The following is a 144179-nucleotide window of genomic DNA, read 5'->3' as shown; positions in this document are numbered from 1 at the left end:
TTGGTTGAAAAATTATTTAGAAATTCAGATTTACTCAAAATTATTTAAATTTCAAATTAATTGGATTAATTTAATTTTTAATTTAAATAAATTAAAGTTGTTATTAGTAACAAAATTATACAAACATTTGATGGATTTCAGCCATCATTTTACACATAATCAACCACTTTTCATATTCAATGGTAACTGTAGGAAAAATGTAATATGAAATACGTGCGCAAAGTTCGTCTGCTGCTCTCAAGAAACCATTCCGCTCTCAAGAAACCATTCCGCCCTCTACGTAATAATGGTTTCTTGAGTGCAGCAAACTAACTTTGCGCATGTATTTCACATTAAATTTTTCCTACAATTACCATTGAATATGAAAAGTGGGTAATTATGGGTAAAATTCCCTGAAATCCATCAAATGTTTTTCTGTTTAATTTTATTATTAATAAAACCTTTTTTACTTTAAAATTGAATAATAATAATTAAATTATAATGATTAGTAATTCAATTGAAAATTAATCTGACTGCTTGAAGGGGGTTTATCTTATGTGAGCATTGAAATGACTATAGTGAGGTCCACGTTATAATGACAGATTTATGATAAACTTTGATGTTGCTATCCTTGTCTATCGTTCGACAAAGTAGGTAGTACTATCCTTTCCTAGCTCCACAATGAAGCCAAATCTGTTTTTGACAATGTAGAAATAAAATTAATAAAGGCACATAATGGCAAGGCAACGCCGTTCTCCACTGCCATATTATAACGTGGACCACAGTCAGTGTTACCAACTTAATTTTGATTTTCCTGCACTGGTGCTCCATATAACCTACTAACTATTTTGCGTTGTCATGCTGCAAATCTGGTGTACGCAAAGTAATACTTTGCGCACTAGAGCGGAAAAGTGATTCTTTGCGGCCTGCAATCAGTGCAGAAATGGTCACTTTTCAAGGTATCTGTAGGAAAATAACTATTCCTACAGTTACCTTGAAAAGTGGCCATTGCTGCACTGATTACAGAACGCAAAGAATCACTTTTCCACTCTAGTGCGGGAAAAATTTTTTCTGCACTCCAGATTTGCAACATGGAAACACAAAATAGTTGATGGGTTATATGGAGGATTAGTGCACGAAAACAAAAATTAAGTTGGTAACAATGACTGTGGTTAGATTTAGATGAGAATCATTTCAATGGCTACCCTACATTTATGATAAAATCCCAATCTAGAAATCCAAAACAAGAATAATGTTTATCCAAATCATAATTAAATAATAACTTCTCATCATTTAATAATAAATAATGTTTATTTTATATTGACAGTAATAATTATTTCAACTCCAAGCAATGAGAAATGTAGCAAACACACATTTTGAAATTCGAATTTTCAGGTTAAATAATTACCGTTCGAAATCCATGTCAATAAAATTAATAAAATAACATTAGAATATACTACAATAAAATATTTTCTGTTGTCTATGTTATTTTATAAATATTTTTTAGTTTACTTATAGTATTTTTCGGTAATTCTAGTTAATCATAATTCTGAATATCTGAATACTGTTTTTAGCTGGATGAAAGAACGAAGTTAGGTACGATTCTTCCCGCTAGGTCGCGCGCTTGTCGGTTCAGCCATTTTGCAGTCATCCAAACCAGCTGTTGGCGTGTATTTTGAATGCGAATTTTTTGTTTTATCTGTATTTTTTCTGATTCTTGAATGAATAAAAATGAGAACTTTGGCTGAGAATTTTCAACTTCAATTGGATTATTAATTTTTATAAATGAATTAAGGTTGTTATTAATAACAGCATCACACACACAAACATTTGATGGATTTCAGCCATCATTTTATCTATAATTACCCACTTTTCATATTCAATGGTAACTGTAGGAAAGATTAAAAGTGAAATTCGTGCGCAAAGTTCCTCTGCTGCACTCAAGAAGCCATTCCGTAAACGTTTCTTTCGGTGCAGCAAACTGTAACTTTGCGCACCACTAGTTGCACAAATAACTATTCTATTCAAGGTGATCATGCTCTATCATGACATTGACATTTCCTGTCAAACACATGCAAATATATCTAAAGAATGTATGAATACGCAATTTTGAATTATTTTACTTTGCATAATGCAAACTAGTCATTCCGCACAAAAGTAGGCTGAAATCCACTATTATCTAGAGATTTATCAATTTTCCCAATTCTCCCATTGACAAATAACCTTTTGGTTACTCCTTAGGGTAATCTTCTGAACGATATAACTTTTTAACGATATATCTAGAGCTTTATCACTTTTCCCAATTCTCCCATTGACAAAAATAACCTTTTGGTTACTCCAAACGAACGATATAATCTGATGAACGATATAATTTTTTTGAACCAAATAATTATCAAAATATTTTACTTTTTTGGCAGTTTCATGTCAGTGTAGTTGAATAAAATTCAACTATAATAAAAAGGCAGTTCAATAACATGAGATTCAATTGAATAAATAGAACATAATATAATCTTACTAAAGCCAATAGAAATATTACTGACGGCTACTATGTTGATGCTAGGTGGATTTGCTGATTTTCATAATAATAATTATTGGAAACGCCCAGAGCAGACATATCGAAAATATAAAAATAAATAATTCTGTTGCGGGATTTCAATGCTTGTGATTGATGGATGCTACTTGAAATGTCACCAAGGCATACAAAGTTTCATTTATGAGCTCCACAAGACTTCATAAAAATCAAGGATAGATAGATAGATAGAAAATTTTAGCCTTTATCCAATATAAATAAAAATAATACTACAATCATGTTACAAAATAAACAAAAATTATATAATTAAGATAATGATTGTGCTAAATAAAAAACATGAGACAAAAAACTTGACATAATCATAAAGGTTGTCTGCCAGAGTTGGTAGGCCTATTCTACAAAAACAAAAGAAATTCGAAATTTTGTGAAAACAATTATCATTGGAAACCAAATAAAGAAAAAAAAAATAAAGAACCTACTACATAAAGAACAAATAAATCAATAAAGCTGAACAAAATGAAATAAATACTACTATAATGCCTCAGTAATTTTCCTTTTTATATTTAATAATTAAACTCCCTAATCATTTCATTTCTAATACTAACTGCCCTTTCCACATATCGCGCTAAGAGACTCCACTCTTTTCCATTTAACCACTCCATCATCTCTATATCATTTAATACATTCTTCCCCAGAAACATTTTACGTAACCCCACTAAAACAGGACATACTCCTAGGAAATTTATGGCTTTATGTCTTCTCTTTGCCTCAAATTACACATAGAGCAGAGCCATTGAGATTCTTCCCTCCCGCGCCCAAATTTAAATTTAAAAGAGCTCCACGTGCCTTGAAGATGAACCCACTGTCTTCTTATCCAAATTTAAATTCAAATAACTTTTACCTCTTTCCTTGTCCAATAGGATATAAGTATCATGAAATTGTGCCGAAGCCGCACTTTGAAAACTACACATAACATTTTCCTCTTTCATTTTCTCATACATACATTCGAACTCACGCTTCCATTCAATCCTATTATCAATCACATCCTGCCAGCCTACATCCATACTTCACATCCAAACGCATCCATTCCTTAAACCAAGAAGTCTTATGCTCTATTATTCTTTCAACCAATTTCCTCGGCAATCTATTTCCAGCCATATTTAATGCCTTGAACATATATTCAACATGCATCCTAAAAACTTTTAAAAATGCTGGTTCCATGTCAAGTTCCATCTGCAATATATAGTTGGGTGTTGATTGCGGCAATGATAGCATCTTTTTCGCGAAAAATCTAGGTAAAGATTCCAGCACGTCACAATTCCTGTATCCCCATACCTGTGCACCATACACCGCCACCGCCTTCATTACAGCTTCATACACCTTCCATTTCGCTTTCATTACAATCTCATTTTTACAATAAAACGTCTCCAGACTCCATTAATTGCGAACTTAGCGACAGATACACGTTCTTTCACATGCTCTGAAAACGACAGCTTCGGCGTGAGTATGACACCCAGATACTTTATACCTATTAACCACCTCTATACTATTCCCATTCAAAAACCATTTCTCATGACTAGCCAAGCGACCCCCTCTCCTGAATACCATAATTTTAGACTTCTCAGTATTGATCTCTAATCCCAATCTATCGCAATATTCGCTCAAATTATCTATCATCCTTTGTAAAGCTTTTGGCGTTGTGGCGAATAGTACTAGGTCGTCGGCGTACAGCAGGGCCTTCACATTAAGCTCGTCTAACCACACTCCCTCCACCATATTATCACATAAATCGTTTATAAACAAAGAAAACAGAAGTGGGGATAAAACGCATCCTTGCTTTAAACCGCTAAGTGTCTCAAAATAGCTAGTCATTTTCGTACCGGTACTACACCATATACTAGCTTTTGTAGACTTGTACAATTGCTGAATTATACTTATAAACTGATTGGACACACCCAAATCATACAGTTTATGGATAAGGGCATTTCGATCCACCTTATTAAACGCGGCCCTTAAATCCACGAAGAAACAATATACCTTCCCACCCCTCCTCCTCAATTTTAAACTAATTATGCTAGAGAGATTGAAAACATTATCGACTGTAGAATAACCCCTTCTAAAACCAGCCTGGTATTCACACAAAATATCATTCAACTGAACCCATTTTTCTAGTATAGCCAGTAAAATTGTAGCAAACCACTTCGCAAAAGCATTAACAAATGATATCCCCCTATAATTTTGAACCTCTGAAGTGTCACCTTTTTTATGAATGGGGAATATTACAGCCTCTCTGAAGTTTGCCGGTACATCCGCATACTGCAATATGTGATCAAATAAACGACAAACTTTCTCCGTCAATTCATCCGGCATATTTTTGAAAAACTCTATTGGGATACCATCTGTTCCTGGCGCCTTGTTATCTTTCAATCTTTTAAATGCTCCTTTAATTTCCGACCTGTCTATCAAACCATCCAGAATCTCATCTCTTCTAAACGGAACTACATAATCTATAGACATTGCTGTTTTATTTGGAGTGAAAAATCAAGGAGGTATTATACATTCTTAATTTGCGGGATGTATAAAACTATGCCTAATTTGCGGGATGTATAAAACTATACCTAATTCTAGTTTTAATCGAATGATAATGTTTCAACTATACCTGTGAATTATTAATCGATCCACAATTTTAAGAGTTTCTATCAGTTACAATATTTTAAATAGAACTACTGTGAGTTGTTAAAAAAGGGCGAGACCATACTAGGCGTTTTTTCAGACGCCATCCCAATCAGCAAATCTGAGAGCTTCCTGCCTTGTGACTCTGAAAACAACGCCTAATATGGTCTCGCCCTAACTCTATCTTAAAATGATTATAAATGAGTTTTCCACTGAAATTATAAAATTCTTATCTCACTCACTCACTGATCACGATTTCTGAAAAACTACTGGATGGATTGCAACAAAACTTGGAATATAGATTCCTTATACGTCCTAGGTGCTCACTAAGAAATATTTTGACGATATCTCAACTCTAAGGGTGGTTTTTAAGGGTTTAAAGTTCTTCTTTCAGCATGTATATTCTTCTCCTAATCTCTTAATAAATTATTATAATTGAAATGTCCATATCATATGTTACTATAGGACTGTAATCTAGAGAGAGTACCTACCTCTTCAAAACTACAGTAACTATATTACCCTATGGGGTAATATAGTTACTGTATTCAAAACAGTTGTTAACTGGCAACTAAATTAATAATTTTGTCAGGTTGGCATTAAGTTGAGATGACTTCATTAGGTTGGCACCAAGTTGAAGAACTACCTAATTAAAATGCATTTATCGAGAACAAATTGATTGGGCACTGCTGCTTCAATCAGAGCTATTCCTGGGAGTGTACGTAGATGATTTTTATTCTTCATAAAACAAACTTTTATGACGGGAGTTGCTTCTATCAATTGATCCTTTTCTATCAAGACTAATTTTGTTTGTATATCCGACAGATCGCGAAAACTACTTGAACAATTTTAATAATTCAGTATGATATATGGAGGGTATTTTTAAAACTTCAGAAGTGTTCGTTGTGGAATCTGTTTGCAAAGAATGAGGAAATTCGGCCAAAATTTAACCTGGGTGAAAGAAAGGGATTATTTATTAAACGGCCATTGTTGCTTTTCCTAATGTAAAAATATCTTCCATAGAAGTAAGGCGCTTTTCCCATAAATCAATTATTCCCAAACATTGATTGTTTTACCAAAGATAATAGAAGATAATCAGTCGGATGTAGCTTAAAGGAGACAACCTATCGTAGAATGTCGGAAGAAGTGGCGGTGTTTCCATTTCTGCAAGAGTTCTAAAGCAACTTCAGGTAACTCTTCACCATGCCCCGACCCTGCTATTGATCATCTTAATGGACCAGAAATGATAAAACTTCTACAGTCACTTATTAACTCTAAAGTTACAAACATTGAATCCGTCGTCACTGCTGTTCAGTCAAGTCAGGACTTCATATCCACAAAGTATGATCAGTTACTGACTGAAATTAAAGAGATGCGTAATGAAAATAAGAGATTGACTACTGATATTTCGAACCTAAAAACAACTCTCCCAAAAGGACGCTATTATCAACGATATGGAGACACAAATAAATGAACTTGATCAATATGACAGATTAAATAATTTAGAAATTCACTGTCTTGAAGAATAACCCGTTCCAATTGGCTCACTAAGGGCCGTGCTGCAAAACTTACAAATAAAGTGCTAGGAAATCCTTCAATATGATCTTCTTCAATGAAAATCTGACACCTTATAATAAGAAACTGTTTAAATGCAAGTAAAACGTAAAGCTAGACTCCTGGATTACAAATATGTTTGGACATCGCAAGGAAAAAAACTCGTATGAAAAGAAGAGAAGGCTAATATTTTGCTCATGAAATGTTTATCAGATTTGGAAAACATTATTTAGGCTAATGATTTGATTGGACTATAGTATAATGACATTCATATTGCAAATTTTATTTTATTCAGCTCCTGTCATTAAAATTATATGTTAAGTCAAATACTAATTATTTACTATACCATATTCACTTTTCTTTTTCTCAATAATAACAATAATAATGTTCTGAACAAAGCTCAGGCTAGAGCTACCAGAGGACTGTAATTTACTATTTAAATTATCAAATACAAACTAGGGGCAAAATTTAATTTTCAATTTGAGCCAGGTTATTTGTACAGTTAAACTCTGCATTAATTAACAATAAAAAAGAGCAAAAACTCACCAAATTTATTCCAATCTTGACTACTTGCCCTTCAAAGCCTTTATTAGGTGTTTTGGTCAGATTCAGGGTGGGACGAAATCTGGGAAAAGACAGGTTCTGGCTTCCGGGCTGCCTTTTCGCATTCAACTTGCAGGCTATGCACTGTGTTTTGAACAAAGCTCAGACTGGATTCTTTATAAATTCAAATCCTATACAAATTAATCCAATTCAATACTATTTACGCTGTTATATTCATAATTCACACACACGACTCTCAAACAATTATTTACAAGAAATTTCTGATCGAAATTACATGACAAACACAATTTTGGTCTTGCAACAAGACAGGCTGACAAAACAAGACAGACTAGACAAGGACATCGAGAAGGCCAAAGCAGCAGGACGGTCTGCGCTGGCGCAAACACAAGCCTGCTATTGGCAGAACTGCAGTCTGGCATTCTGGCGCTACAATTCGAATTCTCTGGCCAGACCATACCCCCGCCTCTGAAAAACTATTTTTCAGCCAAGTTACAAAACTGAAAAAACCACGGAAAGGAAAAATCCAGACATGCCAAAAAGAACAAAACACCAACACCAAAAAACAACACAAAAGAAAAAATGCAACAATCACAACAACTATTGAGTTGGTAGTGGATATAATGTTGTTACTAGGTCGAATACGGAAACAACAATTACACTTAAAGACACAAATATGAATAATAGAGCGAGCAGACAGTATCCAGAATTTCTGTCTGATCAAGGACAACAGTAACAAAGGTCCAGCATGACAATCTTCTTGTGATGATAATCATTTAACATCGATACGAAAGCATCGGATTTTGGTAAGATCATCTGATGACAAGTCTCAAATTCAAGTCCAGCATGAGACAAACGACCGCCGACACGAATCACACCTTTATCAATGAATGGAGACAGGCGACGTAGGCGCATAGAACAATCTTCTCCCTTCTCTAATTGCACAAATTCAGATGAAAAATGCATCTTCTGTACCACTTTACATAGATACCTCTCAGCAACATCGAAATCTGATTCTTCTGATTGGGGTAAGATTTGTAAGAATTTGAGAACAAGAATTACAATTCTCAAAAGACGACCATAATCCGAACAACGACCAATCAATGAATATATTTCATTGCTGTTACACTCAGGAGATTTTGTGACTGTCAACACTGACGGTTTTTTTGCCTCCGGTGGATCCACGATCTCTTCCATTTGAGTTCGGACGGGCCAATCGCATTCGTCCTCTGCTATCCATGATGGACCTGAGAGCCACAACGGAAAGTTCACAAGCTCAACTGGTGATAAACCTCTAGACAAACAGTCAGTGGGATTTTCAATTCCGGCAACATGCATCCACTCCTGTATACAAGAATCCTGTATTTTTGCGACGCAATTACCAACAAAAGTTTGCCATTTCGCGGATGGAGCATTAATCCAACACAAGGTGACTGTCGAATCAGAGAGTGCGACAATACGAGACACATGACAACGTTCACTAATAATAGTGACTACTGAATTCATGAGTTCTGCCAACAAGAGTGCCGCACACAACACTCCAAATGAGGTATTGAAACAACTTTAGATGGTGCTAGCTTGGACTTTGAACACAATAATACAACTCTTGGCTCCTCGCTCTCCTTCTGGGACTTCACATAGATAACTGCACCATAACCAGACAATGATGCATCACAAAAACCAATCAAACTGATGTGAGAATCCTGAAACAAACCAACGTGATGCGGAACAGCAAATTTCAACAATAGAGGCAACTCTTTTTGACAATTCTCCCAAAGAGTGCATATAGACTCAGGTGGCTTCTCGTCCCAATCCACTCCTAATTTCCACAGTTTCTGGACAAGTCACTTTAGAAATAATGTAAACGGTGACAAGAGACCAAGTGGATCATAGATACGAGCCATCACTGACAGAATAGAACATTTAGTAGCGACGACCTCACCACTCTTGACTGAAAACTGAAACAGATCAGTACTAGGTTGCCAATTCAATACCAAGATAGCCAAGGAGTTGTCTGCTTCGAGATCCTTGTACGAAAACGATTTCTCTTCCTTCGAGAATTTCTCCAACATTGATGGTGAATTTGAAGTCCACTTTGTGAGCGAGAAACCTCCTCCCTCAAACAGCTGCTTGGACTGACGATACAGCTTCGCGGCCTCTGACTCTGTGGCGACAAATGTGACTAAGTCGTCCATGGACATGTCTCTTGGTATTCTCGCTTTGGCTGCTGGGAAACGATTTCCATCCTCCTCTACAAGCTGGTGGATGGTGCGAAGCGCCAAATATGGAGAGCTTGAAACACCAAAAACAAATCAATTTAGCTGATAAATTTCGATTGGATCCTCCGGCGAAAATCTCCACAATACACGCTGATAACGATGGCAGGAATCCTCCACTAATATCTGTCGATACATTTGTTTAATGTTGGCAGTTAGTGCGATTGGGAACAAACGAAAATTAACTAACAAAACAAAAATGTCAGTCTGTAATTTGGGACCAGCATGAAGAACCTGGTTCAATGACAAACCAGATGATGTTCTGGAACCAGCATCAAATACAATTCGGATGGGCGTGGTAGTGCTGCTTGCTTTCACGATGGCGTGATGCGGTATGTAGTAACCACCTCGGTCTGTTGAATCAATATTTCATGATATGAAATACGAGTATTGCTGTCAAGCTCTAGTTGTCTCTCCAAAGTCAGCAGTCTGCGTTCGGCGACAGCATACAAATCTCCCAAGCTGCTGGGCGGCTCCGCAAATGACAAGGCAACAACAAAAACGACCAGAATTCACACGATGTACAGACTTCCGAAAATTTACCTCACACTCAAACTCTTCCGGTTTCAGTTGACAGCTTGGTGCAGGGCACGATTCCAACTCCCAAAAACGTTCCACAAAACTATCCAACAATGGACTACTAACGAATGGACTACAGATGGCTGTAAAACAATTCGACACATTCGTTGTTGAAGTGAGAATCGGCGCTCTCCCCATCAGAATGTGACCAAAGACACTATTAACAGTCATCAATTCGTGCGATTCACCTGTACTAGGACTCCCACATAGCAAGTGAGGAACTAACTCCGCACCAATGATGCCATCTATTCTACTAGGAAGGTAGAATTTGTCATCAGCCAGTGTGAGATTTTCAAGATGATGAAGTTTGGATCTGTCGATTTCACAAGAAGGCAACTTGTCAATGACTTTATCTACCACTGTGGCATCCATTGAAAACTTGACGGTAGGATCCAACTTCGACTGAATCGACACACAAGTACGACCTCGAACTTCACTAGTACCACCACCGAATCCACGAACAACGGTTTTCATGGGCTGGAATGGTAGTCTCAAACGCTGACACAATTTGGCTGTAACAAAATGACACTGACTCCCGGTGTCAACCAAGAAACGAACATCACAAAGCTGATCATTACAATCTCGAACATGTGCAGGGATGGTCAACAACACAACGGTCGAATTTTCTACATCGTTGGATGTAGAGCAACAACTAATAGGTGATGTGCCACCTGCCTTGGAGTTCGACGAGGACGCAACACCTTCATTGGAACTTGATCTGGAAAAGTGCAATAAAGAATGATGAGATTCTCGACATTAAGCACACTGAGTTTTACTACGACAATTTCTACTCAAATGATCCACATCAAGACAACGAAAACAACAAAACTTTCCTTTAATCAAACAATAACGATCCCAAGGAGTCATTTTCTAGAAACTTGCACAATCTACTAACCGATGACCCGGTTTTGAGCACTTCAGACAATTGGGATTTTTACTAGATGCATCGTTAGATGAATCATTAGATTGAACCACAAACACCTTTGATTTATTATCCTTTTTGTGCTTCATATTAAACGATTCAGTCTGTTTCTCATCAGAAGGAAGAGTCTTAATTTGCTTTTCAATGAATTTGACATAATCGGTATAAGTTGGCATAGCCTTGTCACAGACAGCCGATTCAAAATTTCTACGAGAACTTGGATCCAGCAATCTCAAGCCATGATAGAGGAATATCGAGTCTGACAAATCAATGAGTTGCAATCTCTTCAATGCATTGATTGAACTGCAAAACCCATCCAAAATCGCAATACAACCTGCCTTTGATTCTGATTTTATTGGAAGAAATTCAAAAATTTGTTTGAAATAGGCATCGACTTGTGCCCGTGGATTGTTATAGCGGGTCAATAATGCCTGCCAAATTATTTGATAATAGTTAGCCAATGGTGGCAAATGACGACAAATATTTGCTGCTTGTCCAGTAAGTCTACTTACAAGATATTGGACCTTCTGCTGATCGTTCAAATTCTTGTTGTCATGTACCAATGCCTTAAATAGTTCATAAAACACCGACCATTGAGTCTGGTTCCCATCAAATTTTGGAAGGTCGATTTTAGGCAGTACCGACTCGGACACGACCGGCTGTGAACTAGCTGCTGTAGCTGCCGAAGATTGAGCAATAGCGACAGTCGCCTCTCTCTGTTTGAGAGTGTTAGCCGCTACTTCAATTGTAATATTACATTTTTTTCTCACATTGGAATCGAATCTTCAATTCGAGATCTATGGAACTTTATAGTAAATATCAGAGTCATCAATAGATGGACAAACTTTTCGACGGAGAATTTTTTATCGTAAATGATTGTTGCATTGTTCCATGGTGTCACCGAGGCTGAGAAACAGAATAAATAGTTTATTTAAATAGATAATATATATGAAAGTTTAAAATAACAGTTTCAAAATAAAGTTTTATTGAGAACAGATGTAGGGTGTGAATTCTAAACTTGTAATTTATAATTTTTTTTGGTGACGTGTCTGTAAAATCGACATTGAACAAGGCTTTGGCTCTGTGACTTGTAACTTAGGCTTTTCCTGTTCTTTCTTCTCTGAAACTAATGGCTGGCTATGTTTGTGTTGTAAATTTTTGCTCTGAATCATTTTCATTTATGTGAATTTATTAATGTTTTAAATTGAGTTTTAAACAATTTATAGTGTTCTATTTTGTCCATAAAATTTGTTTTGTGTGTATACAAGCCAATAGCCACTGTTTTTCAACTGTAAACTGGATAAGTACTTTAGTTTGTAATAGGCTACCTAATTTTAGATGCTTAGACTTGTAAGTTATTGTTCTTTGTATTTGTATAATTTTATCCATGAAGATTATAAGTTCATTTGCTCTGTAAACTGGATTTCTCATTCATAGGCGATAGATCCATTCATAGTTTATCAAGAATCTATTACATTGGAGCCGACAACTATCCTTAGGTTAATAGGTGTTAAATGCTATTCCAACCGATTAAGGAGAAATTGGTAGCACGGCAAATGGTATGCCCTGGTGTGGGACTCAAACTACAAAATATATCCCTGGTTGTAAAAAATTATTGGTAGGATAGATATCTTGATGAATTATGAATGGGAGATGCTGCTGAGTGGGAAATCGGTTCGAGAAAGTTCAGGTTCTAATGAGTAAATATTTTTTACGCAGTAGCAAGATGGAGAACAATAAAAATAATGAAGTTTTATCCAGTGAAAACATTCAAAACTTAGATGAAGAATCACAAGATTTAGACCTAACCTTAAACAATGACTCAAACGATAGTGTAGCTGTAAGTGAAATCGTTTCAAATGTAACAAGTCATGAGAAAGTAGTAGAAATATCAAATGAAACAAGTATGGTAGGAGCTAAAAATGATACAAATCTTTTAGCATTCCTAACACAAAGATTTGATAATTTGAAACAAGAGCAAAATGCTAGGTTTGATGATATGAAGCAAGAATTTGCTAGCATACGACTAGATCAGGTTAGTACAAAGCGGGAGATAAAAGAGATAAATGATACATTAAGTAAAAATCACAAAGAAATAGGTCATCTACAGCAGAAAACTAATGATCTTGAAACATCAATGTTAGATGTAGAAAAATCAATGCAAAACAAAATCATTCAAGTTTCTGATAGGGTCAATGAGGTTAATGAAAGAGTACGGTAAATAAAAATAAGATCATAGTTGAGCAACAAAATATGACACAAAATGCTATCAATGCAGAAAATAATGAAAGTATTAAGCATGTTGAAAAAGAGGTTGTAGAATTAAACGAAAAAGTAGACAAGGAAATCAAGGTATTATCCTCTTTGAAAATAGATTGTCAAGAAAATACAGCTGCTATAACTGAGGTTAGAAAAAACATAAATAAAATTAACATGTCAACAAAACCGATGTGTAATCATACTGGTAACAATAGTAATTTCGATAGGTTTGAATTCCAAATGCAAATTGACAAAAAGAATCCAATGCATTTCTTAGTAAACTTGACCGAGTATCTTGAGATAAATGAAATCACAAACTGGATCAAAATTAAGGGTATTTTGGAAAACAATTTTAAACTTGAATTTTAAAAAACTTTTGAAGTGAAAATGCACTTACTTTTTGTATAGTGACGATCGTTTCGACCTGTTGTTGGTCATCATCAGACTGTCATAGTATGGATATACAAAAGTATGGATATACAACAGAGTAAACAATTTTAATTCAAATTTTGCTCATCGTGATTGGTGGATTTCCATCCGTTTTGATATAAATAACTTTGAAGAATTTAAAGAGAAATTCATTGCTAGAATGTGGTCAGACGACATTCAGTCATCTGCTAGAAATGATTTGAGATTTGGAAAATATAAGCCAAACTTGTCTAAGAATCTTACTGAGTATTATATTTCTCGTTTCAACATTGCTAAGAATCTAATTCCAGCCTTAGATAAAGATACTATTTTCAAGTTTTTGAAAGGTCATTTTGATGAAACCATATCTACAGCTGCTATTATTCGTAACATTAAGACTAGTGATGAGTTTATTTGTTTGTAATGTACGATTCTATAATTTAATATGTATACTTATATAAGCACCTACTGAAAAACCTTCGGGTTTAGTGGGACCTCCAATGTAAATATTTTGTTCAATAAAACTTGATTGATTGAGGTAGCTTTTGATAAAAATATTTGAGAATATGCATAACAGTTCGTTTCATTGACTGTCAGTAATGTCAGTATCCTATTATATTAAGCAAGCGATTTCTGTATTTTTATATCTGGTTATTTATGTTCAACGGATCTCAAAAATGGCTCTAACAATTTTCACCAAATTTGGAACATAGTAGGTTTATGATATAAAAATTCGATTGCACTATGTGTCATCCCTGGGAAAACTAACTGAAGGATATTAAAAGGTGTTTGCACCAACACCTACATAATATTCATTTAGTGTGTTTGCCACTTGTAGGATATCCTCAGACGAAATTTTGTCCTTACCTTTCAGGAAATGTTCTATGGAAAAACTATCTGATTTCTTTTTTAATCCTGTGATTTCTGTTATGCTTTTCCAGAGTTGTTTATTATTATTATTACCTGCCTCATTAATTTTATTTCGAAAGTACATTTTTTTGGCTGATTTGATTAAGTTTGAAAGTATATTTTTTTAATTCTTATATTCTGTTTTAAAGATTGCATTAAAAGGTTGTCTCTTCAATTTCTGACTCAATTTATCTCTGTGACAGATGGACTTGATTAGTCCATCTATAATCCACGGTTTAATTTTTATTTTCCTCAAAGAAAACTTTAATGGTTTGGTAGATTTATCCATAACTAGCCGTCAGGCTCGCTTCGCTCGCCATATCCGTCTAGCAAGGGGGCTCCGCCCCCTGGACCCCCATAAAAAATGGGATCAGCGGGCTCGCTTCGCTTGCCATATCAGGCGATATAATATTCCCAGGAATAGCTCTGATTGAAGTAGCAGTACCCAATCAATTTTTCCGCAATAAATGCTTTCCAATCTTCAACTTGGTGCCAACCTAACAAAGTCAACTCAACTTAATGCTAACCTGACAAAATTATGAATTTAGTTACCAGTTAACAACTGTTTCGAAGAGCTACTCTCTCTAGATTATAGTTCCATATTAACATATGGTATGGACATTTCTATTATAATATTAAGAGATTGGGAGAAGAAGAATATACATGCTAAAAGACGAACTTTAAACCCTTAAAAACCACCCTTAGAGTTAAAATATTGCAAAAAGATTCCTTAGTGCGCCTCTAAAGGGCCAACTGAACATACCTACCAAATTTGAACGTTTTTGGTCTGGTAGATTTTTAGTTCTGCGAGTGAGTGAGTGAGTGAGTCATTCAGGGAGTGAGTGCCATTTCGCTTTTATATATATATATATATATATATATAGATGCTCTGGAGTTTCTCAATGAACAGAGAGCAGCTCAGGTCAACATTTTCTATGTTAGTTACATCCGACCAATCACAATCGGATATGAGTTGGGATATATATCATTCTTATCTAGATATTATGTTGACCCGTGGGTGGAAATTGTTTTTGGATTTTGCTTTTTACATTGGATTTGGCTGACAGTAAAATCGTGATCGGTCATGTCACATTTAATTACAGCTGATCGTATGTTAGTATGGTATCTATAGTATCAGTAAACTTATGATCAATACAACTGGCAGTAGTGTCGGTAATCCTCGTAGGCACATTAATACAACTCACAAATCCTGCTCCATATAAAACATCAAGATATCGTTGGGCTGAATGATCCTGGTTTTCAGGTAGTATACAACAATAATAATGTCGCCTATAAGCCAATGTACACGAACCCTGCTCTTATTGGTCAAGTACAATTCGAGATCATCAATAAAAGATTCCAGTTGAGCAGAGGGACTCCTATACATGTCAAGCAGACTCAAACGCTCCACACTAAACGAAATATCTAATTTTATACCCGTGGCTCCATGAAAACATACCTCTTCATGACTCATAGAAAAACATTTACTCACGTAGACCGTAACTCCATCATTCTGGTTTCTACTAATCGTATCCATAACTACGTCATAACCATCCATACCCACAATCGCACTATCATCATTCATCCATGTCTCAGTTAGGACAATAATGTCGAATTTTTTACTATAACTATTCAAAATAATCATCAATATTTCTGTAATAACTCCTAATATTCAAACTTAATATGTTTATACTATTAAAATTACTCTGTTCTTCAGAATAAAAATCAAAATCATCTACGCTACCATAATACGCTACGGTATCATAAATACGTGCATTGATATTCCTTTTACATCTGCCACCTCATCAATAGTGTCATCCATCCTGCATTTCCTATGCCCTGCCTTGACCAATAATTGGTATACTTATGATTCCTATTATAAAGGACAATGCATGATAACATAAAGCAATAATTATTTACTTATACACCCTCGAAATATTTACACTAATAAAACAACAGTTAGTATCTCATCTATAACTTTATTGCTCCAACTCATCCCAATTCTTATTTAGTCCAGTCAATATAGACATAAAAAAGGGGGCGTGCTTGCAATTTATATTGCACTGTAGTTCTGATTTTTGATATATGATTTGGATACATGAGACAAGTCCAGAACCAAATTATTCATGCAAAGTATCCTTGTGCTATATACACAATGTATATAGTGACTAGATTAATTTACCTTTCAAGGCTTTGCACCACATTTTTGGATTGGATACGGTACTTTTTACTTGTGTCATTTTCAAAGGTATTTACTTGTGGTATTTTTAAAAGTATTCAGACTGATACTGTCAAGCTAACAACATTGAAAAAAAATTTGGAAAAAGCTTGTTTCATCAATTTTACTTTTGAGATATTGGCGTCTAAAGTTGAAATCTTGGGAGGGATCTATTTCCGAAAATAGATTCATGAAAAATATTGAGAGTACATTCTCACAAAGATATTGTTCATCTCATGACATATTCGACATCTCACAATATCATTTTTACAAAAATCAGTTCCAATTTTAAAAAAATAACTAAGAATTACTTGAATTAGGTACTTATTTTTAAATTGAATAAATTTTCCTAGAATTGGTATTCCTAAAATTTCACCAGTAAAAAAGTGTGGAGCACAGTCTTTAGCTGTATTAGTTACCTAATTAATATTCCTTTCTACTATTGTGCAAAGTGAGGAACTGTTGAACAAATATTTTAATACTAGCAGGTAACCCGTCCTTCGCAAGGGTCTTTCTTAAAACTTGATGTAATGAAATCTAGAAGAATTCAAAATAGGCCTATAAGAATCCTCTGTTGATTAAGAATTTATATGCTGCATTTCAAGTAAATCAGTATGACCACCTTTTAATTGAAAAAGAAGTTGGATTCAAAATGGCGGAAAAAATTTGGGTGTGACGGAAAACCTGTTTTTATCATTCGAAAAGGATCTTCAATCATACCTATCTTCTAATTTCCCTTTTAAGAGAAATCTTCTGCTGCTTCCATACAAACTGGAAGCATGACAAATAATTGAAAACTTGACAAACTGAAAACTTGATGTAATCAAATCTTGAAGAATTTTAAATAATTGGTCCATAACCACCCTCGGTTAAGCAAGAATCTATATGCAAAATTTCAAGTTAATCAGTCCAGTAGTTCTGACGTCATAATGCGTCAAACATAATTTCCCTATACTTCACATCTGTATAGGCTACGTTTATAATCCAGTTCTTTCCTTTATTATAGTATAGAAGATGATACATGGATGATCATTGTTATTTTACTAAAAGATAGAATAAGTTGAATAGTTTCCCTTTCAGAGGGAGTTTTGACAACCCACAAAACTGATTTTTCATTTGAAGATATAACGAAAAGGTGCATATGACCTTTTTTTTCGCAAAATACCCCTAATTCCAATATTAAAATTCTCGACTGACTGTAAAGTGAGTCAGTCATTCTATCAGGGCTCGAATGATTTTGAAATTTTGATTATATTAAAAATGGAAGAATATAATTTTTCTACGTAAATAACAACACCTTCATTCAAAGACATATTAACTAGATGCGTTTTCATATTGCTGATACAGCATTGATGAAACTCTAGTCATTTATTTAGCACTTAGTCTCAAAAATTGTTCTAGCTGAAAAATTATTAAACCATGCCACGTGTAGGCCTAAACATTGCATCAGGAAAACGAAGTTTCAAAACTATGTTTTCCAGGTAGAAAGCAATATAGAAACAGATGTTCCTTTTTTAATTTCGACCATATGATTTGGTGATTTTTAATGAAATCGAATGTACCATTAATAAAATTTAAACATTAATTCTGAAAAATCTAGAAGAAAAATTAAAATTTGGGCTTCCAGGTGCACGAGATTGATATTTTTAGAATCTATGTGCAAAATTTGGAGATCTAAATCATTCCCTTTTTTCCGGTATGCAATCCACAAGTTGACATGTTTTGATGCAAACAAACGAACAAACACAACCCTACTCTCTCTCACTATATAGATTATTCCAAATTAACCAATTGAGTATATCGACTTGTGAAAAAAAATATTCACTATCATTTGAATAAGACGCTATAGGCGGCACTGCAAATTTAAATCTCAGCCTCGCAAGATGAGTGTTGCAGCCAAAACTTGTGTTAAGAACCGGTTTTCTCCTCACTTTGTAAGTTGAACTAAACACACAATTTCTCCCCGGATTGTGGGTTGGAAGTGTACACACCATTTCTCCCCGGTTTGTGCAGTGAAAGTGTACACACATTTCTCCCCATTTTGTAGGTTTAATGCTTATTTTTTTCAAGTTAACATAAAAAAATGTTACAATTGTATTAAAAACACATTAATATACCTTCTAAAACAAAAATTGAATCTCTAACATGTGTTTAAATCAGCCTCCCCGCATTGTATGTTCATTTCTCACCTTCCCGTTTGTAGCCTTGTTCCAGTATGTGTGTGTGTGGGTGTGTGTGTTAATTATTATATCACATCATATTTTTTTCTCAGTTACTATTTCCCTCAAGCTATTTTTTATAATTCAGTTGTAGAATTATCAGGAGTTTTATTTCTTCTTATAGTATTATAATTCTTTGTTTTCCATTTGTAATATTCCACTTAAATATTTTCCACCTTGTTTAGAAGTATATCAATGTTTTTTATATTTTGTTCTATATATTTTGGAGTTTGATCTCCTCCTCTTATTTTTTTTAATAATTTTTATAATAAAATTTTTCTGAAAGATATAGTAAAATTCTCTACTTTTCAGAAGTGATGGTCATTCCTGCAACAGAGGAGATGGAGGAGGTAGTAGAGGCGGAGAAGGCAGAGGAGGTGAAGGAGGTAGTAGAGGTGGAGAATAAAGAAATACCAACGCCAACAAGGCCTTCAAAAAAAGCAATAACGGAAAGCCCTATCAAAAATATGGAGAAAACAAGGAAGAGAAAATTTGAGGCTCTATTAAAAGAACAGTACTACGCAAAAGAGCATGATAAAAAAATGATTATATTAGCAAAGGAGGAGCGGGCTGCTGATTTGAAAATTCAGTATATAAATATGAAAATTGAAAATGCCCAAAAAAGACAATTAATTCTTAATATTGAGTTAAAAAAATTACAGAATGATAGTTTATTATTATAAAAGAATTGAATAATAATCAAACAATAATAATAATGATTGTGATTCTGAAATAATTGTAGTTTTATTGTTGTGTGTACCATTTCCTCTTCAATTTAAATTCTGAAGATTGTAGCAATGACATTGTCTTGAACAGCAAACTGATTTCGTTCTCCTTCTAATTGAATTTGATCAAACTCTTCCATAACTCAATCATTGTCCATTAGAGGCTATTCTTTCTGCTGGATAGCTATATTATGAAGAACAGCCGTTGCTGTTATTATCATTAAAGTAGTTTGAATTTTTGTTCTTAATCCTATTGACAAGCAAGGAAATCTGTGTTTCCACACTCCAAATGCTCTTTCAATGGTATTCCTAGTTTGGATGTGGGCACTATTATATCTTCTTTCTGCTTCATTTGCAGTATGTAGAAGTGGAGTTAGCAAAAAATGTCTGCATGGATATCCACTATCACCAAGTAGGTAGCAGCTGCTGCCCCGATACAACCCAGCTTCCAAATCAGCACGGTACTGTCATGAAAAAAAAATCAAATGGTACTGTCATGAACAGAACCCCTCCACCTAGCAGTGATTTCTGTGAATACTAGCTGTGCATTGCAGATAGCTTGCACATTGATAGAGAAATATCCTTTTCTATTTCTATACAGTTCTGCATCTTGGCCACCATGAGATTGAATTTTTACATGAGTACAGTCTATACATCCAACCACGTTAGGGAAACGACGAATTTGAAAAAAATCGCTTTTTGTTCTTAAAATTTCCTTATTTGTGGGCATTTGAATAAAATTAACGCGCAAAGAGGCTAAATAGTGGGAAATTTTCTTCACTATTTTGCACACAGTACTTTTATGGACATGAATAATATCCCCAACGACATTTTGAAATGTTCCAGTTGCGTAGAACCGTAACCCAATAAGTAATTGATCCATTTTCGACAACGGCTTACCTCTGTTGTTCAAATTATCAAAATTGGGAAGTAGTTCAGAAATGTAGATCACTGTCTCTTTACTAAATCTGTATCGAGCTATGAATTCACTGTCCGATAAATAATTAAATGTGTCAAGCCTAATCCTATACTTTCTTACAGGTATTAACACGAACACTTCATCATCTGAACTGCTGCTGTACCTAATTATATCTAGATCCATTTCAATATATTAAAATAACAGAACATCGAACACAAAACATTCAAATATAACCTTCAAAAGCAATTTATCGATTCGATATAAATATTATTATGGGCTGGATTTAGGAGCTTCTCTTTGTCTCAGAAACAGAGTAACGGCCAGCAACAGTCACAGTTATAACATAGTTATTCAAAAGTATTCTTTGAGTATCTATAGTGAGGTCCACGTTATAATGGTTGTGATTATAAAACAGCTGTAATATTTATAATCTGTTATCTCTGTTACTAAGACACATATTTAATGTCAAATAAAGCTCGTGTTGAGTCCAATTCTATTACAATTTATTCGACATTAAAAATAAAATAAATGGGTCCGAAAAGAAAAACGAGTAAACGTCAAGATTTAGTCAGTGAAGGAGAAAACGATTCGCAAAACCAAATGCTTGGAAAAATACTGAAACCAACAGTTTTATCGATTGACCAAGATTCAGATGAAGCACCGAAAACGTGGAGACATTGGAAGGTAACATTTTTAAACTTCTTAAAAACAGTTCAATCCCGAAAAAGGATGAATTGAATGTTTTGATCAATTATGTGTCACCGAATATTTTTGAAAGTATTTGCAATTGTATATCATTTGAAGAAGCTATAACAACTCTTGAAGAAAGCTTTATAAAACCTCAAAATGTAGTACATGCACGTTACTGCTTATCTAAAGCAAAACAAACCCATGGAGAATCAATTGATCAATTCTATAATAAACTAAAACGGCTAAGTTTACCATGTAACTTTCAAGCAGTCACGGCTGACGATAACAAAAGTGAATATATCTGAGACGCGTTCATCTCCAGATTAGAATCATCGAAAATCAGACAACATCTTTTCGAAATGAAATCGCTAACTTTGCAAGACGCTATCTCACAAGCACGAATGTTAGAGAATGCTGAAAACATTGCTAAAGAATATGAAACCAGTTCAGAATATGTTAACACAGTCCTAGCAAACGAGAATAAAAATACCGAGAAAACGACTTTAGTCCGTAATTTTTACCAAAAGAAGATTCAATGCAGATTTTGTGGCTATAATAATCATACTGATAATAGCCAATGCCCAGCAAAAGGACAACCATGCCTAACTTGTAATCGAATAGGCCATTTTTCAAAAGTATGCAGAACACGAAACGATAAAAAAAACCAAATGGTATCTGCCACAGTAATTTCAGCAGCAAATACCAGCACTGACCTCTCAAAATGTCTTGTTCCTATACATGTTAATGGAATAGATACATTGGCACTATTAGACACTGGGAGCACAGCAAGTTTTATAGATAAGAAACTAGTAGTACAATCAAAGATGAAAACTATGCCATATTCCAATTTGATTACATTTGCTTCAAGTGCCTGCAACACTAAAACAACTGAGTGCGCTTTGAGTGAAATATATTTCCAGAACGAAGAATATAATGATTTTCCTTTGATCGTATTGAACAAATGTTGCGCTAGTGTAATTTTGGGACACGATTTTCTAAAGAACTTTTCATCCATCACTTTTGATTTCGGTGGATCTCAGCAACAGTCACAGTTATAACATAGTTATTCAAAAGTATTCTTTGAGTATCTATAGTGAGGTCCACGTTATAATGGTAGTGTACGATTTGCAAATGTGAAAGAGTTAGGGGTTAGGTTTTATTTAGGTTATATTTAATAATGTTTTTTAGGAAAGGTTAGGTTTTCGCTTAAAAATTGCAATATGCTAGGAGGGGCTAGGGTCCAGGTAGAGTTTTGTTTTTTGATGTTTCAAAGGTAAAAGGATAGGTTAGGGGGTTAGGATTTTGCTCTGAACCACATGTTTGTGAACATGTTCATTGAATGAACCTTATTTTTGTGAACATGTTCATGAAATGAACCAAATGTTTATGTTTTGTTCTAAAGATGACAAACAAATCTAAAGTATTAAATGTGAATGGGTTAGAGGTTAGGTTTTATTCAGGTTATATTTAATAATGTGTTATTAGGATGGGTTAGGTTCTTGCTTTGAAATTGCAATATGCTAGAAGGGGCTGGGGTGCAGTTAGAGTCATGTTTTTTGATGTTACAAATGTGAAAGGATAGGATAGGGGGTTAGGATTTTGCTCTGAAATCTAAATTATTAAATGTGAAGGGGTTAGGGGTTAGTGGTTAGGTTTTTTTGGATTATATTTAATAATGTTCCATAAGGTTAGGTTAGGTTTTTGCTTTAAAATTGCAATATGCTAGAAAGGGCTAGGGTCCAGGTAGAAATTATGCTTTTTGATATATTTTCAAAAGTGGAAAGATAGGTTAGGATTTTGCTTTGAAATTGCAATATGCTGGAAGGGATTAGAGGTTTTTCAAATAGTTATGTTTATTGATGTTTTGAATGTAAAAGGGGAGGTTGAGGGTTCGGTTTTTGTTTTGAAATGACAATATGCTGACTTAGTTATAGTGTTTTTTAACATCAGTTAAATAACAACTGTTATATTTTATTAATTATATTTTTCAAAAGTACTCTTTCTTTTATTGAATAAAATAATAATATATCGATTATTATATTGAAGTAAATGATAAATCATCATTGGATAATAATATTTTCATCAAATAGAATGACGATTGGCTCCAGTTACAGTGCTCGGTAACCATCATCAAAAAGAACGTTACATTCAAAGAACTGACTGAATGAAACGGGAAAAACCCGTTGCTAACGCATGCGCGATACGGTGCTGTCTGAGACAGAGAGTGGTTTGTCTGGATTTTGGCATTATTTCGTTCAATAAACAAATCTATAGTTTATCCCATATGATTGTGATTAAACGGTGTACACACGTACGTTTGCCTCGGGTGAGCATACGTGTATGGGCTTGCATTCGCACGTGTGGACACTGTTCGCTGAGGCATGTGGGCGAACCGGAACCCTGTCGGTATTTTGGCGTGCTCAAAGGCGCCTCGGGCGAGCATTGAATGTACGTGTGGACGTGATTTTGCCATACGGGTGAGGCAAAACGTAAACATTGAAGGCGTCATAACCTAATTCCAATGAATTAGGTTAATGAATGACAAATCAAATTGTGATCCAATAACTAATTGTAAATTGTAGGATATGTGGATTGTCAAATATTTAAATAGAAACATGCATGGAGTATATAATTCGTATCATGATTAACAAATTTAGAGCTGCATAATTTAAGTGAAAAAAGCTTCTCTACAGGGTTCCTACAAGAAAGTACCTATAGCTCAAATATTATTTTACTGTGGCTATCAAATCATCTTGTGTTTGTTTCATGTTATCAATCAGAGTTGTTAATTAAAATTGTAATCTTCAATATGATATTATACATTTTAGATAGCTAGGCTATCTATAGAGAGATTTATACAAACTTTGAACTAGTATTCCCTTGAAGGTAAATCTTGAATGTAATCTTTTGGAGAATCTTGTTTTGTCATGTGTATGAGCATAGTTAGTTTAAAATGGGCAGCAATTTAGTATTTGATTCAATTTATGGCTAATTTTCTTAAAGAAGACTGTCAATTTTGTGAGACAGTGTTAAGTGCTTTGATTAGGTCATCAAAACTTCTGGAATTATTGTAGAATTTTTCTTTTTTTGAGATTCTGAATAGATATTGGAAACCAACAAATGAATCGCCTAATGCCAAGAATCTCAAAGTTAGAGCCAATCGTTCTTGTGGAGTTATTGCTCCCCTCATGATGATATCATTTTTGTTTAGATAACTAGTTGAATTAGATTCAGTATATTAACAACATAATGTTTTGACAACCTAAGAAAGATTGAATTGTCAATATTATGTCATGTAGCAATTTATTTCCTTACTTCAACCTACAATCGTTCAACCCACCAACATCGTTTGTCAAGTTTTATTTTTTATTTTATTATATAAGTCATTGAAATAAAATGATACTGCTGCAATTTATTTTTTATTCTATTATATAAGTCATTGAAATAAAATGATACTGCTGCAATTTGTGATAACTATCTTCAATGATCGAATGACGCCATTGTTGTCATGTTGTGAAAAATCTACATTGACCATGTCTTCGTGTCGTCTGCAAATCAGTTAGCTTTTTGAATGCTGAGGCATAAGTGGATCGCGTCCACAAGGACGTATAGTGAATGTTGAGGCATATGTACATACGATTGTTCGCGCGAATCTGTACGGACGTGTGTACAAGGCTTTATGCGTACGGTAGCCAAAGAAGAAGAAGAAACAACGCTATTCGCTATAGCTATTGATTCAATAACTTTATCCAATCAATAAATTTTCATTGGTTTCTCAAACATATTTTATGGAATCCATAGCTATGGAATGATTTATCTGCTCAATGAATCTGGCAACATGGCATGATCCCAAACTAGCACTTTCGTAAACAAACTTTATACATGGTTACTATGGTAACCAACCATGGTAACCAACCAAATCTTGGATGTTTATTCCATGCTTCCTGTTGTGACTTGTGAGGTAATTTCCTACGGTACGGTACTGACACCTTTTGGCTCATGTCTCCAAAACAAGATGGCTGACACCAAATGAGGGCTACGGTATCATCAATGCTAAATATAGTGCAACTTTGATTCTGTTTTGTTTTTAAAATACTGGTGATCTACACTAATTTTAATTTTATTTTGTAATTTAATTTTTCTAACTTAATTTTTTGATTGCAACCAAAATTTGAGAAATTTATCCATTCCATAAATATTTATAGGCTGGATTTTGGCACTATAGTTTATCGATAGATTTATGGATTCAATAAGTTTAAGGAGCGTTCTAGAAACGCATTTCTCATACTTATCGGTTCAATAAAGTTATTGAATGGATAAACAGCTTATGGAACGACTTAGAAATCAGGCATATAGTGTTTATCGAGAGATTTAAGGATTCAATAAGTTTATGGAGCGTTCTAGAAACGCATTTCTCATGTTTATCGATTCAATAAAGTTATTGAATGGATAAACAGTTTATGGAACGACTGAGAAACCGGGTATAATTCTGAAAAATCTAGAAGGAAAATTAAAATTTGGGCTTCCAGGTGCACGAGATTCAAAAAATATCAATTTTTAGAATAAATGTGCAAAATTTGGTGATCCAAATCATTCCCGTTTTTCCAGTATGCAATCCACAAGTTGACATGTTTTGATGCAAACAAACGAACACACGAACAAACACAACTCTACTCTCTCTTATTATATAGAAGATGAACACACTTTCAAAATTATTTAATTTTCATTACATACAGCCAAATAATTTCTATTATACTAGGGTTAGTAGATGATTTTGCTGAATTGGTCCAGAGAAGCATCTACGGCTATCCTCCAGATATTTGATAGCAGCGTCACCTTTCAGAAAAATAGGACAAGTTTCATTGACGACAGGCAAAAGGCTAAGCAATCCATCGCCCTCGTACAGGCCGTCATTGAACGCATTTATGGAGCGTTCGCATGCAATGGGAGCGCGGATCAGTACAAAAGACGAGAGATCGTTCTCGATAATTTCGTGGCAAATTTTTTTAGGTGTGTCGGGTGCTGCTGTAGGGAAACAGAGGTCTGGATGTCGACAAGTGGTAGTTCTAACTTTGCAAGTGGGGCCCGTTGCGAATGTTGCCCGTTCAGTGCAGGGGGTCTTGCAAGGACGCTCTTGGGCCTCCATCTTCTGCTTCACTTTTGAAGCTACACGCTCGGCCAACTCGGATGGGCTCAATTCTCTCTCCTCAGTTCTGTTTTTCTTGTTGTCTTCCACAAGCTTGATTCGATTGGAAAGAGCCGTCATGTTTTCTCTGGGCGAATCAGCATTTGATAGAGACTTTGAAACTTTCAAAGTGGGTGGTTCTCCTAGTTTATTAGTCAACAGTAAGCCGTACAACGTTCCTGTGGGTGTTTGTGTCAATTTCTTTACTTCTTTGCTCTTCAGATGAGAATTCACCACTCCACTTGCATTGGTGATTTCAGGTTTATTCCTCACATGTTTCTGACTATTATCAATTTTTTGTTCCTCAAATGCGGTGGAATGACCATGGATAGCAGATTTTGTGATATGTTCTAAAGAATCTTTCACAGAGCTTGACACTTTTGACTCGCTATTATTATCGGTAGCATCAAGAAAAAACTCATCAAATATTTCATTGTCATTTGAAGATTCTGCTTTGTTGTTCGTAGATTTGAAACTTCTTTTAATTTTTCCAGATATCTCACCCAAACTCTTCTGAACTTCTATATCACCTTCCATAGCATCTAAATTACTTCCCAAATCCAAGTTATTACCGAATGATTCAGCTTCTGATATCGGCACTAGTGAGGAATTATTCAATTGGACATCCAATTTTGAGAAATCGCCTTCAATAATTTGATTGGATAATCGAGAGTCATTGTTAGGTTCATTGCTAAAATCATCATTTTCAATGTACAATGACATATTTTCTAAATTATCATGTGATCGTATTTGTTCAAAAGGTATAGGTGGTTGGTCATTGATTAAATTATTTGAATGAAAGTTGGAAATTCTTTCATTCCATTTGTTGTTCAGAAACAGATCACGATTCTCTTCCATAGAAGTTTCTTGTTGTTGATAGTATGCAGATTTTGCATGCAAAGGAGTGTCTTCCTCATCAGGACAAGGACTCTGAGCAGGGGACGCCGTTTTAGGGTGACAAAGCTTCGAGCACTGCGGTTTTGGTTTGCAGGTGCATTGCAAGTCTTTGATTATGCGGAAAGTTGGCGAGGTTGAGTCCTGGGTGAAGATGCAGAAAACGGCGCGCGTTTTGATGCGTTTGTTGGCGCGTTTGACGCACTTTGACCAGGGCCCGACCCACCAGCGCGGCTTGCACGGAAACGAGTTGCACAGTCGAGTGATGGGCGTTGGTCGCAGCTCGTCCGGACAGTACGAGTCGTCAACAATGCCGTTGGTATCCTCGACGCAGACCGGCTCGGCCACCTGGTATCCGCCCCCACATGGATGCGAGCATGGCTGCCATTCGATGAACCGCCACGAATAGAAAGGCTCAAACTCTGATTTCTTGTCTCTGTTCACTGCCAGTTGGTATCTGTCAATTAAATAATATAATAAATAGATAAATGCTTTATTCAAACATTAAAAATAAAATACATTACAATTACATTCAAAAACACGAACGCATTTCATAATTATTAAACATTCAATAATAAAATAATAAATAAACAGAACCCATGTGTAGATAAAATAAATACAAATGATACAATATTAAAACAATTAAATAGGATATAATAATGAAAGGTAAGTGCTCTTAAAGAAACATTAATGGTTCATCCCTCTTTGAGCATAATGCTTGTGCTGAGGGATGAGTCACTTAAAACATAATAATTTTATCTTGGACTACAGTACAATAAACCAGAACACATTCAAACAAACCGGAATATCATTCAGCAAAACAAAAAACTAACTACAACAAAATAAACTAAAAAATCCTTTAACAAAACTAAAATGAACTGAATCAATTGTGTTCCATTTTAACACTATTTGTTATGAATATTGTAAACATTTGTACCAATATTTAACAAAACAAAACAAGAGAAATAATTTTTAATAAACAAAGAACTCTTTTAACAATCCTAAATTTACAATCTATTCTGGTATAAACAAAATCATACCTATTTATATCTAATCTAATCTTATAAAAGAAAATGGATAAAATAATTTTCTTCATTATTATATTAAAATTGTTCTTTCAGAGTCACTGAAAATTAAATGAATCTCGTATATAAAAACAAAATAATGATAATGGACACAGCGAGAAAAACTAACAGGATGCATAGAAAGAAAAAAAGCATCAAAGAAAAGACTCACATGCATTTAATCCTCAATTTTACCATAATGGAACATTTAGGATGTAAAAGAGAGATACATAAGTAAACATGAAGGCCTTATACATCAATCTTCAATTTTGCCTCATTTCAAAAAACAACGGACACCATTTTTGAATATAGAAAAGCTTCGTGCAGAGACTATTGATAGAGGAAGTTGATTGAATAAACGGGGCCCCTGAAAAAAGCATGATCTGCAGCTGCAGTAGTCCTGAGACGGGACTCCTCAAGGGGTTCTCTAATTTGTCTTCGTGTACCATACATGTGTACCGCAGATAAAGTTTTAGTTTTAGTTTTATTCTAGGTCATTGACCAGCGCTGCTGGATAGACTGTGTCAGGGTTTAAAAAACATGTCACAAAAAAATTTCAAAATGTCATCTCACTATCAAGAAATTCACTCAGGTTATAGAATGGATGCTTCACCAAGAGTGATTTCAAAACTGCTCGGAACTGTCTATCACTTCCATTATCCTTGACCCACTCTGGCAGCTTATTAAACATCTTCAAGGCAATGAAAGGATAACTCCTCTGAGTCCTTGCTAAACGGCATCTTGGCATGTTGATGAGGTGAGTCTGACGGGTTCTATAGCCATGTACCTCACCACGAGTATCAGCACTCCTAGCTCTGTCTCTGATGCAAACCAGACATTCAAGAATGTACTGATTTACAACAGTAAGCATTTTTAGCCTCTTGAAGAGTGGTCTGCAATGAGCCATGTAGTCACTGCCCGTCAGCACTCACACAGCCTTTTTCTGCAGAAGCAGCACATCACCAAGTCGTCCAGAGTGACCCCACAAGTGAAGTCCATAACAGACATGGCTGTGAAACATGGCATAGTAGACAGTTAGCAGGTATCTGGCACCAATTTCTGATTTCAACTTTCGCAGAAGATAGAGCACACTGGACAGCCTTGAGCAATCATTGACAATATGACTTGTCCAGCTTATTCTGGTATTCAAGGAAAAACCCAGCAACTTCACATCAGTTTCAACCACTCGACCAGCCCGTCCCAAGGAGCAGAGAAGCTTCTGTGTCTTGTCCTTGTTCAGCAGCAACTTGTTTTGGTTGAACCATCTCTCAGCAGACCTCAAAGAACTATCAGCAGCTTGCCCCAGGAAGCTTGGCAAGCCAAGGACTTGTCTTGGCAACATTAATAGCTACTAGATTCTCGTCTAACCAATCCTTAACTATAGCTAAGCCACTGTTAGCCCTCTCGCAAGTATCAACCCATCTCGAACCATGAAACACTGCAACAGTATCGTTCGCAAATAAATAGAGGGAACCATATGCTCAAGCTCAATACCGAGAAGATCATTTATATAGATCAAAAATAAGATAGGTCCAAGCACTGCTCCCTGCGGTACTCCAGTATTAACCTCAGACATTGAACTCACCACCTTATTAACTTTTGTGGCCTGCAATCTTCCACTCAGATAAGACTGAAAGACTCGCAATGCATTTCCTCTGAAACCCATTGATTCCATTTTTTTTAAGTAAAATGGCATGGTCAACGGTGTCAGAAGCCTTCGTAAAATCAAGGAACACACACATTTATTTCCATCATCCAAGTGATTTATAATATCTTTTGTTACATAAAAGATTGTGTCAGAAGTGTTCAAACCACTGCGGAACCCAAATTGGGAATTGGATAAGATTTTATATTTCTCAAAATAACTTATAACTCTTAATTTCACACATTTTTCAATAATCTTGGATATGCTTGACAGCAATGAAATGGACCGGTAATTATTCAGGTTTGACTTTTCTTTACCTTTATGGAGAGGGATAATAGTAGCATGGTTCATCTCCTCTGGGAAGTAGCCCTGCTCAAAACACAAATTTATTATGTATGCCAGAGGCAGAGGAAGAGCCAAGAAGCAATCAATCTATGTCAGCAGCTGCTTTTTTCTTAAATTTTTTTCATGTTATCTTGTATCTCTTGTGATGACACGGGGCTAAAGAAAAATGAATTGCAAGAAGTCCTATTAATTTTATGTTCAGTGCCATGATTTATATCTCTCTTATTTTTAATTTTTTCTGTAATATTTTTACCAACATTTGCAAAATGCCTATTAAATTCCTCAGCCATTTCCACCCCCCTATCACTTTTTATAAGTTGGTTATCCAAAGACACAATATCTGAAATAAATTATTTCTTTGCCTGACAGTATCTGTAGCTTATCAATTGTTTTCCAAACCTTTTTTAAGTTGAGCCCGCAACCAACAAACTTTTTTTGAAAATACATTCCTTTTGCAGCCCTTAGAACAGACTTTAAAATTATATTACAATTTTTATAATTATGTAATGCGTAATATTGGATTAAATGGCTGTTTACGAATATTAAGTGACATCTTATCTCTCTTCCTGATTGACCTGACCAAACTATTTGTCACCCATGGCTTGATTCTAATTAATTTGTGACTTATTTTCTCAGCTTTAGTGATGGTGCAAGAATTGAATAATAACAGTAACCTATTATAAAAATGAAGTGAAAGCCTTAGAAGCATTATTCTCCACTTATAAATTTGTCCATGATTGATTTAATCAATGCATTGAACTTCTGCTCATTAAATCTAGTAAAGCTAACATGTTCAACTCTATCATTATCAGGAGCATCACCTCCTGGTCCAGCGCAATCATCACAAACAAGCGAGATTGAACCCATTACTATTTCATGATCAGTAATAGAAGAGCTGTAAATAGCCGGTCTCAAAACAAAGGATTGACTCTTAACAAAAAGGTGGTCCAAACAAGGTTTACGAATAAAGGAGTATCTTGTACAACCCTGAAGGTATTCCACAAAACCGTGCTCTGACAATAAAACTAAATATTTATGACCTGTAATGGACATATTACCCTCAGAAATGTTAATATTTGTGTCTCCTATTAAGATCCTATTCCTGTTCGATCTGGTTTGATCCAGGAATAGCTCTAGGCTATCTAAAAAATTATTTGGATCAATATCGTTAGGAGACCTGTACATCGCTGTGCAGTAAAAGTTGAGACAGCACATCGCTGTGCAGTTATAAAAAAATTTAAGACATTTGTATTCTCAATAGCAGTATTAAGAACATTAAATGGAATATCTTGCCTGATGTATAAAATGATGCCATCATATTTATTATACTTTGTTTCTTTCATTATTCTACAATAATTGGACAATTCATAGTTACCACAGTCTTCTGAGGCCCATGTTTCTGTCAAAATGATCAAATCAGAATCAATATTCAGACTTGTGAGGAGTACACATAATTATTCATTAAAGTTTTCCGCAACGCTTCTTATATTTCAATGAAAAACCTTCAAGGAATTTACATTGAAAAATCTTTTACAGTCATTTATATTTTCTAGAATACACATGTTATGCAATTTCTGTCTTGTAGATTGTCCAGTAAAAAAGGAACGTCCATGAAAAAACAAAACAATTAAAACAAAATCAATACCGTATTTGTAGTTAAAAAGTCTATATTTTAATCAAGTCTTCTTCAGATCTGATGTGGAGTGTAGGAATGTTTTTGCCTTCATCCTTCTTAACCAAAATTCTCCCTTCTTTAACCCATATGAATTTAAATCCCTTCTTCGTGGCTTCTGCCTTAGTTTTTTCAACAACTAGGAAAGGTGAAAGATGGTGGTGAACTAGAATTCTCCCATCTACAAAGTCCTTATAGATCAGATTCGTAGAAATTCCCGGTCCAGTCTTATCCTCCTTAGCCAATCTTCCAAAATCATTTAACCACCTAAGTTTGTCTTGACGTTTAATGAACTTGAAAACAATTGGTTTGGTTGCCCCCTTAACCCTACTTAGCATTCTATGTGCAATACTCAAGTTCACAGATTTCATTGTGCTACCGATTTTATCAGAAACCCTATCAAAAACGTCATAGACTGATTCATTTACAGTCTCAGGAACGCCGGCTAGTACAATATTATCCTTACGAGTGTACCCCTGTAGGTCTATTAATTCACTTTTTAATAGTTTATTTTCAGCTTTCAACTCAATTACTTCACGCTTCAATGCATTTATTTCAGTTTTTTGGTTCTGTAGTTCTTGCTTGAAAAAGTCAAATTCATCGGAAATAAACTGCACAGATGTTTTTATCTCGACTAATTCTTTTTTAAGCGAAGACAGCTCAGTTTGAAAGAGCTGAGATAGTTCAGCGGTTATCATATTTTTGACAGTAGTTGAGATAAGCTGCACATCGACAGGAGAAAGATAGGAAACCGGTAGAAGATGTAGTAGTCGCACTATCACCAGCACCGTCCACCCCCTTCTCCTTCACCTCCCCCTCCGTCGCACTACACCCAACACAGTCACACTATTACCTGACTTGCAGTTCAGACAGCTCCACTTGCATTTCGTATCAGCCGACATCTTATGAAAATTAGTTTCCTTGATAGATTGACAGGAAAAATGATATTTTGATCACATCTTGAACACACTATAATGTCACGCTCTGGAACAGCAATATCACAATACCCGCAACGCATATTATGATCAATGAATGGAATTAGTTAATCAAGTAGCCTACTACAGCGCAATCGGAAACATGTCCACTCACTTCGGTTGCCTCGGCACGACTGATAATAAGTGATGTTTTTATTTTCAAATGAATTTTATTTGAAAATGCTGTATTACCTTAATTAATTAGTACATTAATTGTACATTAATTAACTAGTACATTTATTAATCAAATATACCGTAAGCCTATTTTTTAATTTCACTTTCCATTAAGAACTGCTTGTTAATAATCACTTTTTAGATACGACATATCAGTCTGAATTTAATGAACATTAGCTATTAGCTTCTACCAGAGACATAATATTATGTATTGTGTTATAAGACTAAAATGATTTTATTGTTAAACGGTAACTCTACTCTATGCTTGTTCTCACATTGTGGAGCGCTTTCGGACGCCATGGTCATTAATATTAACACATGGGGTCTGAATGCGCTCCACCTCCACAATGTGAGTAGAAGCTATTATTCATTAAATTCGGACTGCTATATGTCGTATCTAGATGTACTGAAAAAGAGTATTGTTTACTGGAACAGTAGGCCTACTGGATAACATCATTTGCGAAAGATTTATAATACCGTAAGTGAATTATTTTTTTCTCAAATAAAATTCTCCAAAACTATTATGAAAATGAGACAATAATCAAGAATATTAGTTTGACTTTCAAATCAACAGGTACGACGATTGTAATAAATATCAGCAAGTTTCTAAAACTGCGAGAAAGTTCTTTAATACTGTACGGTACCTTATAATTTATAAATTATATTAAATTGATATCTTTTACATTTGAAATTTTCTCAATAAAATAAACAACAATAATTATTTCAATAAACTATTATTAATTATTATCACGAATTGTAACGAATCACGAATATTAATTATTAAAACTATTATCACGCATTTGATGTTTTCTGAAAAAATATGTGATTCGCATCACACTAAAAGAGAATTACAAATATGTTTTTTACAAATACGATAACATCATTGGAAAAGGTGCAGATATCTGAACACAATTTCCTTGAACCTTATTTAATGATAATGTAATATTCCTATGGCTTTTATTGGTGGGGTTCCCGCCGGTAGTTTCTTATTGCCTGAATATATGGTTATCATAACCGTCAATGGAACGAACTCACGACTACTATATATCAGCCGGGACCGACACTTAACGTGCCCATCCGATAACACGGGAGTGACCTGGCTAAAAACGTTTGTTCGCAAGCACTAAATCCACTAGACCACGGATCACTCCTTACCTTACTCCAGGGTTTCCCAGATTTCCAAATTTCAAGAAGAAGATCAGGTCCTCCTGGACGGTTCCATCAATGAAGAGACGCTCCATGCCGCTTTTGACTTTATAGATGGCGGGAGCTCCAGCCAGTTGGAATCGTTTGGACAGCGCAGGCGTGGTGATGTCATCATCGTTTCTGGGTCCGTTCAGGTAGAAGTCACCAGCATTCGAGCTGGATACTGCCAGTAGTGAATCCGATGGTTTTATTTGTCTCACGTATATCATTGCTGAGCCACGAGGCACCTTAAAAAGTAACATATAGGTATCAGTTTAACTGAGGGTTTATATATTCAGGAAAAGCTAGATTTTAATATTTAAAAAATGTATTTGATCAATTATTTTTATTTTTTTTTTTTTTGAATAAAGTGGAATGAGATGAGACTGGCTAAGATGAATACTCCTGACAAAATAAGTCATAGAAGTAACCATAATAAATGAAGTGATTGATTGATTGAGAAGGCCAAAAAATCCTACATTTGCTATTACAAGGCGATAGTGAGTCATGAGAGTAAACTTAGCCCCTTACTACCACAGCCTCTTTTATATGGTTGATATTCTTGGTACGAAATAAAGGAGATTACCAATACAGAAATAAATTTTAGACTGAATTGTCAAGAAGTATGCTAACAATCACTAGAGTACCGGTATCATCTAAATTCTCAAGTAATCTAAACTTTACAGATGGAAATTAATTAAAAATTGCATTTATTCAAATGCTAATTAATGAATAATTATTATTAAACGAAAATCCAAATTAAATGCTGTAATTCACCCCGAAAAATTCTGCTACTGCAAATATTGACAACAGGGTTAACAGCTAGATGGAAATTCGATGAGAACTACTATCCAAAAATTATTTGGGAATCGAATCCAGTATCTCCTAATTGCTAGTCAGGTATTCTCACCCTTACACCAAACTGACAATCACTGGATGGCAGCACTCATTTTATACGAAGCCATAGTGGCCAGCAAGTCAACAACTGGGAATTAATTTTCCAGCGGATTGGCTGGCCGTTATGGCTTCGTATAAGATGAGCACTGCTATCTAGCGATTGTTAGTTTGTGAGAATACCTGACTAGCAATTGGGAGAAACCGGGTTCGATTCCCAAATAATTTTTGGATAGTAGTTCTCATCGAATTTCATCTAGCTGTTAACCCTGTTGTCAATATTTGCAGTTGCAGAAGTCTTCGGGGTGATTTACGGCATTTTATTTGGATTTTCGTTTAATAATAATTTTATCTAAACTTTCTCACGCTAGATATTTTTATGAATATATGCGATATCGATTTGAAATTGAAAACTACAGTACTCAGTAAATTATGGTATTATCCGATTATAAAGATTCTCATCAGCCTTTATAGAGATAGGCTATAACAATCCTTTAACACAAAATATTTCTGAAGATGATATACATGTATGCATTTTTATATTTTCCGAAAACATGGTTACTGACAGTATATCATTTAGAGATTTAGACAGATTTGTCTATCTCAAATTATGTTCATTTTCTCATGTAAAGTGTCAAGTTGTTGATTATGTTCAACTAAGTGGGAATATTTGAATATTATAAACAGATAAGATGCACATTTTGTAATTATGTTGGAAAGAAATTTTATCGTCAAGTATTTTGGAAAAAAGTGCGTACTGTACATGCATCTGAGAAATAAATTGAAATTGTGACAAATATTGGTTGTTACCTTCAAGAAAGGCACATATCCGGTGCCGTTCTTCTCAGAGTAGAATCCTTGTATGATTTTGCAGGTGGTGCCGCCACCGCGACAGATGCCACACGCGTCACGGCGCGTGCGTGAGCCCAGCACCCAGTCGCAGCCCACCGGCACACAGCTGCCCCTGATAAATCAAATTAATAACATCATATTTTTTAATGTTGTCTAAGAATATTTCAAATAAAATTTATGATAATATGCATTGAGCATTAATATGTATTATATTGTAACTTGCAAAATTTAAGTAAATAGACAAATTATTTTTCATTGAGAATCCAGCACAATTCAATTCTTCATCTGTCATTGTCAGCATCAATACTAAATTGACAATAGTCTTATAAATAACGGTCATATACAACACACATATAATTAATACAATACATTTCTCCATTCAAGTACTCGAGATACTCGAAATCAAGCACTAAATTCAACAATAAGTAACTAGTTGAAAAACGATGATTCTTAGTATATTTTATTCAAATTGAAAGTAATTAATTTGGATTTGGAAATTAAGTAGGGCCTAGCCTACAATATTTTTTCCAATTTTATGACCACATAGGATGACTGTAGTCACTGGTTACTCCTCTTTCTTAGTTTATTCGCTTCAATTCTCTTCCTTTCTTCCCAGTACCTTTTCATTCTGTCAGATCTTTCTTTCTCAGTTCATCTGAACATACCTGCTGCCTTCTCCTAATGGTTTTTATAGATAAGATCCTCTTTCTGTCAGTATGATGGTTTCCCTATAGATTTTTGTGCGATTTTTCACATCGTCAATAGTTAAATTTAGCTCCGATATGTATTTTTTCATTTCCACAAGCCAAGGAATTGTGGCTCTATCTGTTTTCACACTCATGAATTTTTCAATAAGTCTTCTTAACAATCGATTCGCTGGGGTTCTAAGAATATGTCCAAAGAAATAAATTCTCTTTTTGCGCATTGCGTCAGTTATTGGTTCGATTTCTCTATAAATCTGTTCTCTTGGAAGGAGTCTGAACTGGTTGTCAACTACATGCTTTTTGTATATGCAAGTTCTAAGAATCCGTCTTTCAACTCTTCTTATAGTTTCTTTAATTCCATTCCCATCAATATTGAAAAGTGTTTCACTGCAATACATTGCTTGTGATCTTAGAAATGCCTTGTAGTGTTTCAGTTTTGTATGAATTGAAAGACTTTTTTTCTTATAAGTATCCCTAGTGACATGCTGTCCCTTGGAAAGCTTTAAAATTCTGGCCTTCCATGAGGCCTTCTCACTAAGATTATATGTGGTCGTCTCCCCTAGATATCTAAAACTGTCCACAATATCGATAAGACTTCCGTTAATAATTTTATTTATACACAAAGGATCAGTTATCATAAACTTCGTTTTTTCGTAGGAAATCTTCAGTCCGACTTTTCCTGCTATTTCTTCCAAAGATGTTATTTGTTGCCGTGCTTCTGCTACTCCATTTGCAAGGAAAACCAACAATATTTTATTTATATAATAATATTTACTTTTTTGTTGAGGGCTACTCTTATTTATTTGGAAATTAAAACATCCAAGTCCCTTTTTTAAAACTTCACTTTATTGATCACTTGTAAATGGCATTAATGTCGAAACACATGTAGCAATTAAGTGATAATGTAAAGTTTTTGATACTAAGATTTTTTATTTCTATATAACAGCCTAATATTTACATAAGATGAAACTTACTGACCGCTGGAGGAAGTCCAACGTTTAACATGTTAACCGAGAATGTTAGAATTCTTTATTAAGCGAGAGATATAGATAATGGATTACAGTAGGCCTACCGTGCGTACACAAGAGTAATTTTTGTAAACCCAATTTGAGCCCTCAAGTTACTTTTCAATAGCAAGCCTATTCATTAGGTCAGAAGGAAAGTACTAATACATTTACTTAGCAAATACTTGAGAAATACTAATCGATTACTAAGAAATACAAGTCAGAAATGGAAATACAAGAAAACCTAATTAATGATCAGAATTTTAGGTCCAGGCAGAGAATACTGGTACATTTTGTTTATTCTATGATTTTTTATCATATTTTCAGGTCTACATTCTATCTTTGTTTATTCTAAGATTGTTTATTCTATGGCTCAGGCTAACAGGTTAAGAGGAAGTGACAAACCTGATACAGAGATCGTTGGTGCCGGGTTTGCAGGGCGTGCCGTTGGCCGCAGTGACGTCACGCACAGCCACGATGCCAGTGAACGACTCGCACACGAGCGCACATCCCACGTCCTCCGCGTCAGGACCCCCCGCCCACTCGTGCCAATCGGTGCGTCTCCCCCCATCGTCCAGCGGGTACGATGACGTCAGCTGACACTGCTCGTCACGAAACGTCGGCTCTGAGATCGGGCACGGCACGTGTTGGTTGCAAACCTAAGCATAAGCGCGCACACACACGATTATGCTAGTTATAAATCTATTTCGACACTTGACGATTACTGTACCTAAAGCTGCGTACAGACTTGAGCGCAAAGAACACGCACATCCTCTCATTCCATCAGCTGATGCTACGCTATTATATCTGCACCTTACTTTTTCTGTAAAATAGAGATACTCGTATAATCAGCTGATGAAAAGTAAAATGCGCGTGTTCGGAGCGCTTAAGACTGTAGCAGATTAATGAATCGTGTCGTTAAAAATAAAAAGGGTACTATAGTTAATTTACAAATTATTTAGTAGATGTGAAAAAGAAAACTAATTCAATGGTGACCGTAAATGCAATCAGTTTTCTGTGATTCGAGAGTATAGAAAAGTAGTACACTTTACACAAAACTAAGACTGAAAAAAAGGCAATCAGAACAATTTCTTAGGCTAATCAAATTGAGCAATGCAAGCCGTTTTTGTTCAGATCGTCACAGTTGTATCAACAAATATTAACAACACTGGCTAGGAATTCGAACCCACCTCTTAGATCCAACTGTCACAACATTAGCACAAAAAACATAAATAATAGAAATTTCCTTAAACATCGACTGAATGAACACAAACTCTCCAATACATGCAGGATCGCGGCTACATAACATTCTCCCACCTTGTCTTAAATCCAAAGTTAGCTAACGTCTGTTTATTTCAAAATCAAAGCACTATCTATTAAAAAACCTTACTACACAATTTCGGAGTCAAGAACGTACTTCAAAAATAACTAAACTAAAAGTTATTGGTAAATTTAACAACTTTATCAAAAATTGAAATTTTCAGAAAATTATTGTTTAATCATACAACAATACCATAAAGATTTTTATCCTCAAAATTTCATGGATTTATCTTATACCGAATTTCAAATAATATGTCTTAGAAATTTAAACTTTATGCGCTTGTTCACAAAAAATAAGTCTAATGTTGGAAGAAAATGTTTTCCTGGGAAAACTTTTTTCATTTTGATAGCTTGATAGTATACAAATCGAAAAAATTGAGAAATATCACCATAAATAAATAGTTATTTGTATATCTAGAGTGAAAAGTACTGTTTTTCTCCCAAAGGGAAAAGTTTGAAGGTTTGAAATTTTCCTGAGGGAGAAATAGTTATTTGTATATCTAGAGTGAAAAGTACTGTTTTTTCTCCCTGAGGGAAAAGTTTGAAGCCCGAGGCGAAGCCGAGGGCAACAATTTTCCTGAGGGGGAAAAACATTTTACACTCATGATATAGGCTACACAACATTTTTCCTCCACCTACATTTTTATAAAAACTTCAAATAAAATAATTTTTAAAAACGTACGTGACAAAACAATGTGTTACAACATAATCTAAAAAGTAAACAGAAACAGCTGGCTTGTAATCACAGTTCTCTGCCGACAGCGCTGTCTGTCAGCAAAAGTTGTAACAACAATGGCCGCCACAACTACAGCTATGATGAAGTTCCCGTTTCAAATTTGATTAGTTAATGAGGAATATTCGTTGGCTGGTATTTTGAATAACATGGAATAAAAAAAAATTATACATTTTTTTTAATATAGTGATATGAAGTTTGTAATAATTTTAGCATACAAACATAAATTTCATAAATTGATCAAATGTCTGGTTGAGGTATTGAATTTAGTTGGTTTAATGACTACTCTATATTCTTCCTCATCTGAGCTTAGACCTTCTAACCTATTACAATGCAAGTTTTTAAAATATAGATGCTTCCCATGCTATTTAAATGGGAAATCACTTCCCCCCCCCCCCTAGGGAGTTTTTCTGGTTTTTACTACCGAGAGCGAAAAAGTGACACTTTAGTATTATGTTCCTGTGAGTAAAGTAAGTACTTTAGACAGTAGGTGGAGGAAAAAGTATTTTTCACTCGTGATATACACAACATTTTTCCTCCACCTACATTTTTATAAAAACTGCAAATAAAATAATTTTTAAAAACGTACTTGACCAAACAATGTGTTACAACATAATCTAAGAAGTAGACAGAAACAGCTGGCTTGTAATCACAGTTCTCTGCCGACAGCGCTATCTGTCGGCAAAAGTTGTAACAACAATGGCCGCCACAACTAGCTTTAAAATAGAGATGCTTCCCATGTTATTTAAATGGAGTTACTTTTCCTCCCTAGGGAGTTTTTCTGTTTTTTAGTACGTTACCGAGAGCGAAAAAGTGACACTTTAGTATTACGTTCCAGGGAGTAAAGTACTTTAGACAGTAGTTGGAGGAAAAAGTTTTTTTCAGCCCTTGCACAGCCTTAAGCGCTATGATCATCAGTTTTGTCACCCCACGACATCATAATAAATTATGGGTGAAGCACTAATTTGATAATTCCTCAGTCAACGGACTCTGACGAAGAACAAACCAAACTTAAATGGAATAAAATCATTACCATTTGTATGAATAATGTAAACAAATAAAGCAAGAAGTTCTATGTAAGTGATGAGAAATTTGTAATTATCAGGATATTGTAAGATTTTTCCAAGATTTTGGAAAAATTTTATCTTTGAAGTTGAAAGGAAATTTGAATGGCGAGTCAACAGTTTCAATCATAACATAATAATAATTGCAGATAATTCAGTTTTGAAAAATATTGTTCAGTGACTTTAGTCTAAATTGCACTTGGAAATTAAAAATCAAGTTTTTAATTGATGCCAAGCACCTTCTATCATTGAGCACCAAAATTACAGATAATACATTTGAAACGAATTGTAAAATATAGATGTTGTTTTCCATGACAAAACACTTTATAACTCTGTTGTAGTTTAGAGACTGTTATTCAAGTGAATATTTAAAAAACACATACTTTTTGTTGATGGAGGCTGATGAAGCTCCTCCTTATAAGGAGAGGAATGCATTTCTCAATTCTTAACAAAAAAGTAATAAGTTTTTTTATATTTACTTAGAAACACAGTGTCTAAATAAACTGCAACAACAACAGTGAAATATAGTTTGTTGAATTATTTGTCAATTTGAACAAGGATAAGGTAGATGTACCCGATAGCGCGTGCGCCGGCCTGCACAGATGTTGCCGCCCCTGGCCGGCGGCGGATTGTTGCAGTAGCGATTGGCGCGCTGCACCCCGACGCCGCAGTGGCGCGAACACGGAGACCAGTCGCTCCAATCGCTCCAGCCGCCGTTGATCGCCGCCTCAGTGGAAGCGCCCTTCCACCGGCACTCGCCTCGCATACACCACTAAACCACAACACACAACACACACAAAAGTAAATTAAAATTAATATGTTTCAAGTGTAATACAGTAGAACATAGAAATTAGTTTTATTCTGCCTTTGAATTAAGTAGATGACTACTACGTCTATTGCAGTAAAACAAACAAAATGGTTGAAAGTTATTTGATTAAATGAAAATGACTTGATGTTGTCAACATCAACAACACAAAGTTATTTTGAATTATTTTTTTATTATTTTTCCCATCAACATTATAATCATTATTATTGTAATAATGAGTTAATAATTGAGTATTCTATTATATCATGTAATTGAACAACAAAAATATTATGTTTAAGCAGGAATAATAGATTTGCTTTCAATCTATTTTTACATGATGATTCAAGATTAAGATATATTATATCTATGCTTTTAAACACAGTAGGCTACAGTACGGAAACTTCCACTCTTTGTCAAACGTTTCTGGAGATTGTATCCTTATAGCTCTCAGCCTGGACTAAGCCTGGATAATTGTATCCTTAGGACTAAGCCTGGATAATTGTATCCTTAGGACTAAGCCTGGATAATTGTATCCTTAGGACTATGCCTGGATAATTGTATCCTTAGGACTAAGCCTGGATAATTGTATCCTTAGGACTAAGCCTGGATAATTGTATCCTTAGGACTAAGCCTGGATAATTGTATCCTTAGGACTAAGCCTGGATAATTGTATCCTTAGGACTAAGCCTGGATAATTGTATCCTTAGGACTAAGCCTGGATGATTGTATCCTTAGGACTAAGCCTGGATAATTGTATCCTTAGGACTAAGCCTGGATAATTGTATCCTTAGGACTAAGCCTGGATAATTGTATCCTTAGGACTAAGCCTGGATGATTGTATCCTTAGGACTAAGCCTGGATAATTGTATCCTTAGGACTAAGCCTGGATAATTGTTTATAGCAATTCCTCGTACATTATCGCATGTTCATTTCATATTTATATGTTGAAATTTGATCGGAAAAATTCTTTGAATTGATGGTCTGATTATTTTTCTTCTACTTTTTCGAGTTGAGTGTTTACTTTTTTCATTCACTCATTACTTTTCTTTGCAGAGACTTTTTGGGACCTTTTTTATAATATTTTCTACTGTATTACACTGTATTATCCATTGTTCATTTGATAATGATTAATATTAAATATTTTTATTTTTGAAAATTATTAAGAATAATACATAATTCTGATGATGTACTTATTGTATAAATGAATAAAGAATAAAGATAACGTGTTGAGAGAGCAAATATGGATGTTATTCCTTGTGCTCTCGCTCATATGAATTTCTAAATGATAGATAAATTATAATGAGCTCAAAGCTTGAAATGACTTGCCATATTCTTAGCACAGTAGGTTCCATCGGCAGGAGGCTCGCCGTTGCTTACACACTCGTGTTCGTTCATCTTGCAGTAGAGCTTTCTGCAAAAATCACCATTGAAGCAGGCCAAAGTCGGCATTCGGTAGTTGAGTGTGCACTGCTGTGAGGCTGTGTAAATCTGCCCTGGCAACAGTTCTCTAGTCCACCTAATCAAACACATTATAATACTTTTATTAACATTATAAAAAGTTAATTTTCACTTTACTCTTTATAAGGATGTGATCACATTGAATGCGTATATGTGCAAGTGCACGTCAGATCATGCATGAGCCAAAAAACGAAATCTTGAAAGAGACATTGAAACACGTTGTGGCTTGCCTGTAGTAGCTCACACACTGGCGAAACCAGCAAGTGGACACCTTCAGTGATTCAGTGTGAGTGTCCCTATATTACTCTTTTCAAATTTTGTTTCTGATCTGCATTCTTTGTCATGCATAACCAAGCGTACACTTGCGTTTGCACATCCAATGTGATCACACTCTCGTTAAATTTTGGGTAAGGTGGAAGTTGACTTTGAAGAGCATCTTCACATTTGTCAGCTTGAAAATGGACATCGAAGACCCAATCTAAACGGACCAAATGAGCAAAACGCACGTCTTCTAATGAGGCAGATAATACGAATCAAACACGAGCAGATTATACGAGTCATGACAAATGTGAAGATGCTCTTCAAAGTCAGCCTCCACTCTGATATATAATCTTCTTTAAATTAGTACATTTACTGATGTTTTGTAAATCTTAAATTTTGTTGTTAAACAATAAAATTCATTTCACTTAAACTTACATTCGATTCTTACTCAACATTATTCCTTAGGGTGTGATCACATTGGATTCCAAGTTCGGTCGCGTTTATTCGGATCTTTATGGACCTTGATTGTATTACAGTATCTATTCTTTATACTTGAATTTTATATCCTAAGAAACTTATTTCTGCTAATAGATCAATTTTCGATCTTAAATTAGTGAAGTAGTGTAGATAATTTGTAAAACGTCCCTCAGCGGACCCAGTATAGTCCACTTCACTAATCCTGATACAGAAAGCGGTAAAAGTGTTGAAAAGAATGATTTGATAAATGTATGAATCTCTTCAAAAGAGTTGAGTCTCTTCAAAGGGTCTTTGATATTGATACACAGCAGAGCAGAGCTGAGCACTTACTGGTAGTTGACAGGTTTGGTGTAGCCGAGCACTTACTGGTAGTTGACAGGTTTGGTGTAGCTGAGCACTTACTGGTAGTTGACAGGTTTGGTGTAGCCGAGCACTTACTGGTAGTTGACAGGTTTGGTGTAGCCGAGCACTTACTGGTAGTTGACAGGTTTGGTGTAGCCGAGCAAACACTTGGAAGCGTGATGCAACACGAAGCGACTGATGGCGCGGCGACTGCAAAGCGACCAGGTGGTGGCACTGTATGTAATGGTGGGGGCCATCAAGTAACTGCTCCCCTCTTCCGATTTCGACTGGCAGTTGCCTTCCGAACCGTCATCGTGGACTGCACCAAAACTTCAAACAAAGCACACCAATAAATCAATCAAGTAACATGGAACAAATATCTCATGGAACAAAGAAATGAAAAATATTATCGAGAGAGTAAAAATGTGAGTTAGAAATGATATTTGATTTTTCTTTTTATATTTTATTCATTTAAACATTTTTTACCACAACTGTATTGGAATTTTTTTAAACCTTGTATATACGTCGATGCACAATTTAAAAAGGAACATACCTGTCAAATTTCATGAAAATCTATTACCGCGTTTTGCCGTAAATGCGCAACATATAATAAACATATAAACATTTAAACATTATTCAATCATAAAGGGAAATTCCAAACTTTTGACTTGAATCTTAGACCTCACTTCGCTCGGTCAATAATTGCAACATTTCAATAATTGTCATATGTACGGTACAATAATTGTAGGTTGGAAACGTAATTGAATATTTATTATAATAGAATATAAATCCCATTTTCCCGGTGGTCTAAACTCGTTATTTGATAATTAGCCTACCGTATAAATACAGAAGAACAAAGAACATAAACCTTATTCCAGGCCACTTTCTCATTAATTCTAAATTCTCGTATATTAAATGCATATTCTACGAAAATTGAAACCCCTTTCTTAGGGGACATATACATGTGTATGTGTGTGTGTGTGTGTGTGTGTGTGTGTGTGTGTGTGTGTGTGTGTGTGTGTATACGATATCTCATCTCCCAATTAACGGAATGACTTGAAATTTGGAACGTAAGGTCCTTACAATATAAGGATCCGACACGAACAATTTCGATCGAATACGATTCAAAATGGCGGCTAAAATGGCTAAAATGTTGTCAAAAGCAGGGTTTTTCGTGATTTTCTCGAAAACGGCTCCAACGATTTCGATTGAAGTTATACCTGAAATAGTCATCAATAAGCTCTATCAACTGCCACAAGTCCCATATCTGTAAAAATTTCAGGAGCTCCGCCTCATCTATGCAAAGTTTGATTATAGATTCTCAATTATCAGGCTTCAGATACAATTTAAACAAAAAATTTCGAGTGGAAAAGATTGAGCATAAGAATCTCTACAATTAATGTTCAGTAACATTTTCACCTAAAATTAAAAATAAGCTCGAAATTCGAGAAAATGTGATTATCCAATTGCAAACTGTTGGCAACTGTTGATTCTATTAAATGATTCACTATGAAGAGATAGCAGACCTTGTGTGTCTCCAGCGTTATTGCCCTGTCACCAGCTGGCTGAAATCATTGAATAGTAAACTTGAGATATGTGCGGGAACACTAGCGTCAGGTGATCAATTTTCATAACCGCAAGGAAAGTTGTGTGAGTGCCCCACACCAGATTTTTTAATTTATTTAGAGGCAAGTTTCTTCTAATATAAGATAGTGGCAAATTATTGAACATGGAGTACACTAAATAGGAATAAATTTCAAGCTCTTACTCAATCTGACATTATAGGAGTTACAATACTCTAGTAGTCCAGATAACAGTAGACCTCACTGAACATCCTTTGCAATGTGGTAACGAGAATATTCAGTCATCTACTAGAAATGCTATCTACTGGAAATAAAGTCATTGTTATAATATCAGGGCTTTTTTTGAAATGTTTGCCAATGGCCCCACTAAGAAATCTGATCAGGCTGGTTGGAGACTTCCAACACATTTTATTACATTACATTACATTAACAGGGCTAACAGACATCGTTTTGCTGTAGTCGTCAATATACTATATTATCATAATGGAAAAAGTAGAACTTTGATATGAAAGTAATGAACTTACTTCGTTACAAGTAGAATCTATTGGTGTGCTAATCTAAATGTTGCACTACTTCAATCCTGTAAAAATGAATACCGGTATATAATACTTATTCTGAATTGATGGAATCCCTAGTCCCATTGCGCTTATGATGAATTAAAACGTTACCTACTTTATTAACTCAGTAAGTTCAGAAAGTTATTGCTCAGTTGAATCAGAACTACGATTAAAAAGATGATTTGGGAATTATCAAGTGTCACTTTTTGTTTTTCACTGGGATTTTCATTTTGTAACATGTAGAAACGCTTGTAGAACAACAATCTGTTGAAATTTTTATGGGAAAGATTTCATGAGGAAAATGAAGTTTTTCATTGACATTATTATTCGTAACTCGGAACGCCATGATATCTTGGCATCTAAAGCTGCGTTTACACCAAAGTTACCAACAAAACGTTAACAAAATGTTACTAACTTAATCCTTACCGTACACATTCTTATAGATTGAACGGCACTTGAAAAACACATATGTTCATCATGTGTACAATACTCTAGTAGTCCAGATGTTCAATAGTTATGTTTAAGTTATGTTTAAGTTATGTTCAATCTAATAGAATCTATTGGTGTCAACGCAGCTTTACTCTGTGACTGCCTAAGTTAATATTATCAATTTGAATTTACAATAATTCGAGACCGCAGCTCGGAAAAAGAAGACGATGATCAGCTCATAATATCGGGGACCGAGCTTCGCTCTGGAGTACAAAAGCATACAAAATTTATCACGAAAGAAGGAATTATAATAACATTCATAGTTCATACAGAAATGTTCAATCTAATCACAGTCAATTGAGATTAATTCCCAGAGGAATGCAAAAAGTTTCCTCACAAAGGCCCGGTTGCACAAAAGCCAGTTAAATTTTAATCGTGATCAATTTCACGTGAACCAAATCAGAGAAGACCATTTCAAAAAGATGGATCTACTGGAATTAATCAGGATTGAAAATAACCCGGCTTTTTTGCAACCGGCACTAAGTACCTGATTGAATGATTACAAAAGTTCAACAGCTGAGTCATAATTTTGACACAGTCCACCACACATGAACTCGCTCACTCACTTCCATCACCAACAGACGACGAAATAATTATTATCAGCTGTTTTTCCAAGGATGGATAATAATTATCCTTTTAATGTCCTTCAGCGAGTTTTCCCAGGGATGAGACCTAGTGCAATCTAATCTTCATATTATAAACCTACTATGTTCTGAATTTCGTGAGAATCGTTAGAGCCGTTTTCGAAATCCGGTGAATACAAACATATGAACATCTAAACATATAAACAGGAGTTGCTCATTTAATAGTATAGGATTATTCAAGATTGTTATTCGAGCTATCAAGTCTTTTCGGTTTTTCGGTAAGAATGGAGTGTGGAGAGTGAATAACTGTGATAATTGTGTTTTAATAATGGAGTGTATAGTGAGTAATGTGAAATATTTTTCAACCATGAGAATGAATAAGATATTTTATTCATTTGTAATACTCAAAGACCCACCAAAAGTAGGTAGGCCTAACAATAATTGTGGGGACTTTGAACTGGAAAGGATTTTTTGTAACATGTAATAGGCTATAATTAGAAGAACAATCTGTTGACATTTTTGAAGTGGAAACTTATTTCTCAATAAAGTGCAAACTTGCAAAAGAATTGGATTGGGTTCCAAATACTTCATTACAGTGGACTACAGTACAGTAAAGACTACATTAGACTACATTACAGTCTGGAGTCTAGATTTATTTCTACATTACAGACACTCAACTGAACAAAAAATCCATATTTCAACCTTTGGCTAGGAATTCGAAATACGCCTATTTCGGACGTATTACTTTCCTTGCCCTATTACCATAGGTAAGGAAAGTATTGCTTTCCGAAAAAATTAAGGTACCCCAATTTCTAAATTTCTATATGTTTCAAGGTCCCCTGAGTCCAAAAAAGTGGTTTTTGGGTATTGGTCTGTATGTGTGTGTGTTTGTGTGTGTGTGTGTGTGTGTGTGTGTGTGTGTGTGTGTGTGTGTGTGTGTGTGTGTGTGTGTGTGTGTGTGTGTGTGTGTGTGTGTGTGTGTGTGTGTGTGTGTGTGTGTGAGTGTATGTGCGTCTGTGTACACGATATCTCATCTCCCAATTAACGGAATGACTTGAAATTTGGAACTTAAGGTCCTTACGATATAAGTATCCGACACGAACAATTTCGATCTGATGCAATTCAAAATGGCGGCTAAAATGGCGAAAATGTTGTCAAAAACAGGGTTTTTTGCAATTTTCTCGAAAACGGCTCCAACGATTTTGATCAAATTCATACCTAAAATAGTCATCGATAAGCTCTATCAACTGCCACAAGTCCCATATCTGTAAAAATTTCAGGAGCTTCACCCCATCAATGCAGATAGATTCCCAATTATCAGGCTTCAGATACAATTGAAACGAAAAAAATCAAGTGGAGTAGATTGAGCATGAAAATCTCTACAATTAATGTTCAGTAACATTTTCACCTAAAATTGAAAATAAGTTTTAAATTCGAGAAAATGTGATTATTCAATTGCAAATTATTGTTGATTCTATTAAATCATTCACTATGAAGAGATAGCAGACCTCATGTGTGTCTCCAGCGTTATTGCCCTGTCACCAGCTGGCTCAAATCTTTGAATAGTAGACTTGAGATGCGCGGGAACACTAGCGTCAGGTGATCAATTTTCATAACGGCAAGGAAAGTTGTGTGAGTGCGCCACACCAGGTTTTTTTTTGTATAATTTAAAAACCATTCCTTAGCACACGTCCAAGGCATCAACTGACCATTTTTACCAAATTTGAAAAACCATTTTGGCCATGTGGTTTTTAAGAAACGGTGATGAATAGGTCAGTGGTAGGCTATTTGGCTTTTATATATACCATTTCATATTCATATTGATTATTCTTTCGAGTTGAAGGTCTAATACATACTTATTAGATATATTGGAATAGTTATCTTGGAGTTTGGTAGAAATATATTACATTTACATATAACTCAATTTATTTATTTAAGTTATCTTCATAATTCTATCTATCTTCTTTCTAATTCTAATAGGTTACCAACCCATCCCTATCTTATATGATAAACCTTTAATCATAATCATATACCAACATGATTAAAAAACAGCAGACATTCAATTTACTAGAACAAATAATGGAATGCCTTCAAGTTCAGATGTAGGCAACACGCCTAACTTCTTCGTACATTCGCCACCTTGTCTCTACGACACTGTACTTGCTTCTGTGAGACACCTTGTCTCTGTGAGACACCTTGTCTCTGTGAGACACCTTGTCTCTGTGAGAACTTGTTTCTGTGAAATTCATTGTATAATATTCTTGATAACGTTACCTGTGACCAAGAGCATGTGTGATGATATTTGCTGTGAGGAGGCCATGGTTAGTGACCAGTATGCATCTCTTATCATCCCGGCAAACACTTTTCGAATAGGTGGCTCCGTAGACTGGAGGATTGCCACACTTGTTGTGTGACGCGCTTTGAGTGAGGAAGATAGCTATGTCGTGTCGGTTGGGGTGGTTAGTTAACAGTGGATTGACCCGGTCTTGAAATTTACAAAAGTTGGCGAACAAATCTTCCAATGAGTGCTTCCTTTCGTCCAACTGAAAAAAGTGATTGAGTATTTCAAGCAAGTCGACTCCAAATAAATCAAAAGTATAGGAATGGAAAGTTCATTGAATGGATAATTACAATGTGGATACGGCAATTCTATCTGCAATAAACCAGAGTATTATTTATAATGGATATCTTATTCATTGAATTTGAAATATTTTACTCGAATCTCAAAAAGATGGACTCTTATCACAATTCTCTGACTATTCTTAGCCACATTTAACTTCAATTAAAGGCAGGGTTTAGTACCTTCCGGTATTCTTACTGACGTGAGACACGTACAGAAATTGAATGAAATTGTCAAATGAATTAATATTAAAGTCGAAAGTTGGAAGTGCTAGAAATTCGTTCAATATCCATGATGAAAATTATGAGAACTGATTAATAATCAATAGGCAAAACAAACGCTCATGAATTCTTCAAAAAAAAAACCGATTAACTACCTACTAGGTATTTTGTAATAAAATTAAAAGCGGATTCTGCTTGTACTATCAGCTTGACAATATCACTCTTTATTTTTCATTTTAATTAAATAAATTTGAATTTGAATTAAAAACAAAAAATCTAAGAATAAGTAGAGTTTTTAGTAGTCTAAAATAATGATAGTTTGGAATTCCATTTTGAGTTCTTGACACTCACCTCTTCCATATTGTACTGAATGAAAATTATTCTGACAATTTTGACATAAATAAGTTGTCCGATTGAAGCATCATGAAAGTGCAAGTGTACCATATTCATGAGCGTCAAAATCAGGGTTTCCACATCAAATGTGTCAAACTGGTCGCAAAAATGTTTGGATGCAACCATGAGCACTCTCACATCATAAACTGGTTCAATTTTTCTTTTGTGCTGCACAAATTCACAACTTCTGCCTAATCTCAAGGTGCCATTTTGTGAATCTCCTAATGTCGAGATATCTTCTTGTGATTCAAGGTTTATAATTTTACTATCAGCCTGAGAGGAGTTGGTCGTTATACTCTCACCAAAAACGTCCAGTGGAGTAATATTCTACAAAAAGACAAGCAAAAAAGTATTAGATCAAGTATTTATTTAGCGTATGACATACACAACAAATATATAGCTCATGAGTCTCAAATGCCTAGATATACACTGTATATTTCCAATTTATTTGAGACGTTGTGTAGTTTTCGGTTAGGAGAACATAAGTTTGTCTAACTGCCATTATTTGATGGTCCATTTAGCGTTACCCATTGTGCACCATGAAGGCGAACTAGCATTACAATGTAGAATTGATAATTAATTAACAAAATATTTCATCTTTATTATTAAAATGAATTTTGAAATTATTGAAAAAAAATGTCTTGCTTGATAAAATATAATTGAATAGTTTAAACGAGAATGAGCATTCAAGTAAAACTTCAAACATAGTGTTCGATATGTAAAACGAAATATACATTATAAATGGAAAATGTGATGGCTCATTGCTATTTATACTACTTGAAGATACTATTTACAGCTTGTAATAGCTCTAATAGGAAAGAGTGTCTGACTTCAATTTTTGCCTGGGAGAGAGAGGTCATGCAAGGCTCAGTCAGCTCCCTCTAACTCTTCAACCTCATATTAGGGTCAAGTTTATGAAAACCCTCTTGAGGTTTTATTTTTTTATTAATGAAAATAATAGTTTCAAAATGAATACATTTTCAAAAATGTAATGAAAATCTACTCAGACCTACACCAATAAAGAAATTTGTATAATGAAAACACTTTTAATCATTTGCAACTTCACAAGGAATTATAAACTTTAATATGAACAATAATGATTAGCTTAATGAGCTGGTGGCGAAAAAAATGATCAACAAATAATAATTGCTTCTATTATTAAAACTAGTTGACCAATATGATAAATGTATAAATTTTTTTTTTTTCTCAACAAATTATTCAGGATTGTGTATTATGATAATCACTTAAGCACGGATTATAAACATTTTCATCAATAATTTTCACATCAAATCGGTCTTATCTTTTGACATTAAGTGACTTTTTTGAATTATGAAGTTTTTACCTGTTGATTTCGTACTGCTGAGATCTCACTAGCATCTCTCCTTTTTCTTATAATCGAAGTGTTAGAATGAAGCTTGTTTACATTATCAAGGTTTCTATATTTCTCGGATTCCAATTCATTTTCATTTGCAATATTCGATTCCAAATTTCCCAGCAAGAAGTCATTGGAAAATGATTCAATAAAATTATTATTATTTCCTGTGAAATTATCCCCAATTCTGTTTACAATTTCGAGCCTCTGCAAAGGTTTGTCTTTCTCAAAAGTCTCATAATTTGCAAATTCAGGTACGATTCTTGGGGATGCAATCGCTTTCTCAAAATTATAAAGATCATGCGAATAAGTAGATATTGATTTGGGTGGTTTTGATATCTCGGACTTTGCAATTAGATATTTTTCTATATTCTCAGGCTGATCTTCAATCGGCTCTGGAAACAATTATTCAATAATGAAAATTTTCAATGGTTTTATCTGCCCCAAAGAACTTGTATTGAAAAAAATAGTCCAGTCAAGGAAGGGAAATGTTTGGAAGACAATTGATCCCATGACAATTCTGTTTAGGGTGGTAAGGAGGTAAGCATATCAAAAGTCCCCACCCCTAACTCATTGTGCTAAAAGGGTGGGGGTGGTTCAAAGGTGCAATTTTTTGGTTTCTCGTATATCTTTTGAAAACTATGCGTCTTAAGGTCATGACTATCCTATAAAATATGGAAACTTACATAATTTCCTACAATATTCATCTCACTTTTTTCTGTCTTCTTTAGTTTTTGTAAATATTTTACGCATTTAAAAGTGAATATCTCGAACACTGTTGGAGATATCACAAACCTCTATCGAACAAATCTTGTAAGAAATTTGTCAAGCTTAGTTTTTGAATGGTTAGTCATGTCGATAAATGAAATAATTAAACTTTTGAACCACCCTCATCCCTTTAGCTTAAGGGGTAGGTATGAGGGACTTTTGATATGTTAAATGTTCAAAGCATTCCCTCTAAATTCCTTTGTCATTTTTATTGTTGCAAAACTGAAGATTTCACACTCAACACAAAAAGCTGCCGCTGCAACAGTCGTAAAGAGATGCGTAATATTGTCAAATTATTATTATCAAATTGAAAATAATTCAATGCTCTATAAGCTCATAATCAGCATTTATTTATTTTTAATTAATTTTAAAAAGTTATAAGAGCAAAAATAACAAAGTTAACATTGGAGGAAAACGCGTTTTTTTTTAATGTCACACCTTCAAGAGCGGATATCTCAAAAACTATAGAAGACATAGTTTAAGATGTCAAAGTTTTGAGATGAATATCGTAGGAAATTATGTAAGCTTCAATTCTGTATAGAATAGTCATGTCCGTGAGACGCACAGTTTTCGAAATAAATGCGAGAAATAAAAAAATGGCACCTTTGATTGAACCACCTCTCCACCCCCTTAGCACAGTGAGTTATTGGTGAGGACTCTTGGTATGTTTACCTCCTTACTACCCTAAACAGAACTGTGTTTTACACTTTTTTTATAATATCCATTGCCTAGACTAATAGATAACTCTTCTATTTAGAGAATCTTAGAGACCTTCTATATTAGTATTTACTTGTATTTACTTCATGACGATCACTAAAGATAGTAGCAATCAATAAAAGCGGCACATTTCTTATTCGAATTGACTAGGCAATAACTGAATGGTGATAAGCTACTAATAACTGAATGGTGATTAGATTAGTTACCTTTTACCAAACAATGAGGTAGCTTTCTACTATGTTTACTCTTTTTTCTGTAGACAATGTGCATATTGTTTCCTTCAAGTGATTTCCTAGTGGAAAGAGGTTGAATGAAAAATCTATCATCCTTCGTCTGTACAACTCCAAGCTGTAAAAAATGTAAGCTTTGTAATTTGAATAAAATGCATAAGGAACTTCTGATAAAATTATCTAAAGCATTGGAAGGTGAAGGGTAAGTTGGGCAATATTTTTTATCTCAACTTGTCTCATAGAAATTTGTTTGATTGTATTTTTTCAAATAGATGGACAATCAAACTGGAATAGAGCTTCCCTCATGTTCTTATATTGTTATTCAGGTAATATGATAGAAAATATTAATGCATTCAATATTATAAATAATATACTTAAACTGATGAAAAGAGGCAAATTTAATAATATGAGTAAAATAAATACTGCTCATAATTATTAGTGTTGGATAATTCCTGTATTAAAATCAATTCAGCTTAAGTTAACAACTATAATCAATTTCAACAAAAGTGGAACAATGTTTATAATGAAACATCAAAGTTTATGAGCGGCAACAATCGCTGCTGCTCTAACAATTATCGAAGAAAAATGGACTTGCTTATAGAAAAAAATTGTTACAACTCACCAAACCTCTGCCGCAAGCAGATAAAGCAACAGAAGACCCTGGTTGATCAGTAACGCGACCAACAAAATAGCAACGGAGATCGCCCAATTGCTGTAATTTTGCCTTGCCAACATCCAGTCGTGAGGCCTTATCCAGGCGCTCAATCACCAGTGAGCGAGGTGCCAACTCAACATTTGGTGTCAGCTCAATTTGCAGTTCTAAATCTTCAGATTGATCTTTGTTTCCAAGTGACAGCAGATATTTTACTGGATACAGCACATCGCACCTTCTCTCTTTTTCGCTTGTGTGGGTATCATCGTGGTCTTCAATATTGTAGAAGTTTGATAGTAGCGAATCACCGGCATCGACTTTCTTTGGGAAAACAAAGTTGTAGTCTCTAACTCCATCATTAAAACCAGCTATAAAGTGTCAGAATAATAATTATTAGAAAACCTTTTTGTTGATACCTACAAATTTTGAAAATATCGGTTCGGTTGCAAAAATTCCTGTTAAATTTTAACCGTGAGATTGAATGTATCAAGAACCAATCAGAGAAGCCTTCTCTTCAAAAGTCTTCTCTTCAAAGTCCCAATCTCTGACTGGTTTTCATGGCATTTAATCATGATTGAAATTCATCAGACTCTTGTGCAACTTGGTTTTAGCATCAAAATTATTAAAAACTAGTAGAAAAATATTTGAAACTTTTTTAGAAAAACTATTTACTTAATGTAGTTAAAAAATATAAATACCCAAATAAATCATGTAGAAAAGTTGAGATGACATTACAGAGTTAACCCATGATAGGCGATATAGCAACTCATTCAACTTTATTATAAAATTACCCAACTGTATAATAAAACATTATTCTATTATGAAAAAAAAGTATCTAGATATGGGTCAATCAATTTCCCAATTGTCTTTTCTTTTCATTTTTTGGTAAAAATATTAGTTTAAAACAGCAGCTAGCAATGAAAAATTTTCTTTATAAAAGAGGCAATAGAAATTTAATAATCAGTGTATTTGATAACGGAAATATTACTCTAGAGAGATTCACGGGACTGTAAGGAGTGCACCATCGCAGTGATCACCTATATAAAAAATCTTGTGTGGTAAACTCAAACAACTTTCCTTGCTCATTGAACTGTAAGCCTCATTCTTAAACAAGAATAATTTAATGACAATTGGCGGCTACATATTTTAAACTATACTATCAGACTACCGTATTATATTATAATTGTTTTCAGGGTACTTTTTCCTTTGAGTAAATTGTGAAATTCGATGATTTTTTAAAAGTTGTCAAAACAGCTGTTCTACAGATGAAATATCTCGACTATGTGTTCTTTTTATAGACTGCTCTACCTACCTACCTCATGCACGAGAAGGAGGCTACCAAGTCCATTTCCCAAGGATGGGGTGGACCCCCCATTAGTTTCCCAGAAAAAGACTCATGCCAGTTGATAGAGCTGATAAATAACTATACAGGGTATGAATTTGAAAAAATCGGTCAAGTAATTTTTGAGAAAATCGTGAAAATCATGGTTTTTAGTAATTATTTGCAATTTTTCTCAAGAATATTAAGGAGCTCCTGCAATTATCCCAGAAATGAGACTCATGTAAGTTGATAGGGCTTATGAATACCATGGTATAAATTTGAAGAAAATCATTAGAGCCGTTTTCAAGAAAACCGTGAAAAACTTGGTTTTTACTTTCCTTGCCCTATTACCATAGGTAAGGAAAGTATTGCTTTCCCAAAAAAATTAAGGCACTCTTATTTCAAGTTTTCTGTACGTTTCAAGGACCCCTGAGTCCAAAAACATGATTTTTGGGTGTTGGTCTGTGTAATGTGTATGTCTGTGAACACGATAACTCCATTCTTAATCAACCGATTGACTTGAAATTTTTAACTTAAGGTAAAATAAGGGATACAATGAGGATCCGACATTAAGAAATTCAATAAAATTGAATTCAAGATGGCGGAAAAAATGTCGGATAATTACTAAAAAACCATGTTTCACACGTTTTTTCGAAAACGGCCCTAACGATTTTCTTCAAATTTATACCATGTATAGCTATATATAAGCCTTATCAACAGACATGAGTCTCATTTCTGGGAAAATTGCAGGAGCTCCGTAATATTCTTGAGAAAAATGACGAATAATTAGTAAAAACCATGTTTTTCACCGTTTTCTCGAAAACGTCTCTAACTATTCTCTTCAAATTTATACCGTGTTTATAGTATTTATACATAAACCGTGGGCTATTAATAGTATTAATAGGGCTATTTATAAGCCCTATCAACAGACATGAGTCTCATTTCTGGGAAAATTTCAGGGGCTCTGTAATATTCTTGAGAAAAAAGGCGGATAATCACTAAAAAATCTGGTGTGGAACACTCACACAACTTTCCTTGCTAATTGAACTATAAGCCTCATTCTTAAACTAGAATAATTTAGGGGAATAACACAATGACGATTGGTAGCAACATATTTGAAACTATGATTGGACTACCGGTACTGTATATATGAGTATATTATAATTGTTTTCAGAGTACTTTTTTCTTTATGTAAATTGTGAAATTCGATGATTTTTTTAAAAGTCGTCAAAACAGCTGTTCTACAGATGAAATATCTCGACTATTATGCTTTTTTTATAAACTGCTCACGTACCTACCTCATGCACGAGAAGGAGGTTACACAGTCAATTTCTCAAGGATGATGTGGAACCCTATTAGTTTCCCAGGAAAAAGACTCATTCCAGTTGATAGAGCTAATAAATAACTATACAGGGTATGAGTATGAAAAAAATCGGTAAAGTCATTTTTGGGAAAAACGTAAAAAACGTGGTTTTTTAGTAGTCATCCGCCATTTTTCTCAAGAATATTCCGGAGCTCCTGTAATTTTCCCAGAAATGAGACTCATGTCAGTTTATAGGGCTTATAAATATAGCTATCCATGGTATAAATTTGAAGAAAATCGTTAGAGCCGTTTTTGAGAAAACCGTGAAAAACATGGGTTTTTAGTAATTATCCGCCATTTTTCTCAAGAGAATTACGGAGCTCCTTCAATTTTCTCAGAAATGAGACTCATGTCAGTTGATAGGGCTTATAGATAGCTATACACGGTATAAATTTGAAGAAAATCGTTAAATCTGTTTTCGAGAAAACCGTGAAAAACATGGATTTTTAGTCATCCGCCATTTCTCTCATTAATATTACAGAGCTCCTGCAATTTTCCCAGAAATGAACTCATGTGAGTTGATAGGAACTATAAATTAGCTATCCATGGTATAAATTTGAAGAAAAGTTGTCGAGAAAAACGTGAAAAACATGGTTTTTTAGTAATTATCCGCCATTTTTTCCGCCATCTTGAATTGAATTTTATTGAATTTCTTAATGTTGGATCCTCATTGTATAAGGACCTTAAGTTAAAAATTTCAAGTCAATCGGTTGATTAAGAATGGAGTTATTGTGTTCACAGACATACACACACACACACAACGTACAGAAACGTACTTGAAACGTCCTTGAAATGTACAGAAAACTTGAAATAAGAGTGCCTTAATTTTTTTGGGAAAGCAATACTTTCCTTACCTATGGTAATAGGGCAAGGAAAGTAAAAACCAAGTTTTTCACGGTTTTCTTGAACACGGCTCTAACAATTTGCTTCAAATTTATACCATGGATAGCTATTATAAGCCCTATCAACTGACATGAGTCTCATTTCTGGGAAAATTGCAGGAGCTCCGTAATATTCTTGAGAAAAATGGCGGATGACTAATTTGAAAAAAAGGTCAAGTAATTTTTGAGAAAATCGTGAAAATCATGGTTTTTAGTAATTGTTTGCAATTTTTCTCAAGAATATCAAGGAGCTCCTGCAATTATCCCAGAAATGAGACTCATGTAAGTTGATAGGGCTTATGGCCATGGGCCATGGTATAAATTTGAAGAAAATTGTTAGAGCCGTTTTCAAGAAAACCGTGAAAAACTTGGTTTTTACTTTCCTTGCCCTATTACCATAGGTAAGGAAAGTATTGCTTTCCCAAAAAAATTAAGGCACTCTTATTTCAAGTTTTCTGTACGTTTCAAGGACCCCTGAGTCCAAAAACATGATTTTTGGGTGTTGGTGTGTGTGTGTGTGTGTGTGTGTGTGTGTGTATGTCTGTGACCACGATAACTCCATTCTTAATCAACCGATTGACTTGAAATTTTTAACTTAAGGTCCTTATACAATGAGGTTCCGACATTAAGAAATTCAATAAAATTCAATTCAAGATGGCGGAAAAAATGGCGGATAATTACTAAAAAACCATGTTTTTCACGTTTTCCTCGAAAACTTTTCTTCAAATTTATACCATGGATAGCTAATTTATAGTTCCTATCAACTCACATGAGTTCATTTCTGGGAAAATTGCAGGAGCTCCGTAATATTCTTGAGAAAAATGGCGGATGACTAATTTGAAAAAAAGGTCAAGTAATTTTTGAGAAAATCGTGAAAATCATGGTTTTTAGTAATTGTTTGCAATTTTTCTCAAGAATATCAAGGAGCTCCTGCAATTATCCCAGAAATGAGACTCATGTAAGTTGATAGGGCTTATGGCCATGGGCCATGGTATAAATTTGAAGAAAATTGTTAGAGCCGTTTTCAAGAAAACCGTGAAAAACTTGGTTTTTACTTTCCTTGCCCTATTACCATAGGTAAGGAAAGTATTGCTTTCCCAAAAAAATTAAGGCACTCTTATTTCAAGTTTTCTGTACGTTTCAAGGACCCCTGAGTCCAAAAACATGATTTTTGGGTGTTGGTGTGTGTGTGTGTGTGTGTGTGTGTGTGTGTGTGTGTATGTCTGTGACCACGATAACTCCATTCTTAATCAACCGATTGACTTGAAATTTTTAACTTAAGGTCCTTATACAATGAGGTTCCGACATTAAGAAATTCAATAAAATTCAATTCAAGATGGCGGAAAAAATGGCGGCTAATTACTTAAAAACCATGTTTTTCACGTTTTCCTCGAAAACTTTTCTTCAAATTTATACCATGGATAGCTAATTTATAGTTCCTATCAACTCACATGAGTTCATTTCTGGGAAAATTGCAGGAGCTCCTAATATTAATGAGAGAAATGGCGGATGACTAAAAATCCATGTTTTTCACGGTTTTCTCGAAAACAGATTTAACGATTTTCTTCAAATTTATACCGTGGATAGCTATCTATAAGCCCTATCAACTGACATGAGTCTCATTTCTGGGAAAATTGCAGGAGCTCCGTAATATTCTTGAGAAAAATGGCGGATGACTACTAAAAAACCACTTTTTTTACGTTTTTCCCAAAAATGACTTGACCGATTTTTTTCAAATTCATACCCTGTATAGTTATTTATTAGCTCTATCAACTGGAATGAGTCTTTTTCCTGGGAAACTAATGGCGGTTCTAACCCATCCTTGAGAAATGGACTGTGTAACCTCCTTCTCGTGAATGTTGTAGGTAGGTGAGCAGTTTATAAAAAAAGCATAATAGTCGAGATATTTCATCTGTAGAACAGCTGTTTTGACGACTTTTGAAAAAATCATCGAATTTCACAATTTACAGAAAGAAAAAAGTACTCTGAAAACAATTATAATATACTCATATACAGTAGTTCAATCGTAGTTTCAATATGTTGCCACCAATCGTCATTGTGTTATTCCCCTAAATTATTCTCGTTTAAGAATGAGGCTTATAGTTCAATTAGCAAGGAAAGTTGTGTGAGTGTACCACACCAGATTTTTTAGTGATTATCCGCCTTTTTTCTCAAGAATATTACAGAGCCCCTGAAATTTTCCCAGAAATGAGACTCATGTCAGTTGATAGGGCTTATAAATAGCCCTATTAATACTATTAATAGCCCTATTAATTAGCCCCATATAATACATGGTATAAATTTGAAGAGAATAGTTAGAGACGTTTTCGAGAAAACCGTGAAAAACATGGTTTTTACTAATTATTCGCCATTTTTCTCAAGAATATTACGGAGCTTCTGCAATTTTCCCAGAAATGAGACTCATGTCTGTTGATAGGGCTTATATATAGCTATACATGGTATAAATTTGAAGAAAATCGTTAGTGCCGTTTTTGAAAAAACGTGTGAAACATGGTTTTTTAGTAATTATCCGACATTTTTTCCGCCATCTTGAATTCAATTTTATTGAATTTCGTATTGTCGGATCCTCATGGTATAAGGACCTTAAGTTTAAAATTTCAAGTCAATAGGTTAATTAGGAATGGAGTTATCTTGTTCACAGACATACACACACACACAGACCAACACCCAAAAATCATGTTTTTGGACTCAGGGGTCCTTGTAACGTATAGAAAACTTGAAATTAGGGTACCTTAATTTTTTTTGGAAGCAATACTTCCCTTATACCTATGGTAATAGTGCAAGAAAAGTAATAAAATAGCTATAGGCCTAGTATCAAGTTCCAGTATATTTTATTTTAGTTTTATTTCTAGTTCTATTTTTTGATAGTACAAAGTGCGCCAGAGAAACTTACTTATTTGAAAGGTCAATAAAAACAAAAGTAGGTACTTTAAAAATTCGACTGAGTCATTGTCAATATTGTAGAACCAGTCCATAATTGAATGAAAACACAAATCGATTGTCAAATTGTACACTGTTTTATTTAGTACCCGACCCAGGTTTCGTGACCACACCGGTCACAGTCAACTTGAAAATGTGACCGGTGTGGTCTCGAAACCTGGGTCGTGTAATAAATAAAACAGTGTAGAATTTGACAACAGATTTGTGTTTTTATTCAAAAGTACTTTAGTTATTGTTTTAATCTTTTTTTATATGAGAATACAATTTCCCAATTTTTTTTATGCAGTCTTGAAAATGACATCAGATCAATGGCGACCCCCATTGTGCTCACTGATGAACTCGATTTTTGAAATTTGTATACACTCGAATGCAGTATATCAATCGGTTTGTTGGCAATGGCGTCGCGAATGTTGCTCTTGATGTGTGCTATGGTTCGTGGTCGATCGACATAAACCAGGAATTTCAAATAACCCCATAAAATTCACATTGAGGAAACGCATGTGGAAATGAGCCTTGTTACTAAAAAAAAATGATCGCGTCTTCAGGCAGGTTGTCAATTAGCATATCACATGCATTTTGACGGGCAAAAAAAATCGCGTTCAATCAATTCTTGAACAACAGCCAATTAATAGGGATGAAATTGTCTTCTAAATAGGGTCTTCATGAAAATTCGTCGATCAGTGGAGTCAGAAATTACCCTAGAAGCTGCGTGTTTGCAAGCCGAATGCAGAACTGATTGCCTCTTTCGATAGTTTCTGGAGCTCTGATGGTTCGTTGAAGTCCATTTCTGGGTTTAGCGACACTTCCACACTCCCAAAATGAGTTAACCCACGACAGGATCAAATTACGGCCAGGAACGAGTCTGTGAGGAGGAATTTCAAATCGAGCGCGGAAGGCACGTTGCATAGTAACAACAAGTGATCGACCATTAGAAAAACCTCTCAATTGCAAAGGCACACTGCTCTCTAGACCAGAGCATGATGGCTACATACTTGATGGAGGATAATTTGGGAACTTCCCCCTTTAGATGCGACCCCTCCTGCCACTCTTCACAACCAATTCACCGCACGGGAATTTTTCAAATAAGTAAGTTTCTTTGGCGCACTTTGTACTTATACTGAAATGAAATCAAATTCAAATAAAATCTTACTATTGAAGATAATTCATGAAATCTGAAGTGTTTAGTCGATTACTAAATGAGTCAATAACTACTAACTTAACCTCAAAAAGAATCTGGTGATAACAATAATTAACTTTCTATTTCCCACAAATAAAACGTATGGGTCTAATGTTGAACGCATTATATGACAACTCTTGCCTATTAAATTATCATGTCAAAAGATTTACATACCTTTTTTCATATCCTCTGTTAGGTAAGTGTACGGGAAGAAATCGTCAAGGGAGGATGAGCTGACAAGGTAGACATGAAGGACAAGTATTGAACGGAAAAGTGCATATATTGCATAATGTACTAAATAATATAGTCGCATGAAGATAGTTAAAGCAATTTTAAAGAAGATTTTATCACTTGAGAACTTACATAGATTTTACAATAATAATAATATTGACACAACATGTGATTTGCATACACTGATTTCTACAAACCAGATTATTTTCTTCTTTTCTATAAATAATTAATATGAGGCAGAGTGTAAGGATGAAAAACCTATGGTTTTTAGTATGTACACAAAAGCCGGTTAAAATATTATGATCATGATTAATTATTTTATGAGAATCAATCAGAGAAGGCTTTTTTGAAAAGAAGGCTTCTCTGATTGTGAAATTAATTATGATTAAAATTTAACCGGCTCTAGTGCAACATCTTTGTCTTACAAAAACTGCTAGATGGTTCAATTCTAGATATATTCGCTGATAATTTGCGCAATTTGATGACCAAATGTTATCAAGCAGATACATTCTAGATGCTTAATCAATTTTACAGAGAGCATAAATATTTCAATTCCTTTTCTTTTTTTAGGCTTGCTACCTACTCTCCTTTTTCAAATAGTCTATTTTGTTTTTTTTCTTTAGCCTATTTTGTCTTGTGTTGTTTTCTATTCATAGGTAATGTTTGTTCCAAACTATTTTATTGCTGTTTTTTTTTTTATTTCTTTCTTTCTTATTAGCATAGTTTCTGTTTATGTAAACATTTATTTTCAATGAGGCTTGTTTTGGCATAAAGCCTCTGTTGTAATTTCTCTATTGATGTAAAATAAATGAATGATGAAAATGGCGCTTATAGATTTACACCACAGCCATCTTAGTCCAGTCAATATAGACATAAAAAAGGGGGTGTGCTTGCAATTTATATTGTAGTTCTGATTTTTTAATATTTTATTTGGGTACATAAAAGAAGTCCAGAACCCATTTCTTCATGCAAAATTCCCTTGTGTTAGATACAGAGTGGCCCAAAAACCTCGTATTTCCGGCTCATTTTCCAGTTTTCAGCTATTTCTGCCAAATCTCGTAATCGGACAGAATTTTTTTTTCTAGAATATGAAATTCTGAATAAAATGAGATCATTCGAAACGCTCTATCTCCCATGAGTACTGAGTTATGATTTTTCAAAAATGAGTGAAATTTGAAGAAAAAATCAATTTTGATGAATTCTAGTTTTTGATCAACAATATCTTCCGATTGTTACCATTTAGATGTATAATTCAAAATCCCTCTGGGCGTATTTTTGTGCTCTATACAATTTGAGATCAGGTAGAGCGCGCTATCTCATATAGATTTCCAGGTACACCTGACAACAATGCTCCTTGTATTGTGAAAAACACCTAATTTTCAGCTTCAACCATCATCACCAACTACATAGTCTTCACATTGATATTTCGCACAATGACATAAGTTCATAAGATTATGTTCTATGAGAAACACCCGTTAGATGCACTTCATTTCAGTATTTCCTAGTGAAGAGGCGCGCTTAAGGACACCTCAAGGATCAAAATTTCGAACACTTATAACTTCTGACTCAATGCTCAGATTTCATCGTGCTACACTTCATTCTTCTCGGCTCGTCAAAGGACTTCTCTTATGTACCCAAATAATATATTAAAAAATCAGAACTACAATATAAATAACATGCACCAATGTATATAGTGACTGGACTATCTCTACAGTAAGGATTCTAACTGTCGGCATTCCTTATGCTTTCCATCAAACGAGTACAGACAGTTTAATAAAGTAAATCTTACAAAGCAGATACTGGTTGTGTTTCAAAAAATTGATAATGTGCAAGTCGAGATCCTAAGCAACGACTGTAGCAGCGCTGAATCAACTGCTATATTAGTACAATAATATACAGTAAAAGACTACGACGTACAGTCGTCGCCTAGCAATTGGACATTGAGGCAATTTCAAGTTAATGTTTTCAATTCTAGAGAACGGATATTGGCCGGGACACACATATCCGCAGCGAGCCCGAGCCGCGGCACGGCCGAGTGACGGACGTACTACGGCGAGTGAGAAAACAAATGCTTTCAAACGTGTAGGGACACATACTACCGCACCGCGTCAGCACCGTCACCGTGTTTGTTGCCCGAGCCGTGCCCGCGCCGTCACCGACTTCAGTTCAGTTTACTTTTCGACGGAGACGGTGCGGGCTCGTTTAACATGGAGAGTGAAAAACTGACTGAAGAGATACGGAATTTCCCAGTTTTGTACGATCAAAGTGATGAGAAATATGGTTGAACGGAAAAACAAGTTGAACCAAAAGTAAAAGTATAACCAAATAATAAGTTAAGCCAAAGGTATAATAGACATAATCTGACTAAACTATTGTGAGCTTGCATTTTTACTGTAAAATCCAACAATAAGTCTCAATCATCAATTATTGTAATGAAAATTAATTAAAATTTTGTTTTTACTTCACATTTTCTCTGCAAATTTCGCAATTCCAGAGGCTATGCATTCAAAAGATATGGAATTCTGGAGCTCTTTTACCATAGTTATTGTTAAATCTGTGGGGTCTATACATTCTGTTTCTCAATCCATAGTTTATTTCATTAATTTCTCTGAATAGGTTTTTAAAATAATTCTGTGTCAAATCAGTATAATTGGCTAGGGTTCCCATGGACATAATTCCCAATAGCTGGCCATCAATACCATTAAAACTAGTTAAATATAATATATTAACTTAAATTATATTATAATCTCTATATCTATTAAAGGCTAAGCCTCGACAGACTGAAATCACACCACAGCCCAAACTACTAAGCCTACAAACTTGAAATTTTGCACAATTGTTTATGATAGCCTCAAAACATCCACTAAGAAAGGAGTTTCAGAAATTTGCCCCCCTGAGGGAGCTGGGGCCTCCCAAAAATGTTGTACTTTTTAACCGCTCATTGCACAGCAAAGTCATGAGGAACTTTTTTGTTCAGCTACGAAAAAAAACTCCGATCAGGAGCAGAGAGGGGTCCAGGAGAGGGCATTTTTTGAAAATTTTCATGTAAAATCACACTACAGCTCAAACTAATTGGCCTACGGACTTAAAACTCTGCACAAATATTCTTCAAACATGCTAGACTCGCACTAAGAACGGATTTTGAGATATTTCACCTCTAAGGGTTTCAAAGGATGAAAAAGGATCCTATTTAGTAAGGTTATGAACATGGTAAGGTGAATGCCATAATATGGAACTGAGATAATTGACACATGATATTCTAACATATGTTGTAATCATTGGAAAGCTTAAAATAATTTTATCAATCAGCTGATCGAATTTAATTTTCTGTGGATCGAAAGCGCGAGCTTGCCACGTGTTTGTTCCATTGTTGTATGCTTGGCCAGTTTGGTTTGCGCCTTCTATCAGCTGTATATGGAGTCTCATACATTCCGATTAGAACAGAGCACAGAGATTTTCTTCGGTTAGGAGTTTGTTGATAATTCTTTTTTCAAATTCAAATTTTATTGCAAACAAAAATCACATTGGAAAATTTCTTAATAGACAAGATTACAAAAACGAGATGTGAAACATGAACCTACATTTATTTGTAACATGGCCAGAAAAAGACAAACTTGAGTACTAGCTGTGAGTTCATTCAATATAACTTGTATTTTTGTGTTAATATTTTGTGAACAAAAAGTACGAGTTGATGAGAGATGTGAGTAATTTCTTATATTTGATCTAAATGGTTATTCATTTTGTAGTAGTCGGGGCCACTTCAAAGTTTTTTATTTTGTAGCTAATAAATTTCATACGTATTAATTGTCCATAATGCATCCAGTGTCCATAATGGAAGTGATTGAACTACTCAAAATTAATAGCTTACTGGTCCTTCATAGAATTGATAGTATTCCTGGTGATTGAACCTGTCTTTTTTCAGCGTTGACTATCAATAATGAAGCTTTATTTACAGCTAGCTTACCTGGCGAACTTCGTACCGCCAAAAAGTCAATGTATCTCATGTCACACTTTACTTTATTTGGTGAATCATGAAATTTATCTGACAATCAATATTTTCATTTACATCTGAATACGAACTTCCTATGTGCTTAGTCATGCAGCATTCATTATTCCCAAAACATATTCTTCTCAATCAATTGGTAGTAATATCTAACAGTAAAGTGTTGAATTAAAAAAAAATAAAAACTGATAAATCAGTGTTTCAAAGATGAATTCAATGTTTTCATAGTTGTTGATTGTCAATAGATGGTCCATGAAATATGCGATGTACGATGGATCACCAGGAATTACATATTCTTTCCATCTTTAATTTTAGGATGAATATAAGCTAAGCTAAATTAGAAAAAAATTGTGAATTATTCTGTCATTAATGGATGCAATATGAACAACTCTCTTCCATGAGGTGAATAATTTTTTTCCAACATTTTCCGGTTACTCAATGATAGGGGAGTGATAATTCTAGGGAACCATTATCTACAGCTGGTACCAATCAACTACACTTCAACTCCAAACTACCGTTGTAATACCAGTAGCCTACACAATTTATCATAGGGTGACGTGTTTATTACAGTTGGTAACTTTAGATGCTAAATCATATCTCAATATGATCTTGAATCATCATCTTTCCGTTCTTCGGTAGCCGCTCTGTCAATGGATTAATAAATAATCATTATTAGCCACCCTATTAAAATTTCTGGTCAGAAACCATCCCCAATATTCACACAACATATTTCCATAGTTTCATGTCGTTATGTCAAGTATTTTTCAAGTCATAGGGAACAAACACACAAACAGCTAGCCATCCATTTATTTATATATATATATATATATATATATATATATATATATATATATATCTTCAATATATATATAGAGGATAAATGAGGGTTTATGAATTTAGCTTTTTTACCAGATTTTCCACAAATTCTCTAAAATACGAGTACACATATTTCACTCATGATGAATAATGAAGAAGATAACTGTGTGCTATTGAATAGTATTGATGAAGTTAATCTCTCTCATATTCCACAAAGTAATAATTTGACAATTCTTCATCAAAACATACAAGGCATAAGCAGTAATTTTTATAAATTTGTAACTTATTTGAGCTGTTGGAGTGTAAGGCCTGCAATAGTTGTGTTATCTAAAGTATGGTTGGATACAGATGATCAGGTATCGCATTATTTTATTAAAGGATATGAATTTTATTCACATATTTCTACTTTTACTAGAGCCACTGGTATTGTAGTTTATTATTCCAGCGAACTATTGATTTCAATTGTAATTTGACCGACTGTGAATTGAGCGGTGCGGATGTACTGTATCTACAGTGCGCCTTATCAAATTACAATTTCAATCTGATTTGTCTTTATCGATGGCATGGCTTTGACTGTGATAGATTTCTTTCAAGTCTTGACTCAGTTGTAGCTCGTTCAACAACCTGCGATACTGTCTTGATAGGAGACGTCAATATCAATATTCTTATCAATGATGATAATAAAGTTGACAGCTACTTAGAAATTCTCAGTTGTTATGGCTTTGAACCAGTAATCAACATACCTACAAGAGTAACTGAAACAACGGCAACTCTAATTGACCATGTCTTTATTAGATCGCGGACCTTCACACATTTTGTTAGGGGCGCAGTAATTGAAACCTTAATAGGTGATCATAGAGCTGTGTCCCTGACTCTCCGATCAAATACCGTAAGATATAACGATAATTCAATTAGTAATACATTTTAAATAGATTTTCATAGTCTTAATAACATGCTGATGTCTCATGATTGGAGTGACGTATTATTTAATAATAATGTTGATTATAAGTTCAACAATTTTCTTGAGACATTTGCAAATTATATTGAATGATCCAAAAATAAAATTGAAATTACATCAACTGAATCAGTAAAAGTAAAAAAGCTTAAACCATGGATGACAAATGGTTTATGCACAGCAATTCACTCCCGTGATAAGCTATTCAAAAAAGTAAAAAGGAATCCCGAAAATGAAATTGTAAAAAATGAATTTAAAACTTTTTCTAAAAAAATAAAGACCTGGATCAAAATCGAAAAAGAAAAGTACTACGCCACAATAAATTTATTAGCTCCACGTCAAAAATGGGTAGTTCTGAATAAGCTGTGTGGGAGACCAAAAAAAATAGTCTCGATGAACTAAAAATTGAGCACGGGAGTGAGATTGTCAGTGACCATCATACTTTGTCAAACCTTTTTAATAATTTTTTTGTAAATATTTCTAAAGATATTGCAGCCTCATCAGGTAATTAGTTGTCAGTGATGTAGAGAGTTATAATGAAAATTTTACAAAAACCACTTGTCAAAGATCTATATTTATTGAGCCTGTCACTTTCAATGAAATGTTGATGTACATAAAGAAATTAAAATCCGGTAAAGCTCCAGGGGACGATGACATATCTTCTGGACTATTAAAGTCAGTTGCTATGTCTGTAGTCCCAATTCTGGTAGATATATTCAATTGCAGTCTTTCTACAGGTATATTTCCTTCCAGGATGAAATTGGCCAAGGTAGTACCCATATTCAAATCTGGCTCTAGATCAAAATTAACTAACTATCGACCTATATCCTTACTTTCAATTTTTTCTAAGCTGTTAGAAAAGGTAATGAGAAAAAGGATTCTTGATTTTCTCAACTCATGTAACTTTTTTTATAAAAACCAATTTGGTTTTCGTGAGTTGATGAATACAGAGATGGCTCTTCATACTTTCATGACAGCTATATATTCTGGCATTAACTCCAGACCAGCGAACTGTGTTGCAGGATTATTCCTGGATATAAAAAAGGCATTCGACACAGTAAGCCACAAAATTCTGCTGGACAAACTATATAATGCTGGTATCAGAGGTGTTGCACATAATATGTGGTTTTCATCCTATTTGAAAGAAAGGGTGCAATATGTTGTCATAGGAGGTGTGAAGAGTGAGGTCCAGGTAGTAGATTGTGGAGTACCACAAGGATCGGTCCTTAGGCCAATCCTATTTCTTGTATTCATAAATGACCTTTTCTCATGTAACTACAATGGTGTGCCAGTGTCATTCGCAGATGACACTGCTTTTGCATATTGTGGGTTGGATGGTTTGGACTTGGAGAGTGTGATGCAGACTGATGTTGATAGGTTGTTGTTGTGGTTCAAACACAATAATCTGTCTCTCAACCTGTCAAAGACCAAGTATATTCTGTTCACACTGTCGTCAAGCTGGAATTTACCATCTGGTTTGAAGTTCCACGTTGATTGTTTGCGGAATAATTGTACGGTAACTGTCAAGTTGTCACGCAAATTGACTCCATCAAATATTTAGGTGTTACAGTAGATGAGAAGCTTACCTGGTCTCTACACATACGTTATGTTAAAAATTATCTTTTACATATCCTGAGAAAATTCTATTTTCTAAATAAGATTCTTCCAACCACCATTCTTAGACAGTTATATTTTGCTCTTGTTGACTCTAAACTGAATTATGGAATAAGTTGTTGGGGCTCTACTTACATTACCCACTTGAGACCACTTATAACCTTACAAAAATCTATTGTCAGAGCTGTTAAAAAATCAGGAAGATATGAACATGCCTTTCCCCTTTTTCAAGATATAAAATGCTTGCCTCTAAGATACATATATGTTTTCAAAGTTTTATACCTATTCTTTGTAATGTCTGGAAACAGTGGTCAGGCACTTTTCAGGGAGAGAACAAATTATCAAACTAGGAGAGTCACTTCTGATCTGCTAAGGCTTCCCAGGTCATATACCACTTGTTTCCAGAAATCGTTTGTATTTCTAGGTCCGAAATTTTTCAATAATTTACCTTTTGAGGCAAAGAGAATTGATAATAGGAAAATGTTCAAATATTACATTCGGTAATTTCCATTTTTTCAAATCACTTTCAAAAAGTTCATGTAGTACCTACTATTGAGTTTGAGACACTTCTGGCGCTATCATAGTTTCACAAATATTCTGTTCCACACTCCTATCTCTTGCAGTCGGTAACCATACTGTATCTATAAAAAAATAAAGAGTTGGCTTATACACGTACGGTACGGGATAGGAAAATTATGTTTGACGCATCATCACATTCAGACGCATCGTCTGAACTACTGGACTAATTAACTTGAAATTTTGCATATAGGCTAGATTCTTAATTAACCAAGGATGGTTAATAGGCCAATTTTCAATTCTTCAAAACTTCATTACGCCAAGTTTTCAGATTATCAAGTTTGAAAATAGATACTTGCGAACTACGGGTTCCTGCTAGTAATATAATAAAATAAACAACAAAAAGTATAAAATAAGGAACCCGTGACTGTGTCTTGAATTTTAAATTTAAAACTAATTACGTTTAGATACATAAGGCAGAAAATAACAATTTTATTGCTGATATAGCCTATATGTACGATACATGACTGATTGTGGTATTGTTATGCACCGAAATAATATTATATATACCAGCAGATGAGATGAATCTCATCTTCTGTGTCTACAGGTAATTAGTTTAAAATTGAAAAATATAAAATCAAAAGATCTTCTATAGATGATACCAATAAATTATAGTTGGTGATCCATCCAAACAAAAAAATAGGAAAAGCCACCATTCACAGGAAATCAGTAGCTTGATTGACCGAGCGAAGTGAGGTCTAAGATTCAAGTCGACGGTTTGGCATTTCTCTTATTGTTTGAATGTTTATATGTTGCGCATTTACGGCGAAACGCGGTAATAGGTTTTCATGAAATTTGACAGGTATGTTCCTTTTTACTTTCCTTGCCCTATTACCATAGGTAAGGAAAGTATTGCTTTGCGAAAAAAATTAAGGTACCCCAATTTCTAAATTTCTATTTAATTGCGCGTCCACGTATATACAAGGTTTTTGGAAATTTTGCATTTCAAGGATAATATAAAAGGAAAAAGGAGCCTCCTTCATACGCCAATATTAGAGTAAAAATCAGACTATAGAATTATTCATCATAAATCAGCTGACAAGTGATTACACAGATGTGTGGAGAAGCCAGTCTATTGCTGTATTTCCATAAGGTCTATAGTTTCAATCAGGTACTTGTGGATGAGAATACTGCGTGAGGTCTACTGTTCACAGAACTACTAGTAGTGTTGTTGACCGAGCGAAGTGAGGTCTAAGATTCAAGTCGACGGTTTGGCATTTCTCTTAATGTTTAAATGTTTGAATATTTAAATGTTTAAATGTTGCGCATTTACGGCGAAACGCGGTAATAGATTTTGATGAAATTTGACAGGTATGTTCCTTTTTTAATTGCGCGTCGACGTATATACAAGGTTTTTTAGAAATTTGCATCTCAAGGATAATATAAAAGGAAAAAGGAGCCTCCTTCATTCGCCAATATTAGAGTAAAAATCAGACTAAAGAACTATTCATCATAAATCAGCGGACAAGTGATTACACAGATGTGTGGAGAAGCCAGTCTATTGCTGTATTTCCATGAGGTCTATAGTTTCAATCAGGTACTTGTGGATGAGAATACTGCGTGAGGTCTAAACTTATGGAAATACAGCAATAGACTGGCTTCTCCACACATCTGTGTAATCACTTGTCAGCTGATTTATGATGAATAATTCTATAGTCTGATACTGATTTTTACTCTAATATTGGCGTATGAAGGAGGCTCCTTTTTACTTTCCTTGCCCTATTACCTTAGGTAAGGAAAGTATTGCCTATATTTTTTAAAAAAATTAAGGAACCCTAATTTCTTAATTTCTATACGTTTCAAGGTCCCCTGAGTCCGAAAAAGTGGTTTTTGGGTATTGGTCTGTTTGTGTGTGTGTGTGTGTGTGTGGTGTGTGTGTGTGTGTGTGTGTGTGTGTGTGTGTATGAGTGTATGTGCGTCTGTGTACACGATATCTCACCTCCCAGTTTACAGAATGACTTGAAATTTGGAACGTAAGGTCCTTACACTATAAGGATCCGACACGAACAATTTCGATCAAATGCAATCCAATATGGCGGCTAAAATGGCGAAAATGTTGTCAAAAACATGGTTTTTCGCGATTTTCTCGAAAACGGCTCCAACGATTTTGATCAAATTCATACCTGGAATAGTCATTGATAAGCTCTATCAACTGCAACGTGTCCTATATCTGTAAAAATTTCAGGAGCTCCGCCCCATCTATGCAAAGTTTGATTTTAGATTCTCAATTATCAGCCTTTATATACAATTTAAACAACAAAAATTAAGTGGAAAAGATTGAGCATGAAAATCTCTGCAATTAATGTCCAGTAACATTTCCACCTAAAATTGAAAATAAGCATGAAATACGTCAGGTGATCAATTTTCATAACGGCAAGGAAAGTTGTGTGAGTGCGCCACACCAGATTTTTCCTTTTATAAAAAAAGAACATACATGTCAAATTTCATGAAAATCTATTACCGGGTTTCGTCGTAAATGCGCAATTTAAACATTTAAACATTAAGAGAAATTTGTTTGTTTGTTTGTAGCTCGGCCCCGTATCTCGGCACAGGCTCGTTGCGTGTATCCCGAGCTTAAAGCTAGATTCGCACACAACAGTAACAGTAAAATATAGTCTCACCAATTCTAATCCCCCCACTCAGCCCAACCGAGTGATTATGAATACTATTAGAACTTACGGAAATTAAGTTGTCTGCGAATCAAACTTTAACCTTTCAATCACTTATTTTCATCTGATGTAGTGGAAAGCTCAAAGCACATTCTTTGCGTGTAGCCATACGGCACACGGCGCCGCCCTTTCCAAATTTACATTTATGTACTAACGGAAACTAGCGAGCGCATTCTAACTTACTTATGCCCGGTTGCAGAGTCGTCACATAAAGTTAAAATCAGGCATTTAACTTATTTATGAAGCCATAACTCCACTTTTCGTTGCACAGATGTCAAAGTAAACTATAGCTCCCATAAAACTGAAAATCTGGTGTGGCGCACTCACACTACTTTCCTTGCCGTTATGAAAATTGATCACCTGACGCTAGTGTTCACGCGCATCTCAAGTCTACTATTTAAAAGTCTGAGCCAGCTGTTGACAATTTAAATACGCTGGAACACAAGAGGTCTGCTATCTCCTGACGCTAGTGTTCACGCTCATCTCAAGTCTACTATCTGAGCCACCTGGTGACAGGACAATAATGCCGGAGACACACGTCAGCTATCTCTTCATAGTGAATGATTTAATAGAATCAACAGTTGTCAACCGTTTGTAATTGGATAATCACATTTTCTCGAATTTCATGTTTATTTTCAAATTTAGGTGAAAATGTTACTGAACATTACTTGTAGAGATTCTCATGCTCAATCTTTTCAACTTGAATTTTTGTGTTTAAATTGTATCTGAAACCTGATAATTGGAAATCTAAAATCAAACTTTGCATAGATGGGGCGGAGCTCCTGAAATTTTTACAGATATGGGACTTGTGGCAGTTGATAGAGCTTATCAATTTTGGGTATAAATTTGATCAAAATCGTTGGAGCCGTTTTCGAGAAAATCGCGAAAAACCCTGTTTTTGACAAAATTTCCGCCATTTTAGCCGCCATCTTGAATTTAATTTGATCGAAATTGTTCATGTCGGATCCTTAAGGTGCGTACAGATATTCGCGCCACGGTTTATGAACTCAACAATAACCATAACATTATTGCGCCAAAATAATAACAAATTTTACAGTGATGTTGTGGTACTTTTCCATAATGAAAACACAAATTTAAATTGTCAACCGCTAAATATTATAATATACACAGAACCTGCTTTCGTGGCTTTGTTTACAAAACAAACAGCTGAAGATGTGGCTGGTAAAGCCACGAAACCAGGTTCTATGTATATTCATAGAGAAATAGTAGCATAATAGAATGCTATTGTTTCTCTATAGTATAATAAAAAGTGGTTGACAATTTAAATTTGTGTTTTCAATAACAAATTTATTTGAACTTAGTCCGAAACTATCAATAAAACTGAATAGTAGAGTACGATAGAGCTTGTATATATAAAGTAGGCATTACTTACAACAAGAAATTGTATAAAGAGTAACGTAATAACAAACATTTATATCGACAAAATGTCAATCAAACTTCAAATACGACATTTTTTAAACATTTTAACAAATCTGTCAAATTCCTTGCTCTAGGCCTACTAATCAATAGGTATAGAAATGAAAAAAAGCAATAACTGATATAGACAGATTCAATTTAATCGTTAAAGTAACAGCTAATCCATTATAATACATCGATGAAAAGAAAGTTATCTTATATGAAAATGTCTATCAATAATCGTTAATAGTAATATGAAGTAGATGTTGTGACAATACTGTTGTGTCTACTGGTCATGAGGGGGCAGGCGGGGGCCCTCGGGCTCCTTGCCCCACTTGCCGTCATAGTCCTTGCGGTCGATGTAGTCGTCGTCGCGCTCCTCGCCCTCGCTCAGGGGACCCGAATGCCGCTTTTCGGCCTGGTCGCCGATCATCTTGTCGATGCGTTCCTTGGCCGACTCCACCTTGCGCATCGGACTCAGGTCGTCCTCGTCAGAGCGCGACCCGCCTCGGTCGTAGCGCCGGTAGTCGCGCCGGTCGCCGTACTTGTGGTGGAAGAAGCGCGGACGGCCACGACCACGCATGCGCGGAATATAGCCGCGGTTGCCGCCGCGATTGCCGTAGCCGCGGTTGCGGTGGCCTCTCTGTCCGCCCCCGTATCCGCCGCCACCACGCGGATTCTTGTAGTTTTGAAAGCGTGGCCGGTAGTAAGTGCCGCGGGTGCGTGGGTAGCGGCCCACGTATTTGCGGTAATGGTGACGGTCATCGGAGCGGCTGCGGGATCGCCTGTAGTCGCCCGATCGAGAGCGGCTGCGTGACCTTGAGTAGGAGCGTGATCGGTATGATCCTGATTCCGAGCTCCGGTATCTGTCAAAGTTATTATACACTATTATTGTACTGTAATAATTATTATTAGCTCATCAAATAGTACATCATTATCGAGAATGAATAAAATACAGAACAAAACCATAAAGACATGGCTGAACTTGGAATATTTCTCATCAATATATTGATCATGCATTTCATGCCAAACATTGTATAGTGTGATTAATAATTACTTTTACTTTCAAAGTGATTTTGATTTTGCTTTCAAACTGATGTTACAGCCCACCCTGGCGCACATCTACCTTTTGCCGATATTTTTGCTTCTAACTACTGTACAGGAGATATCACTATTTTTTAGGATAGTAGTCCAGTCACTATATACATTGGTGCATGCAATTTATATTGTAGTTCTGATTTTTTAATAATTATTTGGGTACATAAAAGAAGTCCAGAACCAATTTCTTCAAGCAAAATTCCCTTGTGCTAGATACAGAGTGGCCCAAAAACCTCGTATTTCCGGCTCATTTTCCAGTTTTCAGCTGTTTCTGCCAAATCTCGTAATCGGACAGAAAAATTAAAAATAGAAATTGGCCATTTTTTGTGTATTGGAATATGGGCTTAAGTACACTCAACAATAAATTTTCCATTTTTCGACCGAATTTGACTTATGATGCATGATTTTGAACCGCCTTGACGAGCCGAAGAGAATTAAGTTGTAGTACGATGAGATCCGAACAATGTGTCAAAATTCATGTGTTTGAAATTTTGATCCTTGCGGTGTCCTTAAGCGCGCCTCTCCACTAGGAAATACTGAAATGAAGTGCATCTAACGGGTGATTCTCATAGAACATAATCTCATGAACTTGTCATTGTGCGAAATATCAATGTGAGGACAATGTAGTTGGTGATGATAGTTAGAGCTGAAAATTAGGTGTTTCTCACAATACAAGGAGCGTTGTCAGGTGTACCTGGAAATCTATATGAGATAGAGCGCTCTACCTGATCTCAGATTGTAGAGCACAAAAATAAGCCCAGAGGGATTTTGAATTATTTATTTATTTAATCATCAGAATTACACAACTTATAGAAAAGTACCACAGGCTTATAAGCCCAAAACGGTTCCAATTCTAATTTATACAACAGTCCAAATGTAGCTAGGTTATGTGTCACTTAACATTATTCAATTACACACTCAATTTACAATTAAAAACACACAAAAATCATTTTTAAATTTAAAAAAATACTTCAAAATTGAATGAAATCAATCACAATTGATTAGAAAAGTCCAAACTTTAAAAAACTATAAAATTTTGAGACCGAAATGTATCTAATTGAGGCATTATGAATCTAAACGATAACAATCGGAAGATATTGTTGATCAATAACTAAAATTCATCAAAATTGATTTTTTCTTCAAATTTCACTCATTTTTGAAAAATCATTACTCAGTACTCATTGGAGATAGAGAGCTCCGAATAATCTCATTTTATTCAGAATTTTATAATCTAAAAAAAAGGCAGAAGCTAATTTTTCTGTCCGATTACAAGTCTTCATCAAGTTTTGTTGTTGAAAAAGAATTATTTTGTCACTAATTGAAAGTTAATACAGGTTGCACCTTGATCGCACTTACTTATCAAGGATGAATTGAGCTTGATAATATTAATTAAATTATTAGAATATTTATCGAACGCTACATTGTTATATTGAGTTCTTACTGACTCAACTGTAAACATGTAAGTTGAACGAAAAATGTCACAACTTTTATAGAAAAATTAAAATATAAAATTTTAGTTATAAATTAGCCCAGTTTTTTATTATTAAAATTCAATACATACATAATTTATAAAAATAAGAGAAACCCATGATTTCTGAATGCCTGGCATAAAGTACCAGATTGAATGAAAAAGAATAAGAAATTGTCGAAAACCACAGATTTATTGATACTTAGAAAGACCGGTTTCGGTTATTACACCATTGTCAATCTCTGATAAACTCTATCATAGATAGAACCGAAACCGGTCTTTCTAAGTATCAATAAATCTGTGGTTTTTTGACAATTTCTTAGTCTTTTTCATTCAATATGAATTATTACCACAATATCAACTCCTCAACTACACAAAAAGTAGTAAAGTACCAGACACGATACTGGCTCAGGCAAAGATACATACACTTTTTCATGCTTATTTCTAAATGGTGGGCAATATGACTTAATATTGAAGTAGTAACTAAGAATATTTTTAATCCTTTGTATAAAAATTATCAAGAAAATTATATATATATATATACGGTATTTTTTTTTTTTTTTTGAGTGATCCGTGGTCTAGTGGATAGAGTGCCTGCGTAGCAGCATAGAGATCCCGGGTTCAAACCCTCTCAATACAAAAAGTTTTTTAACCAGATCACTCCCGTGTTATCGGATGGGCACGTTAAACTGTCGGTCCCGGCTGAAGTATGACAGTCGTAAGGCCCATTGACGGCTTAAATTATATATTCAGGCGGTGGGACCTTCCCGCAAGGGACTCCCCACCAACAAAAGCCATACGAATTTACTTTTTTTTATATATTTTTTTAATTTATTCGTCGAACAATATTGATATTTTTCCTTTTTTCTTCTATTGACATGTTTATAATACCTAGCTGCCGGCGCACAAGTTGTCTTAGCCGGTAGTGCCATAATGAAATGTTGAAAATTTATTTTATGAATTTGTATTATATAATTTTTATGGCAAATAAATGAATTTGAATTTTTCATTTGAATATTGTCTGGAATTCAAAGACTCCATTAACTCAACATACAACACGAATAAGACGACATAATAATAGTTGAAATGTACTAACCTGCGTGATCGGCTGCGATAGGAGCCAGACTTTGAACGGCTGCGTTCCTTGCGATGGTAGGAAGACGAGCGTGATTCACTAGAATACTTCTTTGGGGATTCGCTAGAATATTTTTTATGCGATCGCGAGCGACTACGCGACCGCGAGCTTTCGTCGTTCGAGCGATCGCCGTTCTTTTTGGCGCGTCGGTCGCCGCCCGAGTCACTAGACTCAGAGTCAGAGGTGCGCGTGCGCAGTTTTCGCTTCAGTTGGGGTTTCACGTCCGGACTTCTACTCATTCGGAACGAGTCGTTGCCAGCCGCCCCCCCACTTCCAGTCTCGTCGTTCTTGCCCTTCATGTCGGGCGACTTCTTTGCTTCCCCCTCCTCGCTCCCGCCATCGTCCTTCACAAACACAAAGCGAGTCAGGTCGCGGTCACGGTCGCTCCTCTCTCTGTCGTCTTCCCACACATCTCGCGACACCGACTGATCGTCCTTCTTCAATCCTTTCAACCTGAACAACAACAATTGTGCGAGCGTCATTAGCATAATTAAATACTATTTGTAAAAACCTGCACATGAATAAAATATAATTTCATGTTTTTGTTAATCCACTTAACCTGACCGATCTTTCTTGTTTGAAATTTACACGTGATCCATTGATTGAAAAACTTCAAAACATAAAAATATATACAGGTATTTTCACAGATCAGAATCAAAGATGAAACAAAGCTGAGATGAGTAAAATTCAACATAGAACACAATACATGAGATTCTTACTCCTTTAGTCTGAACATATTGACATAGTAATTCTATCAATCTGACAATAATAATATTCATATTATATTTTATTATTAATATTGATAATTCTATCAATCTAGGAATAATTAAATTCATATTATTTGTACATTTTTCTTTCCAATTGGATTGATAGATTGCTCAGATATAATTAACTTGACTATTATAATTGTTGAAAATAATGGACACAATTTTCTTAATTTGCTCTTGTTAAAAAAACAAATAATCCTCATCAATAAATAGGCATCTTGTGTCTACGATACTATTTGAACAGAGTTTAATAAACAAAATTAAAGCATGTTTGTGAATTGAAGAAAGTTGACTTGATGTGACACACCTGTTGCCAGCATTGCCTATCTGCATTTTGAACTTGGGAGGCATGATGTCAGCGAGGCGCTGCGCCGGGCTGTCGTCCTTGGCTGCGGCGGCAGAAGCGGCGGCTGCAATGTGCGACAGCGGCGACTCTGCACTCAACAGCTCCAGTCGCTTCTTCACCAGCAACGAGCTTGTCAGATTCCCTTCAACACACATTACACCAACTCTTACTTATACTAACCAAATAGCTTTTCACTTCAATCTGTCAGCATTCCACCAGTCCGTCCAACTCAATCATTCAACATTCACGTGTTTAATAAAGTATAGTTTTCATGCACAAACAACGTTCGAATATATTCTGTTTGGATCTAAAAATACAAAAGGCTTGAATGAATACAGAGCCTATCTGCCTATACATGATACATCATGCCATGATTTTCTTGTAAAATAACATTACTTCAAAACAATATCAAAAATGAAATTTCGTTTTCATGCACAATTGAACAACTTATGGATAAATTCTGAAATCTATAACTAAAATGAATACAGAGCCTTGAATGTTATCTAAAATAACACAACAAAGAATCTTTTCATTGTCAATTTCAAAATGATCACAATTTTGTGGAATTGGAAACAACAAATAATGTGTCTAGATTATATAGAGTTCGAAGCGTGTTGTGAAAGAACAATTTTCTCCATCTAATTCCTCGATTAGATTTATTGAACTATTACTTATATCATCAAAAGGAATTGATTCCTTATTTAAAGTTATAGTTTATCTCACTAACCTGACTAGGTTTAAGTCACTAAACTTGAATATAATTGGGAAAAAAATTTGATTCTATTTATTCATGAAAATATTGGAAGGAAAAATTCTGCTTTTTCCTCTCAATCATTTCTATAATTTGCAAGAATAAATTAATGAAAAGCCTCAAAGAAGTTGACAAGCCGGATGAATTGAGTTTCAAAGAACTTAACACCAAACAATTTATGTTACCTCGTCCATACTTGGTTTATAATTAGATAACATTTTGTAAAGATTGAATGGAACCAATCCTTCATGAGATTGAAATAGCATATTTACTTTCAGCAATGAATTAAATAGTACTTACGAGAAGGGAGAGGAGGAGGTGGAGGAGAACTATCCACCTCCTTCGACTCATCCTCATCTTCGTACATCTTCGGCGACATTTTGATTTTGCTTGATCCAAAGCCCTTTTCAGATGAGTGATCCTTCCTGTAGATACAGAACAAGTCATGAATATAAATTTGATAATTTACTATTGATTGATAACAAATTATTTCAAGGAAAAGGAACAAGATAGGATAGAGAGGTTCAAAGATAAGGAGGACAGGAAATAATTATTGTGCTAATCAGTAAATGATAATGGAAACTGCCAAAGACCGTGTTATCATTGAACAAAGAGAGTGAGTCATATCGTTTTCGGCAGATCATAGCTCAGCATCCATTTTCAGTATTAAAAGACGTCAAATGTCTTCAATATTGGGGTACAGTAGGCCTTCTGTGTTCACTTCCTACAGTTATGTAGAAGATAGAGATACCTTAGACTAGATACACACACATCGATTTTTGAACGTAAGATTTTTTGCCGTCCATATAAATTGTACTGGATTCAACTTTACAAACAAGCTCCATCAATCAGTGATCATCTCAATAAAGTCCATCACAATAACGATAAATGAGTACGTTTCTTAATAATATAATAGTTTATTAATCCTGAAACCAAAAACAAATAATTTAATTCGATCAACGTGCAATTGAGTTCTTCAATTCCCTCAATGGAATAAAATGAATTAGTATCTCAATTAAAATAAGAAAAGATAGCTGTGGAACTGCTAAAATATTATGGTGGGCTACTACTGCACCACATATTACACATGATGTCATCATACCGTGAATGATATGGAAACAGGGTTTGCCCGAGCCAATCAACTCACCTGGCAATTAGTTACAATCTCAAGATATTTTCATCAATATTCTATTCATTAAATCCTAGAACTAACACAGAAATCTGAATTACTCAGTTACAATAGATTATTGATTTCTGAATCCTTTTCTTTAAAATTAAGAGTTAGCGAATAATAATTTAATTCATAATTTCGTGTATGGCACCTAAAAATGGAACCTATTGTCTTAGTAAAACCAATTTCATACAGAATTTAGTAGTTTATTCATGCAAAGTGGATAATCGTTAGCCTATAAATTATATTATACTTCACGTCGATTCTGATAATATCTGAGTAAAACATGCTTACTGACTTAGAAAGAAAACTTTGAAAGAAGGAAGTAAAAAAGTTGAAAAAATAAGGCCATGTTTTCCTTGAAAAAAATTTCAAGTTTGACAACTTAGCTCCTTTAACGTTTACAGTTTCAATGCAAAATATTTGTAGAATAATATGATGAAGGTCCAGATGATTCGCACTTTTATTCGCTTAATAATAAAGATAATATTAGGAAATTACTCAGACTAGAATAATGTATACAAAAGACTGCATAGACTAGTGTTATTTGAGATTGGTAAAGACCATGCGCATCCTATTTACTCACTTTTTTAGAGTTGAGGGAGGAGATTCTTTTTCTACTTTGGCGTAGTACGCACTCAATTGACTCTTCAAGTCTTCCAACTCTCTGATATTTCCCATACTAAGCATCCTGGAATGTACAATTACAATGTTAAATCTGTGATATCATTAAATTCTTCTATTAATAAAAACGCATACTTGATGAAAAATACATGATAGAATAACGCTGAATAAGAATATAGAATAAGAATAAGAATAAGAATTTTATTTGCCATTAAACATATAAACATCAATGCAATAGGCTTCGTCAAAATATAAATTTGAAATACATATTACAATATAATATATAACATGAAAACTAATTATAGCTCACAGTCTAGCAATACTACTAATATCACAGTCTAGAAATTCTCTTAAGTTATAAAATGGATTCTTTTTCAGCCAATTCTTTACCACTAATTTAAAGCTTTTTTCTTGCAAATTTCTTATTGCTATGGGGATTTTATTAAACATTACATGCCTCTGATACATATGACTCCTATGAGTTCTAGACAATCTTACATAGGGTGTGAGAAGGTCACCGTTTTGTCTGGTATTGTAATTATGGTTATCACTATTTTGAAGATAATTTCCCAAATTGTTTCTCACCTGGATTAGATTGTAGTAAATATACAATGAAGTCACAGTCATTATACCGAATTTAATAAAACTCTCTCTACAGGAATCTCTTTGCTGCAGGTTAGCAATAATTCTGATGACTTTTTTCTGTAGTATTAACACCCTTCCTGCATTGCTGCTGTTCCCCCACAGCATAACTCCATAACTGATGAGTGAGTGGAACAGGCCAAAATAGGTCATCAGTAGTGTTTGAGTACCTACGCAATATTTTAACTTCCTTATAAGATAGACTACTCTTGAAATTTTCCTGCATACAAACTCCACTTGCTCTTTCCATGTTAACTTATTATCTAAATATAAACCTAACAATTTGACTGATCTATTCTCACAAACATTGTTCGCCAATGAAAAATATATATTCTCAGTCTTATCATTATTAATTGCTAATCTATTAGATTCAAACCAGGCCGTAGACAATTGGATACTCTCTATCAACCTTGCTGTAACGTCTTCCTGTCTTTTTTGAGAGCACATCAATGATGTGTCGTCTGCATACAGTATTGGTAGACAATTATTAGATGATACACTACAATGAAAGTCATTCATGAATATTAGAAATAGGAATGGGCCCAATATCGACCCTTGAGGTACTCCTGCTATCACCTTTACAACTTCTGACTTCTTACTGTTTATAATTACAACTTGTCTCCTATTCTGCAGATAAGACATGATTACATTTAGCTCACTGCCCAAGATACCATAGTGGCGTAATTTATTCTCCAGAATAGAGTGTGATATGCAGTCGAATGCTTTTTGTAAATCTATTAGACACACACCTGCAATTAACTTATTCTCAAATGCTTCTAATATCCTATTAACAACAGTCTCAACGGCTGTTATGGTAGAATGTTTCGGTCGGTAACCATATTGATGTTCATAGAGTAAGTCATTGGAATTAAAATAGTCGTACAATTGAACAAACATACAGGCTTCAATAATCTTACCTATTATAGGAACTAAAGCTATTGGTCTGTAACTATTAGGCTGCGTTTTATCACCTTTCTTGTAAACCGGAGTTACCTTACTGAGCTTTAAGCAATCTGGAAATTTTCCACCCATAAGAACTGAATTAATCAGAAATGTAAGAGGTGTCAGTATACCTTCTATGAAACCTTTGACAACGACATTGCTCAGGCCATAAATATCACCTGCTGATGAAGTGCTTAGATTTTTTACAATGTCAAGAACCAGCTTTGGTTCCACTTTTTTCCATTTGAAATTATTATTTTCTAAGTTCAAAGGCATTTTAAATTTATTTAACAAAATTGAATGATTCTCAGAAGGTACGTTACTAGCATTAATAGCACATGATACATTTATAAAATAATTGTTTAAAACATCTGCTGATATAGGTGGCTCTTGCTGTTTATATCCAGAAGTTGCTGACTCAGTTTTTATAATATTCCATGCCGCTTTACACAAATTTTTTGCTCTAGTAATACAGTCATCTGAAGAAAGATGCAATTTAAAAACAATGTTTCAATGACAAATCTATAATATAACTATGTAGTAGTTCTTTGAACAGTAGACCTCACGCAGTATTCTCATCCACAAGTACCTGATTGAAACTATAGACCTTATGGAAATACAACAATGACTTGAAATTTGGAACGTAAGGTCCTTACACTTTAAGGATCCGACACGAACAATTTCCATCAAATGCAATCCAAGATGGCGGCTAAAATGGCGAAAATGTTGTAAAAAACAGGGTTTTACGCGATTTTCTCGAAAACGGCTCCAACGATTTTGTTCAAATTCATACCTGAAATAGTCATTGATAAGCTCTATCAATTGCAACAAGTCCTATATATGTAAAAATTTCAGGAGCTCCGCCCCATCTATGCAAAGTTTGATTTTAGATTCTAAATTAGCAGCCTTCATATACAATTTAAACAAAAAATTTCAAGTGGAAAAGACTGAGCATGAAAATGTCTGCAATTAATGTCCAGTAACATTTTCACCTAAAACTGAAAATAAGCTTGAAATTCGAGAAAATGTGATTATTAAATTGCAAACTGTTAGCAATTGTTGGTTCTATTAAATCATTCACTACGAAGAGATAGCAGACCTCGTGTGTCTGCAGCGTTATTGTCCTATCACCAGCTGTCTCATATCTTTGAATAGTAGATTTGAGATGCGCGAGAACACTAGCGTCAGGTGATAAATTTTCATAACGGCAAGGAAAGTTGTGTGAGTGCGCCACACCAGATTTTTTGAAATATTTTATCACAAAATGTTTCGGACATTTAAAAGAAAAGAGATAAACATATAAACATTTAAACATTAAGAGAAATGCCAAACCGTCGACTTGAATCTTAGACCTCACTTCGCTCGGTCAATTAAGGAACGAATCGTCTAAAACATGTACGGGATAGGAAATACACGAATGACGCATAATTACTTCTGAACTACTGAACTGATTAACCTCAAATTTTGTAAAGATTCTAAATTTACAGAGTGTGGACATGGTATTTACTGCTATTAATCAATTATTTTTAATTTCATAATTAAAACAAATTTATTAAATTTGTGATTCAAAGTTTACGTAACTATAACCCAACCAAACAGGGTTTTTTCCAAGTGACTCCGTAGCTTACTTGGTAGCTAGCGCGGTTCATGAATCAAAGGTTGGGGGTTCAAGACATATCAAACCATATTTTTTTGCTGAGAATTCTCAACTCTTATAAACGTTATCCACGTAATTTTGAAGAAAATAATGAATAATTATTCTAATTACTCAGAGAAGATCGGTTGAAATTTAGATTTTGAAGAGAAAATGGGCCATATGAATAAAATCAAAGCATATGCTCATGAGTAAAGTATGGAGCATAAGGTTTTGCTCATGAGCATTAGGTAGAAGCATAAGCATTTGCTCATTTTTATATGAATAAGCTTTACCTTATACTCTTACCTGATGCTCCTGAACTCTGGAGAAAATGCTCACTTATTTTAAAGATTTTTCATCAGCTGATTCGCCTTTGTGGCCTTACTTTGTTTTTACAGCTCACGTAAGCGCTAAATATGCAAGTAGGAGACACCGCTTGCTTGTGTTTGCGTCGTCTGCTCTGTTTTCTATTTATGAAATGAGTTTTAGGTTAGTTGAGTTTAGAATTTTGAAATAATAGCGTGAAAAAACGTCATCTCTATAATAATCTTCAGCATAATCTTATAATATCAATAGCCTTCTTATAATCGTCTACACTCTTATCTTCAAATGCCTATTTCCTATTTTGTGATGGCTATTTTTATATCAGATAGCTGTCATTTGTATTTATTCTTTTTTAGGAATAATGGTGATATATCATGGTTGAATCTAAAAAGAGTTTTATAGTTCTCAACTATTGGTTGTGATCGTATCTGGTATAGTTTCTTCTTCCTCATACGAATTAGTTGAGCCATTTTACTATGAGCAAAAGGTGAAAAGCTGCTCTAGACTAGACTCACCTTTTTTTTAAGCATTTGCTTCAAAAGTTCAGCAAATGCTCTAGTTTATTAGGCCTAATACAATTTCGAGTATAAGCTTTCACTTTTGAGCAAATGCTCAAACTATTTTTATGATGAGCAAGAGCAAAAGGTTTGCTCACGTTTATTCATAGAAAATGAAGCAAATGCTCCATATTTTAGAAGTATAAGCAAATGCTCAACTTTATTCATATCGCCCAATGTGTTGTACTGTCTAATAATTTGCCAGGTTTTTTCAAATATTTGAAGAGTAAATCGTAATATTCAAGTTCACTACTACTGTATATAAATATATCTTTACAAAAAAAATGTTTAATAATTACAGGGCCGTGAATGGAAAAGTCGAATTTTAGTTCGAAAGCTCTACAGCTTCGTGGATGAATGGATAGCATTAATAATTCAGGTAATTGTACAATAAAATAGTGAAATTTATCAAATGTTTTTATATAATTTATTAATTTAAGTTATAACCATGTTATTAATAAGAATTACATTTTGTGAGGATTTCTTTTGATAGAATTTGTATTAAATGGAAGAAACTAAATATGATACGACATACGATTCTCAGTGGTCAATGAGTGAAGTTGGGACAAGTCTCACAATTAGGGCCAAGCCACATAAGGCGTTTATCAGACGAGTCAGCAGAACAGGATGCTCTCCGATTGGCTGTTTATCAGCTGATTCCCGAAAGCCCAACCAATCTGAGAGCTTCCTGTCCTATCGATTCGTCTAAAATACGCCTCATATGGCTTGGCCCTTGAGTTAAAGCTCACCTGAGGGCCTGATCCGGTTTGTCGCCGAACACGAAGCCATCATCTTCATCCTCCTCTTCGTCCCCAGCTCTAAAGCTGGCGCTGCTTCGCCTTCGCTTCTCTCGCTTCAGTGCTTCTCTCAACTTTTTCTCTTCCAGTTCCTTCATCGCTTTCTTCTTGCGCTTCTCTTCGCGCTTCTTCTTCTTACCTGCAAAGATTCAAAATTTATTTACATGAATAAAATATAATACAATAGAATAATAATATATCGTAAATATAAATGAGAAAAGTAACATCATACATATGTATCAGTTAGAGATTAACAACTATCCAAATTTAATGAAAACGACTTGCGACTGTCAAAACCACTGATTTATTAAAATAATTTCAGAATAAAAGATTAAACTAGAGTAAAAGAAGTCTACTTGAGATTGATGATATCGTAAAAACTGAAACTACTAACTCAAAATTGTTTCAATAAATCAGAGGAGTAAGGTAATCTTGGGGAGAAAGGAGTTTTAGAGATTGATTATAGCAAAACAACTGTTACCTTAAAATTATTTTTATAAATCTGTAGTTTTGACAATTTCAAGTCATTTTCAATCAATGTGGACATCTACCACAACAACACAGAAACATCTGTTCAATATGATTATTGAAGGAAAAAAAGAAAAAGTAAAGAAGCCGCACTAAAAATGCTTTTCCTTTAAAGCAAAATTTAATCAACCGTGATTTGAAAAATATTTCAATTTTCAAAAGTCTCTCAGATTCATAGGACTGCCACATTTCTGGTCTTTTTTTAAACATTTCGGGAAATATCTCATTTCAGACAATTTATTATTTCAGCTAATATTGTTTGGAAATGATCGATTAATCAAGACAATATAGCATAACGTCTTGACATTACGCCTTGTTTACAGCTTTACTAATACTGGAGTGAAATGTGCCAAATACAAATATTTCTAACAAACTCACATAAAAGTGTATAGAAAAATACATACTTTTATTCTTAGCCTTCTTCTCCTTTTTCTTCTTCTTTTTTGATTTCTCTTCAATAGCCTTTTTCTCTTTTTTCCTGTGAAAAAAAAATCAATTCATACACAGTTCTCAAGATCAACTAAAATTTCAGACAATGATCAGAATCAGAAGTTCTATTAGAAAAAAAACTTTCTGTTCATTCAATCCAATAAATCTGCATATTATCAAAGGTCTTCCTTTCAAAGTAATACTAACATTCTGATGGATTCGAGTGATACATTCTATAAATAAATACTAAAAATTTAACTATATGCTATTGTAAATGCAAGTGAGGAAATTCTGTCCCATGGACTTTTTGTTAAATTAGTCATAATAAGAATGTCTAAAATATCTTTTAATAAAGAGTGAAGCATTTTCCCATGATAAGCGGTTTTTCAACAGATTCCATTCAATAGCATAATTATATTATCGTGATAGATCAAAGGTATATAGAGCTACTACTTCATCAATAGCTAAGTGATAAAACTTCTTGTTCAAATGGGAACTGTACATAAAACAAACATCAATACGGAGAGCATGAACCATTTTTTTATTGATAAAATTCTTCCATTTCTTATCAATTACATTATAAATACTGTATTTGGATGAATATTTCAATATTCAACATATCATAAAGTTATAAGACGAATACTTTCACTCTTTAGTTGATAACAATTATTATACAAATCCCTTTAAACATCGACAACAATAATTAGGTTGAATTTTTAGAACATCAAAAATGATACAACGCCATCTTATACGTACAATGTTAATAGAAGGCACTGAGCTTGTAAACTCATCAAGATGTTCCAATTTTCCTCTGTGAAACGCTTGTGAAGTACTTATTACAAGTACTTGTCCGTAACCAAGCTTTGTGAAACAGGTTACTAGAGCCCTCAACAGTAACAGAATATGCGCATCAAGATGCAAAATATTCTAGTGAGAGAGTCGTTGTATAAATGGGTGACATTCCTCATTCTATTCATTATGATCAACTGTTTGGTCAAGGTTTTCGTTCTTTGTGTTTATCATATAGAAATTATCAAAATATTTAGAATAATACCAACATATTGCCTTTTAAAAGCAGAAACCTAACCTCCCCAACCTACATAACATTACATTTACATTTGAAACATAACATTAAACGAACCTTTCAATTCTGAGACCTTTAGTTAACAGAGCTAAGAACCTTCCGTATAAATCTCAGCACTATCAACGCGTTAAAATTACTTATTGAATTGATTGCCAAAATAGCATTCTCACCATTTTGCGGTTTCATCGAGGAATTTTCGAATTTTCTCTTCGTAGTCAGAGTCAGCCCCCTTTGTTTGTGCTAGGAACTTGCGCACTCTATGCTCATACTCGTCCGATTTCTCGCTCCCCTCCATTACTGGCTGGGCTGCCTGCATACCTGCATCACACATCAAATATCAACCAACTCGTTCAAATTGTTAACATTATTGTATTAAAAAATATAATAAATTGTATAAAATTCTAGTTAGAATAGACTTCATAGAAACTCCCTATTGCTTCAAATTCGAAAACGTATACAAAATCAAATAGAAAAAATGTTTTTTCTCATAGCTGGGAAAAAGCCTTGTAATTTATTGTGTTTTCAAGTGTTTTGGCTTGCTTCTGTAATGTTATGCTGAATTTGGTTTTTCTTGGCAATAGCTGATTCGAGAATTATTGAGGAATATAGTCTTGTTTGACTTACGTTATGGATAGGTTATTGTTATACGCAGATTAATTGCTATTGTATATTCATAAAATATTATTGAATTTGTAAATGATGTACGATATCTTATATTTCAAAATAAGACTCCCCAACTCACTTCATAAACTTCTGTATATTTTCGTTTTACAACTTCCTTTTTTGCACAACGACATTATTATTTGACCCCATTTCAATGACAATGTTTTTTGGTGAGTTTGTTACTTTAATAACATTTAAACACATTTAATATCATGTGTGGGATGGTAACATTCAAAATGAAATATTTCCTACAATCATAATAACATTGACATTGTCAATATTGACTTTATATATTTTCTGACAATAAAGACCATCTTATTTAGCATTGCTACAGTTTGTACTACCATTTACCAACATTGGTATGAATACTACAATACCTCAAGAATGAAATTCTCTAAGAGGGAGAACACACCTCTAGTAAGAAATATGGAGAGGTCAAATCGTTAAATCTATAAAAGTACATCAGCTTTGTAGAGCGAGTATTATACCCCAAGAGTGCAATGAAACTTCAACAGGAGAAAAATATTCGATTATATTCTTCAACTCACCATTAAAGCCCTAATTTCAAATGGATTGCTGCTCTGCTAGGCAGAATAGTAATACTATTAGTTCTTTTGCGACTGTTCACTGATTTTATTCTGCCAATGTGTTAACACTCCCGATGGTAGGACCTATACTTCTACCAATGAGAGCAGACCATCATTGGAAAGCAGGGCGAGTATGCTGAGCAAGTTCAGGGTATTTATAGTCCAAATCTGAGAAATTCCAATAGCCATGGAGCAGAGCTCTGTCCTAAAAAGGTCTTCGCATTCTAATTCTATATTCATTATATATAATGCAATGCTTACTATTTCTGAAAACGAATCCGGAGAAAATCGGGTTAGAAATGTAATTCATTCTTATAATACAATATCCAATCTGACGCTCAATGTAACAAGAAGCAGACTGCATAAAGCTGTCCAAAGTCCCTCGAATGTTGCAATTAAATTGATGAAAATGCTTCCTATTGAGGTGAGGCAACTTAATCACAGGAGGTTCAAACAGATTTTAAAAACATTTCTCTTGAAAACCCCCTTTTACTCAGTTAAAGAGTTTATCGGAATGACAATTAATGTAGAAGATTCAATAATTAGAATTTATTAATATTACTGTTATATGAATAGGATTAATATGCCGTACATGTTTTTATTGTAAATGTGATTTTGTATTGTTTTTATTTACAGTATTTGTATTGAATGAGTGTTGTTTTTTAGTTTTTTTATGTTGACTGGCCTATGTGTCAAGCTGTGACATCCTGTTTTATTGGCTAATAAATTTATTCTATTCTATTTACACTGTGCATTGCATCGAAGCGTTTACATTTGCGCTGAAATTCCCAAGCGCTTTTTATATCAGCGTCTTCGTTAGCTCACTCATCTTTCTCTTATATTAAAGATGTTGTAGACACATTCGGAGAAATTGGAAAGTTTGTGAGAAAAAAGAGAGAACACAGACAAGAGGAAAGACAAGTATAAAAATTTCAATCGGTAAAATAAGATAACAATAGATGTGCATTCAAGTGTGGTGCAGTACTCACTTGTGAAAGAGTTTGGCATAGATGGTGGATTATAGTGTGAAACTCGCAGAGCAGAACCAGACAAACCTTAAAAAAACCATTTCAACATTTAGAGGACGTAAAATAAAATAGCTCAGCAAAATAGAGAATGAAATCATAAAAAAAGGAACACAAAGCACACAAATTCCACATTTTAGAATATTCCAAACCTGTGTTTTAACGTTTCCATCAACTTCAAATTCAATAACTATTTATAACAATTTGAAATTGTTATTGAAAAATATAATTATATCTGTATCGCACATGCAAATGTCGAATTGACGGTTTGTAAAGTCTTACAGAGAAACAAATAGAATGCCAGGAGCACAAAATTAGATTAGTTTAAATAATTAAGATTTGGTGAATCAATTGCAGCTTGATCAACAGTATAAGAGTGCCGATAATCATTGCAGTTCAAGATAATAATAGAGCTTTCCTATCTGTGACGCATGCAAAAATAACAAATACATTATCTTCGCATTATAATCATCAATTTGAGAGTATTACTCGAGTATCATAAAGGCAAACATGATAATTATTAGCATTCGAAAGAACAATTCGATGAAATTTTGAGATTCAAGTAGCCTATTGGTAGCCTAATGAGGTAATTATTGATAAGGGAGAAGAAAATGATCACAACATTGAAAGAAGGCTCCACCAGTTGATACCAACACAATAATAGACAAACACATTTACACACACATACACAAAATAACAAAGCCTTACCTTCGTTGTCCATACTGGAGTCCATCATAGCCATTCGTTTACTCAAAGGTGACAGCGACCTGTCCCTATCCCGATCCTTGTCTTTCCTGGAACAGATAATCAATTCGAAATCAATAATAATACAACAGTTTATACAATACACAAAATGTTCTGCAAGATTAGAATCAAATCAAGAATTTAACAAATTCTAATTACATTCAATTAATCATATCATTTCTTACATTAAAGTAATGCAATCATTAAGAAAATCCGTTTTCAAGACCACTAATCTCTCATAATGGTGTACATATATAGGCTTACAGGCTTGTGTCCATGAGATCATCACAATTATGATAGACATTGTTGCTTAGTGATGTATTTGTATTTTTTATGAAGAAATAGAATGAATTTCAATTGCAATATTCATAATACAAGGGGATGTCATTCAATACTCAAATGTTCATGACTTCAGATCATGAAGAATAACACAGGAAAACAAGCTTCAAACCCAATAGTGAGTAGGTTTGTGATTTTGTATTCAAATTTTTCAGATAAGTGCAATATTTCTCAAGTTTTTAATTTATTGTGATACATTTAGTAATTCATTTGAAGTATTATGTCACCCTTGCTCTGTGATTTTGCTCTGTGATTTATCACGTGCCTTCGACTGTGTCTCGCACAATATTCTATTGGGAAAGCTGGAGAAGTATGGCCTTGGAGTCGGTGCTGTCAGACTGATGAAATCATACCTGAGTGATAGGTTGCAGGTTGTGGACTGGAATGGTGAACTATCAAGTCCTGCACCCTTGAAACATGGAGTCCCACAGGGATCAGTTTTGGGACCTTTGCTCTTTCTCATCTCAATAAATGATATATATTATTCAGTAGATGGTGGTGTTCTGTTATTCGCAGATGACACATCACTATTTGCGGATCATAAGAGCGTAGATTCTGCCAGGCTTGCTGTGAGGGAGCTGTATCATAGTGCGTCTCAATGGTTTGATCTAAATAAGCTGGCTCTTAACAGTGACAAGACTCAGGAGCTATCATTCAGCCTCAATTCTGGGATTGCCACGGGTACTGTGAAGCTCTTGGGGTTTTCCTGGATAGTAGGTTGACCTGGGAGGCTCACATCAGCCAGCTCTGCAAAAGGCTAAGTAGGGTCATTTTTCTGCTTAGAAGGCTTGTATCATGTGTGCCTGACGGTTTTGTGCGCCAAGCTTACTTTGCTTTTTTCCAGAGCCATATTGCATATGGTACAAGGCTGTGGGGGCACGCTGCGAGTGTGAATAGGGTGCTATTAATGCAAAAAAGAGCCATTAGAATTGTGATGAGAGCTGGTTGGATTGATCACTGCAAACCATTGTTTGTACATTTACGAGTGATGACAGTTTACAGCCTGTACATATACGAGTGCTTGGTTTCGGTTAGAGAGAATATTCATTTGTACACCAGGGCAAATCAGATCCACAGTCACGCTACACGGGGAAATGGAAACCTGGTCCTGCCCGGGGTGAGATTGGAAAGATCCAGGAAAAGTTTTCCCATATCTGGCATTAGATTTTTCAATAGGCTACCTGATGAAGTAAGAGAGCTGCCTCTGGTGAGCTTTAAGAAGCGGGTCAAGTCATGGCTGGTCGCCAACCCGTTCTATTCCATTAATGAGTTTGACGAGTCTGACCCAAGCACTATGTAAATTGACTGTGTAAAGCACTAAGTAAATTGCCGACTGTGATAATAGAGTTTCTATGGTTTTAGTTTGTTCAAGATTTATTGTAAAAGTAGGTATAGATTAAAATTAGAATAGGCTGTATAGACTGTGATAGAATTGAAGTTTAGTAATTGTTTATTGATATTTCTGTATTATTATTTATTATTTTCTTGTGAGAAACCGAATAGCTTTGAAGCCTGCTCTTGCACTGCATGTTGTGTATTATCTTTATTTATGTATTGTTATTGTAATTCTGTTAGAAATTTTATTGTAATGACATGGCCTAGTGTACTTTATGTATTTTCTGGCTGTAATAAAATCATTGAATCATTCAAAATTCAAAACATTATTCCTGGACCGAAAATCAATTGACAAAGCGGTGTGAGATTGCACAACATTAAAATTTTACCAAAAGTTTTGGAGAGAAATAGTATAGGCTCAGCCTAGTTTTCCTCTAATGTCATAATTATGAAAAAATAAAATAATGTATTTGAAAAAGAGATCATCATTATTGTAAAGGACCTACCAAATGAGGAGGGTGCAAAAGTAGCTGTAATGCACTATTCTATCGACTCAAGTAAAATTATACAATGATTCCAAATTGATATAAAATTCAATCTATTCATAATTTAAATAGTATTAGTTTTTAATGAAGATGAAAACATCATTGTGAAGTGATGACTCCTACCCAAAGATGGCACAGTCTTAAGCTGCACTTACTCTGCTCAAATTTGAATCTTTTTTGCGACAGAGCCATATATTCAATTTTCTTCAGCTGAAGCTCAATCTAACTAGACATTACTACTAAAATTAGCACAAGTAACTCTCAAGATTAAATCTTACCTGGAGTATTTTCAGAAACTTTTATCACCATTATGATTGTTTACATTTTCTCACAAGTTTCCTCGGGTAATGGAAACGAGATGGGGCCGCCGAAAACAATAGATGGACAGATAAAAATTTTAGTGACCCTTCAACGGTCGCATATTGCTAATTATGTAAATAATGAGAGTAGCAATATGAACTCACCTTAGCAAGTCGTACAAGTAGGCCTACTTAATCACATATTCAATTGTAGAAAATACAAGTTAAAAATGTAAGAAGAGTAAGAAGTAAAAAGTAAGAAGCTCGCTAAGTGCCTTCCAGCAAAGAGAAGGGCCACTAATGAGGGTAATGATGCGGAATCAGAGAACAATAGAGTAAGCAAGTGGGGAGTTTGAGGATGAACCTTTTTGAGCTTTTAAGGAGCAATACCCAGTGGATCGGTAGTGCGGCCCCGTCTATGTTCCAAAACCAGTTTCTTCAAAAATGATCAGAATAATCGCAAGGTCAACAATGCATATGTAATATATAGGCGATTGATTAATAAGAGCTGAACTAATAAGGAATGAATCTGACCTCTTGTGCTTCTTCTTATGGTGCGAGTCCTGTGAGGAGGCAGATGAAGAGTCAGATGACGAAGAAGACGAAGAGGAGCTGGAACTGGCCGAGGACGATGAACTACTAGTTGACGAAGAGCGCCGATGTCTTCTGCGTCTGTTACAAAACACTCATCAATATGCTACTTCAACATTCAACCAATCGAAAACATCATCTATCAACACCCAAATTAAATTTAGACACCCACCAAGAAGTATTGTGCAAAACAGCACACAAAGATTGTGTCTGAGAAAGCAAAGATCTCAACTTTTTAACCAACATTAATTGGTTCTCATTTTTATCGGCATTGACTTATAAACGGTGTACACACGTACGTTTGCCTCGGGTGAGCATATGTGTATGGGCTTGCATTCGCACGTCTGTTCACTGTTCACCGAGGCATGTGGGCGAACCGGAACCCTGTCGGTATTTTGGCGTGCTCAAAGGTGCCTCGGGCGAGCATTGAATGTATGTGTGGACGCTTTTTTGCAATACGTGTGAGGCAAAACGTAAACATTGAAGGCACCATAACCTAATTCCAATGAATTAGGTTAATGAATGACAAATCATCTTGTGATCCAATAACGAATTGTAAATTGTAGGATTTTTGTAATTTTGTAGGATATGTGAAGTCTTAAATAGAAAAATGCATGGAGTATATAATTTGTATCATGATTAACAAATTTAGAACTGTATAATTCAAGTGAAAATAGCTTTTCTAAAGGGTTCTTACAAAAAGAATAGCTCACATATTTTATTGTAGCTATCAAATCATCTTGTTTTATGATATCAGAGTTGGTAATTAAAATTGTAATCTTCAATATGCTATTATACTTTTTAGATAACTAGGCTATCTATAGTGAGATTTATTCAAACTTAAAACTAGTATTCCTCCTCATAGGTAAATCTTGAAGCTAATCTTTTGGAGAATCTTGTTTTGTCATGTGTATGAGCAGAGTTAGTTTAAAATGAACAGTAATTCAGTATTTAATTCAATTTATGGCTAATTTGGTTAAAGAAGACTGTAATTTTGTGGGACAGTGTTCAGTGCTTTGATTAGGTCATCAAAACTTCTGGAATTATTGTAAAAATTTTCCGTTTTGAGATTCAGAATAGATATTGTAAACAAACAAATGAATCGCCTAATGCCAAGAATCTCAAAGTTAGGGCCAATCGTTATTGTGAAGTTATTGCTTCCCTCATAATGGTATCATTTGTTTGGATAACTAGTTGAATAAGATTCAGTATATAAAATAATAATAAATATGATAAAATGAATATAATATAATGAATATAATAAAATAATGATGAATAATAATCAAAATAATGTTTTGACATCCTAATAAAGTTTGAATTGTCAATCTCATATCTTATGTCATGTAGCAATTCATTTCCTCACTTCAATCTATTAACCTACAATCGTTCAACCCACCAACATCGTTTGTTAAGTTTTATTTTTGATTTTATTATACTAGTCATTAAAATAAATGATACAGCTGCATTTTGTAATTATCTTCAATGATGGAATGACGCCATTGTTGTCATGATGTGGAAAATTTACATCTACCATGTCTTCGTGTCGTCTGCAAATCAGATAGCTTTTTGAATGCTGAGGCATACGTCCACAAGGACGTACAGTAAATGCCGAGGCATGTGTCCATATGATTGTTCGCGCGAATTTGTACGTACGTGTGTACAAGGCTTTAGACAGTGCTATCGAATGCAGTAGTAAAAGAGGAGAGTGAACTTTTGAAATAATGTCCAAAGGACACACACAATAGAGTGATTCAAACTAGATTCAACTACTGCTGTGCAAAAAAACAAACTTGTGAAAATCCTCAGTGGAATTTATCAAGGTAAAATATAACTTTTTCCCTTATTATACATACTTGAATAGGTAGTCATATCGAGATAGAAAAAACGGCCTAAAATCACAAAAGGAATAGTTAGAATATAATTACATCAGGTAACATTGGTTATACTTTTGTAAACAATAATACATACTACTAATATTAGCTGCAGATTGCTACAATCAGGATGTGATCACATTGAATACTTATATGTGCAAGTGCACATATGTGCCATTGAAACACGTTGTGACTTGCATGTAGCTGCTCACAAACTGAAAGCAACCAGCAAGTGCACGCGTTCGTTGTGAGTGTTTCTATTGCTCTTTCCAGATTTTGTTTCTCATCTGCGCGCTTGGTCATAACCAAGCGTGCACTTGCACATGTATATGTATATGCATCCAATGTGATCACACAACAAGTCCTAACTAGATTTTGTGATTCACCTATCAAAGTTGAAAAGCTCATTCACATCCATTAACAGAATACATGTAACGTGTCCAAAAGAACACACAAAGCCATTTACGGCAATTGCTACTCTGTTTCTGTGCTGCTAGTTGCAGGTACAGACTGAGGGTAGATTTCACCATATTCACGCTAACACTTCGTTTTATAATCTCAAGTTAAAACTCACCCAATAATTTTACCCAAAGATTGATTTCACCAGCGAAAACATGTAAAAACTAACGCTGCGTGACTAACGAGAGATTAGTAGATCAAAGTGGCAGTGAGTTGCCATAAAAATGGTCGAACAGTGTGTAAACAAGATAACATAATCTAGAAAATCATCAATGTTTGGGAAGATAGAGACATATTCAGATATGTCTGAATACATTTAAAAGCATTAGAATAGCCTTTTTTCAAAATAATAATTCAAAATATTCAAGGAATAGAATAGTGCTATGTTTCTTAACTTGAAATCTTTGAAGTGTCATATTCATTTTGTCCAATTTTATTTAACTTTTGTAATTTATTTTTCTGTAACTGGACACCCGCTGAAAAACCTTCGGGTTTGGCAGGACCCTCAATTGTCCAAATTGTGAATAAAATTTTGATTTGTCACCAAATTACAGGAACTCAACTTTACTTATATTTTGAATATAAATGTGTTTATTGAAATAGTTTAAATTATTCATACATGTATTTTTAAAATGGAAAAATTTGATCCTAAATAGGTACCATAATTGACACCAAATTGAAACATGGTCCTGAATACTATTATTATTCATAACAACCCAAAATTGGGAGCTGTAATAAATATTTACAACAGACGACTTTCGACTCAACAGTAAACATACTTCCGTCACATTGCCATATATTTCCGGCCAAGATTGGTCGTTGGATTCTTCAACAAGTTAGTCAAAAGTAGCTGAAATCCAATTTGTCAGAGGGCCAACTGCAGTTTATGCTAACTCTAAAGCCAGTTACAAACACATCGATTTTTGTCGTACGATATTTTGCCGTCCTCACGAATTCTAGCGGATTAAACGGAACTTGACAAACATAATCTGTTTGAAATCATCTGTTTAATCCAATAGAATTTATAAGGACGGCAAAAATTCGTACCAACAAAAGTCTATGTGTGTGTAGCTAGCCTGACGGCGTTTAGTTTGTGGTGAAATCCGGCCTGAGTATTATCATGCCAGGCTGAAAAATACTTTATTGTGTGGCATTGGCATATACTTGTGTCGGTGAATATGAATGAGGTTACACATTATGTAAACTGTGACATATAATCCAATGCCAAATTGAAAGAGCACGCATAAGTCAATTGAAGTTCTTGTTGTTCGCGAATCGCCAATGTGAACAAACTGACTCTGACTCTTATACGGTTTGTTGTCCACATCAGTCAAATAGTCCAACATAAGACATTCAACACAGTTTTCCTCCACCTATTAACTCTATATATCATCAATATTTAGTATGGAGTTTGATAGGAACTGTAAAGGATTTACAACTTTGTCGTCTCTCAGGAATTCATTGCCTAGGAAGAGGAATTCACTCTAGTCCCAAGATGCAAACTCAAAGACTAGAAGCAGCTAGTATCTATACAAGACTAGTAGCCTAGAGAAAAGATAGCTTAAGAAGATATTCCCTGGTATAGGTCGTTTATGTTACAAATTTCAAGCCAATTACTGCCGACTACTTTCTATTATTACTGTTTTGGCCGAGTGAGAGTGTAAGAACGGCACAGTATGAGAGATTACCAGCGTCACTTAGCTTCACGAAACTACTAGGACTATCGGCTTGAGTTACATTTGGAACATGAACCATGGGATATCTTCTTATGCTATAGTTTCTCTATGCTAGTAGCCAGTAGACAGTAACTACCCTACAGAAAGATTGTTGATTCATAATAATTAGTTGCTACATTCTACTTCATGATACAGTGTTTTCGCGTACTTTTTGTCTTTCTTCTTCTTCTTGGCGGAGGTGGTGGCGGTGGTGGCTGAGCTGTGGCCGTCATCCTTGGCGTCACCCAACAGCTGTTTGAGCGTGTCCTTGACGCCCTGCGCCTTGTTGAGCGAGAGGCCCCCCACCTCCCCTGCACCCGCCACCTTGCTCGTGCCGTTCGTCGTCTTGTTCTTGATGTAGTCGATCGAGTTCTGCGCCTCCTCGTGATAAGGCAGAATCGCCAAGCAGCTTTCATACGCCTTGATGGCTTCGTCCATCTTGTTCTCCTCCTCAAAACTGCAAAACAAACAATTATTTTACAAATACACTAAAAATGTCTTAATTACACCATAATTACTGCTAGATAGCATGGTGTTTATTAATTCGAGAATAAATTCATTACACACGACTTTTTCACATGAGTATTGATATCCAATCATTATGTGGTTAAATGCAATTTAAGTGTAAGGATATGATGACCAATTTGTCTACTCATAGACCAAAGTATAATAGTACAAATAATAATTGACTGAATATCGGTATTAAAGTGAAAAAATGAAAAGTCATGTCAATAAACATAGAAGGTCAGAATGAATCTAGAAATCATCATGTAGCTTGATAAAATGTATTACATAGATACATGGAAATATCGAGGCAATAAAAGTAACCCCAATAAGTATCCCCATAAGTAACCCCACGTTACTGAGTAAAATGACTAAAGTTTTGAAAAGTGGTTGGATGTATTGATTGCATGGTAAATTATCAAAAAAGCGTAGAACAGAAAACTTTACATTCATGTGAAGATATTGGACATCAAGAGGCAAAAACACTCAAGTAAAATACTGACCTCCTTCCGTATGCTACCAGAGTTTCTCCCAAATATTTCCTCGCATTTTGATGACTGGGGTTTAGTTTGAGAGCAGTTTCGAAATCTTCTATGGCTTTCTTGAAGCTGCAACTGTTGGCATGTCTGAAAAACCCAAACAATCAAATTGAAATACCGAGTTAAAAATTGGATTTAAGATATACAAAAATTGAATTAGAGTTATATAGTTGAAGTAAATAAACCTAGTATGCTCAATATAGTCAAAGTGAATAAACCTAGTATGCTCTATCTTGGTGTTTACTACAAAAACACTTATCATTTACTATTAAGTAGACTCATCTATGGTTTTATTCACTCGGATTTCGTCCTATTTACTAATAAGTTGAGCTATTCATGGTCACAGACAAAGGATTTCTTCTCTGTGGCATGGCGCATTAATAGCTCCGCAATGAGATTCACTCTAAACTGTCAGCGTTGGTTGAATGAAAGCTAGTCAGCTCAGACCCAGCTTGAAAAAATCCCAGTAGATACTTCTAGGGTAGTTCTAGGTGTTACTACGTTTTATTCACTCCAACGTTAGTAATACTTAGTATTCTCGGAAAAGGTTCAAGGTCGCTGAGAGCGTACCAGGCCCCCTACTGTTTACTAGCGGCTTGCCTTTACTTGCACAATCATTATCCACTCCAAAAACCCTTAGTAATAGCTCTGACTAGTTCTTAGTTACTTGGCTCGAGTGTAACTGTACCAGGGTCATTTTTATTTCAACCTCCGATTGATCATAAATAAAAGATGAATGCATATAAAAGAATATATTTTTTACCAAAATTTACTTACACTTATTCATAATAGCCGTGACTGTTAAGTCATTTTTCATACCAATGGACCAGCCTACCAAAACCCTCATCATAAAATTGCTGCCGCCAAATGAGTTTAAGTGGGCTATGACGTTGTTTTGAAGCTCCTCGTTAGTATGAAAGCTCTGCTCCCAAAGTCAGGTCTTGAGTTTAGGGAAAAGGTACAAGTTACAAGTGGTCAAATGAGGTTTGCATAGTGGGTGATCGAAATTATCCTATTTGATTCGCTGTAGAACCCGTTTGCTTGCACCAGCACTGTACGTCCAAGTTGCTATGCATCACGACGATTTCGGAAGTCATTTCGAATAGACGCGTACATTTCTTAATTGACGCCTTTCATTTTCCGATACCATTCACGCACAACAACATTCATAACGTTTTTTGCGTAAACTTGAATTATTCTTCGTTGGATTTATGCTGAACTATTCCACTTTGCTTGCAAAAACTAATAACGCTATGTAACTAGCACTCGACGGCAGACTCAAGTGAGGCGGCCATGTTTATGGGTCTATAGCTTGACAACAATCGAAGATCTGGCCGCACCGTTGAAAAAAATTACCCTTGTAGTGAGCCAGCGTATCCTAATCCTATCAAGCCCTGCTTTCTAATGAACATCTGCTCTACTGAGGAGATTAAGGTATGACAGCCAGTGTACGGCCGGGAGGCATAGGGGGCATACTTACAGAGCACCACGTGCAACCAATCCTTCGATGTTCCTAGGGTCCATCCGGAGTGCCTGGTTGAGACACTGGAAGGCGTCGCTGTGTCGCTTGGCCTTGAAATGCTCTATGCCATCGGCCACATTGCGATGGGCCCATCGGCTCGCCTGCACCTGTCGCAGTTCACTGGCAAACTCACTCTCCGGAAACTTCTCTCTGTCAACACAAAACACTTTCATAAACATTGTGACAATTATTCAGAAAATTAAGCATCTTTCAGATTTGCTTGTTTTTCCTGTGTTTTCAAGTGCAAACCATTATTTTTTTCAAGTGGCGCATACATAACTTACATTTGGTTTTAGATTTTAAAAAGTTTTAAAGCTTTTATTGAGGATATGGGCAATATTCACTGGATTCACAATGAAAAGTGAATCTCTCTATAGTTGGAATAACCTGATTACAGAACCATTCATTCATTTTTCTGTTGTCACTAATATACAATGTTTGGGAGAGAGCAGGCTCACCCATAACTGTTCCTATTTTCAGCTCAAAAAAATATATACTTCAAATATTGTATTCATGAGAACTTGATTTTGATGCATTGTCAAAGCAAAATTATTCATAATGTCCAAGAAATAGTAATTGAATGAAAGATTATTCTGATAATTTCTTATAAAATATTCTTTCAACAGCTAACAACATCTGAAACTTATCCCAAATAGCAAAGTACATGCGACAAAGTTTGTAATCATAATTTAATGATCGATGTTTCGTTGTTTGGCTCACCTCAAAGCAGACATACAAGAGAAGTTGTTCATCCCTAATCCAAGAGTGTTGGAGAGACAATTGATGTTGTTAGGATTGTTGAACCCAACGGCTTTCTCCAACATTTCTGAGTAAGTTTCACCATTGTTACCCTCCTGAGCTTGCCTGCAAGCAGAGTTACCAATCAAATTTACATTCAAATACTTTCGATAATCTTAAATAAGTTTCCACTAGTACGATAGGTTGCTTCAACCTCTATCAGCTCTTCATTTTGCCCATCGAATACATGGAAAATCAAGCCACTTACCAAATATATTCATCCTTCTCGCACTTTTAAAATAAACTGGTTATGATTAGATATAAATTGTGTTCATAAGCCAGTTTAAAATGCATATACCTCACGTTTCAGACCATTTCCATGGGAGTTCCACTTGAAAAACCATGGTAAGCTTAGTCTGCCAAGGAAAAGCTTGTTTAGCATCCTTGTGGAGACCTGTGGCAACCTTAATACTTGAAACTAAAATCTTAAATTCAGGTTTTCTGGTGAAAACTGCCGATAAATAATTTACAAATTTGAATGATACTTCTAGTTTTTGAGAAACATTTATTTCATGCAATAATGATATTTTACATGAACAATCTACAATACTGATACGGTACTCAATTATTTACAAAATATCTATGCTAATTTTAGATTTGAAAATAATTATTATAATCTTTTCCCACATTGAAACCTTGCATTGTCTCAGTCTCACCTGCATTGAGGAAACATTCTTTGAAAAAGTAATAAATCACATGAACATGGTGTAATCCGGCAATCAAGTTTTAAAACATCAAAAAGCTGGTTGCTATTTGGCAGCGACTTCCTGCTAAATAAATGTTATATCCAAATGCTGAAAATCTTTCTATTTGCTCATTCACCTTCAGTTTAAAATCATGTCCAGGATGGCTCAAAATATTCGGCTGTAATAGCAAATTAGAACACATTAAAGCCAAATACTCTCCAACAAATACCTTCATCCAAATATTAAAATCTAAAATTTATTAAAAAAAACACCCAACTTGGAATTAATATCGTTAATTAATTTAGTTCATCGGAATTTACAAAAGTAGATTTTTAATTACAATAAAATGGTAAAATATCGTCTATAATGTTTTATTCTACAAGCATTATTTTGAAACCAGTACACTAAATTGAAATGAGCAACCAAAAAACCAGGAGATAAGTACGATAACTTCGTTGTTGAAGTATTCACGGTACATTCCATAAAACATTTATGAATCACCTGCATATAACAAAAGACAATTATTTCCCAATGAAAGATTCGACATAGTGAAATTTTAGTTCAGATTTTGTCTCTTGATTCTTCTACAGTTTATCGGACACTTTGTTATTAAGTTAGCTTAAGAATGGAACACGCTGCTTCTTTTCGTGTCAAATTCTACTGAAAGTAATGTAATTAATTGTAAAAACGATTAGGAATTTCAGATATATCAATAATATCATCATCTATCAACTCTGTGATCCCTTGCTTATCTACGCCAGTAGAAATTTTTAAACCAAATTGTACAAATTCAGAGGCAAGGATATCTAAATTACAGTGAGAGAAACTACACTGAATGATGCATACATTTCCAATAAATATTTCTACATTAATAACACTCAAAAAGTAACAAAACAATTTTCTGGATCTTCCTTTCTAATAGGTTCTCTTCAAAATAAAAGAGTGAGCATAAATTATTGAAATCATTTAATAGTATATAAGTAAAACAATATTGAATAAGTGTGAAAGCATGTTTTTTATTGAACAAGTCAAGAAAATTAAACAATTTAAGTCAATTTCAGTTTGTTTTATTTTCAACACAAGCAAACCTTATGTTATTTTATTTGCAACAACTTGTCGAAATGTAATGAACCGATTACATTTCGACAAGCATATTTTGTTGCACAATCTAGAATATTACTATAATATTACATGATAATCGGTCCCCTACCATAATATTATATTGTCGATTATTCTAAAAGTGATTTACTGAATCAGCATAAAATTTGAAACATTTCTAATTCCTATAAAATGTTTATGATAATGTTGACGATTTTCCAAAATAAGGAATAAGGACTTGCTACTGCTGTTTCTTACTCTTTCAATCACCTATGTCATTGGTTCAATTATTTATACTCACCCAGTATTTTGCACTATAAAATCATATACAATAGTACCTACATATCACACTTCGACGTTAATAAGTTAAACAAAAGCTAGTAAAATAGAAATTAATAGAAAATGTTAGAAAAAAGGTTGTGAAGTAGAAATAAAAAAGCCCAATACAAACAATAAGAAAGACCCAAACAGAAAACTTACATCACTAAAAATGAAAAGAACAATACAGAAAATAAGAACAAAGCTTTAAAAGTAAGTCATCTAAATTGAATTGCCATTCAATGATTTTCACTTCCGGAACAAGGTCGAATTCCATCAAAATTATTTCACATTCTCAATAGTTAATCATTTTTAAAACTATCTATAAAATAATACTGACAGATAGGTACAAAATGTTACCGATGTTTCTGATGCTTTATTCATCAATTTATGAAATTTATTATTTTTATGACAATTCAACTTTTGAAATCATTGTGACAGTTATCCAGATTGAAAAAATCACAGAATTTCTAGTGAAAAGCGCAGTTTTCAATAAAATTGTCAAGTAAGAATGTTTTTAATGTTCAACAGTTTTTAAGTGAACTGCATTATATACGAGGCGTATTTTTAAAGAAAGTTCCGTTTTGACATAATAATTTTTTCCAAATATAATAAAATTATTCACTTGGAAGGCCATACTTAATTCTACTTTTCTACATAATTTCCATTTATATTAAGGTATTTATTTTGCCTTGGGATCAGCTTTTGTATGCCATTGTCAAAGAAGTTTGCCACCTGGTTAGACAAGCACTGCTTTAGTCGTTATCATCAGAATGGCAGATACTTCATTAAGTGCATAAACAAATGATAGTCAATCAGTGCTAGATCGGGACTGTCCAAGGAGGGTGGTCCAATCGTTCGCAGCCATAAGACGTGATAAGGACTTGGTGTTCGACTTGCTGTGTGGACAGGCATTAACGTAGAGCAAAACATTTCTACGGTCACCTTCAAAGGACCTAATCAATTTTCTTTTCGCACCAATCCATCAATCAAAAAATGTCCACAATAGATTCAACTGATTTGAAGCCTTGAGCACAGAGAACCTGTATTACAGCACGTACCTCGCAGTCAGCGGCATTCTCAATGAGTAGAGGATGCTAACAAATGTGGACTCGATTGTATGGTTCCGTCAACGTGTTTCCCTACACGACTTCAATTCGATTAACGGCAACTGGAACGCTGCGGCCGCGTAATTTGAAACGGTACTTAGTTAAATACGCCTCGTACTTCAACTAGTTCAGTATCTTTCAATAGCATAGCATTACTTTAATAAATTTCTTAGTTTTCTTTGCTAACAATGCACTTTTCGTACTTCAATAATTACTGTAATTTTCATCGAAATTGCCATCATTCAAACACTAATTTCATGTCATTTTTTACAGTTATTTGAATTTGAAATCAAGCAATAAAGTACTATCTTCATTTACTTACATAATTTCTGAGTAACATCACTCATTATGTTCATTATTTCTTCAAGCAGTTTGTAGCAAACCAAGATATTATTTCGTGGCTTGAAAGTGCTTCAGATGAAATTATATGTGCTCCATGTATCCGTATTAAGAACTAAAAAATATTTATTTGCAGATGAGATTTCCCAATATACTACAATAAACTTGTTCTTCATCTTTCTCATTCAGATAAGCATCTTCCTCAGATCTGATCCTTATACGGTTAGTCTCATTTGAACCGATTTTTAGGCTAGTTCTTTAAACAGAAATTCTAGCCATGGGCAAATATCTTCGTACAAATATCAAAGAAGCCTTGATATGGCAGTTTCATCTGGTGTCCGCAATTTTTCTCGGTGTTCACAGTTATTATGAGAATTTTGTATCAGGAGTACAACTTTCCATTGTTGGCTTTCCAAAAAATTTCCTTTGGCCTGTCTATGTCTACAAATAGTCCACGTAGAATCATGAAATTCAAAGACCTTGAGTATATTTTGCATACAAATAACACATACATCCCCATGTCACAAACTTACAGATTATTGAACTTTCACATGCACAAACTTATCCAATTGATCGAGAATAATTGCCATTTGAAACTCGTGTGCTATACTTGGTGGTGATAAAAAACACAAAATTTCGTAAGATTTATGAACTGAAAATACACTCGACTTACAATCGGGAGTTTATTTAATAAATTGCTACAGAAATACAGTATCTCATTCAAAAAGATTAACACATTATTAAATGTATTCGGAAAAACTTTTTAGTAATCAATCTACTTTTCTTAGAATAATATACTATAATTACTGTTATTAATAGTATTTTAGTATTACTATTAATTAAAAGTCGTAAGACTGGTTGATACTTGCATTCATCTATTTTGGGACTGAGCAAATCAAGAGGTGATAGCACATGTGCTTCAAAAAACACTACGGAAAACCGTGAAAAGATCAAATGTGATAGAAAAAATAAGAAATCTAGTCCAGTCGAATATTATTCAATATTATATTTTTTGATTCTGAATAATTGATAAAATAAATATTATTTCGAAAATTATCTTCATCACCCTGCTGGTTCAATAGCAATCATCCATCAATGTAATGACCAATGACAATGGTGTTGGCTTGTCTTTGTGTAAGTTTATTCAATTATTCAAATATATGAATTATTATTTTTCTGTATTACTTTCCGTTAAAATCTGAGAGAATACTGAATTATTAAGCATTCATTATTGTATCATTTCAATTTATATGAGAATAAAGCCGTTATAGGCTCAGTTAAAATTAGGCAAAATTGTCAGCGAGAGGAATAAAATGATTGGTTTTCAAAAACTCTCGCCAACTAGTAAAGCTCAACTCACACTTAGGCGACTCAGGTCGAGAAGAGACTCGACTCTAGTCGAGACTAGAATCGACTGTTCTGAGTGTCACCATTTGGAAACATAAGCTCTCGACAAGAATCGAGTCTCTTCTCGACCTGAGTCGCGTGTGAGTTGAGCCAAAATGTTAACCAATCAACTGCTCAACAAGAAACAACACACTCACTATATTGAGCTGAGTATTCAGTATTTCTGTCTTAAAACCAAACTCCTGGTTTGAAATGTAATCAGGTGCATTTAAAAGCACACTCCTATGTGCTGAACAACAAAGAATAGTAGTGATAACAGTGGCTACTCAGAAGCCCTGACATACTCACTTGTAGGCCTCAGGGAAGTCTTCCGGTGAGAAAAGACCGAGCCGAGCTCTGTGTTCAGATGCGTGAACTCCCTTCATGCCACAAATCAGTTTTTCAGATTCCTCATGAACCTCAATTACTTCGCAACACACCAAATCGTTCATAAGAAACGAGCGAGACACATTTTTCTTGTCGACCGCCGCAATCGTACTATGAGACGGACACATTGCCTGTAAATAAAGTTATCAAAAATATACTAACAAAAATTGAAAACAAATAATACAAAATCTTACAGGATAAAAAATCTCCCACTCAAGGAACAAACTATGAAATACATACAAAAGACAAAAGTCTTTACTGTTTGCAATAATTTCTCATCCAATATTCTTATTTCAAATTACATACCATCCTTACATATGTAGACAAGATGAATATTAATTAGTAAGCAAGGAAATAAGTTATGTTAAATGAGACTCTACGATTGTATACAAGTTATACAAAGACATGTGGCATAAATTTGTATTATTTTTGTAACTTAAATTGTTAAACTGTAACTCTATTATTATACTGTATAATATAGATTTCATTGTTGATTTGTACATTAGAATGATTTTGTTCAATTTTGAGTGTATTCCATGAAAATATAATAGGCCTAACAGTTTCGAGGTCCTCTTAAATTTTGAGATAGAGAGTCTTAATAATTATTTTTCTTCTAAATTTTTATTTATTAATTTGGTAACCTGCATCCTATCATGCTCTAGAGAATTGATATTGAATCACTCACCCTGATATTGAGGTCAGCAACGTATCGGAATGCTTCTCCTTCTAGACAAAGCACTTTCACGACCAATCCTGAAAGTGGCTTGGAAGCAATGGTTCCAATCAGTACATCACCAGGCTTCACACACTGTAAAAAAATTGATCAGTTTTTGCAATAATTATTATATCATATTCTTTGAAATACGATATACTAGGCCTATTATTTGATTTTAAAAATTTACAAGAATCCAGTTTTTATTACTTTGAATTGCTTTTATCATGTTTTTCAATGAAATCACCTTTGTTATTTCAACAAAAGTATTCTAAAAAAGAAATACTTCCAGTGAATTGTAAATATACACTTGAAAGGAAAATGAACGGTTTTTATAAACATCGATATTGAAATTCATCTAATTTGATGGAGTGGTTACAGGGGATACCTAAACAGAAATTATTGATAATGCTTTCAAACACTCAAATGAAAAATGTAACAATACTTTTTATATATCATGATTCTTAAAGCATTTTATCTCACTTTTTATCTATTGCTTATTCCAATTGTAAAAATGTGAGATAACCAGGAAAATATAACTCTAGGCCATTGATTCAACTGAGTTACTGAGGCATCCGATAAAAGTATAAAGTCGAGTGCATTTGCTCGATCTGTTTATTTCTCAGTAATATAAAAGAAACTGCCAAGAATGATTAATTTCGATTTCAATGTGAAATTTATTCTATCACGTGCAATTACTATACTACTTGAGGACAAGGCACAATAAGACCATGCCCAACGCTGGTCTTTTTCAATTTATACTCAAGTCCAAATCAAAATCAGTTTCAACCTTCAAATTATTCGACTTATAAAGAAGATTAATTTCAATAGTTTACCTGGAAGAAATGCTTAATTCGTGTGGCTTTGTCGAGGTTGAGGAATGTATCGTAGGGCGGCAGTATGGCGTAGAGGCCCGGCTCGGAGACTCGCACCGCCGGGCGCTCTTCTCTCTCATTGAGAGCCGGGTCAAACAGAATGTCCGCTTTGTTTGCTATGAACTGGTGCAGCTTCAGCCGTTTGCCTCTGTCCTGGAAACTGCAACAACCCAACAACAAATTAAAAACAAAAATTTAACAAATTAATGACAAAGAAGGGCTCAGAAAAATAATACACATAGTCACAAAAAGCAAATTTTACAGGAGAACGTTTTTGAAGAAAATGCTACATGGACTCTGTTCATTTTTCCTCTGATCTTGTTCGTTATTACAATCATGTCAAGCCATGGACTTTGTGCGTTTCTACTCTGTATGCTATTTCTTCTTCTCCTTATATCTAGGACTATGTCCAATATATCTCTGTATTATTTTGCATGGCAATAGTACAGCATGATAGCCACCTGTTGCAATGAAAATCTCAATTTTGAAAATTTTGGACTATGTGCGTTATTCCTCTGAGCTCTTCTGTGCTACAAATTACTCTTTACAGGAAAACCACTTCTTTCCATTTGATACACAGTATTCATTTTGACTGCAAGTTTCTTACTTAGGTAGATATATTTTTTGATCCATGATCTATAGATGCATACGGATCAGGTCTAAAAATTATGACACCTGCACAAGTAATGGATTCCAAGTCAATAGGTTAGTGAATGACAGTATGCCTATGTATGGTTTCAGCGGTTGTAGAGCATTGCAGGTCTATGCTGGATTCAGGCAGCTGAAGAAACTCTTCAACATCATAAAAAGGGTATGAGCAGAGCTAATTATGTGTTTTGAATTCTCTGAAGCTCCTGTTCCTAAATCTGAAGTGAAAATTATTAAATAAACGTCTACCCATAACCAGATGACTGGACCTCAGCCTTTCCAGACGGACAAAAGGAATGACGATGTCATGCTTATGTCGTGTTTCATACATTGGAGCGTTTCCCTACATTTATGAGTGTTAACATGGCTACTGTATATATAGAGATTTATCACCATAATAACTGTGATGTATATTGAAAAAAATGTTATAATTTACTCCCTGTATTACAAACATAGTAACTGTAGTAACAGTACGGTACATGAAAACCATTTTCTTCTATCCAATCCTGAGTATTAAATAATCTGAATACAGAAGGCGTTGACTGTACTGCTACAATATACAAATTAACCTCTACTCTGCGTAAAAATACCACTTATTTAAAATTGATGTATTTTGAAAGTATGCTTATGGCATAAACCTTGAAATATATTTAAAAAATTACATGTTTTACTTACTATAATATATAATAATCCATATTCACCAAGGAAATAATTGAATTATTCAATTGATACAAATTAACTCACTAATGCGATCAAGAGAGTACATCAAAGAGTAGCTACATTAGTAGAAGTTCTAAGAGGAGATGAAACACTCGATAGAACCCGGATAGTTTCAACAGAAAGTCAGTTTCATTAGTTAATTGGTTTGGAAAGAAACTAATGACAAGTTTACTTTCTGAATTTCAAATCATCGAGATTTTCTGCAGGTAACTCATATTATTTGCTGTCAATTTCCTTCTCTCTGAACGGTTCATTGCCAATATTATTGTAATTGATGTGACTCACTTGAGATGTCTCTGCGAATAGACAGAGAAGTCAATGGTGTCGGTGTCAAGCTTCTGCAGATCGGTCTCTCCGCGCTCCGTCTCCCACACCTTTTGGAATGGCTGGCCATGGAAGCTCATGGCGCGCGCCACAAGCTCCAAGTCCAGATTGCCGCTCTCCCTCTCCATCACGTCGTCGTCTTCACTACTACTGCAACATCAAACACATTCAGTCGCTTTTTTAATAATGATTTTCTACTGTGCAAAATTAAAAATAAAATACTGGGAACCGATAACATAAATGTTTAATGTTTTGTGAGAATACAATGCAGGTACTCTTCAATGCAGGTGGTAATAATGATGATGATTATTATTACTAAACGTTGCAGTTGTTTCATTTGATAGGAGCCACCCTCAATCTTTCAAGTTCCTTCTCAAACATTCAACAAAAACTCAATATAATGACAATCATAGAGATCGCATAGGCGAGTAGATAAAGCATGGAATTAGCTACACTGTGTCAGTTTACAGTGTACATTCAAACAAGTCATCCATGTAGTTGTGTCTTCAAACCAGGGCCACTAGAGAACTAGCCTACATATATATTTTTCAAGTCACTAATCCATTTTGTAGTACCACAAAATCGTAACACATAGTGCAACCACCCGTTCAAAATTCCTGGCTTCATTCATAAACATGGCGATGAACTTTCTACTAGAGCCTACTCTTTCGCTATGATATAATATAGATTCAATATTAGATGTACACAAAAATAAAAATACTCGTATTTAATGAGTCACTTGTTAGTGACGAGCGGTTCGCCATGGTCTACTGGCATTTTCGGTCATACAGTGTTGATACAGTAATCTTTTATTAGAAATAGTTCAACCTCACTGTAGTCATTTTTAACTTGAGAAGATGTCAGCACACCTTGACTGAGTGAATAATATATCATTCTTCAAGTTTCTAAAATTGTGTATTATAACTTATTCAACAGAAACAAAATGTATTTATCATCAAACCATAAAACTTCAATATATTTTTCAAATAACTATGAAATTTATTATGAAAGCTATGGAATATAGATATTGAGACTGTATGATACAAATCAATCCAAATGTTACGTCAACAAGTAGTAGAGTGGATAAATAATAAGAGAAAAGATAATCCTGGGGATAATTTGGGAATTAAGCGCTGGAAAGATAAACTTTTATATTCTAATAGAGCATTCGATTTTCAATTAGCCTAAAAGAGTAGGAAGCACTACAAAAATGATAGTTGGCAAAATTGAGGAATTTTATATTTCCTATATTTTTATGGAATGATGATAAGAGAAGACCTATAGCAAAAATCAAGAATCAAAACTAATTGTATTCTACCTTTTGTTTGACATTTTGACGATAAAAATTTCTGAAAAACCACGATTTCCTGCAAATGCTTAGAACATTTTTCACGATGGAAAAAACTATCGGAACGAATGAAACATCTGTGATATGAAAATATAAATCGAGGAAGGATATCACTAACACATATCAAGCAGGAAGCCGATCACTGATCAATCCAAAAAAATGTTATCTAATGAACTAGTTTCACGTTAGTTGACGTGTGATTGCAAAGATGTGAGATGATAGCGTCATCAATAGGAAATCAACACGTCTCTACAACATTCGTGATACAGCAATCTGATTGGAATAGTAACTATCTATTTAATCAATCACATGCCGATGAGTTGTGCTCTGCAACGTACTAATCACAACTTTTCTACTTTGAAACGTTGAAATCATAAGTGGAGCGATTCTACATAAAAAAAAGCATTTTGTTAATTATATTTTCAACAACGTTTCTTCTGGCAATGTTGCTGAGGTAGATAAGGATAGGGCTATCTATTTTGTCGGATGATAGCAACACCAATGTTAATCAAATAGTCCCATTATAAACTAGATCTCACTATAGTAGCATCATGATTTGTGAAGCCTTACCTATTTCCATTTGTTAAGAACTTTTGGAAAAATAATAGCTAAGTAGAGTAGTTATCTAGAGTAAGTTGTCAGTGCAAGAATATTGCTATATTTTTGACAGATTGTTGAATAACAAAGAGCAAGCTAATATCTCGTACTCTACGCTATGATTAAATTTAGGTTAGATAACGTTGAAAAACAGTAAAACTGTGATAAACTATTTTAATCTGTAACACAGAAATACTATTCTGTAACTAAATACACTCAATCTACCAATTCATAACGCTTGATTACTGATACTGCCAATTCATCTGTCTCATAATTTGCTAGAATAAGTAAAGCGTAATATGAAAGAGGTAGAGGTAGATGAATATGCATAGTCCGGAGAGAAATAGACAGAATCTACTTGTCAAATAATATTGATAATATTTCAAGTGAACTCAAAATACAAAGCATAATTTATAAGAAAATACAATTGGTTTATTGACAAGTTACTGGGAAATGATGAAATTTGGAATTAAAAATGGTGATAATAAAACATTTAAACTTAGATACGGTATATTAAAGCCAACCAACTTGATAATGCAAGAAATGTAGCCTACTGCATCATCAATTTAATCAACTTACTCAATCATATTTCATGTCACCAAGATACATATACAAAAGTTGTTGACATATTTGAACCGCCATAAAGAGAAGCGAATCATGCACTCACTTCAATAATACTGTATTATCTTAGCCATTAACTCTCGCCATCTGAGTTCATGAAAATGGAATTTAATAGTGTAAAAAAGAAAAATAAGCCTATACAATTTCAACGGTAATAAATAAGCACACAGAATCAACTGATAATGTTGAGAGATGTTTTTTACTAATAATTGTAAGCAATGATGATAAGAGAAGACCTATAGCAAAAATCAAGAATCAAAACTAATTGTATTCTACCTTTTGTTTGACATTTTGACGATAAAAATTTCTGAAAAACCACGATTTCCTGCAAATGCTTAGAACATTTTTCACGATGGAAAAAACTATCGGAACGAATGAAACATCTGTGATATGAAAATATAAATCGAGGAAGGATATCACTAACACATATCAAGCAGGAAGCCGATCACTGATCAATCCAAAAAAATGTTATCTAATGAACTAGTTTCACGTTAGTTGACGTGTGATTGCAAAGATGTGAGATGATAGCGTCATCAATAGGAAATCAACACGTCTCTACAACATTCGTGATACAGCAATCTGATTGGAATAGTAACTATCTATTTAATCAATCACATGCCGATGAGTTGTGCTCTGCAACGTACTAATCACAACTTTTCTACTTTGAAATCATAAGTGGAGCGATTCTACATAAAAAAAAGCATTTTGAAAACATTTTGTTAATTATATTTTCTACAACGTTTCTTCTGGCAATGTTGCTGAGGTAGATAAGGATAGGGCTATCTATTTTGTCGGATGATAGCAACACCAATGTTAATCAAATAGTCCCATTATAAACTAGATCTCACTATAGTAGCATCATGATTTGTGAAGCCTTACCTATTTCCATTTGTTAAGAACTTTTGGAAAAATAATAGCTAAGTAGAGAAGTTATCTAGAGTAAGTTATCAGTGCAAGAATATTGCTATATTTTTGACAGATTGTTGAATAACAAAGAGCAAGCTAATATCTCGTACTCTACGCTATGATTAAATTTAGGTTAGATAACGTTGAAAAACAGTAAAACTGTGATAAACTATTTTAATCTGTAACACAGAAATACTATTCTGTAACTGAATACACTCAATCTACCAATTCATAACGCTTGATTACTGATACTGCCAATTCATCTGTCTCATAATTTGCTAGAATAAGTAAAGCGTAATATGAAAGAGGTATAAGTGTAATGATGAAAGAGGTAGAGGTAGATGAATATGCATAGTCCGGAGAGAAATAGACAGAATCTACTTGTCAAATAATATTGATAATATTTCAAGTGAACTCAAAATACAAAGCATAATTTATAAGAAAATACAATTGGTTTATTGACAAGTTACTGGGAAATGATGAAATTTGGAATTAAAAATGGTAATAATAAAACATTTAAACTTAGATACGGTATATTAAAGCCAACCAACTTGATAATGCAAGAAATGTAGCCTACTGCATCATCAATTTAATCAACTTACTCAAACATATTTCATGTCACCAAGATACATATACAAAAGTTGTTGACATATTTGAACCGCCATAAAGAGAAGCGAATCATGCACTCACTTCAATAATACCGTATTATCTTAGCCATTAACTCTCGCCATCTGAGTTCATGAAAATGGAATTTAATAGTGTAAAAAAGAAAAATAAGCCTATACAATTTCAACGGTAATAAATAAGCACACAGAATCAACTGATAATGTTGAGAGATGTTTTTTACTAATAATTGTAAGCAGATGTACTCATGATTGAATTTAGAAGGTTTCAGCGTTGGCCCGAACTAAAAATAGAATATTGAATTTTATAATTTATAACATGCTGCCTTTTGAAACCTTTAATTTTACTTTATAGTAAATTGATACTGAACGAGATAAAAACTGTAATATTTACACCCTAGCAGACATTATAAGCATCAGTGGCGGCTTTGAATGAAAACCTCAAGTGAAACTACCTATTTTCAATTGGATTGAAATCGTGGCCTGATTGAAATCAGGTTTCACTATTGTGCAGAATGATAGACGGTACTTGAATCCTGTCATACACCAGCAAATTTTAATGATCATTGATATTAAGATAAAATTAAGTGATGCTGTAACTAAAATAAATTTTTGTAAGCTAAAATTATGCCTTGAAACTCAAAGTTGGGATGATGTTTGTGACAATGTGACAGAAGATATTGACACCTTGGTTGATAGGTTTACCAACAAAATTAATGAAAACATTAATAAATGCACTGAAGTTATTAAGTATTCCCATAAAAGAAAACCGTTGAAAAAATGGATTACTCCGGGTTTAATATCAGCCATTCGTAAAAGAGATAGGATGCATATCAAATTAGGCAAGCAGCCCTTCAATGCAAGCCTTAAACAAGACTACATAAATTATAGAAATGTATTGAACTCTTTAATAAGAAAATCAAAGAATGATTACTACAACAATAAATTTATTGAATATAGAAACAATTCCAAGAAAAAATGGGAGTGCATTTCTGAATTGTTGGGGAAGGAGAAAGAATATCACGAACCTAAAATTGATCCTGTAATTTTGAATAAATATTTTGTAAATGTGGGAATTGAGCATGCTAAGAAATTGCTGGATTCTGTAAAGCATATTGAAATACCTCAATCATTAAATGCACCCCCAACAGATAGCATGTTCCTAAACCCAACTAGTATTAATGAAATTTTAGAAGTAATTGGTCAATTGAAGAATAACGCTTCTCCAGGTGTAGATAGTATCAGTACACATTGTGTTAAGTTAATGAGTAATATATTGTTTGTCCACTGGAACATATCATAAATAGATGTTTTTCAGAGGGTTATTTTCCAAGGGCGTTCAAGTCTGCAAAAATAATTGCATTACACAAGTCAGGGGATAAATCACAACCAGAAAATTATCGTCCCATTAGTATTTTAAATAGCTTCTCTAAAATTATCGAGAAGATTATTAAAAAAGAGTTTTAAACTTCCTAAATAGTAATAATTTTTTTGAAAAAAATCAATTTGGTTTTCAACATGGGAAGTCTACAACTGATGCGATCATCCTCCTGACTAAATTGATAGATGAAAATTTCAATTCTAAACAGAAAACATTGGCTGTCTTTTTAGATTTGGCAAAGGCATTCGATACAATCCCTCACAGCATTTTATTGGAAAAATTAGAGAAATGTGGGATTAGGGGTATATGTAATGATCTTCTAGCAAGCTATCTTCAAGATAGAAGACAAACATTAAAATTGTGTGGAATATCAGTAACAGATCATTTATCTAGTTTTGGTTTACCACAGGGTACAGTACTGTCCCCAGTATTATTCTTGATCTATTTGAACGATGCTCTAAAATTGCCTATACCAAATTGTACCCAGATTTCTTTTGCTGATGATACAGCATTAGTATTTTCGGGTGAATCATGGCCACAGGTGTATAAAAGTGCTAATGATGGTCTAAAAATTATGAAAAATTGGATGGATGACCATATTTTAACAGTCAACTTGAAAAAGACAAAATATATTACTTTTTCTCCAACATTAGCGGGTCAACCTGATGATTCATTAAAATTAAAATGCATACTGATTCACTCTGTTCAAATATCAGGATAAATTGTTTATGCCAACAAGTTGAGAAAGTCATGTCTATAAAATACTTGGGAATAATGGTGGATAGACATTTGAAATGGGATTCTCATATTAATTATTTGTGTTCTAAACTTAAATTTCTTATATACAACTTTTACAAAATTAATCAATTAAAAGACCTTGACATAAGGAGATCAATTTATTTCGCTTATGCCCACTCATTGTTTCAATATGCAATTGAGGCATGGGGTGGTGCATTTGATACTCATTTTAATAAAGTCTTTACATTGCAAAAGCATCTTATAAGGGCAGCACTGGGTAAAGCAAGGCGATACCCGAGTAGGAAAATTTTTGAAGAACTAAGGGTACCCACACTTAGGCAGTTATATGTGATAAAGATTGTTTCGCATTTAAATAAAATATAAGTAATTTAGAAATAAGGCATACACCATACCAAACACGACCAGCAGTATCAAACATTTTTAATATAAATTTTATTAAGTTAGTGGTGTGTAGACACCAATTCTCTTATTTTTGTAATATATTTTCGAACAAAGTTCCAATTATTTTCATAAATACAAAAATTACTAAAAAACTTCTTAAAGAAATAAATATATGGGTTGAACAGAATATTTTTTATAGACTACCTAAATTCTAATAGTTTCATAATTTCGTTACCAGCTCCATTTTGGTTATGTGTTGAATGAGGTTTCTTTTTTTTTGTCACTGTACTACCTATTGGATTTTTGTTACTTTTAATTTCTTTATTTATATAATTTAATTTCCTGTATGAACTCACAGCCATCGCACAAGTTTACTTTGATGGCTGTGCCAAGTATGTGTAAAAATGTATTTCATCTCATTATTTGTATTGTACATTGGCAAATAAATATTCTATTCTATTCTATTCTATTCATTGAGTCAAGCATCGATAAAATGTTAATAAACATCGATCGTATTATTGCTCCTTTGCGGCATTTCACAATTAAAAATAGTAATAAAAACTGAAAATATGGTACTACAAAAGCAATTATGGATATTTCTACTACTAGCTATTTCGATTATAATAGCTAAGATTCAGCGTTTGTATAGTTCCACGTTATAATGGCAGTGGGATAAGATAGGAGAAAGGCGTTGCCGATTATCTATCTTGCCACTGCCTTCTGTAAAACATCGCTGATTTCGGTATATCTGATCTGATATTGAATGTTCATTTTTTCATTTAAAATAATCAATTACGTTATAATCGTCGAGAAAATAAATGTTCAACGATTGAATTGGAAATGTTCTTGATTGAAATTGATTACTATTTTAATTATTGTGGACAGTTCCGTATCTGATGCACGTATTATCGATATTGAATGTAGCACCATTTTACGAGGATAATTCTACACTTTATTTTGAATGACATAAACATATCGTCATTTAAAAAACCCAACCTCTCTATCCTACTCTTATACTCTTAGGGGAGAGTGGGGGAATAAGAAACAGGGGTATAAGATACATTATTTTCATTTCATTTTATTTGTTTAAAATTGTGAATAAATTCACATAGTTAGTCTTGAACCTTCCTACATATCATATAAAAATTTCAAAGGATTCAAAAACTTTTTTGATATGAAAATCTATACTTGTTCACTGAAGTATACCCTTATTATACCCCAAGTACACTTGAAGTGGACCCTTTCAAAAACTTACCCAAAGTCATGTTTTTGCGGAAATTTTTATTTTTCCTAACTTTATTACTTAGTTTGCTCCCAATTTCTTCTTTATCAAACCTTTTCATAGACTAAAAGAGCCTCTTAATCATTTTTTTTTTGTTTTTCTTACAGCTATTTCTATTATCGTAAACAAGGCTCTATTTCTTATTACCCCAATCAAACAAACTGTCGGGGTGATGAGATAACTGATAAATTATTGTAAAAATTGTATTTAATCAGTTATTGTCTTTGTTTTGTTATTAAAGTTACAATTTACATTTATTTACAATTTTTTTTCACTTTATTAAAATTGTTTTTTCTATTATAATTTTCAAGTACTATGTATGTTTCAAGAATAATTTCCATATGCAATAATTTTTAAACACAATTTTCAAGCATAATTTCAAACTATAATCAAGTACCTTTATACCTAAATCTGCATCCTTTACCCATAATATGGGATCGATGGCGTAAAATACAATACACAAAAAACAAAAACATACATAAGGCATGTTTAGCAAGACAGCATTTCCGACAAATCATCACTCATATATTCACTAACACTGTAGTACGCCTTGCTTTTCAAGTGCTTGGATACAACTCTCTCGAACGCTCTTAAATCCAACTGTTTTACTCCTGTGGGCAACCTATTGAAGTATCGCAATGCCGAACTCCTGAAGCACACCTGTGATCTCTGAAGGCGTACTCTGGGAATATCAATCAGCTCTCGATGTCTGGTGTTATGTTCATGCACATCAGTCCGAGTCAACATGTAGCCTACTGCTGGTTCTTCTTGACATTACATTAGACAAAGAAGTAGGAAGTGGCAGATCACTATAGAATACCAAGTCTAACAAAAAGGGGCTTGCAGTGTGCGCGATAATCGCTTGCGGAGATGATTCGGGAAGCCCGTTTTTGCAGCTTCAGTATGTCCACAGCCTTTGCTGAATGACCCCACATGAGTAGGCCATAGGAAACGTGACAGTGGAAGAGCGCGTGATACACCATGACTAAATAGGCCTCAGCCACATGACCCCTCAGCTTCAGCAGCAGGAAACAAATTCTGGACAGTCTTGTGGTCACATTCTGAATATGGCTGGCCCAGTTGAGTTTATTGTCCAGAACAAAACCCAGCAGCTTGACAGGGTCTTGATCACCAGGAATGTTTCTTGACAAGCTGCAGATGACATGCTGGGTCTTGTTTGCATTCAACTGGAATCGGTTTGCCAGGAACCATGAAGTTGAAGACCGCAGATGTTCAGCTGACATCTCCAACACCTTCTGAAGGTCACGGCCAGAAGACATCAATGATGTATCATCCGCAAACAAGAGCGTTGAACCATCACTGTCAAGGTCGTTCATCATAATTATAAATATGATCGATCCCAGGATTGATCCCTGAGGTACACCTTGGCTCACAGGGAGTGGACAGGAAGAAGCTCCACCCACCTGCTGCCTCCCAGCCAGATAGGACTCCAGAATTGATAGCGCTGAGTCCACTACACCATAGTAGCGCAGTTTCTCAATCAGGATGCAATGGTCAACACAATCAAAGGCTCTGCTCAGGTCGAGCAAGGTTAGCTCCAGAGACTCTCCGTTCTCAAACACCTGTTCAATACATTCAGCCACTTTATTTACTGCATCCACAGTAGACCTCCCTCTTCGAAAACCGAACTGCATACTCGAAAGAAGGTTTTGTCTTTCAAAGAAGTTCTCAAGCTGGGGCTTGATGACTGCTTCAACCACCTTTCCAAACACTGGAGTCACTGAAATTGGCCTGAAGCTATTAAGGCTCTGGTGGTCCCCCTTCTTGTAGACAGGAACGGTTTTTGAGGTCTTCAGGAAATCTGGAAAAGCACCAGTTCTCAGGCAGTCGTTAACAGCTGCTGCCAGGGGATCTGAAATAGAATCAATCACCTCCCGAAGCATATAAGCAGACATGCCGTAGATATCAGGACTCCTGGATGGTTTAAAAGACCGGATTATCCTCCTAAGGGCCATTGGAGTGACTGGACAGAAGGCAGAAAGACGAGTGTGTGTGGGTGGTACTCATGCAGCCAGAAGCTCAACTGGATCCTCAGGAACAACAGGCAATGCACTCACTATGTCTTTCACTGACTCTATAAAGAAACTGTTGAAAGAGTCAGGACTTGCAAAGTCAAGTTGTCTCCTCGGCATTGATCTATGTGAGTTTATCACATCCCATGCAGCCTTGCAACGCGATTTGGTGCACTCTCAATTTTAGATGATGTTGCCAACTTTCTAGCTTGCTCAATACTTTTTTTGTAGATGGATTTGGCCCGACGGTATCTTTCTCTGTCATCGCCGTTGCCACGCTCACATCTATCTTTTAGGGCAAGCATGATTCCCTTAAGTCTGGCAAGATCATCAGTGTACCACTCAAGATGACTTTTCACACGGCCTGGGCTTTTTTTGGTCCTTGATTGCGTTGTGGCTTGACAATTTCCGGAAAAAAGTTGTTTAACTTCTCCCTGAAATACTGGAAAAATGTTCCAAACAGGTCATTTGTGTCATGGAGCACAGCCTCCCAGGGGGTGCTGGCCAGTGCATCTCTAAAAAGGGTCAGAGCAGCATCATGTATCGGTCTTTTTCTGAAATTATAGTTGGCATGCCAAGACGGTACATCATTCACCACAGAAGAGCTGCAATTTTGGAAAGCTGTTACCAGGGCAGAGTGGTCATCACCATGAAGCTCAATCACTTGAGTGCTGCAAACGCCTGGCTGAAAGCTCACAGCAACATTGTCCAAGCAGGCTGCTCCCCTGGTGGGCTCGGTACAAGTGATGTAAAGACCATAACTTCTCTAAGATCCATAACATATCTTGCTTTTGTGTCATCACCAATACAATTCACATTTAAGTCCCCAGCTATTACAATCCTATAGTTGGAGTGTATATTCAATAAAACAAGCAAACATTCAAATAAGTCACAGAAACTGTCAAAGTTACCACTAGGAGAGTGTTACAATGAAACACATATAATATGGTAAGAAGGCACCATCACAGCCACTACTTCCAAGTCAAGTTCTTTACACAGGTCAGACACATCAATCACTGTAAAATCAATATTTTTTCCGAATGTAAAGAGCAGAGCCCCCACATCTGGTCACAGTTCTACAAAAAAAATCGATGCAAGTGTAAGGTCAGAGATATGAGAGTAAAATCTGCCTCACCCACAGTCAGAAAATGTTCACAAACACATAATATGTCAAGCTCATGTTTTTCAACAAACATTGAAAGAAGACCCTGCTTGGATCTAACACTCTGGGAATTCCAGTGACCCAGAACAAGGTCAATCTTCTTGTCAACAGATTCAAAATTTACACTATCTGTGATAGTATAAAGTACTCAACATGTAAATCATGATTTTCTAGTGCTTTACTTACAAATTTTCGGCCTTCCAACATTTTGAATCTAATTTTTGAATACTCATATCTTTGAAATGAATTGAGGGAAAAGCCTGAAATTTGGTGGGGCATTAAGATACGCCAAGGAGATATCCCTAAATTTTTATCTCCTTTGATTTTTAATGCTATTAGTAAGATGACTACACTGTTTCTTCTTACCCCTAGTGGGGCGATAAGATACACTTGAATGGGGTAGGCCTAATAAGAAACAAATTTTTATCTCTCTTCATTTTCTAGTTAGAGACATGACAATTTTTTCTCAAACTATTGGTTGTATAAGTATGGCTAGTGATGTAAAATTCCCGGGAATTCAAGATCGAGGAAATATTCCCAGGGAATTTAAGGGGAATATTCCCAAAAATCATAATTTCCCGGGAATTTATGGGAACTTAAGGAAATTTATGATTTCTTTCATAAAAAATGACCGAAAAATACGTTTTTGTTACACATGGTCTCGATCACCTGTTTGTTATACAAGAGCTTTATGTAAGAAATATAAGGATGAATAACTTATAAATTGTAGTAAATTCAAAGAAAACAGCAATTTGAAGTTCATAGACTGAAAGGAGAAATGAACACTGAATAAATCATTCAATTGCACCACTATTATCATGCTACTTTCATGTCTTACAAGTTGAATAAGATTTTTTTACTTGCTAATAAATCAGGTAAACAACAAAGTATTGAGTGTAATTTAACTTTCATTGCTTGATTTTATTTAATTTCTCCGCACAAAAATAATTGACTCCCTAAATAGAGATTAGAGTAGAATATAAATCCAAAAATTAGAAATTATAAAATACAGCAAAATAGGTTAAACTAAAACAAGGAGCATTCTCGATTTTAATTCAATATTAAAAAGAAAATAATTCCAAAGCTCACAACCTTTCAAGAGTCATTCTGGCTCACTCAACTTGTAATAAGATACTAGTCCAGGCAACGAATGTTCAAGAAGATATAGAGGGAAAAGTTTGGAACCAAACTTTTGACCTCGCAGTCCTTTTAAGGATAGTGAGGGAGTAAGCATATAAAAAGTCCTCACTCCTACCACACTCAACACTAAAACTGCTATAAAAATTGATGGAAAGCATAAAATGATGAAAATAGTTATTTGTGCAACTAGTGCGCAAAGTGACAGTTTGCTGCACCGAAAGAAACGTTTACGCACGAGCCGTAGGCGAGGGCGGAACGGTTTCTTGAGTGCAGTAGAGGATCTTTGCGCACGTATTTCACATTAAATTTTTCCTACAGTTACAATTGAATATGAGAAGTGATTGATTATGGGTAAAATGATGGCTGAAATCCATCAAAAATTTGACAAAATTTTTCTACAACTGCCCAAACCTGTTAAATTACTTATATAGGCGGAGTTACAATTACCGACTTTTTAAGTTAAGATCTGACTTTTGGCGAGCTGCTTACAATCAGATGATTAGGGAGCGTAAAAAAAATCTTCTGCGCATGCGCGAATGATTTGGGAGCGTAAAGTAAATCTACTGAGCATGCGCGGATGGTTAGCGAGCGAAAAAGTAGATTCTCCTTAGAAGTAAGCTGTTTTACGAGGAGAATTGAGTGTGTAAATTCTTTCTTTACGCGCAGTTGTAGAAAAAAATATTATTTGAAATAATGAATAATATTGAAAATGTAAAATTCAATGAGTTCTCATTTTTATTTATTTGAAAATCAGAAAAATATAGATAGAACAAATTCGCATTCAAAATACACGCCAACAATGTCAACAGCTGATTGGGATGACTGATAATATGCAAAGTATAAAGAGTACGCAAAGTAATACTTTGCGCACTAGAGCGGAAAAGTTATTCTTTGCGTTCTGTAATCAGTGCAGGAATTGTCTCTTTTCAAGGTAACTGTAGGAAAAATACATTAAATTGAAGAGAATCGAATGCTCTACAACTCACTGTCTTTTAAATACTCCTATAGTCCAGCCAATGAAAGATTATAGAGGGAAAATTTTGGAACACAATTTTTGACCCCGTAGTTCTTCTTTTAAGAATAGTAAGGGAGTAATCATATTAAAAGGCCTCACTCCTACCCCCTGTGTAAAAAAAATAAATTTTTTCGATGCATTGTTGTTGAGTAATAAGCCCTGAAAGTGTAGAAATTTGGAAGAATAACTGTCTTTTCAAAGATTTTACACTTTTAAAAGTGAATATCTCAAAAACTAAAGAAGATATCACAAAACTCTACTGTACAAAACTTGTAGGAAATTTATCTAGCTTCATTTTTACTCAGCCATGTCGATGAAATGTACTGTTTCCCAGTTACATGCGTGTCAGCCAGAAATGAAAAAATGCAACTACCCTCATCCCTTAAGCTCAAGGAGTAGGGATAAGGATTTCTGATAAGTTCACCTTCTAACTAGTTCAAACAAAGCTGCGAAGTCAAATATTGTGTTCCAAACATTCCCTCCCAATTTCCCTGACAATGATCTATTGTTGTTGAACAGATTTCACACTCAACACTATAACTGTTACAACAATCTTTGGGAGATGCGTAAAATAGTGTGACTAAAGATGAAATTGAAGAGAATATAATGCTCTATAAGACCATGATTAGCACGGATTTTTTCAATGAATCGTTAAAAAGTTATAAGGACAAAAAGATGAAAAATTCGGAGCTGGAAGGGTTTTTCTTCAAAATGTGATACATTAGAGAGCTCATACCTAGAAAACTATGAGAGATGGAAAAATGTTAAAAATGAAACTTGTAGGATAATTTGTGAGCTTTAATAAATGTTAAAAATGAAACTTGTAGGATAATTTGTAAGCTTTAATATTAGGATTGTGTTCGACAAAAATTTCCGAAAGGCGCGTATTTTTCGAGATATATGCAAAAAAAACATAATATGGCACTCTCAAACCACCCCCACCACCTTAGCACAGGGGATAGGAGTGAGGACTTTTGATATGTTTACCCCCTTACTAACCTTGAAAGAGCTACGGGGTCAAAAATCGTGTTCCAAAATTTTTCCTCTATAATCTTTCATTGACTGGACTATACGGGTATTTAAAAGACAGTGAGATTTCAAAGAATGATGATTTATTGATTATATCAATGTAAAATGTAGCTGAACTTGATCAATATCAAATAGAATGATGATTTATTGATTATATTGATGTAAAATATGAGTGGGATTGATCAATTTCAATCATTTTTAGAACAATTTTATAAATTCCATCAAGTTCCCTTAAATTCCCAAAATTTCTTGGCCTTAGAAATATTGCCAAATCATAAGTTCCTTTCCAGTGGGAATATTCCCGATCCACATCACTAAGTATGGCATAAAAAATCAATATCAGCATAATTTTCATATGTTTCTTATTTCCCCATTCTCCCCTTTACCTCTAAAACATTATTGAACAGGAAATTTTAGTTTCTGAACAAATGTGTGATTTGATGTATCTATATTATATTAAAGCTGCAAACGACAAAAAAATTACAGCCACTAATTCTTTTTATCTGGTGAACTTCAACACATATTCAGTAATATGTACACCAGATGGAACTGGACCCACTCCCACTACCAAAACAATTTCTTATACTTCTATGTTAAAAAACTTTGTAAAACTCGAAAATTATAGCGCTATTTGCTTTGTCGAATGAAATACAAGGGTAGCAACACCAATGTTTATCATATAGCCTACTGGCATTAGGCCTACTAATAGGTAAGGTACATTTTACCTTTTGCCACGACTTTTATATTCTTACATCAATGAGATATTATCTCCTACAGCCTACCTTAACGTTTTTAACGTCCTCAAAGCATCCACATCCAGATCAAAAAGTTAAGGTATTTTTCACTAGCTACAATCGGCTAAGCTAAGCGACTCAATTAATATTCAATAGACAAGTTGCTAGTTTGTTGTTAACAACAGGGTGTCTGAGATCAATAACTCATCAAGTTATTTCCGGAAACCATCAATAATAGGCTGTGCCTGTGATAGCTTGTTTAATCTATAAATCCAAGCGTATTGCCATAGAAACAGTACAACCATTGATAATGTTTGTCCTTAAATTTTAAACACTAGTGTCAAACTTGGCCCTAGAACAAGAGCAGATGAATTTGAAAAATATTTATTGTATGCTATAAACTAATAAAAAATTCAAAAATACATAAATAATTCACGACAATGAAAATGATAAGACAGTTATCATGCATGCTTCGGCTTACCTACCAATTTTCAACAATGGCCGACGTCAGACCCAACATCCAAGATCAATCCTAGATTGCTCCTCAATTCAGTTGGAATAAACATAATAAAAGTGTACGATAAAAAAATAAATTTAAATTACATCAACTGATTAACAATTTCCTTTTTCTATCCACATCTAACCAGCAATCTTCTGAAAATGATGAGCATGCACAAAGCACAAAGGAAAGGAACTCGGATTGATGAGAAAAATAAGCATAAGAAGTTTTGTTTTTTCACTGCCTACCAAATTATGACTGACTCAATAAATACACGTAAAATGTGTGTTTATAAATGTGAAGAAAATGGGAATAAAATAAAATGAAGGAAATGTAATAATAAATATCAGAGAGATGTTCTATGAAATATTTTAAAAATTAATGAATCACTGTTTTGTGCACACTGTACAAGAAGTTCTGTTGAATCGAATCGCCTAAATTAATAAAACCTAAATGCATAAAACCTTCGCCTAATGCATAAAACGCGAATTTTACTAGCAGACTTTGGTAGCGGAAACAGTGATAAGACAGTGCTACCAACTAAACCTGGTAACCGCTACTGTAGCGGATGGATAGCGGTTCTTGTTAGCTGTTATCTTTTTATCGCTTTTTATTTCTACTTAACCGCGAATTTTTAATTTCAATCACGAGTTTCATACATTGCGAATTATATTAATTTACTAGGAATAAATAATTTGTTTGATGGATGAATTACGAGACTAAAATTTTGATAAAATGCAATAAACCTGTCATCAAGCAATAAAATATGCTGTTACGACCATGCTGAAATGAACAAAAAATATGATTTGACTGACAAAATTATTGATCTTTTAATAATTATTGAGATTTAGTTTTTCAAATGCCAGGTTCGATTATTATATTTCATCAAGCTACAAAACTTAGCCTACCGGTACTTCAAATAAAATTGGATGATGGTGGCTAATTCCTAGATAAATAATATCCTTCCTTATTTATCCAGCATATTGTTGAATTGAAAATTAGAAAGATCAAAGCAAGTAAATAAATAACATTACATTTTAAAAATAATAATTGCAATATGGAAACAAAGTTACCGTATATATTCACTTCTCCTTATATGGCCATCAAAATGGATAGAATGAATGAAAATTCTTTAAGTAATTTATTAAAATGTTTGATTAATTTTTCAATTATAGTAACTTAATTACCGTAATTGAAAATGGCAAAGAAAAATAGTCGATTCATGTCCTGGTAAATTGATGAAACATTTTGAAAGCTATATAGGTAACTTACTTGCAATGAGAATTTTTATTTCATTCCGTTTTCAGTAATATTATGAGGATTTTTTTTTCATTAATATTACTGCCAAGCAGGGCTAGATCTAAACCGGTGCATAACAGAGCGGAACACTATTAGTACCTACCTAGGCATATATTCAGCAGTTTAATTTTATCCCAGTTAATACATAAGAGAATTTAAATCCTATTCTAATCCTGTATGTTATGTTTGCTGTCTTTCAACTAAAACTGAAACATGAAAATGAATCGTCACCATGATATAAAATACTATTGACCTAATGCTGTTGATTTTTATTTAAACCTGACACAGGAAAAATTTCGTTTGAATAGTAATCAAAATTGATACAAATGGGCTAATTTTATTTGATAAAGAAAAAAATTTCCCGGGGGAAGACTACAGTATACTCCCTTCCCCATGGGAGGCATTCCATACCCTCCCGGAGCATAGCTCCGGTACTTTCTTGTGTCAAGTATCAAATAATTAACTATGCTTTTTTAGATTTCTATTTAAAAAAATATTATGCACATAATTATATAGCCTACAATATATATTGTTGTATGGGCCTACAATATAAATATTGTTGTATGGGCCTACAATATATATTGTTGTATGGGCCTACAATATATATTGTTGTATGGGCCTACAATATAGAATGCAGTTATTATACAAGATATTGTATGTACCTATATCGCTCATAATTGTATCTTATCGCTCAAAACGATGAAAGATTCACGGCTGCTACCGTACTCCTTTAAACCAGTGACCGCACTTGAACTGGCTTGGAATAATATTATATCATATCCATCAAAAATATTGATATATTATATCCTTATGATGTCCACATCATCATTTCACAAATACTGTACCCGCTCTTTCGAGGAACACGTTCAGTAAAAAACTTCCACAAAAAATTGGAAAAACAGACTACCATAAAAAATTTAATTCTTAATAACGTACAAATCATTTGCGCTCTTTATTTATTGTTTAAAAAAATTATATTTTAGTTTTTTATATCGACATCTTCTTTACTTATTGAATAAAATCTCAATGCCCATTGCAACTTCAAATTCAAAATAATTAATCACAGTTATATCTATGCAATATGTAAGTGTAAATAAGACAAAAAACTCACGTCCCTTAAAATAAGAGTGCCGTCTCTGGTGGATGTGCTGCCACATTTCCACTTGTTCGTCAAGTAAATTTAAGGGCTCATTTCCGAGCTCGGGATTTAGCTAAGTTCTAGACTTTAAACAGCTGGAGCCAGAAAATTGGCTTTCCGAAAAAGGGCGTATTCGTAGATTTTATGGTAATCTTCATTTTCTCATTTCTATAATTATTGGAGACGTTTATTGCCTTGACGAAATGATACATTTCTAAATAATTCAAAATAGGTAGCTGAAACTTTACACTATTTTCTCTTTATTTTATTTTTTGTTCAATTTTATAGTTTTTCAAAATTTAATTTAAACGTGGACTAAGACGACGCCCCGTTTCGGAAAGCCAATTTTCTGACTCCAGTTGTTTAAATTCTAGAACTTAGCTGAAACCCAAGTTCAGAAACTGGCCCTAATATTTTATATTTTCAAATCACTCCAATTATTCCAGTCCGTTCATTCCATTCAGCTGTATGTATGAGTGAATTAACAAAGTTGATAAATTGTGACCCATTAAAAAAATATGATTCCACCTCTTGGCAGGATAATTAGCAACGTCTCGTCCGAATCCCTCCTCACAGGGATAATAAACCGATTTTCAGTAGCCGCTACCAGGTCTAGTAGACGCCAAAAGTAGATTTAAATAATAACAATAGAGTACTTAAAGTGAGAAAACGGAAAAAATGACCTGAATTCAATAATTATAATAATAATGCTGTTTAATTCATAAATAGTAAAAATAGACTCAATTACAATTTTACGATATAATTCTAAACAAAAACACTTACTTTAGAGGCAAAATAATCAAATTGTTAAAAAAGATCACCATTACACTACTTCAACAAACAGAGTGCCCCAATATTAGATTTTATAGTGTTAATATTAACACTTTAATATTATTCAATATTAGAAATATCCGAATTAATAGTGTCCGTGGACTTTCTGTCTAATGAATTTGATAGTTTCAAGAAGGATTTAACATCTCAGAAGAGTGAAATAGAATCTCTCAAACGTGAAATCGCTGAGGTAAAAAGTGAAAATACGTTAATTAAAAATGAAATGGCTGAACTTCAGCGGTATACACGTAAAGACAACTTGATTCTGTCTGGAGTTCCGGAATCGAAGAATGAATCTGTGTTCGAAGTGTTTGACCAAATATCTAATATTTTGGGGAGCTCGATGAAATCTAAGGACTGCTTGAGCATATCTCATAGGATGCCTGGTAGGGTGCAGGGCGCAGTAAAACCCATCGTCTACAAGTTCATTAAGCGGCAGGACAAATTAGCATGGCTTAATGACTTTAAAAAAATGGCTAGTAAAGATAAATCTGGTCCGGGTATCTCGACCAGTGTTGTGAACAAAAAGCTGCCAGCTGGGCGTATTGTGGCTCACGACCACCTGCCACCTTTCTTCCTGGAGCTCTTCAAAAAGGCCAAACAACAAGCCTCCACCAAGGGATACAAATTTGTCTGGATCAGGGACGGCAGGATATTGTTAAGGAAGGTCGAGGGAGGACAAGTGCTACATATTCGAGACGAGAAGGACTTGAGCAAGATAACATGAACTTTAAGCATGAATATAACAACCATTACAGGACATATTTTTTTTAAATTCCATTCAATTTAATAATGAATACTCAATATAGTTTCGATGAAGTAATAAATTTGGAATGTTTTGATACGATAGAGAATGATGATATTATTAGTTTTGATTTTCGTTCTAGTATAGATGGTGAAATAACAGATACTGTTGATTTTTTAAATATTATACATATGAATATTAGAAGTATCAATAGGAATTTTGATGAGTTTGTTTATATTTTGCAAAATTGTACAATAAAGTACGATATAATAATTCTAACGGAAACTTGGATGACAAAAGATAAGAATTTTGATTATAGCATAGATGGCTATACAGTTATTGATAAGCCAGGGCAACTGAATAATAGTAATGGATTATGTATTTTTGTGAAAGAATCGTTTGATGTTCATTATCTTAACTTTGAAAATTCGGCTGCAGATATTATTGCGATTAGATTAGTAGCTTTTAGTCACCCTATCACATTATTGGCAGTGTACAGATCTCCATCCTCAAACATAGAAACTTTTCTAAATGACTTAGATGTGAATATGCCTAATATTCATAAAAACGAAAATGTTCTTATTGGAGACTTAAACATTGATATTTTAAGTAACAGTAATTTATCAACTGAATATAACAGTCTTCTGCAAATGCATGGTCTGCAATCCCTGATAAATAAGCCTACTCGTATTTCAGGTCACACAAAAACATGTATAGATCATATATTCTGGAAAAATGTTCATTTTGGAGAGAGTTATGTACTGAGCTCTATACAAAAAACCTGCATAACGGACCATTTTTGTACAACTTTTCATTTGGGAAATCCAATCACAGTTTTAGAGAAGAGTGGAGAGATCTTTACTGAGAAAATTAACTACATGAAATTGATTGATAAGTTGAAGGGGGAAAGCTGGGAAACTGAAACTTGCTTCAATGAAGAAATCAATGTGAATTTAGATGATAAAGTTGATAATTTTTACAGTAAACTAGTTAGCTACATAAAATCTTCCACTGATCAAATAAAAATTAAAAACAGGAATAGACCTCTAAAAAACTGGATCACTCCAGGACTTATTAGATCTATTAGGGAAAGAGACAAAATGCATAAAAAATTAAATAGTCAACCATTCAATCAACAACTGCGGAATAAATACAAAACATACAGAAATACATTAAATAAACTTATAAAACAAACTAAATTCGATTATTATAGAAATAAAATATCGCTTTCCAAAGGTAATAGTAAGAAGACATGGGAATGTATTGAGGAAATTTTAGACAGAAAACGTGTGTATAAACCACCTGACATCGACCCGGAAACGCTGAATAAATATTTCTCTGAGGTAGGAAGAACTTATGCGGAGAGGATTGATACTGGGGATACATTGCAGTTGGTACATTCACAGAATTCACATTGTGATGCGACTAACACTCCGAATTCATTTTTTATGTACCCAACGAGCTCTGATGAGGTATTGCTTACTATTAAAGATTTAAAAACTAATTCTTCTCCTGGGGTGGATGGACTAGGAAATATATGCTTAAAAAATATATCAGAATACATAGCGAAGCCCTTGTCGATAATATTCAACAAATGTTTTGAATTAGGCCATTTTCCCTGAATTAGGCCAAAAATAATCCCTCTGTATAAATCAGGTGCCAAAAAAGCTCCTGAGAACTACCGTCCCATAAGTCTTATTAGTAACCTATCTAAAATATTCGAGAAAATAATTAAAGTACGAATTATAAAATATCTAGAAAAATATCAATTTATAGCTGGTAATCAGTACGGTTTCCAGGAGGGTAAATCCACTGAAGACGCTACGACTGAACTGGTTAGAATAGTGACCGATAATTTCCAGAATAATAAAAAAACATTGTCAGTGTATCTGGACTTGGCTAAGGCCTATGATACCATTCCACACAATACCCTTCTGAACAAATGAGAGAGAATAGGTTTCCGTGGACCAGTGTTGAAGCTATTTAAAAGCTATTTGAGTAAAAGAATCCAGACTCTTGGTTCTAGTAAAGTTACACTCTCAGAATATGGCCTTCCACAGGGGACAGTAATCTCGCCGATTTTATTTTTGATCTATATTAATGATCTTTTGAGGATCCAAATGAATGGTTGTCATGCAATCTCCTTTGCTGATGATACAGCCCTAATATTTACAGCATCTAACTGGCGAGAGGTCAGGAGTTTGGCAGAATCTGGTCTGGCCCAAGTTAAGATGTGGCTATATCACCACACTCTAACTTTAAATATAAGAAAAAGTGTTTTCATGATTTTCTCACCATCTGAAAGGTCCATACCTGCAGACATATTTCGTAACGGAATAAAAATTCACTCAGACTGCTGCGCCTATCATTATAACCATAGTGAAGGCTTACAGGAGGGAGGTGGAGACTGTGCATGTCAATCATTAGAGAGAGTGAGAGAGACCAAGTACTTAAGTGTGATATTAGATTCTCAACTAAAATGGAATACGCACATAAATAAGACTTGTCAAAAATTGAAACATATTATCCACAAGTTTTACAGATTGAACGGTCTGGGAGACTTATCTATTTTGAGATTAATATATTTCGCTTATGCTCAGTCTGTATTTCAGTATGGGATTAGGGTTTGGGGTGGAGCATTGGACACACATTTCAACAAAATTTCCTTGATTCAGAGACATATAATAAAAGCTGCCCTTGGTCGACCCAGACGATACCCCACACATCTTATTTTTACAGAATTCCCAGTCTTAACAGTTAAACAACTTTATGTGAAAAATATTATACTTTATATAATTAAAAACAGAAACCTATTCACACCACAAATCAGAACTTATAATTTTCGAATGCAATCCAATTTCCAAATTAACAGAACTGACCTTACTGTATGCCGGAGACAATTCACATATATAAGCAATAGGTTGATAAATTTAATACCATCGAACCTAATTACAAGTAAGACAACAAAAACTAATATAAAAAAATAGCAGACTGGATCAAATCAATAAACATAGCTCATTTTATACACATATGAAGTACTTTTAACAACTTTTTTTAAATAATTAGGTCCAAGTTCATTTCTTTTTTTCTTTTTCACTTCAATAAATTTTTTAGTGTTGTATTTTGTTATTGATACTCGCTGCCAGCACACAAACCTTAGAGGTTTTGCAGGAAGCGCCTATATAATAAGTTTTATTATCAAAGTTTATTTTTATGTACTTATAGAAATTGTTTATATTAATGTGTAAAACTTTGTATTGTCTATTTTGATTTGTATTTTCGATATTATGGCAAATAAATTTGATTTGATTTATCAACTTGTAGGTTATACAATTCAAGAGATTTAGGTTATTACAGAATGACCCAAAAAGAATGGTCGGCTTTTAAGTGACTATAACTTGAATAGTTTCCAACATACATTTTATTTCTATATATTATGAGCTTGTGCAATTGTCTAATTTCAGAAAACGTCATAATTAACAAAACTGCTTCAAAGTCGTCGACGTTCCATTAGGTGGCGTGATTATCTTTTGGCCTATGTTTGCCGCTCTTTCTTTACATTATCACGTATGTTAATTATGACGTTTTCTGAAATTTGACAATTGAACAACACAGAAATATAGAAAACTAAATGTATGTTGGAAATTATTCAAGTTATAGTAATTTAAAAACCGACCATCCTTTTTGGGCCATTCTGTATCTTGCAGCAACACAAAACATTCAAGTAAAAACACAACGTTCACATTACACATATAAGGAACTAATTTTATCATCGGAAGAAACATAAATTATCAGCCATACTAAATTAGGATATTTATTGAGAACAATATTTTCAATAAGTCAAAATCACACTGATTATCCAGAAGCGAAATGCTAGTTGCAATTCAATACAGAAGTGGAATTAGTGTTAATCTAGCTCTAGAAGATCCACATTTACGAGTAACATTTTGAATGAATAACGAAACACATTGAAAAAACTGGTTATTTATCTAGTAATCAGTCTGCTACTATTTACATTTTATTTTACATACTACTATATTCATTTCATTTACATTCATGACAGACTGGCACACTGTCAAACGAGAGAAGGAGGTCATTTCAAGCATCTTTTAAAATGAAATGTTAGTAGCAGACAGATTACTAAATAAATAACCATGTTTTTAATGTGTTTCGTTATTCATTCAAAAAAGTGTTGATTTAAGTTTCATTACTTTACCTATCATTTCTTTACAAACTAAAACTTCAATCTGCCGCCATTTTTGGTAGAAGTATCATAGAACATTTTTATTGATGCCATCTTTCTAGTTTTAAAAAAGCATTTAAAATGATGTAGCACACAATGGGTGTTAACAATATCAGAGTTACAACCCCTAAGTCACCCCCTTCCTTATGAGGGGTTGAAATTCAGTTGTACGTAAAAAGGTAGAGTATTCGTTCAATAACTTATCCTGAAAGTTACAGTATTATAACTACAACAGTCTCCAACTTATTGAAGGGTTCCCATACATTATGACTTACTCTGTATAAATACATTTTCAACTCAACTAACTTAACTATATGATATGTGTAGAATAATAGTTTCTTCGTGTAGATACCTCTCCAGCCGCTTCCAGTAGAATGGGAAATTATCAATTTGAAAAACAACTTCCTCACTTTACCAAAAGCGGCCCAGAGAGCCTTGTTTGTCAGCTATCTTGTTAACAATAAGTTAATACAAAAGTGGTAAGTCTTTTTTCCTATTACATGAATATTAATTTCATTTATTGACTGATGGAAATATCGGTATGGATCGCTAACGATTTTTCATCACTGTATAAAAAAAAATTATTAGAAGGTCAATTCAAATTTATGTTTAAGTAACTTGAAAATAAAGCAACTAGGAGACATAATTATAGGGCCGGCTTCCGAGCTCGAGATTTAGCTTAGTTCTAGACATTAAACAGCTGGAGTCAGAAATTGGCTTTCCGAAATGGAGCGTAGTCATGGTTTTTAAGATATTTATTTTCTCTTTTCTAAAATATTGGAAACGTTTTTTCTTGACAAAATGAAGCATTCCTAAATAATTAAAATAGCTGAAACTTTACACAATTTACTCGTTATTTTATTTTGTGTTCAACTTTCTAGTTTTTCGAAGTTTAATTTAAACGTGGACTACGACGAGGCCCCGTTTCAGAAAGACAGTTTTCTGACTCCAGCTGTTTAAAGTCTAGAACTTAGCTAAATCCCGAGCTCGGAAACCGTCCCTTAAAATATTTTTATGGTAAACTTCATTCGCATTGATCTGGCAAAAACCCATGCACAATTCTGGGTGATTCACAACCGGACAAAGATAATATTCAAGAAGCATAAATTCGGGTTGACCGTCACCTTTTCAAGTAATTCATCTAGCACTTCAATTTCAAGGGTTTGCTATAAAATGAGGATTATTGACATGTCGGAGATGTTATCAATTGACTTATTATAGCATGGTGATCCAAGTCTGAGCAGAAGTAATCTATGATGGAGCCTGGTGTATGATGATAGTGATGGACATCACTAGATGATGTTCTAGGTTGTGTGGTATAATAGCAAGTTCCGTTGAAGCGGCGACAAACCAGTTCAACTGAAACAGGAGAAAAAAACGAGTAGAAACAACAGCAAAATACCAAGGAATAATAAGCTTTTAATGAAATTTGTTATTACTTCATTACAAGGCATATAAGTGCTGAAATTATTAAATATTGAATATGAAATATTAATATATGAAATTTCTTGTAACCGGTGGAGGGTTTTATAAGCCTCTTCAACTCACACCGTACATAAAATTATGTAGCCGAGAATCTCTCTATACGATGACTTAGTTAATTTTCCGAAATATGAAATATATAAAAATACATGTGGTTCGATAGACATTATACTACTGCTGCGCGAGGTATATCGAGGGGATGTTTCTTCTCTTCAATAATATTTGCTAAAACTATACTGCTATGAAATCTCTTTTGAATCCTTGATTGGTTTGGGAGCTTATAGTGGGTTCGTTCATTCAAATGCACAGATTATTATCATTATTCAATTGTCACCTAGTTTAGCAACTAGCAACTACGAGCCAGGAACTACAATGAAAAATATTAATAAAATTTAACTTCAGGCTTATTAAACTAATCAAAACTAATAAATAAAATCATGTCACATTTCAAATTTTCAAACAAAACAAAGTTATTCAGCAATCAATTCAGGTCAAGAAGGCATATTCAATTTTTAATTTCAATACTTGGGAACTTGCTAACTTGCTGCAACTACTGTAGGTTTGGGCCTCGGTCATTCTATGAAACTGAATTTTGAGAAAACAACAAGAGTTTGGCACTAACCATTTTAACAATATTCAAACTTGGACTCTTCAGAAACACTCACATACAATTTAAGAAAACTCACTATATATGAACTCACAGGCACAAATAATTTCCTGATTCTTCTCCTACTAACTCTATAAAATTTAATTTCCTATTTATATAGATAAAAATTACTGATAACTGAAATTTGTTAATTTGTCCCTCTGAATGGGAAATTGACCCATTCAGAGGACCGAGGCTCGCACACCGTTACACGATGTTTTTTCTGTAATGAGACGATTACGTCTCAATTCGGACTGTGGCCTTTTCACTGAAAATTATTCCCCTTCCACTAGCATTGAGCATAACTTTCAGTGGAAAAGCCAAAGCTGCAAAAAGGTCAACGTTTGTACAATTCCCAAATACAGAAGCTTCTTCGACATGAAATTGAAATTGTATTTGAAAAATGTTCGAAAATTGCTTTAATTTCGACAACTAAGCAACAAGTTAGCAAATTCAATAAAAACATGGTCAATTCTCACACTAAAAACTCAAGGTTCAACACAAGGTAAAAATCAAAGTTCATTCAGTTCAATAACCTGCAAAAGAATATAAGATACACAGAAAAAACAACTACAATAAAATCCACTCAATATCACACTATTACATTTCAACAATATAAGTATGAAATATTCACAATACAGACAATTAAAACTTACAAAACTACAATATGAGATATCCAAAAACTGTATAAAGATTTCCCTTTTGACACTGCCAACTGAATGAAATTTTGTAAGTTGTGATTACAGTAGGAAAGAAATTCTTGTTAGGATGTAGTAAGCTTAATGAGCTCACCCATCATCTTTCGTTTATCATCACTGCTCATATATTTTCTATGATATGCACAACCATTCTATAGTGAGGTCCACGTTATAATGGTAGTGGATAAAGATAGCAAAACAACGTTGCCGATCCTCTGTCTTGTCAATGCCTTCTATAGACGGTAGCTAATACAGGTTTATTGATATAATATTAACTGTCAATTCTTGTTTAAAATATTCAATTTTATTTTATTAAGCACGAAATTATATTTTCCAATGATTTCATACTGAATTTTAATGATGAAGATGAAATATTTTGGAAATTTATTATTAATTCTACATTGTTAAAAGACGATCTGGCAACAGAGCAAAGCGAGAAAAAGATAGCGCTATCTGTTTTGTTGAATGATAGACAAGGATAGCAATACCATTGCTAATCAAACACTGCCATTAAAATGTGGACCTCACTATAGGAAGTTGAGTGGTCGCTGAAGAGAATTAATTATTATTGTTTGTAAGCAGGATTATACCAGGGTCATCTTTTTCAACCTCCGATCTCATAGCAACTTTCACAGAGCTGAACAGTTTAATATCATTCCCACCAAACGCCCTGTGATCGATGCGGCCGGATCGTCAATTTTTGTCGAGTTATAGAACCACAAACATGGCCGCCTAACTTGAGTCTGCTGCCAAGTGCTAGTAGCGTTATTAGTTTTTGCAAGCAAAATGCAAAAGTTCAGCATAAATCTAAAAAATATTTTCATAATGTGTGGTTACCGGAAATCAGATGCATTTATTTTGAGTACCAAGTACTAAATGAAGTAACGTGAGTAATCAAAGTATCGTTTGTATTGAATACGGTAAGTAGTGAGGGATAATGGCTGCATCAAGTAGACGCTTAATACCAACATAACGATATCACTGAAGAGAGAAAGAAACCGAGAATTAACGGGCCGTTCGTAAGATTTAGAGCCAAGCCATATGAGGCGTTTTTCAGACGAGTCGACAGGGCAGGAAGCTCTCAGATTGACTGATTGGGTAGGTGTTCGGAAATCAGCTGATAATTAGCCAATCGGTGCTCATTCCATTGTCCTAAAAAAAGCACATTTAGTGGGTGGGGCTGGCCCCACCGACCAACCGAATGCTTTCGAAATGATGCCAACAAATGTGCTCTTAGAATATGCACTTTAAAAAAAATGTGCTCATTCCCTTGTCCTAAAAAAAGCCCCTGAAAAGGGGCCAGCTTCAAGCCAGCCTCACCCACTCAAGCGAATGATTTGAGATTGGTACCAAAAAAATGTGCTCTCAGAATATGCACTTTGAAAAAAATGTGCTGATCACCCTCTCTGTGAAACCGATAGTTTAATAATGACGAGGGGGGTGGTGGTGAACAGTCTGAGCTTAATATCATGGCTACTAGTGAAGCAAATCTTAAGAACAAGGTATCAAATGAATGTGCTCGTTATGCATTTTCAGAATATGAAGTTTTTGAAAAATGTGCTCATCTCCATTAAATTGAAATTGGACGAGTTTCTCAAGTTGTTTGGCGGGGGGCGTCGTGGTGAACATTCTAATCCTTATATCATGGCTTCTCATTAATTACTGATGTAATTAATGAGTTCTATAAAGCTTTACCAGATTGTTGGAGAGTATATTTGTTGAACCTTCTAAATAAGGTTTTCAATAGTCAAATAATACCACATGAGTGGTGCAAGATACTAATGTTTGTACTACACAAGAAAGGAGATCCCAATGAGCCTAGCAACTATAGGATTATTACCCTAATTAATACAATTGTGAAAATTCTTACAAGAATAGTTGAGATCCGTTTGTCGTTGTGGGCGGAAAATAGCGGTGCTCTTCCAGAAGGACAAAGTGAGTTTAGAAAAGATCGAGGCTGCATTGATAACATCTTCGTCTTACACTCAATACTATTTCAAAATGTAGAATTCCGACATAAGACTATCTATGCATTATTTGTGGATTATGAAGCCGCATTCGATGGAGTACCTCATTATGATCTGTGGTACAAGTTGGGAAGGGTGGGAGTGAGTGGTAAGATTATAAGATTCCTTAGTCAGCTTTACAGACAGGCAGAGCTGGTCCATATGAATGTATCTATCCCAGTAGATAGAGGCGTTTTACAGGGGGATTCTATCAGCCCACTTCTCTTCTCTTTGTATATTTCAGACATAGAACATTACTTTAGAGAGAAAGGTTTATCTGGCATACCTATAGATGATTCCACTGATGTTCTAATTCTCTTAGCTCACGTACACCGAGCTGGGTATTACGTTTGGAGACAGGAAGAGTAAAAATAGTTAATTTGATCATCTTCAAAATTTTAACATGGTTGATAAAAATATTAAACATGCCAGAAGACAGGTACCCAAAGATTTTTGTCAGGAAGTCAGTTCTATCAAAACAGAAATAGTCTCAACTGGGTGAATTTGGTAAAGAATCAATTAGATTTAGCCTTTTTCAATACTGATTTGAACCAACAAGGAAATTTGGTAGCATCACTCAGTAGGATGAAATGGGATATTGTAAGTAGGCATGGTTTAGCATTGTATGAAGCAGACAAACAGGAAGCATTTAATTCAATTTCTTTCCCATTTTACAAGGTTTTAAATCCCAATTTTGTTCTTGGCGACCAGCTTAGAATGAGGACACCATTTAAATATATAAGATGTTTTACACAGCTACGCACGGCTTCGAAGTTTTACCTTTATCTAGAGAACCGTGGAATTTACATAGATAGTACTGAGTACTGCCCGCTTTGTAACATGCGGGAGGACGAAACACCCACTCATGTTCTTGTACGCTGCCCGATGTATGTAGAAATAAGACAACAGTTTCTGAATAAATATGTAGCAAACATAGTTAATTATGAAGATAAAGCTCTAGTTCTCCTTTCAAATGTAACACCAGATAAAATAAGATATATTTACAAATATATTACTAATGCGATTAACGTGCGAAATTACATCATAGAGACTACGGGATGGTCTTTTATTTATTTATTTTTTTTAATATCATTGTAATTGTTCATTAATAATCACAAATATTGTTGGAACTGAAGGGTTGTTTTACAGGTTGTTTATGAAGTTGTGGTAAAAGTTGTTGATGCTTTTGAGGAGCAGGCTACTGTTTTTATCTTTTGTTGTAATGTCTAGTCAATATTCAATATCTGAAAGATAGTGTATTGTTTTACTAGTACAGCTTTTTATGTCACGGTGACATGTAAAATTACTCCCCCATATACAATCAATGATATTTTAGTAGCTTCAAATCTGTGTTCTTGTTATTTTTAAGGAGTCTACATCAAACTATTTCATTTCAATAGTGTTATCCAGAATTCGAAGAGGAGTCGATCAATTGTGTTGATGTTGTAATTGTAATTTATGTATTGTTAGTGTGCAACTCTTTGTATGGGGCATGGCCCTTATGACAAATAAAGCTTATTTATTTATTTATTTATATCATGGCTTCTAGTGGAACAAATCTTATGAAAAAGGTATCAAACAAATGTGCTTGGTATGAATTTTCAGAATATGCAGTTTATAAAAAATGTACTCAAATTATCTCATCCCCGAAATTTATAGACTGACGTATAGCCGCCAGCTGTAAAATATAAACACGACCTGAAAGATAAAGAAACCTCAAGGGTTTGAAAGGTGAAATAACTGAATATAACATGGTATATCATTCTAAATATAATTATATCAGAATTTTCAAAGTTAATCATTATTCTACAGTTTTAAGTAATTAGTGAGTGTTATTTTTTATTCAATTTGGTTTGTAAACAATCTAAATTGGAACTTTTCTGGTTTCAAATGTTTGGACTGGAAATTGGACCTGAATTCAAGTGTATGGAACATAACCTACTTTTTGGACTATTTATAGTGTATGAATCAAAATTCGGGGAAGAAACAGTTTTGGGCTGTGCATATTAATCCTTCCCCAATCATTTTAAAGAATTGTGTCTTGTTTATCAATAAATAAATAACGTGCGAAGCTCGGTGCCCTGATATTGAGTTATAATAGCTGCAATATTAGAACAATAGTGAACTCCTCATTATTTCTAGTGTATCAAGATCTTGATAAAAAATTTCAAGTCGACTAAGATACAATTAGCCATAGTAGATAATAAAAATCTGTTGTGAGTTTGAGATTTCCGAATTTTGTAGGTTCCAACTTTATGAAATTTAAATAGAAAATGAATATCTAACGTAAGTCAATGAGTAGATAGATTTTTTTTTAATTTATAAAATTTGAAACAGAAACTGAGTAATCTCAATGTAACTGGAAGAGCTCTCCAATGGTTGGAGGACTACCTCTCAAACAGAACTCAATATGTCGAGTTAGACCATCACATAGAAAACAGCATTATCCAGTATAAATCCTCACCCAGAGCAGTAAACAGAGGTGTGCCCCAAGGGTCTATACTCGGACCTCTCTTATTCCTTATATATAAACGACCTCCCATATGAAATAGATAGCAGAAACAAGTGCATACTGTTTGCGGATGATACTACTATACTTGTGCCACATAAAAATCAGGAGCCAAATGTAACAGTCGAAGCACTGAAAGAAGCCACCCAACAATGCAATATACTGGACCTCACTATAAACAGAAAACAGTACACTTAAAATTCCAACCTACAAACAATAGCCTGGAAGTTTCCCCAAATAGCCAAACCTCACATACAAGATTCTTGGGAATCATCATCGACCAGAACCTAACATGGCAGCCCCACATTGAACAACTAAGTAAGAAGTTATCGTCTGCAATCTATGTAATTCGACGCCTGACAAGTATAACAGGTGAAAAGACAGCACTAACTGCATATCATGCCCTGTTCGCTTCTCACATGAGATATGGCATAGTGGCCTGGGCTCAGCATCACAAATACACCTCAAAAAAATACTAATACTACAAAAGAGAGCACTTGGAACTATTCTTGGAATGAACATAACAGAGCACTGTAGACCACTCTTCAAAAAATACAAACTACTCACCGTGATCTCTCTGTACATCCTGGAAGCAACGATTCTGGCAAGGAAAGCTAAACCACAACAGCGGGGCGACAAGCATGGATACAGAACAAGGAATTCCAAAAACATAGACCTTCCACAACACCGACTGAAAAAATATGAAAACTCACCAGCCTATGCGGGAGCCTACCTCTATAACCTGCTACCAGCTACCTTGAAGGCCCTGGAAGACGAAAGGCTCTTCTCTGCTGCATTGAAGCATTATCTGACAGCCAGGCCGTACTATGCGCTGTCAGAGTACATCCGGGACCACACCTATCAGCATCTGGCAGGACGTGCGGCTGACAACATTCACTGACCTCCTCAAGCATGAGGAAATACTGACAATTCCCCGGTCACCGACTGTGGCGAAGACTGAACAAGTAACAAGTGAGTAAGGATCCGATACGAACAATTTCGATCAACTGCAATTTAAGATGGCGGCTAAAATGGCGAAAATGTTGTCAAAAACAGGGTTTTTCGCGTTTCGCGATCAAGTTTATACCAAAAATAGTCATCGATAAGCTCTATCAACTGCCACAAGTCCCATATCTGTAGCAATTTCAGGAGCTCCGCCCCATCTATGCTAAGTTTGATTTTAGATTCCCAATTATCAGGCTTCAGATAAAATATTAAATGGAAAAGATTGAGAATGAAAATCTCTACAGTTAATGTTCAGTAACATTTTCACCTAAAATTGAAAATAAGCTTGAAATTCGAGAAAATGTGATTATTCAACTGCAAACTGTTGATTCTATTAAATCATTCACTATGAATAGATAGCAGACCTCGTGTGTCTCCAGCGTTATTGTCCTGTCCCCAGCTGGCTCAGATCTTTGGATAGTAGACTTGAGATGCGCGTGAACACTAGCGTCAGGTGATCAATAATTTTCATAACAGCAAAGAAAAGTTGTGTGAGTGCGCCACACCAGATTTTTACATTTGTTATAGCCTACACTGAATCTTATAATATTCAACGTGACATTTGCCGCTAGCGTTATATGGTGATGTTCAATGAAAAACAAATTAGACCTTTACCTTCGATCTTGTTATGGGTGAATGGAGCATCTGCACTAGATGCAACGCCAACTCTTTCACGATGGAACTTAGCCGGAATATTCTTGCACTCCATTCTATAAAGAATAATAATTCAAGTTTAGAAGTTGTTAATCAATTATTGGTTTCTACAATTGTTCACTAAAGGGATTGCGCAATCCCTTAGCGACGGCTCTAGCCGCGCAGAGCAAAAAAGTTGTTGGGAATAGCACTTTAGGAAGTAAATTGAAATAAAATGATTTTATATAGGCCTACTGTACACAATTTAATTCAGGCTATGCGTTAAATAAAATAAAATTGATTGTAAACAACAATTTTGGTGTAGTTCACTATATTTATGGGCTTCTGACACTCAAGT

At 34.5% G+C, this 144179-nt stretch overlaps 4 protein-coding genes across 14 annotated transcripts; 2 read left to right on the top strand and 2 right to left on the bottom strand.

Moving 5' to 3' along the window:
* Positions 1 to 26118: 26118 nt before the first annotated feature.
* On the bottom strand, positions 26119 to 62773 carry LOC111051481. The gene is made up of 13 exons (XM_039423993.1): positions 62534 to 62773; positions 54627 to 55024; positions 53981 to 54122; positions 52260 to 52684; positions 50876 to 51244; positions 49958 to 50226; positions 44603 to 44800; positions 43259 to 43448; positions 41702 to 41899; positions 38416 to 38669; positions 36261 to 36414; positions 34527 to 34804; positions 26119 to 27954 (listed from the first exon to the last, which is right to left on the bottom strand). The coding sequence occupies exons 1-13, from the start codon at positions 62670 to 62672 to the stop codon at positions 26169 to 26171; spliced, it is 4800 nt and encodes a 1599-aa protein (XP_039279927.1). The 5' UTR covers positions 62673 to 62773; the 3' UTR covers positions 26119 to 26168.
* LOC120350482 lies at positions 61784 to 65049 on the top strand. The gene is made up of 2 exons (XM_039423994.1): positions 61784 to 62268; positions 64566 to 65049. Exons 1-2 carry the CDS (start codon positions 62160 to 62162, stop codon positions 64814 to 64816), a joined length of 360 nt encoding a protein of 119 aa, XP_039279928.1. The 5' UTR covers positions 61784 to 62159; the 3' UTR covers positions 64817 to 65049.
* Positions 65050 to 74775: 9726 nt separating this feature from the next.
* On the bottom strand, positions 74776 to 126841 carry LOC111051247 (tetratricopeptide repeat protein 14 homolog). Of its 11 annotated transcripts, XM_039423991.1 has the most exons (22): positions 126573 to 126806; positions 111038 to 111226; positions 109346 to 109544; positions 108483 to 108605; positions 107720 to 107928; positions 103131 to 103338; positions 102397 to 102540; positions 101635 to 101826; positions 100119 to 100241; positions 99281 to 99568; positions 96920 to 96955; positions 95010 to 95147; positions 91922 to 92007; positions 91178 to 91243; positions 89109 to 89256; positions 87830 to 87903; positions 86850 to 87036; positions 81962 to 82066; positions 80505 to 80629; positions 79415 to 79595; positions 78302 to 78793; positions 74776 to 75505 (listed from the first exon to the last, which is right to left on the bottom strand). In XM_039423991.1, exons 6-22 carry the CDS (start codon positions 103145 to 103147, stop codon positions 74926 to 74928), a joined length of 2982 nt encoding a protein of 993 aa, XP_039279925.1. In that variant the 5' UTR covers positions 103148 to 103338; positions 107720 to 107928; positions 108483 to 108605; positions 109346 to 109544; positions 111038 to 111226; positions 126573 to 126806; the 3' UTR covers positions 74776 to 74925. The 11 variants fall into 11 exon arrangements, with proteins under 11 accessions (XP_039279925.1, XP_039279918.1, XP_022193405.2 ...); XM_039423984.1 differs by lacking the exon at positions 103131 to 103338 and having other exon boundaries at positions 111038 to 111223; positions 126573 to 126841; XM_022337713.2 differs by lacking the exon at positions 103131 to 103338 and having other exon boundaries at positions 126573 to 126808.
* A 3236-nt stretch (positions 126842 to 130077) lies between these two features.
* On the top strand, positions 130078 to 130581 carry LOC120350244. Its single transcript, XM_039422823.1, has one exon. It carries the CDS (start codon positions 130078 to 130080, stop codon positions 130579 to 130581), a length of 504 nt encoding a protein of 167 aa, XP_039278757.1.
* Positions 130582 to 144179: the final 13598 nt, after the last annotated feature.

Source organism: Nilaparvata lugens, chromosome 3 (genome assembly GCF_014356525.2).
Source record: "Nilaparvata lugens isolate BPH chromosome 3, ASM1435652v1, whole genome shotgun sequence".
In the NCBI taxonomy this organism is placed as follows: Eukaryota; Metazoa; Arthropoda; class Insecta; order Hemiptera; family Delphacidae; genus Nilaparvata; species Nilaparvata lugens.
This window is presented reverse-complemented; position numbering and strand designations above follow the sequence as displayed.

Bases quoted from the DNA above. Each gene is read 5' to 3' on its own strand.
- LOC120350482 (XM_039423994.1), top strand. From the start codon at position 62,160: ATGATGGCTACATACTTGATGGAGGATAATTTGGGAACTTCCCCCTTT. The intron at 62,269-64,565 runs GTAAGTTTCTTT...TTTCAATTCTAG, and splicing joins CACGGGAATTTTTCAAATAA to AGAACGGATATTGGCCGGGA.
- LOC111051481 (XM_039423993.1), bottom strand. From the start codon at position 62,672: ATGCGACTATATTATTTAGTACATTATGCAATATATGCACTTTTCCGT. The intron at 44,801-49,957 runs GTAACGTTATCA...CTTTGTTTGAAG, and splicing joins ACACATGCTCTTGGTCACAG to TTTTGGTGCAGTCCACGATG. The intron at 41,900-43,258 runs GCAAGTCATTTC...GTTGTGGTTTAG, and splicing joins CCTACTGTGCTAAGAATATG to TGGTGTATGCGAGGCGAGTG.
- LOC111051247 (XM_022337713.2), bottom strand. From the start codon at position 126,607: ATGTTGGGTCTGACGTCGGCCATTGTTGAAAATTG. The intron at 109,545-111,037 runs GTGAGTCACATC...GGGTTGTTGCAG, and splicing joins TATTCGCAGAGACATCTCAA to TTTCCAGGACAGAGGCAAAC. The intron at 92,008-95,009 runs GTCAGATTCATT...TATCTGTTCCAG, and splicing joins CATAAGAAGAAGCACAAGAG to GAAAGACAAGGATCGGGATA.
- LOC120350244 (XM_039422823.1), top strand. From the start codon at position 130,078: ATGGCTGAACTTCAGCGGTATACACGTAAAGACAACTTGATTCTGTCT.